Below are 141866 nucleotides of genomic sequence, written 5' to 3'. Positions count from 1 at the left end.
GCAACCTGAACGACTTGCCCCTACTTCTGGGTCCCTGTGTGCATGGGGCCTTGATGGCGCTAGGTGTTTTCCTCTAGATTCAGAAACATGGGCAGAGAGCAGTCTCCTCTGGTTTCCCAGGCATGTCTGCCCCTCTGAAGGTCTCGCTGTCCCTCCCACAGGATTTGGGTGCAGGGAGCTGTTTGACCAGGTCCCTTCAGATCCAGCTCAGTCTGGATTTCAGGGCTCCTGCAGCTTGACTGCCCCTATCTTCCTGTGCCCAGAGGCCCTATAGAGTTTCCTCTTGGGCCAGGGATGTGGGCAAAGGTGGGCAGAAGTGGCGGTCTCTCCTGCCCTGCAGTCTCAGGATTGTCCACATATGGGGTTTGGGAGCAGGGATCTGTGGGCTGGGATCAGGGAGGTTTGGGCACCAGCTAGACCAGGAGTTTCTCTCTTGAAATAACAGAGGACCAAGTGAATGTTCTATGTGTATTTCTACCTTTGCAATAAAGATCCAAATCTCCGGTAAACATGACATGACAACATGATGCAGACATGGCACACCTGTATGACTTGTCTTACCTCAAAACAACATGAGGTAACAGGACAACAGATAAGGATCATCCATGGAATAATTATGAATCACTCTGAACAACTTAGAGTGGGTACTAAAGACATATATATCACAACTGTGTGTGTATCTAGGCTCTGTAGGATCAATACCACTGGGTCCGTCTGTAAATGGCAAGCCAAGAAACTAAAGATCAGAAAGGAGGTAGAACTGACAGGGAGGAGTTAGTATTTCAATCTGGGACCAGAGAAGACACGAGGTTTCTGATTGTGCATTCAGGTATGCATCCCAGGAATAGATGAGGCTTACCTATACTTAAATATTAATCTCACCCAGAAATATTCTCATAAATACAAACAGACTAATGTTTGGCCAAATATCAGAATGCCCCACAGTCTAGTCAAACTGACATAAACAACTACCAACTCCTCCCTGCTTTTTGAGGCATGATCTAACTGTATCATTGACTGGCTTCTATCTCATGGCACTATTATTTCTGCCTCCTGAGCATTGACCCTATGGATGTATGCGTCTATGCCTTCCTTATTTTTTTTGAAATACTTTATTTTTATGAATAACTCACTCTACTGTCAACATCAGGACTCTTGAATCAGTGGATCCATGTGAACACATAACTGTCACTCAAATGCCATAGTTACATTACAATTATATGGTTACTTTCTTGGTATACATCTCCTGCGGGCTGACAAACACAAGATATCATGTATCTATCATTAAGATATATAAAATATTTTCTCTAGATATCCCCCATGTTCAATCCATTTTTTTCCATCCCCTCAACCCCTGGCAATATCTGATCATTTAATTGTCTTCATAGTTTTGCCTTTTTAAAAAAAAGACAATGACTTATAGCTGTAATTATATAGCATGTAGCCTTTTCAGATTGGCATCTCTTCCTTACTCATGTACATGTAAACGTCCTCTGTTCTCATGACCTGGTAGCTCATTTCTTATTTGCTGCTGGGAATCTTTCATTATCTTGGCATTCCATAGTTTGTTTATCCATTTATTTATCAACGGAGATCTTGGTAGCTTTCAACATTTGGAAATCATGGATGACTTCTTTGTGGTTATTCATTTCTGGTAAACATCTTTGTGCAACAAAGATTTTGTGTGGACAGATTTTTCAACACATTTGGACAAAAGTCAGAAGAGTGCTATTTCATAGACCGTAAGTGAAGAATATGGTTAATTTTGTTAAGAACTGACCAAGTATCTTTTCAACTGGCTGTACTCATGTATATTCTCTGTAGGAGGAATGGCGTGGCTGCCTCTGCATAAATGCTCTGTGCTGAGCAAAGGTATCTTTCATAGGAGGACCTAATAGAGGACCAAGAGATTCCTAAGAGACCAAGGATTGCCGATGCAGACAATGTCAGCCAATCGGGAACTGCTGTTTAGAAGAGATGTTTTCTTGGGACCAATGGAGCACAGGTGGCAGTTATTAAAGGAGCTTGCAGCAGTGTTCAGAAGAGCCGGCTGCAGTGTTTCTCACCTGTTCCTAGAGTCTGTGCAGTTGATTCTGCTCCACCACACTTCCAACCCCCAAGGGCAAGTAGGGTTGGGCAGGTCCAGGACACAGACAGCAATTATCTACAGAAATAATTAAGTTCCTATGACTCTGTATCCCTGTCAGCATTTGATGTCATATCTTGGAATTTGGTGGTTGTGATAGGCTTATCATGGATCTCATTGTCTTAGCTTTCAGGGTCCTGATGACAAATAAGAAATTTTTTTTTGTCTGCTCATTTCTGTGTATCTTCTTTAGGGACGTGTCCCTTAAGTTCTTGCTCAGTTAAACCAGGCTTTCTCCCCTTGTTGATATCTAAGAATTCTTTGCATAGTATTCCTTCAACAGTTGTGTATTTTGTAAATATTTTCTCCTACTCTTTGATCTTCTCATATACTTGATATGTCTTCTGTGAAGCATATATTTAATTTTAATGAGGTCCAGACTGGATATCTCTTCTGTGGATTGTGCCTCTGGATCTGTCTCTAGAAAGCAGTCATCATAGCCAAGTTTAATGTGATGCTTTAATATGTTATTTCCTAGAAGTTTTACATCTTACATTTTCCTCTATAATATCCATTTGGAGACTGCTCAGCAGGGAGAAGTGCTTGTGCCCAGGCCTGAATGACCCCAGTTCTATCCCTAGATCTCCTAGGTAACAGGAGAGAACTGACAGCTGAATGTTGTTCTCTACCTTCTCACATGTGCTGTGGCACACTGGCATGCACACACAGACACAAAAAACAAATACAGCAGAATGACTCTCCATTGTGAGTTAATTTTGTGATGCATTTAGGTAAGGCCTTTGTCTGGATCTTTGCATGCCTGTCCAGTTGTTCCAGCAGCGATGTTAAAGCAACTGTTGGCCCTCTGCTTCATTGTGTTCCTTGGTTTTCACATAGGAACTGATTATATTTATATAAGTCTATTTCTGCTCTCCTTATTCTGGTGCATTGATTTATTTGTCTAATCTTTTGCCAAAACCACAGTGTCTTGATTACTGGAACTTACAAGATTTGAGGTCAGAGACTGTCAGCCCTGGAAATTGGTTCTTTAATATTCTATAACTCTTCTGGTTTGGGGGGTCTGTTTATAAGTTACTGAATAGTTCTATATTCTCCTACTTATGATATTCATTTTGGATTTAACTATTTCCTCTAGTAATTATGTTCCAATGAAAAATGGTATATCTATTATTTTGGTGTGCCTCTGCTAGTATATCTATAGGCTGTTGCTAATTATTATTAATCTGCAGTAATTAGGTATGATTCCAGGTTATATTCCCCACACCTTAATGACATGGAGCATCTGGAAGCTTTTATATATTTGTCAATCTAAACCATGGAACATGGTAATTAGCACTTGTAGTTTCAGTTTGTATTTCTCTTATTATGAAAGAGGCCAGCCATCTTCTTATGTTTGAAAACCAATGTTCCCTAGTCTGTGAAGGGCTAACCTTTGCTCACTCTTCAGATGGGTTGCTGACTTGGTAAATAAACAAGTGATAGGATTTCCTCTATGCTATGAGATTGGATAGATCCTTGTCTGCATTATGAAATCCACTTCTCTTTCAGCTGCCTATCAATATTTTCTTATGGAATGACTTTTAAGTCATCAAGGGTGTGTGTGTGTGTGTGTGTGTGTGTGTGTGTGTGTGAAGAAAAGGAGGAGGAGGAGGAAGAAGAGGGAGAAGAAGAAGAAGAAGAAGAAGAAGAAGAAGAAGAAGAAGAAGAAGAAGAAGAAGAAGAAGATCCTTATTATAAATACTTATGGAAGGCAGAGAGATTTCTCTTGGCATTTGACAGAGAGGGTAAGCATTGTTGTTTCTGTACTCTTTCTTTGTTTCTTTCTTTCCTTCTCCTTTTCCTCTTCTTCTTTCCTCCTCCTCTTCTTCTCATCTTCATTTTTCTTCTTCATCCTTGTCCTCATTGTCATCCTCCTCTTCTCTTCTCAACCCCCACCCCACTTCATAGAGGCCACCTCACCAATAAAGCCTTTCACGTGAGACCTGCCACTTGGTGTGATTTGTCTGGGACTGAGTGACATATTCTAACACTTCCAAACCCCCATTCAGAGAAGACAGCACTTCTTTCTTTTCAAGCACAGTTTTGAATGAATACCTCTCCAATACCTTAGAATTGAAGGCAAATGTCAAGATGGTGAAAGGCTTTGATTAGGAGATATTATAGAAAATGGGGAGAAAGCAAAACTATGACACACGTGGAGATGATGTAGACATTCTGACAAGAAGCAAATACTGGCTGCAAATATATACACTAGAAATTTCCTGAATGGGGGAGCAGGAGGAGGGGATCTCACCCATAATATAGCTCTTCCATCCAGGAAGGAGAAGGATAGAAAGCGGATACATGGACTGACCCTGGGCTCCAACCTCATAGGTAGCAATGAATATCCTAGTAAGGGCACCAGTGGAAGGGGAAGCCCTTGGTCCTGCCAAGACTGAACCCCCAGTGAATGTGATTGTTGGGGGGGTGGCAATGGGGGAAGGATGGGGAGGGGAACACCCATATAGACGGGGAGGGGGAGGGATTAGGGGGATGTTGGCCCGGAAACCGGGAAGGGGAATAACAATCGAAATGTAAGTAAGAAATACTCAAGTTAATAAAGATAAAAAAATTAAAAAAAAAGAAAGCGGATAGAGTATGAAGAATTTCATATTGCACTACAAAATAGTTTTAAGCAAGCTGATGGGGAGATCTTAAGGCAAAGTTGTTCATTAGACAAGACTCCATCCATTTTGCTGAGCCTTGTCCTTTTCTATTGTAGCTAGAAGCAGGTCTCAAGGACTGTGGCTGTGCACGCAGGAGGTAATAGATGTGAAGGAACAGTGGAAGCATGAGGCTCAGTCACCTTCCCTCCTAACAGTATCCTAATGGATTTCAGTGGCCACATGGGAGGATTACTGCTGTAGTCAGTGGTTTAAGACATTCTTGTGATTTGTAGCTGCCCTCCAGACTCACTCCTCTAATGGGGGATCTGACTCACAGTCCTTATTGAATCCATGGGGTAGTCAAGAACATTTTGTTTGTGCAGAATGTAGAGGGTACTAGTAATAGGAATGAAGTTGATCATGACAAAAATACTCAGATAATACACACCTTAACTATAGCCATAGAGAGTTTGGACTTCACCTTATATGAAGGATAAAGGAGCAACTTTACATTGACATTTCAGAAAGTCACTTCACACATAACAAAAAAAGTGACTGAAGTGATGAGAAACTAAAGAAAAAAAGGACTTGGAATGATTTCGTAACAGTGTAAGCAATCGACATTGAAAGCCAAGTCAACCAGGGAGAATGGAGAGAAAGGAATGACTGGCTTTGTGAGCGATACTGACAGGACTGAGGGCTCAATTGTCAAGAATGGCAAAGTGGTGGGGGTGATACGTAGCTTTCTGCCCTATGAGAAAGGTGACTAGATAGTGTCATTAACCAAGGTGGTCCACAGTTGAGGAAAATCAAATGGAGAGAACAGTGAGTTTATAGGAGTGAAAGGGCAGGTCCTATGTATTCTGCTTCCTGACAGGCGTAGAGCACCTTGTGCTGACTTGTCTCCTCTGTGTACACTACAGCATATATCTCAAATATGTTCTGGATCACAGTAAATGCTGTGCTGGGCACACAGGCTGAGCCTCCAGAAAATGTCAGCTACATTTCTTTTAAATCAGAAAAACTATTTTGAATTGCCATCCACTCAAGCCCTGAGGTATTTTTCATATGATAGTTTTTGATGCAAATTCATTGTTTGTTTGTTTGTTTGTTTGTTTGTTTTTTTGTATTGGAGTTTGAATCCAGGACCTTGAGTATCCTAGGCAAGAGCTTAATCACTGAATTAAATTCTCAGTGAGATGAAGCTGATCTTTTCATGCTGTATGTTTTCAGCTGCCTTTTAAAAAATGTGAGTGCTATTAAAATTTTTGTTCTTGTAAATTTTATTTATTTATTTATTTTTTTTATTAACTTGAGTATTTCTTATATACATTTCGAGTGTTATTCCCTTTCCCGGTTTCCGGGCAAACATCCCCCTCCCCCCTCCCCTTGTTTATGGGTGTTCCCCTCCCCATCCTCCCCCCCTTGTCGCCCTCCCCTCAACAATCTAGTTCACTGGGGGTTCAGTCTTGGCAGGACCCAGGGCTTCCCCTTCCACTGGTACTCTTACTAGGATATTCATTGCTATCTATGAGGTCAGAGTCCAGGGTCAGTCCATGTTTAGTCTTTAGGTAGTGGCTTAGTCCCTGGAAGCTCTGGTTGCTTGGCATTGTTGTACATATGGGGTCTTGAGCCCCTTCAAGTTCTTCCAGTTCTTTCTCTGATTCCTTCAACGGGGGTCCTATTCTCAATTCAGTGGTTTGCTGCTGGCATTTGCCTCTGTGTTTGCTGTATTTTGGCTGTGTCTCTCAGGAGCGATCTACATCCGGCTCCTGTCGGCATGCACTTCTTTGCTTCATCCATCTTGTCTAATTGGATGGCTGTATATGCATGGGCCACATGTGGGGCAGGCTCTGAATGGGTGTTCCTTCTGTGTCTGCTTTAATCTTTGCCTCTCTATTCCCTGCCAAGGGTATTCTTGTTCCCCTTTTAAAGAAGGAGTGAAGCATTCACATTTTGATCATCCGTCTTGAGTTTCATTTGTTCTAGGCATCTAGGGTAATTCAAGTATTTGGGCTAATAGCCACTTATCAATGAGTGCATACCATGTGTGTTTTTCTGTGATTGGGTTAGCTCACTCAGGATGATATTTTCCAGTTCCAACCATTTGCCTACGGATTTCATAAAGTCATTGTTTTTGATAGCTGAGTAATATTCCATTGTGTAGATGTACCACATTTTCTGTATCCATTCCTCTGTTGAAGGGCATCTGGGTTCTTTCCAGCTTCTGGCTATTATAAATAAGGCTGCGATGAACATAGTGAAGCTCGTGACTTTTTTATATGTTGGGGCATCTTTTGGGTATATGCCCAAGAGAGGTATAGCTGGATCCTCAGGCAGTTCAATGTCCAATTTTCTGAGGAACCTCCAGACTGATTTCCAGAATGGTTGTACTGTTCTGATAAATTTTATACATGAGTTTGAATAAATTGTTCTGACCTGTTTAAAAGTTGTTCTAAAATGTGAATTCTCTATTTGTGGTACCTACAGTCTACGTGATCTCTGTCTTCGCAAAGTACATTTCATTCTAATCACAGCTAGAAAAGGACTTACTGAGAGTCCTTCTCATTTGATAGTCATCCACTAATTAACACTCTTTTGGGACAGTTTTCACCCTCCGCATTATCTATCACAATTTTTAGAATACTAAGATGAAAATTGCTGGACTGAAAAGATAGTTCAGTCAGTAACATGTTTGTTGCACAAGCATCTGGACCTGTGTTCAAGGCCCAGAACCTGTGTTGAAAAGGTGGACATGGTGATGCAGTCTTTCAACCCCAACACTTGGAAGGGGTTGACAGATTTCTGCTGCTTACTGGCCATCTACCTAGCCTATTTGGTAAGACAGGACAGGGAGAGACCTGTCTCAAAATTAGGTGGATGGCTTCTGGAGAGACAATAGCCAAAGTTGTCTTCTGGCCTCTGCTCATATACATGTACTCAAGAATACATGTGCATCCACACAGAAAAGTGTATACACACACACAAACACACAAACATACACAGACACACACAGAGACACAGATACACACAGACACATAGACACAGACACAGACACACAGACACACAGACACACAGACACACACACACACACAGACACACAGACACACACACACACACACACCAAAACAAAATAAACCTAGAAGGCAACCAGGTAGGCAATGCCAATGCGTTACTGAACTCAGATACTCTCTGTTTCCCTATGCTCTCTGATCTGTATTCAGTGAGCGTATCAGAAGGTAAGGCTTGTTTTTAATGAATATGAGTTGGCATTCAGAACTTAAAGCTTCACTTTCTAAATGGATCGACTATCTGTTTAGACATGTATGTCCTGGGAAGGGATGTTAGACTCTCAAGCATCAAATCTATTTTATTGTCTTCTTTGTTTACAAAATAAGAACATTTGATGTGTCACATCCTTGACCCCCCAGCCCAGTCTCAGGTACTTTCCCTTCCAGAGATTATTGCCAGCATTTCAGTTTCGTATTTTCAATCTCCTTTAGGCTGTGGTGTAGTATAATAGTGAGTAGTTGATCAACTTGCCTGGGCGGGAATCCTGCTTGGGAAATTTGTAGCTACTCAGGGGCTCTCCAAACTCACATTCCTCATCTATGAAGTACAGTCAATATCAAGGCCTATCATGTAAGCTGTGCTGAGGACTGAATGACTTAACTCGTGTAAAAGGCTTAAACACTGCCTACCATGTAGCAGGCCTATTAATATCATCTTTTTTGTGAGTCTGAAGACTTCACGTTTGATAAAAAAAGACGGGATTTAACAGTAAAGTTAAACCAATTAAAGGAGACAGACTTCAAATGAACAACTTGAGTTTCTTATGGCGAGAAAAAAAAACTTACTGTCTTCCATTAAAGTTTCCTATGTTTTGAATGTGTTTTGGAATTGAGCTTCTTCTCTTTGCTTTTGTCTCTTCTGAACTTAGTTTGCAAATACCATGGCATTCATCACTTGTCTGTCTGAAAAACATTACCATAGGGGAGGGAGTAGTGAACATTTCACAAGTTCAGCTCCCATAACCTTTAAAGCAAGGACTTTGGACGATGATCCCCAGGGGCAGGGCCATCTCACATGCTGTGTTTCTGTAGATTGGGTGGCACTGTATTTCAAGGTCCAGATATGGGAACTATGTGACCTGGAGGGTAATGGCCCTTGGCTTTTCAGGAAGAGAACTCAAGGCCAGAGGAACTGAAGTTCTATTAGAGAACTTGGAGGAACACCAGAACTCGGCAGTCTCCTGGTCCAGAGGCTTATTACCACCTACTCACATCTCACAGCATCTGTGTTAAATTCACTGTCATGGATCTTGTGGTTGTTTCTTACGAGTTCACCAAAGGTTAGTCAACATTCTCAGGTCACAAAACCTTTTCTGGGTTGGGTCTTTGAAATCCATCTATTCTTGACAAGATTCTTTCTGTTTTGTGAATAAACACTTGGCTGTGTCCATCCATTGATTAGCTTCCTAGGCACAATTCTTATGACACGAGTAAGCTTGTCTGGAGAGTAAAGCAGTAACAGGGACAGAGATCTCTCTTAGCTGCTCTCAATTCTGAATCCATCCTGTGCAATTGGGAAGTCATAGCCAAGGTGCAAGGTAGATGTAATTGATGGGAAGTTTCTATGAGGAAAGACCTGGAGTTCGGGGTTTCTGGCTAAATCAGCTTACTTTTTTTCTTTTTTTCAAAAGCACGCCAGAGTGATCAGATACTAATGGTAGAAGACAAGGGGGTGATGGGAAATGAACTGCGTAGATTCTTCTCCACTAAGCAGGGTTCTTACAAAAATAAGACTCAGAATATGCTGAAAGATGGACCTGGTCATGAAGGAGTCTTAGAGGGAGAGAGCCTTGTCAAGACTCGGAATGTTTCTTTGTCTCAAGATAGTTTTAATGACTTTTCCTTTTTCCGTCCTCAACATTGTGTTCTATGCAGGCTTTGTGGAGTCCAATCACAGAGGTAATTTATAGGCAATGCTCAGCTCAATACAGCACTCATGAAATAAGATGATTAAAAAGAACCTTTCCCCTACTTTCCTGTCTCTGGGTGACCTTTCATGGTGGATGTTGTGAACATAAAGTTAAGGAGAGAGCCATGGAAAACAAGACTCTTAAGTCTAGACAGCCAAGGTTCAAGGCAGACACAGGAGGACTAATAGCAGCGAAGCCTGTTTTATTTTTCCTTTGTTGGGAGAGGGGAAGGAAGGCTTAGAGTATGTTTAAACAAAGAGATCAACTCTTTCCTTATTTCGGAGAAGTAAAAGATGTGGTATTTTCCGTCCGTCATTTCCAGAGATTTCTTCAAGGGTCCCATGAGAAGCTGCACAAAAAGAGAGCAGCAACTTTTTGTCTGGCCAAAGGGGAGGTTTTTCCTTCCTCCACATGGTGCTGCCCAGGGAACCCTCACTGGCTAAGCCTCCAGCAGGATTGTCACTCCAGCTTCCTGAGAACCAGACAGCTCCTCCTCCTAGCCATGCCTTTGTACCAGGACATGAAAAAATCTCCAGGTCTGCACGCCAAACACAGCCCCGCTTGGGGAATCCCACAGGCTCCTTTCTGTTCTCCCTCTGCAACTCTCCAGAGGCCATACATCATCAGGGTAACCCACCTTCAAAATGGGCTTTTGTCATTTTCTGTGCTGGGATCGGAGCCAGCCATTGCCGCAAAACCTCTGAGCTTGAAGGAGCTGAACCAGCTGGTGACGTTCCTGGAGCGTTTGAAAGCGATATCCTATTTCACAGAAACTGAAGACAATGGTTTGATGTTTTAAAATGTAAGCTCTACCATTTCTGGTTTTAATTTAATGGAAGGGGGATTTCCCTGTGAGGGATTTCGTTAAGAAGGGAGGGAAGAAGACAGCCCCCCGCCCCAAGCCCATACTTCTCTGTTTCCAGTTTCTTCCACATTCACAGAACTCTTGGCTTGCCTGTAGTTTTGTTCAGGGACTCTGTAGTAAGGGAGGAAGGCAGCCTGGTTGAGGAAGAGGGCACACTGCAGACTTGAATGAGGCTGGTAGCCGCAGGAGCAAGGAAGTGGCACCCAGGTTCTCACCTAGACCTCATCTGTACACTTAATTCATTCATTCGTATTTCGTGCTTTTGAGACAGGGTCTTGCCTTGTGGTTCAAGCTAGCCCCAAACTCACGAGCCTCCTACCCGAGCCTCTCATGTGCGGGAATGGTAGGTCTACTTTACTGTGTTCATTGCATTCATATGTTTACTTGGGTAAATCTGTGAACAGAACATTTTCTGTTCATTCGTTCTACAACCCATGATATATACCTAAGTGGGTATAGTGAACCCATAATATATACATAACTGGGTATAGTGAACGAACTTGCACACTCAGCACTCAGAAGCCTGACACAAAAGAGAACTTGTAGTTTTATACTAGGCTGGACTACACTGAGGAAAAAAGAAAAGAACTGCTAACTAGATCCTTTCCCCATCCCGATGTGTCTTCTCCAAAAGCATTGTGGTGGTCCCCACTTCCTATTTTCCTTAACTCACGAAAAAGTCTAAGAAGACAAATCAGTATGATTTCATTTCCTTTATGCATTAGTATCGAACTGCGACAGAAACTTGGGCTGGTTTAGAGCCCACTGTAGGTCGTTTATTACCTCCTCTCCACTCTTTCCCCTGCAAGCTCAGTAGATTGTCTGTAGCGTATCAGTGAACTGGGTGTGTACAGCACAGTTCACAGGAAACCAGATATGTAGATGTCATGGAGAGGTGTTCTTCTGTAAGAGGTCTACAGGTGAATAGCATGGCAAAAAAATAAAGCAAGTGCCAACTAGAAAAACTGAAAACAAAACCAGGTCATGTGTGGTATTGCAGTCTCAGCTATTCATGTAAGTTGTTTGTAAGTTCAAGACCAGCCTTGGGCAAAAGTAGATGACTAGTGAGTGGTGTACCTAGGGTAGCAGAGTCTTACAGCTTTGCTTTGGGTCCTCTCTCTGTCCGTCCTTCCTTCCTTCCTTCCTTCCTTCCTTCCTTCCTTCCTTCCTCCCTCCCTCCCTCCCCCTCCCTCCCTCCCTCTTTCTCTCTCTCTCTCTCTCTCTCTTCTTTCTTTCTTTCTTTCTTTCTTTCTTTCTTTCTTTCTTTCTTTCTTTCTTTCTCTCTTTCTTTCTCTTTCTTTACTTTACCAAAGCTATTCACTGGCTTTCAGAAAGGCCAGTCCCTGGATTTCATTTAAGTGTGTTCTCCGAGGAATCCTTTAAATAAGGGGTGGTATCATTTAACCAACACATGCAGACACTGGGTGTGTTAGCTAAGCCATTGTGTATGATCTCGGTGTGTGGTATACTTAGGACACCAATTCAAAGTTGGATAAATTCGACCATGCTCAGAGAGTCCTTGATAAATTCTGGATATCAGGCACCAACTCTGAAAACTTTATATCAGGGAATTGTTTTAATAATGTTTTTATTTATTATTTCTAATTTTGTACATTTATATATTTTGATTATATTCATCCATTATTACCTCCCTCCCACTCTCCCTATTGCCCCCCCCCCCACTCCAGCTCTCTTGAAACTTAATGGCTCCCTTTTTGTTTTGTCTTTAGTAACCACCTGAGACCAATTATGGCTGCACATGGTTTGGGGGACATTCTCTGGGCCATAAGCAACTGACCCAAAACCCATGCCCTCAAAGGACAGGGATTCTTTTTCCCTCAGTAACCATTCACCCACCAATGCCGTCTTTGTCAAGGGTTGTGCCTCTTCATGTTAGAATCTTGACCAGCTTGAAAAGATGTATTTATTTGTTTATTTATTTACTTATTTATTTATTTTTGTGGATCTAGATAGAGATTGAGGGCCACACATGCTAAGAAAAGGCTCTCCCACAGATCTAGCCCTAGCCTGTAATTTATTCCCTAGCCTGTAAATTACTTTTTTTATATTAAATAAAGATTGTAAGTGATACTTAGACTCATGTTACACGTTACTCCTATGTAAATGACACTTAGGCTCAGGTCACATGCATACTCCTGTGTATTCTCATGCAACGAGTTAAAAATCCTAATTAGTAGGTTGATTTAAAGCCAATGGTTTTGAAAATGCATTCGATCAATTTCTGGTGAGCCTAGGATTCCACAAATGTGTTGTGAGCTCTATGGGCTGGGAGGGCACCCTGAAGGTAGACGTCTAGGCTCTTCCATTACAGTAGGTTAGACCCCTTTTTGCCTTTTTATACTTGGTCTCGCTCTCAGTTTGAAAAACCACTGACTTTAAAATATAATTCCTTGTCAGTAACTACCCTCATTTACATAGATACTGATGTTATACTCAAACCCTCTTTGGGCACTTGTCTTACTGTTGGTGCTAATTCTCCTCTTGTGACGTTGCTGCTGCACCCAACATCTTCTGTATTACAAGAACTCCCCTAGCAACTGGATGATGTTTTCTATGGACACAGTCACCCTATATGCAGTTTCTAATATAGAGAGATGAGCACTGGACCAAGGACTTGGACCAATAACCTCATTTAGTTTCTTAGTTTAACTTTTATATTGTATATAATATATAATTCATAACATATTATATAATAAATACATAATATATAATATGTAATATGTGATGTTTTATGTGACATATGATATGCAATATATAATATAATGTATATAATATATAATACATGAAATAATACATAATATATAATAAATTATGAATACATAATATAATGTATAATACAATATGTAATACATAACATATCATGTAATATGTAATGTATAATAAATATACAATACATAATATGTAATATATACTTAAAAATTCATAATATATACATTTTAATTATATTAATACAATTATAGTATATTTATGTTGATGTATGCTCATATCATGTATGTATACCATATTATATATTGTACATATTATATATATTTAATGTATACTATTTATAATATTATATATAGTATATATACGTAAGATAATATCTTTATAAAACATATAATACATATTGTATACATTTATAATATGATATACATTATATATGATCATACAACATATCAATATAAAATATAATATAGTATAATGATATTATAATTATATTATATGTAATGAATGATATATAATGCATCATGTATGATATATGATGCATAATATGTATAATATAAATATAATATGTATGCATATAATACAACACATATATTATATGTGTGTAAATATACATGTATAGTTTTGACATATATTCTAGATATGAAAAACATATGTTTAATTATATTTTCTTTTTGATTATAAATATGCTAAGAGCAATTTGGAGAACAAGAGATACACAGGAAATAAGAACAAAGCATCCTTGGAACTGAGTGGATGTTTGTTTTGGCTTCCTGATGTTGTTCTCAGCTCTGAGACTCTTCCTGCATAGCTGTGGTGACAGAGCCCCTTGCCCTTGGACTTTTAGGCCCTGTGTTCTCAGGTTGACCCTGCTCCTGGCTCTGGTTTGCGGCCTGCATTTCATTGCATGGTGGCTGTCTCTTCGATGTTTTGTTGCTGGCCAACAAAATGACTCTTCTCTAGTTGTCAGACATTCTTTATTCTCTGACCCCGTGTGCTCTCTCTTCTCATTTGGCTCTTACCTGTCACTTGACAAATTACTTTCTCTCTCTCTCTCTCTGTCTTCCTCTCCCCGCTTCTCTCCTCCTCTCCAAGTTTCCTTGAAGAACTTTTTCCCATGAGAAATAGAACTGATGGAATCCTTTCCTCCTTTCTAACCAATTCTTTGGTTTTCATATAATTTGTCTCGTTTCTCAGATATTCTGGGGTTCATTAAAACAAATCGACAAACAAAATACTTACTTTGGTTAAAAAAAAAGTAGTTGCAAAATGCCTCACTGAGACTAGAACCTCCAGGCACTAAGCTCAGATTCTGTGATCTTCCTTCAAATGATGATGCTTCTCGCTGCTCCCCTAATGGAAAACCGAAATCTTTGTAGGACATTTCGGTTAATCTTGTGTAAAGCATTATAGGCCATTCAGAAACTTCATTCTGCGTTCATTCTGGGAGCAGATCGGAATGAAGAATGGACTCCAGCATTTTCCATCCTCGGAATATTTCAGTATTTTTTTGGTCACCTTATCATTGAGGATTCTCCTTCCCGAAAGTTGCCGTGTTTTCCAAAGAGCTCTACACACTCTGCGTTTTGCTTTTCCTTCTGCTGTTAGAGCACCTCTCCTCCCTCCCAGCTGGATGTAAGTTCTATCAGGAAGAAATACTTGGTCACTTCTGTATCCTGTAACTGTGCCTCATTCCTACCAACTGTGGCTTACACGTAGTGAATAAATGGGGGAAACGATCCCTAAAACAATGGTGAAGCAGCAGAATCGAAGCAAGCGAGGTGATCTTATGACTATTATAAACAGAATGAAGAGTCAGCCTGCCTCGGGGTCAGGTAACGTGGCCAAGGTCTCCAGATTCAAAGGGCCCATGTCTGCTGGAAGCCGTGAAGCTTTACAATGAATGGAAACAGGCAGTGATGTATGTGGTCCATGGGAATCCTGTGGAATTCACTTTATAACTTTGTCTGTAGACCCAGATGTTTGCCGAAACACGTGATTTAAGGCTCAAGTATATGCAAATTACATTTAGATCCTTCAGTCAAACGTCAGCCACGAGCAACTGGAGCACATGCTGTCTGCGTTAGGATAGTATCTGTCTGTCTGCTCAGACCGCATGGGCTTGTCAGCACTTACTCTGCTTTGCTCATCCCAGAGCTCCCCAGTGGCGTCTGTTCCTGGGAACTTGGCAGGCAGTCTCCCTATGGGAGCCAACTTGATTTGATTTCACTCCTCTGACTGATGCTCCATGGCCTGTCCAGCCTGTTTGATGTGGTTGCCGTCGTATCTGCTCCATCGCTACAGTCTGACTGTACTCTGGGTGTGGGTGGTTGCTATTGTTTTATTTTAACTGTTGCTATTAAAGTCCATAGTAGGCTCTTTTTGTTTTGAGCTAGAGTCAGTTTCATAACAGAGATTCCCTGTATCCCGAAGTGTTAATTTGATCTCTGTGTTAACTGTTCAGGCCTCACTTCTCTCCTGGCCTCGAAGAGGATTCCCAGTAACACCAATTCCATTTTGTCATCTTTTGGTTATTCTGAACACAGTGCAGTTTCAGTCCTACAGTTCTAGCTTAAAGATAATATTTTGGAAATCAGGGGACCAGACAAGAAACAAAATTAGTAAGTGAACTTCTGTGCTGTGACTGAGAAAATCCCTTCCTTTTAAAGGGATGCATGCTGCTTATTGTATGACAGGAGAGAGGAGTCTGAGCTCATCTTACTGTACACGGCAGCATCTGTGATTTCTTTCTGGAGATGGGAAAGCCTGGTAGAATTCTAAAGAAAATGAAACTTAATGTCATAAGGATGGAGTCCCAAGGATTCTCACAACTGTGTAAATTTCCAAGAAACAGGTAAGTGGAAAAATTGAATAATAATTTCAAAAATAATGTTACCTAATAAAATTGCAGTGGACCACAAATGGTATTTATGTTTTAAGTTCTCTGGTTCTTTGTCATGGTAGTGTTACGCATACACTTATACACAGATAGTCACAAAATGATCCATATACATCAGCGGTTCTCAACCTCTGAGTCATGACCCCTTGGTGTAGGGATCACCTAAAACCACTGGGAAACACAGATATCTACATCATAATCCATAGCAGTAGAAAAATTACCACTATGAAATAGCAACAAAAATTATTTTCTTGTTGGAGGTTAGCAAAACATGAACTACATTAAAGGGTCATATCATGAGGAAGGGTGAGAACCACTGCATGTTTTCTGGGCATAGTTCTATTTCTCCTCTTTGGAAACAAGTGAACACTGAACCGCTCTGATTATACCTGCAGGGACAAGCCTTGGCCTACCCATTGCTTCTTCCTTCTTTGGTTTGTTATTATGGAATTATTACTCTCTGCTGTAGCAACCTTATGGAGTTGTGGGAAACCCAAATATGATCATACATGTGAAAACTGAGAAGAAATATAGAACTTGCGTCAATCAAGAGATCATGGTTGTATTCATAGTTTTGGTCAATGAAGGATGGAGGGAGAGGAAATTAGTCTTGTCTCTTCAGCGTCCAGGACAGTGTCTGGAATGCCTAACCATTACCATTTCTTGGGGGGAGGGTCCTTTCTGTTGGTAAGAATCACACAATAAAGATAAAACAATGAACAGAAATCAAACTACTACTTTGGTAACTTTGAGAGGCTCCCAACCACCTCATTTTCTAAGACTATGCTTGAATGTTGCTAAATCTCCAGGCCTAAGTGGGGTTTCCTGGGCTGTTGCTCTTGAGTCTGAAAGCTCCACAGTCCTGAGAAGGTGAGTGAGAAGGGAGGACTGACCTACCAGGGAGAAAGCAGAAAGACAGAGCAAGGCTGGCTGTAACAGTGAGAGAGGGAGGTAAGCCCTGGCGCTCCCCAGCCTGAGATGCTTCCCAGAGGCAGGAAGATTTGCTGACTTCCCACTCTAGTGAGCCATAGTCACTCCAGTAGCTTTGTTCAATCCAGGACATGGACTCAGATAACTAAATTAACAGTTTCTTTTCTATTGGCATGGGAAGCAAGAAATAGTGTGTGGAAGGACAGACAGAGAAGCAGAAGAAGGAACAGTGCCCTAACTTCCTTCTTCAATTGTGCTTGCTTAAGGAAGACACTCCGAAGGGCATAGGAGTAAAGAATAAAGACCATTGAGGTCGTAGGGGCTCTCTTAGGACTGCAAAGGAACCGGTGATCTGTGATCACAAAGGTATCACATTGTAAGGAGTTTAATGCCATGTCTGTGATATGACTTTGAGCAGAAAGAAAGTGGAGAGGTATTCCCTGTATAGAAGAGTGTTAAGAGCATGTTTTTCCACCATCTTTTTGCTAAAACTGGCATATGTATAAAATCTTGCCAGTCATTGCATTACATTGTATTACATTCACCCTACTGTGGATTTTACTCCATAAATGAAGAGACTGTGTCACAGGAAACCATTCTAGTGGGCACGATTGGATTGAATGTCTCTATGAAAGTAGTATGGTATTTTGTTTCTTATTACTTTTCCGAATTCTCAGAAAGAAGATGAGAAAATAAAACTGGGGATTAAAGAGCATCATCTTAAGAGTAGAAAGGCTGTGTGTTGCCTATTTCCTATTAAGCTGGGCACAGTGTTATTATTCATAGCATGGCTTCATCCTGCTGGTTTTCATTTATTTAGAATTTAGGTTAAGGCTCTGCGCACAATAGTGTCCAGTAAACAAAATGAGCCGTTTAACTGTTTCTGATTCAAAACCACACCTCACCTCTTCTTTTATTCATTACACTTTTTTTTTGAGAGGAGCATGTGTCATTAAAGTTACTACAATTTAGCCACTTGGAGAAACTTCTATCATTTTTATGTTTTTTTCCAACTCTCAAAGCACAAATGAAATTGCACTCCAGTAAGAAGGATGTCAGGAAATTGAATGAAAAATTGAATGCTTTAATCGTGTGTAGGCATGTTAGGCAGTGTGGTGGATAAATTTCTACTGTCACCTTGATTGGTTAAGGGGCATCTGGGAGATTTAGAATGCACACCTCTGTTGGTGTCTACTAGGACACTTCTAGAAGTGAGTAGATCATGGGAGCTCTGACCTAATCAATAACTTAATCCATTGATACATTCCAAATTTGAATAAATTGCTGGAATACGATAATCCTTTGTAAAGTAGAGACTGGTTGGAGAAAGTTATCACTGGAGTTGTCACTTTGGAGGGTACTTTTGGATCTGGCCCCCTCCAATAGGTTCTTTGGTTTCCTGTTGTTGAGTGTTGCGCAATGTTTTCATGCTGCATTGTTCCTCTGTGGTATTCTGCAATGGATTACAAACCAAGAAGCTGTGAGTCAGACTGTCTTAGTCAGGGTTTCATTGCTATGAAGGAACAAGATGACCAAGACCACGTCTATAAAAGCAAACATTTGATTGGGGCTGGCTTACAGTTTCAGAGGTTCAGTCCATTATCATCATGGTGGGAAGCATGGTAGCAGGCAGGTAGACATGGTGCTGGTGTAGCCGAGCGTTCTACATCTTGATCCAAAGGCAGCTAGGAGGAGATTGTCTCACACTGGCCAGAATTTAGCATATATGCGAGACCTCAAATCCCCACCTCTGCAGTGACACACTTCTTCTAACAAGGCCATACTCCCTCTACTAAGGCTATGCCTTTTAATAGTGCCACATCTAATGGGCCAAGCATATTCAAATCACCACACCGACTAAATCCTTTTTCAATTAAGGTCTTATCTAAGGTATTTTGTCACAGCAATTAAAGGCTGACTAATGCAAGAGTTAGGACAATTTCATTTTTCTTTTAACTGATTGGTTGTTTTGGTATCATATGGAGTCTATCAGCTTCTAAATGTCATAATCATTTTTTGTTAAGTCTTCATGATCATGTTGTTTTCTTGACAATGAATTGCTATCAGCTCCTGAAAACTTATTTTTCACAGCCAGTCTACTCTGCCTCATGACATGAGTGGCAGCAGCTATCACTATGATGAACAACTATGCCATGTAGAGATGAGAAAGACAGAAAAACTGAGTGGTGCATACACTGTGGAGAGACACAGAACTGGAGGCTTGTAATGGTCGAGAGAACCAAGCTGATGTGTGTGACCTGCACTGCCATCTAAGACTATGGTGATGTTCATGATCTGTGCTGCTTCTGAGGGCCTTGTCTGGATGTATGGATGTAGCTGGAGAACCATGTTTGAGGTCTGTGCTATCATCAGAAACTATGTGGGAAGCCCATGACCCATGCTTTCGCTGACTGTAAAGAGCAAGGGAGCTACTTTGGTAGTGATACTGATGATTGCAGTTGAGAAAGAGGAACATAGAAGGAAGGCTTCTGTGACAACCCCAAACCCCACTTCAGCCCTCCCCCAAAGTAGCAGATTGAACAGGAAGCCATCAAACTCTTAAAAAGTGTGAAGTGTACTTCGTCATAATTGATGGCTTCCATGGGGCTGCAGGGGGTTGGGGGAATTATTTAATTCTATTTAAGGGGCAGGTCACTGAGGGTTTGACTATGTTCCCATGGGGGGAATATATATATATATATATATATATATATATATATATATATATATATATATATATACTACAAATTGGACTTGTTTTTATTTTCTTTGATTTCAATTTTATTTATTTACTTCTTGGCGAGAGGTCACAAGGATGGGGGTGGACAAGGGCTGGGAAATGAGTGTGATGGAGTACATGATGTGAAATTCCCATTCCCAATGAATCACTACATATAAATTGAAAAAATAATTTTTCCTGCTGAATATGGTAGTATATGTCTATGTCTAAGCACTAGGGAGAGTGAGGCACAAGGATTGTGAATTCAAGCCTAACCTGGACTATACAGTGAAGTACTGTCTTAATTTTGACAATAATAAGAACATCATTGTTTTGTATTTTTGCAGGAAACCATGAAATGGCTTCAATATGTTTGCTTAATTGTCGGGTGAATCCTATAACAGAAAAGCATAAATCATCAGCTGGACAGAATGTAGTGCACCTACCGCCAGAAGGCTGATTTATGCTTTCTCTGTTTGCCTGTGATTAGCTTGAGTTCTCCACTCTTAGGCAGTTCAGGACCCTGTGCCCAGGGAATGGTGTGGCCCACACAGGGCTGGGTTGGACAGGACAACTGAATGTAGACAATTCTTCATTGAGGTTCTCTTCTTAGGTGATTCTAGGTGGTAAAAGATGGGCAATTGAAACTAAGCATGACAGTGGTTGGTCCCTACCATGTTCATAGCTGAGCTTGCAGGACAGAGGGCAGGACATAGAGTGTATCTCTCATACAAAAGCCAGCATGATTGAGACATAATTTACAGAAGGCAAAATGAACTCATTATAAATAATAACAATGAGTTTTAGTCAGTATCTACGCGCATCCAGCTGCCACTCCAGTCAAGACACTGGTTTTTCCTGTTATTCTTGGAAGTTCCCTAGAGTCTTTTTGCAGAAAACATCATTCGTTCTTGCATAGACCCCTTCTGGCACACTTTCTGTTCTTATTGCTTGATTTGTGCCAGGATTTTAGAGAAATGGAACCACACGGCAGGCTCTTTCAGGCTGGGTCCTGGGGGAAATTGAGAGCAAATGTGAGCATACCCATCTCTACTCAGGTCTATGCTGCTTCAAGTTACACTGCGCTGTGAGTACGTTATTGCTCAGTATGCCTTTCTAGGTTCACCTGTCTTGTGTGGATCAGTGATTCAGTCCTTTTTGCTGCTATATAGAATTCCATGCTATAAATCTGTTACGGATTATTTATATTTCCTTCTCCCGATGGGCATAAGGGTTGCCTGGGCTTTTGTGATTAGAGCTGCTACAAACCGTGCATACAAGTGTTTTTGTTGAATATGTTTTTATTTGGGCAAATGAGCAGCGTGGCTGGATCGTGTGGTTCTGAAATCTAAATGTGGTATCCAGGAAGTGTGTGTCAGAAACTAATCCCCAATGATGCAGTGTGGTCTAGTGGGGGAGATGTTTAGATGATATTGTGGAGAGATTAATATGTCCATAGAAAGGGTTTGCTGCTTGAATTTCCTCTTTCCTTCCATGCCATGCAAAGGGCAAGAAGCCATTTTGCTTCTCTCCTTCTCTCATGTACAGATGCAGCAGTGAGCCTCTCACCAGACTCCAAGAGGCTTGAGGTTTAACCTAGCATTTCCTAGCCTCTGGAGCCATGAGGGATAATTTTTTCTCTATAAATAGATAACTGTGACATTCTGTTGTAGCATTCAGAGATGACTATGACATTTAGCAACTTATGAAAATGTTGAACTGTTTTCAGTGGTGAGTCCAATACATTGCAACCTTGTCAGTTGGGTCTGAGACTCCAAGGTGTTCCACAAAGTCACCGACACTGGCTGTGGTTAGCTTTTAACTAGGCAGTGTAGTAACTCTGTTGTAACACCCTATGATTTTCGTTTCTACTCCTGTGCTGATCAATAGCACATCCACAATTCTTTTGAAATATACAGTTTATGACTGTTGCTCTACATACTCGTTCACTAGAAATTATGTCTCCTCAGCTAGATCTTTTGTGCCATCTACAACACAGGTCTGTACAACCCGGCATGGAGATCTCTGCAGGGCACTGGGGCAAGTTCCAGAACTTCTTGGAACTGGTAGGGGAGGAATCAAGCAGTTTTCCTGCCTGTCTTATTGACTGTAGCTTCTCTCATTATTAAACCAAAGTCTGTGGCTCCCTTACTTCTCAAAAGAGGTGTGTGTGTGTGTGTGTGTGTGTGTGTGTGTGTGTGTGTGTGTGTTTCTCTGTTTAAATTGTCAGTTCCTCAGGAGATGACTTCCAGGTGTCCCATTTAGCCCCAGCTTCTTGATTCAGGGGTTTCCTTCTCTGGAGGATTTTTCCCATCCCATTTATGTTGAAGACTTTTTTTTATTTGATATATTTCTTTACTTACATTTCAAATATTATTCCCTTTCCTGGTTTCCTGTCCATAAGTTCCCCATCCTCTCCCCCTCCCCCATATGAGTATTTCCCCTATATATCCCCCTTATTGCCCACCCCCTGTATTCCACTGCAATGGGGGTCCAACCTTGGCAGGACCAAGGGCTTCCCCTTCCATTGGTGCCCCAACAAGGCTATTCTCTGCTACATATGCAGTTGGAGTCCAGGGTCAGTCCATGTATAGTCTTTTGGTAGTGGTTTAGTCCCTGGAAGCTCTGGTTGGTTGACATTGTTGTTTTTATGGGGTTGCAAGCCCCTTCAACTCTTTCAATACTTCCTCTAATTCCCCTCAAGGGGGTCCTATTCTCAGGTCGGTGGTTGGCTGCTAGCATTGACCTCTGTATTGGACATGCTCTGGACGTGTCTCTCAGGAGAGATCTATATCCAGTCCCTTTCTGCATGCATTTGTTTAGCTTCATCAATCTTATCTAGTTTTGGTGGCTGTATATATATGGACCACATGTGGGTCAGGCTCTGAATGGCCGTTCCTTGAGTTGCTGCTCTAAACTTTGCTTCCATATCCCCTCCTATGGATATTTTTTTCCCCTCTTTTAAGAAGGAGTGGGAGCATCCACATTTTGGTCATCCTTCTTAGGCTTCCTGTGGTTTGTGGATTAGCTTTTTGGCTAATATCCATTTATTAATGAATGCATACTAATTGTGTTTTTCTCTGATTGAGTAACCTCAGGATGATATTTTCCAGTTCATTCCACTTGCCTATGAATTTCATAAAGTCATTGTTTTTGATAGCTGAGTAGTACTCCATTGTATAGATATACCACATTTTTTAAATCTATTCCTCAGTTGAAGGGCATCTGGGTTCTTTCCAGCTTCTGACTATTATAAATAAGGTTTCTATGAACATAGTGGAGCATGTGTCTTTGTTGTATGTTGGAGCATCTTTTGGGTATATGCCCAAGAGAGTTATAGCTGGGTCCTCAGGCAGTTCAATGTTCAATTTTCTGAGGATCCTCCAGACTGATTTCCAGAGTGGTTGTACCAGTTTGCAATCCCACCAACAATGGAGGAGTGTTCCTCTTTCTCCATATCCTCGCCACCATCTGCTGTTACCTGAGTTTTTTATCTTAGCCATTCTGACTGGTGTGAGGTGGAATCTCAGGGTTGGTTTGATTTGCATTTCCCTGATGACTAAGGATGTTGAATATTTCTTTAGGTGCTTTTTGACCATTGGATAATCCTCAGCTGAGAATGCTTTGTTTAGCTCTGTACCCCATTTTAATAGGGTTATTTGATTCTCTGGAGTCTAACTTCTTGAATTCTTTGTATATATTGGATATTAACCCTTTATCGAATGTAGGATTGGTAAAGATCTTTTCCCAATCTGTTGGTTGCTAGTTTGTCCTAATGACAGTGTCCTTTACCATATAGAAGCTTTGCAGTTTTATGAGATCCCACTTATTGAATCTTGATCTTAGAGCATAAACTGTTGGTCTTCTGTTCAGCAAAATTTCCTCTGTACCATGTGTTTGAGGCTCTTTCCCCACTTTCTCTTCTATTAGTTTCAGTGTATCTGATTTTATGTGGAGGTCCTTGATCTTCTTGGGCTTGAGTTTTGTACAAGATGATAAGAAAGAATCAATTTACATTCTTCTACATGCTGACTGCCAGTTGAACCAGCATCATTTGTTGAAAATGCTGTCTTTTTTCCATTGGATGTTTTTAGCTCCTTTGTCAAAGATAAGTGACTATAGGTGTGTCATAGGCTTCAATTATGGGTCTTCAATTCTATTCTTATGATTTACCTGCCTGTCTCTGTACCAATATCATGCAGTTTTTTTATCACTGTTGCTCTGTAATACAGCTTGAAGTCAGGGATGGTTATTTCCCCAGAAGTTCTTTTATTGTTGAGAATAGTTTTTGATATTCTGGGTTTTTTGTTATTCCAAATGTATTTGCAAATTGCCCTTTCTAACTCTATGAAGAATTTAGTTGTATTTTTGATGGGATTACATTGAATCTGTAGATTACTTTCAGCAAGATGGCCATTTTTACTATATTAATCCAGCCAAACCATGAGGATGGGAGATCTTTCCATTTTCTGAGATCTTCCTCAATTTATTTCTTCAGAGACTTGAAGTTCTTGTCATACAGACCTTTCACTTGCTTGGTTAGAGTCACACTAAGGTATTTTATATTATTTGTGATTAGTGTGATAGGTGTCATTTTCCTAATTTCTTTCTCAGTCTATTTATCCTTTGAGTAGAGAAAGGCTATTGATTTGTTTAATTTTAAGTCTAGCCACTTTGCTGAAGGTGTTTATCAGGTTTAGGAGTTCTCTGTTGGAACTTTTGAGGTCACTTAGGTATACTAACATATCATCTGCCAATAGTGACATTTTGACATCTTCCTTTCCAATTTGTATCCCTTTGACCTCTTTTTGTTGTCAAATTGCTCTGGCCAGGACTTCAAGTACTATATTGACTAGGTAGCGAGCAAGTGGGCAGCCTTGTCCAGTCCCTGGTTTAGTGGGATTGCTTCAAGTTTCTCTTCATTTAGTTTGTTGTTGGCTACTGGTTTGCTATATATTGCTTTTATTATGTTTAGGTATGTCTTGAATTCCTGATCTTTCTAAGACTTTTAACATGAAGGAGTTTTGAATTTTGTTAAATGCTTTCTCAGCATCTAATGAGATGATCATGTGTTTTTTCCTTTGAGTTTGTTTATATAGTGGAATATGTTGATGGATTTTCATATATTGAACCATCCCTGGGATGAAGCCTATTTAATCGTGATGGATGATTGTTTGATGTGTTCTTGGATTCAGTTTGGGAGAATTTCATTGAGTATTTTTGCATAGATGTTCATAAAGGTAATTGGTCTGAAGTTCTCTTTCTTTGTTGGGTCTTTGTGTGATTTATGTATAAGGGTAATTGCAGCTTCATAGAATGAATTGAGTGGTGTTCCTTCTATTTATATTTTGTGGAATAGTTTGAAGCATAATGATATTAGGTCTTCTTTGAAGGTTTGATTGAATTCTTCATTAAACCTATCTGGTCCTTGACTTTTTGGGGTGGGGTTATTTTTTTTTTAAAGATTTATTTATTATATATAAGTACACTGTAGCTGTCTTCAGATACACCAGAAGAGGGCATCAGATCTCTTTACAGATGGTTGTGAGCCACCATGTGGTTGCTGGGAATTGAACTCATGACCTCTGGAAGAGCAGTCGGGTGCTCTTAACCGCTGAGCCATCTCTCCAGCCCGTGGGGTTATTTTTTAATAACTGCTTCTATTTCTTTAGGAGTTATGGGACTGTTTATATGGTTCATCTGATCCTGATACCTGGTACCTGGTGTCTGTCTAGAAAATTGTCCATTTCCAGAAGATTTTCCAGTTTTGTTGCATATAGGCTTTTATAGTAGTATCTGATGATTTTTTTTTTAATTTCCTCAGTTTCTGTTGTTAGGTCTCCCATTTAATTTCTGATTTTGTTAATTTGAATAATGTCTCTGAGCCCTCTAGTTCCTTTGGCTAATGGTTTATCTTGTTGATTTTCTCAAAGTACCAACTCCTAGTTTTGTTGATTCTTTGTATCATTCTTTTTGTTTTTTTCTTGGTTGATTTCAACCCTGGGTTTGATTATTTCCTGTGGTCTATTCCTGTTTCTCTTTGTCCTAGAGTTTTCAGATGTGCTGTTAAGCTGCTTGTGTGTGATCTCTCCAATTTCATTATGAAGGCACTCAGGACTATGGGTTTTCCTCTTAGCACTGCTTTCATTGTATCCCATAAGTTTGGGTTTGCTGTACCTTCATTTTCATTGAATACTAAAAAGTCTTTAATTTCTTTCTCTATTTCTTCCTTGATTAAGTTGTCATTGAGTAGAACTTTGTTCAGCGTCCATGTGTATGTGGACTTTCTGTCATTTTTGTTTTTATTGAAGACTGGCCTTATTCCATGGTGATCTGATAGGTTGCGTGGAATTATTCTTATCTTCTTGTATCTGTTGAGGCCTGTTTTGTGACAAGTTATGTAGTCAAGTTTGGAGAAGGTACCATGAGTTGCTGAGAAGAAGGTATATTATTTTGTGTTAGGATGAAATGTTCTATAAATATCTGTTAAATCCATTTGGTTTATAACTTCTGTCAGTTTCCCTATATTGGAGTTTTTTTTTATATTGGAGTTTCCATCTATTATCTATTATCTATGATCGTAGGGCTGGATTTGTGGAAAGATACTGTGAAAATGTGGTTTTGTCATGAAATATCTTGGTTTCTCCATCTATGTTAATTGAGAGTTTTACTGGATATAGTAACCTGGGCTGGCATTTGTGTTCTCTTAGTGTCAGAATGACATCTGCCCAGGATCTTCTAGTTTTCATAGTCTCTGTTGACAAGTCTGGTATAATTATAATAGGTCTGCCTTTATGTGCCACTTGACCTTTCCCCCTTACTGCTTTTAATATTCTTTCTTTGTTTTGTACATTTGGTGTTTTGACTATTATATGAGAGGAGGAATTTCTCTTCTGGTCCAATTTATTTGGAGTTCTGTAGGCTTCTTGTATGTTTATGGGCATCTATTTCTTTACATTAGGGAAGTTTTCTTTTATAATTTTGTTGAAGATATTTACTTTCCCTTTAAGTTGAAAATCTTTGCTCTCTTCTATACCCACTATCCTTAGGTTTTAGATATTCTCATTGTGTCCTGGGTTTCCTGGGTGTTTTAGGTTAGGAGCTTTTTGTGTTTTGCATTTTCTTTGACTATTGTGTCAATGTTTTCCATGGTATCTTCTGCCCCTGAGATTCTCCCTTCTATCTCTTGTATTCTGTTGGTGATGCTTGCATCTATGATTCCTGATCTCTTTCCTAAATTTTCTATCTCCAGGGTTGTCTCCCTTTGTGATTTTTTTATTTATTTTATTTCCATTTTTAGATCCTGGATGGTTTTGTTCAATTCCTTTACCTGTTTGGTTGTGTTTTCCTATAATTCTTTAAGGGACTTTTGTGTTTCCTCTTTAAGGGCTTTTACCTGTTTACCTGTGTTTTCCTGTATTTCTTTAAGGGAGTTATTTATGCTCTTCCCAAAGTCCTCTAACATCATCATACATGTGATTTTAAATAATAACCTTGCTTTCCAGGTGTGCTTTCCAGGACTTGGGTTCTGATGATGCCAAGTGGCCTTGGTTTCTGTTGCTTACGTTCTTGCACTTGCCTCTTGCCATCTGGTTATCTCTGCTGTTAGCTGGTCTTGCTATCTCTGACAGTGGCATGACCTTCTTGTAAGCTTGTGTATCAGCACTCCTGGGAGACCAGTTGTCTTCTGGGTGAATTTGAGAACAGAGAGCTGTGACACAGGGTCAGCTCCCAGTGCAGACAGAAACAGAAAAGATTCTGTTCCAGTTTGCTTCTCAGTTCTGGTGTCCTGAGGGCTTGAGATAGGTCCCTCTGAGTAGAAGTGTTGGTCTTACCTGTACTCTCTGGTGTGTCAGCCCTCCTGGGAGATCAGCTCTCTCCCTGCAGGGTCTGGGTACAGAGAGCTTTGGCGCAGCGTCAGTTCCTGGTGCAGATGAAACCGGAAGGCAGGTTTCTTTTAACCTACAAAAGAATATTATTATAGAAACCAAGAAAAAAACATCTCCATCAGGATGATTAAATAGCCCCCTCCCTGAAGTCAGACCATAAATTACATAGAGATGTTGAGAAAAATGGTCTTTAGTGTGGGATGAAGTTGTTGGCTGGTGAGATTTTAATTCCTGTGAAATTCACACGCAGGTGATTTAATGGAAGCCATTCCTAATTTATAATATGGAAGGAAAGTGATAATTGTAAACATGAATACACTTCTATGGCAGATAGCAGGAAATTAGTGCTTCCCCAGCAGTAACTCATGTTTTGAGCAGAGAGGTAATACAAAGGAAGTGTCATCAAAGTATGGCTTGTCAAATGGTATATAACAAAGAGAAGAAGTTACCACTGAGGCTGGAGGAGGGAGGCAAAGTTGTTTTGTGCTACAGAGCAGTTGTATGAATCTGTGAATTTGTTCTTTCACAGTGAACACAGCTAACACCTTGAGTGAGTCACAACCTCCGAGAGTCGGCTTATGTTAGGTTCTCTAAGGGAGGCATGGTCTCTATTAGTTCAAGCTCAGCAAAAGGAGAAGAGGGACTAAAGAAAGACTTCTCCTTGATCTTTGAATTCTGGGCGGGACTCAAACCCACATTTCTCTCTAGACCTTCAAGATGAATTCAAAACTCCCTAAAGCAAGTGGTCTGTGGTCTTTAATTTTGCTCCACAGAGGTAAATCCAATTTCTTCCTCTTCCTCCTTTTTTAAACCTTCTCTGTCAACTGATAGAAAACTTTTAGGTAAATGGCTAATATAGCAAGGAGGAAAGAACAAAGAAAGAAAGAAAGAAAGGATATTCTATTGTCTAGAATGCCATGAGAGAAATACACCATGACCAAAAAGAAGAGATGAGAAAACAAAAGATACATGTGTATTGTTACATCCCTATGTCCCATTCTCAGCTCCTTGTATTGTTTTAATTCTAAGTAGAAATCACACAACTGGGCTGTGCTTTCTCTTCCTCTATGTCCTAAGCTGGTAAAGATTGTATAGCGTGTCTACTGGTAGCTTTCAAGGTTTGGTAAAGATGCCTTAGGAAGCAACAAGACTCCAGCACTCCATTTTTTTTTACCCTAATTTCAACCAGAAGTATTGCCTTTATGGGCTCTCTGGACATTCTGAGGTTTTTAGGAAATGGAACTTCTAACTACTACCAGATCAAAACAAGTTCTTATGTGTGAACGTCAAGAGGAGCGATCTAAGGAAAGGGACACATTTGGTTAGTCAAGCTTCATTTCGTTGGTTTGTTTTGATAGATGCAGAACCACTTTGTGGTTCTAATCAGCTGGCTTTTGTTACCCGAACATTTGAGAAAGCAAATAGTGTTCCACTTGCTTTCCAGTCCTAGACCTCAAACTCTGCTCTTATCTCCAGCCTTAGAGGACTTTGAAATGCTGAGTTAGTTTATAAAGTGGGTTACTGCAGAGTAACCTTCCAATCATGCTTCTGAAGGAGAGTATCTATGTTGAGAATCAAAACACACAAGCCATTTTCCAAGTTGACAATCTGTAGAGAAGCCATGCGATTTTATTCAGTTTATTAGATAAAACATCTTTTAAAAATGCTTTCCTTGCTTTTTCTTCCTAACTGAAGTTTCCCCTCCCTCTAATCCTACCATTGCACTCCCCCATTCACTCCTCTTCTGTCTTTCTTCAGAGAGGAACATCTCCTAGAGATATCGAATGCACATGACATTACAAGATATAATCATAACAAAGCTGGGCAAGACAGCCCAGTAGGAGGAGAAGGGTCCCAAGAGCAGGTGAAAGCATCTTTGAAAGTAATTAAGAGCTATGTTTCAATGGTTCCTAAAACTAAAGTGACTGTAAAACTGTCAACTTGACTTAGAGATGGTAGTGCTGAGACAGCAGTTTTCTGTTTTGTTCTGGGGATGTTAATACTTGCCTCAAGTTTTACATTATGGTCAGCTTCCTTTCCAGATTAACCTGTGAAAAAGGGAAGGGACCAGGTCTTGATTTATACATTCTATACCCCCTTAAGTGTTAAAAATGTGTATGGTGATCATAGAGAGGCAGTTCAATAGGCCTTGTGAAAGTTGGGAGAAGAGAAAAATGCTGTCAACATTTATCATTGTGGTGCTCAGAAGAGTAAGATTCGAGGGTAGGTTAGAGATATCCTGTAAGGGAGTAGGAGCTCAAGTGTGCATGTGGGTTCCATACCTATTGTTTATCACTGTGAAAATCCTTTACCCAGAAGTATGGTTAGCTAGGAACATGTCCATCACTTATCTTCACAGAAGGAAGCAGGGCAATTAAATCTTGTACCTAGATCAGTCTCAGTTAAGTCTTTGCTTCATCATTCATGATGTTTCTCAGAGAATGATCTAGATTTGCATTTTGGTTTACTCCTCTGTACAGTGGCTGGGGTGATAAAACCATGCTGTTGAGTTGGCACAAGAGGATTGAATAAGGTGTAGCTGAGTTAAGTAGTCAAGTCCTACCCTAGGGGTACTGACACATTCTTCTATATTGCTATACAATTAATAATGGCTAAGAAATGAAAGGAGCTTAGCTATTCTTCAATAGCTGAATGGATAAAGAAAATATGATACACAAGTGCAATGCTATCTTATTCCTCCACAAAGAAAAATAATAATTGCAAGACAACTGATGGAACTGGAAATCATGTTTAGTGAAAGAAGCAAGGTTCAGAAAGACAGGTGTTTTCTCTCATGCACAGAACCTAGTTTTAAGTGTGTGTGTATATGCATGTGTGCATGTGCATATGTGTGTATGTATATATGTGTGTAGGTATGTGTGTATGTGTGTATGTGTATATGTGTATATGTGTGTTTTAAAACTGGAAAGGAGGCCATGCGAGCAGAAGAGATCTTAAGTGATAGGAGAAAAGAGGGAAATGGAATACACGTGACCTGAAAGCAGAAGATTGGTTATGGGGAAAGCAGCAGAGACAGGGTTCAGGGGCTGGATGAGTAAAAAAGTCTGTATAAGACTATTATAAAACCCATCAAATTCATGATAATTTAGAACACTAATAAAAACTGTAGCCCCACCTCCAGAGAATTCTATACATTGCCTACAAATGCAGTTCTGCAGAGTGGGTGCTTAATAAATGCAGCTATGACCTAGTGTGTGAGCTGGTATTGTTCCCTTTCATCCAGGCACACACTAAGGAACAGAAGTTAAGTGGTCTTTCGTGAGTCAGCACTGGAGCTGAGAATGCCTTAAGCTGCAGTGGCAGTGGGCTGTGTTTACTTGCAATAAAGGGAATAAAAGCCGTAGGGCTATTTTAGGCCTATTTATGCTTGTCAGCTGTGACAGAAGTACTGTACACAGTGGAGCGTGTGGGATCCACGAGGCTGCTGTGCCTGCTGTTTCCGAGAAAGAAATGTCTAAGTGCACGTGAGCTACAATTAAAAAGTTATTCTATGTGCATTTGAGGCTTTAGACAGCATCTTGAATATTGCTGATTTAGTATTTTGTTCCTTTGTCCTCTATCTGCCTTCTGTGTGTGTATGTGTGTGTGTGTGTGTGTGTGTGTGTGTGTGTGTGTGTGTATGTGTTGAGTGGTCTTTGGTCCTTCCCACCTACTTTATAATTCTCTTGCTTCCTTGAGTGTGAAACAGGAGTTTCTTTGTTGTTATCTTGAGCAAACTTGCAAGGCACATACACATCTTGTTGACTTTCCTTATCCAAGCCAGCCTAGCACCTCTCAGGAAAAGAGAAAAGCTTGGAGCTGTGAGTGCTCGCAGGCCTGTGTTTGAGAAGCCTGCCTTACTGTGAACTAGGAAAAATCATCTGTGAATAGAACAATATTGTCTTTGGGTTTGCTGTGCAAGATATGACCACTTAGGCAGCAAGGATATCATGGAGAAGAAAACCAAAGAGTGGAGAGAGGGGCAGTTTCCTTCTGGGAGATTTTAGAAACTTCAAGGTTTATACATGGAAATATTTCTGTGCAGAAGCCACAGCAGTAGGAATGCTGGGAGGGCCAGCAGGACGCTGGAAGACACAGATTTCACATAGAGCAGAGTGGGAGGAATATGTTAGTAGAACTGGCTCTATACTAAGCCTGGAGTGATGGATAAGTATCATCCATCCATCCATCCGTCCGTCCGTCCATCCGTCCGTCTGTCCATCTGTCCATCCGTCCGTCCATCCGTCCATCTGTCCATCCATCTGTCCGTCCATCTGTCCATCCGTCCATCCATCCATCCATCCGTCCGTCCGTCCGTCCGTCCATCCATCCATCCATCCATCCATCCGTCCGTCCGTCCATCCGTCCATCTGTCCGTCCATCTGTCCATCCATCTGTCCATCCATCCATCCATCCATCCATCCATCCATCCATCCATCCATCCGTCCATCCGTCCATCCTTCCGTCCATCCATCTGTCCATCCGTCCGTCCATCCATCCATCCATCCATCCATCCATCCATCCATCCATCCATCCATCCATCTATCCATGCATGCATGCAAGCATCTGTCTGTCCATCCACTGAACACCACACTGGTGATTTCTTTCTTTGGAGAGCATAATCCATTTTGCTGCATTAATACAACCCCCCCAAGGAAAGAGCAAGTGTCCTTGAGTTGATTCTCTGAAGATAAGCTTGTTTGCTTTCCTGCTTTGAACTTGGTAGTGTGCTGTGTCAGGAACTGGGAATGTTTCTTAGAGAAAATATGGTTGAGCGAGCAACAAGTCTGAATTTCTGGTGGTGTGCATGGATGCAGAGAACTGACCATACTTGTGATTGGCAACTAGTCCTCTTATCATCTCATTGTGTATAGCTGTTTCCCAGATGATGTTCTTTGAAATGACTGTAAACATACTAGAAAGTGACTAACCATAAGAACACCTTAAAGGAATGTCCTACTCTTGGTCAACTGGAGGCAAAGTAAAGGTCACTCTGGAGTCACTCATGCCTTGATGATCACTCTCGGCCTTGGGTCTCTAGCCTAGAGCTCCAGCAAGCCTAGTTTAGGCCTAACTTCGATCTACATATAGATGTGGTACCATGGTGTTTGCATCCTGGTTTACTTATGCTCAGGAATGGCCAATACCTTTCAAGGTTTTGTATTTCTTTTCTTCTCAAATTAAGGTTCAATGTGGTAACTGAGGTCTTCACGGATCTTGTTCTCCAGATGAACAGAACTACTTTTATTGGCATTTACTGGTCCAAAAATTTTAGTTAATTGTTTTTAATCATTCTTGTTTCCATTTGGAATGCCTGTCTTTATGTCAGTTACTACTTGTCTTTGTACATCTGTTTTCCTACCACCCATGAAGTTTGCCTTCTACTTTTCTTACTCAAAACAGAGATATTATAATAAGATTTACCTGCAGACCCCTGTTCAACTCTCTCTCTCCCCCTGCCCCCCTCTCTGTCAGTTGCATTTCAGTAAGATTCCCAGAGGTATGGGCAATAAATGGCTGCTGAGAGAGGGAGAAACAGTTTTCTCCAGAGATGAGGCTCCTGAAAGATTATTTAATCCTAAGTGAACAGTTCTAAGTGTGTGTGTGAGTGTGTGTGTGTGTGTGTGTGTGTGTGCGCACAAAACAACAACAAAACCACACACATACACCAATAATAATGGTAGAAGAGGTCATAAATTTGAAGGTGAGTGAGAGAAATATTTGCAGGGAGAGACACAAAAATGATGTAAACACAGTACTCACGCATAACATTCTTGAAAACTAAAGAATTTAAATAAAAAATAATAAAGTTAGATAAACATAGTCTTGCCATATTTATCACTTGCTATTTTGGTTATCCCACCCAAACCTTTAAAACTCATCTCATTAATTACTCAAACGATTATTTTTCTATGTTTCAGATAGATTGGGCTTCAAAGAAATAGAATCATAAAACATTTGAGAAATGCCAATGTACTGTTTCATCTGCTTATAACAAAGGCAGTATCATCAGACACAGCTTATAGTCAGTGTGGTGATTCTGAGACCAGACCTGGGGAGTCTGACTGGAATGCTCCCTTCAGCTTTATTTTATTACCCTGATGATTTTTCAATACAAAGAAACCTCTCAGATTCAAAGACGTTGTTGAGTTTCAAGGTTAGCATGAGATAAAGTTCTGGAAAGATAATGTGCTTACTTGAGCAGCAAGGAGGAGAACGATGTGCAAGCTGAGGCAGTGAGGCATAGGGGAAGTCAGAGAAATGACATGCCTCTGCTTCTGCTTGGTTCCCATGAAGATGTAGACTGTAGCTATTAATACCAATTTTCTTCCAGACTTATGGAACTCAAATATCCTTTGTTCTGCCTTATAATTTTCATCTTGGCTCAGTGATTTTAACTGCAGTTTAGGCTATGGCTGGAGTATAAAGTTGCTTCTGTCTATTAATTTTAGCTTTGTATGCATTTGTATGTTCAAAAGCCAAAGTTTATAAAAATCTGTGGGAAATTAGAAAAGGAAGGAAAGACTTCTTTGCCAAACTTTGAAATATTTCATCCTTCAGAGTGACTAAATATGCAACAAAGACACAAGGCATAGACTGCCAAGAGGCCCGGGCTTTGCTATTTCCCTACCCGGAGACAGTACCAAAGTCTTTCCTTTCCTAGTTGAGGGTAATAATCGACTAACGTTTACTGTGTGGTTAATAAGAGTTTGAAGCTTCTCAAGGGGAGTATTTGTTCCTCTGAACTTTGCTGGTGATTATTATCACGCATGACAAATGTTTGCTGTACTTCGGTATGATAGACGTATCGAGTAGTGATGGCCGTAGTGTAGAAACAGTAAAGTATGTACTCATGATGTTGAGGAGTGATGGATATGGAAAATGACTTTACACGCTGTGGTTGGAAGAGACAATGAAAGACAGGTCGCACTGCCCATTTAATAAAGCTGGGTTAGGAGGTCAGATCGGTGAGTCATGTAACTGCATACTTGATTTTTGAGTGGACAGCTAAAAATGTGCACATGGAGGAATAATACCCTGACCTCTGCACTTTGTTCTAAAATGAGGGTTTTTTTTTCTCCCTCAGTTATGCCTCTTGTATCTCACAATTCCAGAAAATTGGCCTCGGTTAGTTTAATCAGAGCCCATTTGTTCAAGTACTACACGCATTCTTTAATGCATTATATAAACTGCACGTCTTCAGTTGAACATGAGTTTGTAAAGGTTAAAGAAAATGGTACATAATTTCTTCATGAAATGAAGCCAACACTTGCTATTTGCTTACTGTTTCGAAATGCGATCAATTTCTTCTGAAAATAAGAAACCCAGCTTTCAGTTATCTCTGAGTGCCCTTGGAAGGGATTCTTTGCATGCTTTTGTGATTGTATTTTTCACAGAGACGAATGATATAGAGATGTTTTTCCAGTGGGCCATTGCATGTTAATCTCTATGACAAATCATCACCTAGGACACAGGACACATCTCTGGCTTCACATTGACTATACCTACAACCATCATTGCTTCACACGGTGTGTTGTTACTGAACTTGTTACTAACAGTAATATAAAATTTCTTTTTATATTAATATTATAAAATCAATTTTTCTTCAGTAAGCCTGGAGAGAGTGAATAAAAATAAGGAAAGAATGAGAAGTGAAAATCTATTGATAAATAACCAAAGTAAATTGCTTTTCTGTTCAAATTTGGGCCTGGGTGAAAGGAAAGGAATTTGCCATACTCCATCTCTTTCAGCCTTAATGATCTGCCTCAAGCAATGTAGCTGACTGACTGTGGACTGAAACCTCTGAAATTATGGGCCAAAATAAATCAGATATCATGCATTTGTTACAGAGAGGTCAAATTACTTTTGTTTCTGGCATTAGTAGGAAGAGAAATGGAGTGCATGGAAAGTGGAAGACCATAAACTTATTCTGCCAGAATTAAAAATGTGCCCATCAATACCTTTCTTGGAGAGTAGGGACAGGGGATTGAATTGTGTTTTCTCTTCTGTCCCAACTCACATGCTGAAATCTAAGCTCCAACATGTTAGACTGTGACCCAACTTAGACATAAGGCTTTTATGGAGGTCATTACATTAAAAGAGGTCATTAAAATTGGCTCCAATCTAGAATGCCCACTCTTATAAAGAGGTATATGTGAGAAGTACATAGAGACTCCATGGAACGATCAAGGTGGATACATTGGGGTGATACTTCTCCAAGACAAGCAATCAGCAAGATTGCTCAACATGACAAAGAAGAAGAGAACTGAGCCTCCTCCTGGCATCAGAGGGAACCAATCTTAGAGACTCCTTGATTTGGGGTTTCTAGTTTCAGAAATGAATCTCTGTTGCCTGGGCTGTGCAGTCATGGTATTGTCATGTTGTGGGGAATTCACTAGAGAAGATTGCTTAGACATGAGTTTAAGCCAATAGAAAGTCTTTATTAGATGCCCAGCAACTCCACTGGGTGTTCGGGCTCCCAGCATAGCGCCAAGCTTTTCTCAGGGTGAGCTTTTAAGCACAAAAAAATCATGTCCTGGGTCAACATACTTCAGTTAACAAGAATATAACAAGTTAGCCCGAAGCAGAAGTACAGAAGATCAAAAGCAAGGTTAGTACATCTAGGAACTTTCTCATAACTATGGACTTTGATGGATTAGGTCTTTCTTTTTGGCAGATGGTACTATATACATGTTGAGTTTTGCAACCTGAGTGGCACTTCTATCATGGAATCAGTTGTGTTAAGGTCCCGGGCCCTGTTACAGTGTCATCCCTAGAAAACTGATGACATTAAGAAAGGTTTGGATGCTGAAATTTTATTTATAAGGGCCAATGCTAAATGGCCAAAGACAACAAAAGACTGCTATTCACTGGGATACAGAAAAAGATAATGCTTGAGAATGAATAGTTTGTCTTATTGGCCCAAAGGATGTTCCTACTCAGCAACATCTGAAATTAAATATTAATTTCCTCGGCTTCAGAAAGAAAGTTAACTAAAACTACCCAGAATAGTCTTGCAGTCAAACACCAATGACGATGGGTTTTGATTTACCAATGAGACTTAGGCTGTTGAAAAAAAAAGAAAGGAAATCTTTTCTTAGAGTTGTCACTCTCATTTTTTTTCTAGGTCACTAGGTCGCAGCAAGTCTGACTGACTCACACCTGAAAGACACCAATTTGCATAAACTAACCAAATTGAACATTAGCCACCCTCATGAAGTTATCCAATTCATTATGCTGACAAGATCAGAGCATGAAAGATGGGATAAGATCCCTGATCTCCTGGAATGCCATTAATATTACTTTCCTGAGAGAGTGAAAGGGGTGGGGGTGGATGCTAAACACAGCCCCATTTCAGTAATCCCACGGCTGGAAATGCAGGTCAACTGTCAGAAATTTGACTAGTCCTTGCAAGCCAAGCCAAGAAAACAATTCAAGTCAGATCTTCTTTCCTTTGTTTTTTTTGTTCCTTTCTTTGTTTCTTTGTTTCTTCCTTCCTTCCTTCCTTCTTTCCTTCCTTCCTTCCTTCTTTCCTTCCTTCCTTCTTTCCTTCCTTCCTTCCTTCTTTCCTTCCTTCCTTCCTTCCCCCCTCCCTCCCTCTCTCCCTCCCTCCCTCCTTACCTCTTTCTTTTGTTCTTTCTTTCTTTGTTTCTTCCTTCCTTCCTTCTTTCCTTCCTTCCTTCCTTCCTCCCTTCCTTCCTTCCTTCTTTCCTTCTTTCCTTCCTTCCCCCTCCCTCCCTCCCTCTCTCCCTCCCTCCCTCCTTACCTCTTTCTTTCGTTCTTTCTTTCTTTGTTTCTTCCTTCCTTCCTTTTTAATTCATTTTTAAATTTTGGTCTCTTCAGATAGAATCTTTCTTTGTAGCCCTGGCTGGTCTGCTACTTAATGATATTACTCCAAGCTGGCCTTGAAATCCCAGGAAATGCCCGGACTCAATGCTGGGATTACAGGTGTGAGCCACCACACCCATCTGTCTCAGGCACATTAAGAAAATGGTTTTAGTATACTCGATTTAGAACAAGCAGAGGACAAGAGTTGCAGATACAGGAAGTCAATGCCAGGCTGGAGGAGGAGAGCAAGGCAGAGGTGGTTCACAGCATGTGTGGGAACAGAGACCATGAAGGGCAGTCACTGATGAAAACTTTGTCCAAGCAGGGAAGTGGCCATTAATACCCAGGTTTCTCTCTTGCCCTTGACTTCAAATGTCTTTTCAGTGCTTCTCATTGCTTTGTAGAGTGGAAGCCAGCGGCAGAGGGTCCTGCCAAACAGCTTGTTGGTGTCAGCTCCATTAGGTTGAGCAAGAGAGAGTGTGTTAGCTTCCTTATGCTGCTCTAACAAATCACCACACATTTATTGGCTTAAACTAATACAGTTATGTTCCCCAAGAGTTCTGGAGGTCAGAGGTCTAAAATTAAGGAGTCAGTGTTATTGAATTCCTTCAAGAGACTTCTTGAGAAATCTGCTTTCTTGCTTTTTCTGGTCACTTGAGACTGTCTTTGCTTCTTGGCTTACGGTTTCTTCTTCCATTGTCTTAGATAATTCATTGTTTTAACCTTAGTTCAAACATAGTTACTTCTCCATTTTTTCTTGACTTTTGACTTTTTTGCCTCCCTTTTGTAATTACATCTGATCTTCTCTGGTAATCCAGTAGAATCTCTCCATTCCAAGCCTTGTAACCTCACCTGTAAGATCCAGGTTTTCTTTTGTATGAAAACTTATTGATAAATGCCAGGTATTGAGAGAAGCGAACACTCTGGCTAGGGGTGGGGTATTACTCTGCTCATCACAGAGGGGAAATAAACAGACATGGCGATAAGTGGCTAGCCAATTCTTATGTAAAATTTATTGGTTCCACTTTTGGAGGCAAAGCATGTTTTCTTTTTTATAAGGTACCACACTGAAGGGTCAATGAAATATTCATTATCCTAATAGACCTTCTTGGAATCAATCACTGAGTTGGAATCAGAGGGTGGGGTGGGGAGTTCTCTGGACAACAGTGGGCCTGTTCTCTTGCTGAAAGATGATCTCCAGCAGAGCTTATGTACCCTCATGTAGGCTGAGTTGCTGTCATGGGAGGGGCACTGGAATTTCTGTGTGCCTCCAACTTCCCTATTGCAGGCTATGTTAATCCTTCTCTTGGGATGGCTGGAGAGAGTGTGTCCCACCCAGGAGGTCCTGCTCAGCCAAAGTTGGCCACACACAGACATAAGCTGTTTGGAGAGGAGGTGGTGACCTAATGGAAAACGTGAACATATTAGTTTTCATAGAAAAAGGACTCCAAGTCCCAGGAACACAAGGCTTACACAGAGCTGCTGTTATCTTCCTAGCTCTTGCTGAGAACTTAACGGCCATGCTCAAGTGGATGGGCCTGGTTGGGACTAGGGGGACACAACACACACACACACACACACACACACACACACACAAATGACATGAAAGTGGGAGTGGGACTTGTATGGAGGAAGGGTGTGTTAGGTTGGTAGCCATGGGGGCAGTAAGAAGATAGAAGATGAGTGCAATTGGTATGTATCACACACACAGACACACACACACACACACACACACACGAACACACGAAACTGTCAAAACCCTGAGCAATAGCTGTTCTTGTCTTCCTCTGGTTTTTCATTCCAAGAGTTCCTAAGCACCACCTCTTCCTCCCCACTAACAAAGTCCGACAGGAGATTCTGATTTGTGATGACACGGCACTCTATTCTCCAGTGGGGTGTCCTATGGGAAGGTCGTAAGATGATGGCACCACGATGAAGCATGTTTTCTGAAGTGACCTTAGTCAATCCTACTTAATCCTTAGGCCTAGTTAATCCTGTCATGAATGAACTCATCGGCCTGTAGGACTATCATAACCCGGAAGAGTGGTAACTCCGAGACAAACTTAGGCACTGCCGACCTTATTCCAGGCTGTTCTCATTTACTGAATGAGGAGAGGCACACCTGCGTTCACCTTTGTGCTAGTCTAAACTGTGTTACTGTAGAGCAGTTTGAGTCTATACAGGAATCCGGAGTCTCTGAAGATGGCAGCCTCTGTGTTTCAGGGACATGATAAGGACTCACCAGCCAGCTTTCTAACAAGGGTCTCCATGGCCACTGTTTCCTACACTGAGTATGGCAGAAACACTGGGGCCAATCATTGTTGTATTCATACCTATCAAACTCTTTAAAGATAGGAGTTAGAGATAATGAGATGGGAGGATGGGAAGATAGGGCTGGGATCCTGAAAGGGCTTAGCCTTTATAATGACTTGCCCTAACTGCTGATATTAGCCAATCCTCCTGGGTTGACTACTGATCTCTTAATCTAGATTGTAACGATCTATAGGCCCAGTTTGGTAACCGAGGAGACTCTTTCCAAGTATGCATGCATTTTGACAGATGCGATCTTTATGAAGGTATTCAGGGCCTAACTCTCCTATGTCTTAGCAAGACTGTAGAACCTTCATGGTAAGGAAAAGTGATGTTTAATTTGGCTTAGACGGAGAGAGGTGGCGCTGTGTGTGTGTGTGTGTGTGTGTGTGTGTGTGTGTGTGTGTGTGTGTGTGTGTGTGATTCTGTAGTCTGGTTTTGGCTGGAGAGACCAATAGGATAGGTTGTTCTGACAACAACAAGTAGCAGCTGGAAGCAACATTTTCCTAATGAAACTCTCAAGGGTCAAGTGTGTTTTCCTTAATTGCCAAGAGGCACAGGCAAGCAACAGAAGAGCTACATATGGCCTGGTTTAATGATCTCAGATGAACTGGGACCAAATTGATGCTGTTCTGCTAGATACATATTTATGGCTTAAAGAGACTGTTGGAATTACTTCTGAGCTTTTGATCTCAGGATGGTGTATTATCCCTGCTGTACCAACAGATCCCTAAAGTTAAGTTAAAGATCTACTCCAGCATTCATGGAACAATTAATGCTGTTTTTACCACCCCTAACCTAAAAATAAATTGGCAGTTTGGGTGCAACATCGTCACCATGACTGATACTAGGTCACAGACATTAGCACCTGGTTCCTTGTGGAACCCATATGTGGTATGAGACAGTGGCGGAGAAGACAACACATGTGTGATAGAAATGAGTTAGAGCCTATGCAGGTACAAAAGGATGGTTTGGCCAAGAGACAAATGAACACAGAGTCTTTATTTTTCCTTTCTAGAAGAGTGCACAATAGCATTCTCAGTATTGGGAACTCAGGGAAGTTAATGCAATGACAACAGTAGTAATGCCATTTCTTCATTCAAGTGATACAGTGTGCAAAAGGGCTTAGTGAAGGGAAACAAATGTGTGTTGAAATGAAGCATTTGCTATTAGGACGCTTCTTGAAATGAGGAAGCAGTTTAAACATGGGGAATTAAAACAGTATATGGGCCTTCAACCCTTCTTAACTTTTTGTAAAATTTACATTTTAGCTTTGAAGTGTATTGTTTAGTGTTGTTAAGTCTATTTGCATTACTGTTTCATGAAGCCAGAAACTTCCCATTAATACTTGAAATCTACAGCCATTAAACAATGGTGTGAGCAATGCCATTTTGAACACCTGGCAAGTACTTGAGAGCCTGCTGAAAGCCCTTTTGGATACATACAGGAATGGAGTGGTTGGGTCAGAAATGCCTCCGTTTCAACTTTTGAAGAGCTGCCAAATTGCTTTCTGCAGTGACCAATTAATTTACAATCTTGGTGCCAATTTATCTGCCTATTTGACAACACCGGTGTGTTTCTCTGCAACAGTTATAGTTAAGTGTGTTTGAGCAGTTCTCTCGTGGTCTTAGTTTGCACTTTGGTGATGACTGATGATGTTAATCATCTTTTTGTGTATCTATTTCCATTTGCATATCATTTGCATATCACCACCATGTGAAAAATGGTTATTTATAGTCCTTTGCCCATTTTAAAAATCCAGTTGTTTGCCATTTGTCATTGAGTTGACAGGGTTCATAGGAGTCTAGATGTGGCCTGCAAACATGTCCTTCCTGTTGATGGTGTCCTCTGAGAGTTTGGCATTTTCATGATATTTAACCTGTGTCTTTTAACATTGGTGCTTTTGGTGTTTGGTGTTTTGATTCCCGCCTTTGTGTTGAGATGGCCGTGCAGAGCTCACCGGTCTTCTCACCGCAGCGGTCACACTCTTCTACCATCTGAACTTCCATTTCATTCAAGCTTTTTATGTTCTTTCTGAAAAACAAAATAAAACTCAGTTAACTTTCCAATTTCGTTATGTTCATGTTGAAGCAGCAAAACACAGTAAGGTGAACATCATCTTACAACCAGATTGACGCCACAGTGAAAAATTTCACACATATTGCTCAGTAGTTCTAATATACACCCCTGATAAAGTTCCTTTCCATTTTGCTGATGTGTGTTTAAAACGTTTTTCATCCTCTGTAAACTTTGGATCTCTTCAACCCATCCTTCTTGCTTAGGTGTTTTATTTGTGTCCACTGTGGTTGAAAATAAAAGGTGAATAGAGATATCTTTGGATGGTCCAGACTGCCCCTCACCCCCACCCCCACTCCTTCTGCACTCATGACTTTTCTTACAAAGGGTGTGAGGAAGTAGCCTCGAAGCCAAACATGTCTTCACTTAGGCACCAGACTGTCCTACTCCAGGACTCCCTCTGAAGAGCTCTTTATTTCTCATGTATTGTTATCTTTTCTTTACCACATTATTCCCTAAAGACTACTAAAGTACAATATCCTCATGCTGAAGAAATTCATCCGTAACACGGTACCCATCTTGAATTATTCTTGGAACCGGAGAAGAATCTCCCATGATTCCATCTTTAACAAACATTACTAGAAAATATATTAATATTCTTTATTCTTTCTATTCTTGATATAACTCATGTTAATTTATTTTTAATGGATCAATATTTATTGAATCGTATTTACAATTAGTAATATTTAAAAATAAACACTCCATTTAAATGGCCCTTTCGTTTGTCCTTAGTGATTGCTAACTTGGTAAATCCATTGTCTCATTCTGTGTTCTCATGGGGATGTATCAGTAACACTGTGAAGGGGGTCTCTATCTCTACTTATGTCTCTCCATGTTTTCTAGGTACTAACAGTGCCCTTTTGATTCTGCTTCTCTGTCCCCACTCTCTTTCTCTCTCTCATCATATCGTTCTTGTCTTCATACTTTAGAATGGCCTTCTCCACATCCATTATTTTCTGCCATGGTACTTTAAACAAAAGCTCTCATTTTAATCCTAACAGCCAAACACAATAGAAAGGAAATCTGGACCTCTTCTTGCTCTTACTTTGTTACCTGCTCAGGAGGCTGAAATTGGAGTGTCCAACTGTTTTCCTCTATGTTCTTCACCTTTGTCTAGAAGCTCAGCAAGTGAACATATCTTTTTCTGGTGAGATGATTGGACTGTCTTTGTTGAGATGTCTGGGCTCTCTTGATTGTGTTTTGCTTCTTTAGGGTTTGAGTGATCAGATTCTAAATCAAGGTGAAATTGCCCTTATTATAGCACATAGATAAAGTAGAACATGCTCTAGCAAACACTCCCAGGGTCTAGTTTTTTGTCCCTTTGCTCAGTAGTGTCCCTAATGTACTTTGATAATTAAAATGCATTAGTCTGGAGACTAATACTGTACTTTGATGATTGCTTGATGGGTGTGAGGTAACTTAAATGACCAGGTGACCAGCGGCAATTTTCTGTAATGGAATACTTGTCTTTTTCCGGGTGAACCAGCTTCTTCCTCAGCATGGAGTCCCACTGTCCTACCAATTCTAAAGCTATAGAGAGAGCAATGAACTACTCATGAGTGTTAAAAAGTTAAGGGGAGAAGGGCTTCTATCCTCAACTCATGAGCACATTCTGTTGTCTAGTCACAATATTCTAACTAGAGCAGGGACATCTTTTATTGGCTAGTGTTTAGGAACATAGCTGACAGCTTGTAGGCTAGCACCCTTGTCTGACAAGATGCTTTTACCAGATGTGGCTTTAACTGGGTTTCCTGTAGGTCACGCTATCCTTCTAAACCACCACCTTCTTTTGGGTGATAGGGTACAGAGTAAGGTCGGCGGATGTCAGTGGTACAAGCCTGTTTCTTCCTTCTGCATTCTACCTCTTACGAGTGTTGTCACATGAGCAAAAAGAAGCCTGCAAATGTGGATTTCCTGGCTCAGAGGTACACAGAGTGAGGGAAGGATCGAGGAAGAGTGGTGCTCACAGCTGACAACTTAGCATGCACAGCTTGCCTTGTTACACAATGTAGGTCTTTGCACAGATGTAATTCCATAAAAAGCCATATTATTTAAAATAACACTCTTCTCCCTTTACTGTGGTTCATTTTAGAGAGGGAATATAACTATCCTAACTGGTTTAGAGACACACTCAGCCTGTTTCCACCATGATTATGCAACTGCATGAGGACAGGGTCCTATAACAATTCTGCAAGTATACAGAATAGTCAGATATTTGTTGCACGGCAGGAAGAGAGAGTGACATGAAGGGACATCCTTACTGTCAGTCAGTAAGCAGAGTTACTGTATCATGATAAGTCTAAAACTTGATTCCGAATAATGTCAACATGAGAGATAAAGGGAAATGCCGAAGGAATTTGCTAAGGTGTTAATCTTTTTGTCTTTCTCCACTTTTGTTCTGTTCTTCTGTGTAGATGTTGTGGTGGTGGTGAGACGATAGTACAGACACATCACAGTCATGAACATTGGATACCATGTTTAAACAGGCAAACATGTTTAAATTCGAACTTTAAATTCAATACTGAGAAGCTTCTACCTAAAGTGGGCACATGAGACATATCCATTAGCCAACATTCTCTTGAAAAATCCCCGCTTTAATTCCAGGAAAATGACTTGTGGAGGCTGTGGTCTCACACGGAGGAGACTTACAGACCTGGAAGAAAAACAACAGTAACAACATTTGAGGATCTGGGAAGTAGGAAGATGAGGGTTCACTGACCTAGCAACCAGAGAGCCAAATTGCAAGCTGACAGCAGAGAAGGTGAAGACTCAGCCAGACATCCGGGGGAGCGTCATGCCTCCATATTTGGTAGCACAAGGTGCCATTGGAATTGGGGATGAAAGAGAAGTCCAGACTGGGCACAGGGAACTGATTCCTGTGTATGAATTAGTTGGAGGTTTTTGGGTCCTTTAATCCTGCCCTACTGCAGAAGAAGATGCTTTGTCTCCTTCCAGCAATGGATGAAATCTTGTTGCCTGACATGCATAATGGAATGGGACATGGGGACCAAGTATAGGTGAGAGGGAGGCACCATATTAAAAAGAGGGTGTGAAGTGGACTTTAACCCCCGATTCACCTACAGTTGCACTCCCCCACCCCCACACATGTCCGTCTGTCCCCACCATGGAAGGTGTCAGCATGCTTGGTTAGGGCTGCAATTTGTCAGCAATTACCCAATCCAGAAAAGACCTGGAGAAGTGAGACAATGGTGCAGCTGGAATGCTTTGCAATGACACCGCATGCACAGATGCATGCGCAGATTTGCAAGCCCTCCCCTTTAAAGGGAGTGAGTAGTGAGGATCCCTAGATATATAAGAGCCCCTGATATAAAAATTATAGTCTAGAGGAAAAAATTGAGACACAAGTAACTTGAAAAAAGTAGAAAGTATAAAAAAGATAAAAACTTAAAAACAGCATTTAAAAGAGAGATGATAATCTGAAATTAAAAGTATGAAAACAAATTTCAGACTTAGCCTGGTATGTAATCCCAGGCAGGAAGCTCATGAATTTGTAGTGAGCCAGGCTCTACGGTGATTTCTAGGTCATCCTGGACTGTACAGTGAGACTCTGCTTAAAGCAAACGAACAAAACACCCATCAAAAAAGTTAAATAAAAGTCAGAATTCTAAACTAGAAGAAATATTGAAAGGCAAGACTGATAGTCCCTCTGTAATCATTTACAAGAGGAATAAAAGGTAGATTAGGAGAGAGTCAGTTTATAGGGCCAATTCAAGTCCGCTGGATGGACCAGAAAGTGGGAACTGAGACAATAGACTGAGTGGAGTTTTAAAATAATTCAAGAAACATTTCCAAAAGCCAAACCATTTCCAGATGAAATGAAACTATCAGGTTTTCAAACAAGCAAATAAGAGGTGGACAAAGTGATGCTGGGCCAAGGAGAGGAAGGTTGTTTTCTTCAAAGTTTCATACTGTTGGAATTCTGAGGGAGATTGAAATCTTACATATATTTTACCACATACAATTTATATATTTTTGTCCACAAAGAAATGTGTTATAAATGGCAAGAATAGGATTAGGAGAAGGTATACATGTGTAATTCGTTATATAGCTGGAGGCTTAAGCTCTACGACATGCAGAATATTGGGATGCTGATGGGAAAAATACATTCTATATAAAAAGGAAAATGCCAGGAGCAGGTCAGAGGACAGAAACCCAAATGCCATATCATCAGTTGAGAAATGCCTGCTCTTCCTGTGAATCACAGATATCTGGGCTAAGGCCTTCAGCACTACTTTTGGCTGTCATGTGAGCAACACACTTTGTTTGTGTCCGTTATTTCCATATGACTTGGCCAGAGGTTTGAAAAAAAATGCATATCCTCCTACTCTGGGAGGAATACTGATGGCTTTTCAGAAAATGAGATTTGTAGTGTCTGTTACAACAACATATATGCAATTCCTCTGACCAGTCAAGTGTCCTGAGCACCTGCGCTAGGTCACTCTCTCAGAGGAGTATGGGGACATAGTCACAGATTTGTTCAATATAGTGTTGTTCGTAAGGGTGGAGCAGCAGAAAGCTTAGTTTCTGATCAACATAGGATTATTTAAGACATCTGTGGTAAGTTCATATACTGGAAGACTGTGCCCTCAAGACAGAGGAGGCCTTTCCATATTACATGTTTATGTGAATAGTTCAAGGAAATTTTAAGTGCCAACACATCAGAGGCTCTCAACCCTCTGAGGTTGACCAACTCTTTCACAGAGGTCACCCAAGACCATTTGAAAACACATACTTCCACTGGCCTTAGGAAGTGAGACATGATTCCTCTATCGGTGTCCAGGTGGGCCCACCCACATGCAGATATGCCCTCATACCTAGCATGGCAACAGCATCACATCAAACCATCACATATAACCCAAACAAATATAGGTGCAGGTGTCAGGGTAGGCACCACAATATACTTATATGGACTAGTCACACAGTGTAGAGAGCAGTTGCTGTGTTGAAAGCAGCAGCATTAGAGGTAAAATGATACCTCATAAAGTATAATTACTGGGTAAATATAAAATCATGTACTGTGAAATTGTCAACCATTGTAAAAACATCTGTATCATGGGGACTTAATCTGGATGATTGATGGATCTTTTTATATTGAGTTGTGGTTGATGTGAACACTGCTCCCTTGGGATTGTAACAGGTATGTAAACAAAACAATAACACAAACAAACAAACAAACAAACAAACATAAAAACCAACACTGATTGGTAAATTATCAGAATCATTAAAGAACTGTATTGACTGAACCATGCCCTGAATCATCTTTTGTGTTATTAAAGCTATTGTTATATATTATTTTTCATTAGAAAATCACCCCATGAGAATGGTCTGTGTAGAGAAGAAAGTTAAAACAAGGAAATATAGTGAGGATTTTTATTTTACAGTATGGTTTTACCTCAACAATTATGGTGGGATTAAGAATCTGGAATGCGTTATGAGGAATTCTATCAGCTGAATCTATGAAGCCAACGAAACTAGATCACCATTTTGATAACCAGCACCCGAGCTTTGCTGGTAAGGAAATCCAACTATTTCAGAAGCAAAGCAGATGGCTTCAAGAAAGCCACACTTGGTACGGGTGGCAGGTACTCTAAACAGAACATAGCAGCCTTTGAAGCCTCGGAAGGTGGCACTCCGGATTGCTGGAGCCAGGAGACCTCACCCCTTTGCTGAGGATTCACTGTTGCCAGTGTCTAAAGATACTGATCAAGGTATGATTGGAGGCAAATTTGTTACACACTTGAGTGTAATTTTCCTAAGGGCACCGTCTACAGGAGAATAGATGTGTCTGCTGATACTCTTGATCAGATAACCCAAAATTAAATGCATTCCACTTTCAGTATTTATTATCCAGTTTGATGAATCCACAGACATGGCATATGTCCACAGTTACTGGTTTCTTTGAGGTACACTAGTGATGGCAACTTTAAAGATGAAAGGTGAATTTCTTTGAAACAACAACCACTGAATGTGATATATTTGAAACAATTGGTTCATTCCCGAAGAGCATAAGATCCCTCAGGAAAGGTTTGTGGCGTTCATACAGGTGGTGCGGCAGGCATGCTGGGATGGTGATCTGTATTTCAGTGTTTGGTACGGAATGAGTCACCAAGTCTTTGGAACTCACTGTATGGTTCATCGATAAATATTAGCAATGAAGGCCACAGGAGTTAGGAGAAGTAATGGAAAGTGTCATAAGTTTGGTCAGTTTTGTCAACTGAGCACTTTAGCTAGTTGAGGATTTTTGAAACTGCACTGCAGGTTGAATGCTCGAGCAAAACTCTGCTATTTCATCCCAATGGAGTAAGATGGTTGCCCAGAGGAAACATTTAAAAACGTTTTTGGTTTTGCGATGAACTCAACGCCCTTTTAAATCAGAAAGCAAGACCTCAGTTTGAAGTACTTTTCAGTGATAAAAGTGAATTGCAGAAATAGCTTACCTGTCTGGAATCTTCTGCCCTTTCTACATGTGTGATCATGAATGGGTCTTTTAAAACCTTCTGAACTTCAATATCCATATTTGTAGATGTGTTCAGTAACTGTCTTCATCTACTGTGGTACGCACCTGAGATCGCGAATCTACAGGGAACATTGGTTTACTTCCGCTCAGAGTTTTAAGGGCCTCACCCATGTTGGCTGGCTCTGTTGGGGCTTGTGGTAAGATAGAGCATTGTGGTAGGAAGGGCAATGGAGCAATACCATGTCCCATATAGCTTGGTCCTGGAAACTCGACTGGTGCAGTGTGAGAATGCAGAAAGGGAAGACAGCATTCAGGGTTGTACACTCTCTGATGGAGATGCACCAACGGTGCACAGCACAGAGGGGAAGAGGAATCAGCCGTCCCAGAAGGCCTGGTCTCTGTAGGTGAGCAGTCTCAGGCTGTAAACATACAGGAGGAAGCTGAGGTTTCTAATGTTTGCACATACACCCAATACTGGCACAAGGACCAGAAGAAGGCTTGTCATCCCTCTGAGTCTGATGGGGGTGGGATTTGCTGATTTCTCATAACTCCGAGGCATTGGTCCTTGACATGGCTGTGACTATGTCAATGGATACACATTTAGGCTGGGCTGCCTCTGCTTACCACAGAACAAACATCATTTTCATGTGAAATGTAAAAGGGAAAGAAGAAGCCAGGGTTTAAAATATGTTTTGATGACATGCCCTGCACTCCATGTCTTAAAAACACCCGATACTTCTCATTTTTCCATGCTTCAAATAGTTGTGAATAGCAGTACATTAGAGGCTAGGCTTTTAGCACATGGCCTCCAGGAAGCACTAAAAACCAGTAACACCAGTAAACGACTTGAGGCCTTTTTAAAGTTTAATATAATTTAATTTTTAAGTGACTTTCATCTCAGGATTCTTTTTTTTTTTTTTTTTGGTTCTTACATTTATTCCCACATTACATCATGGAAGATAAAGATATGCCAACATTACTGACCTGAAAATATTTTGTAATTTAATATTTTGTATTTTGTATTTAATATCACCAATTTTATCATTATCTTCATATACAAGGAACCTCATTTATGATAAATATAATGTCAAACATATTCCAACATTGGTCTTACACAGGATCTACTGAAAACATTTAAGCTATCTGGATGATGAATGATCATTGTCAACGATTCATAGTCACACAAATAATGTGATTGAGGTGTGTGAAGGGAAGAAACTTTGGATGAGGAACTGTGTCAGGAAGTGTGAATTTGTCGTGACGTCCGAAGTCACCTCCAAGGACGGGACACATTGCTTCTTTGTTCTTTCTTTGCTCTCTTGTTTGGCTTCCTTCCTTCCCTTCCTCTCTTCTTTCTCCTTTATCTATTTTTTTTTTTTTTGAGAAAGGATTTTACCGTAGCCTAAGTTGGCTTGAAACTTTTTCTAGGAAGCTCAAGCTGGTCTCAAACTTTTGATCCTCCTGCCTCAGCTTCTTGAATACTGGGACTTGTGTCAAGTTTCTATTATTCATTTGCATCATATCCTTAACTTTATTATTTTTAAGAAAATCAGCTTAATATATCTGGTCTCTTAGTTTTAAAAAATAAATGAGACTGCTTTTGTTTCGCTAATGCACACCTTTGTAGTATTTAAAAACCATTGCTATATTCTATTTTCACATAGGTTCACCTTGCATACTGGTTACTCCCATCCCCCAGCCTCCTGTTTAACACCCCCCACCCACCCTAAATCCCTCTCAGAGTTATTTCATTTTGTATTGTGATTCACCAGGATTAAGCAGGGCCATCTATGTTATTTTGGGTTTAGAGTACCTGTAGGATCCTGGTGGTTCTGCTAAGGGATTCAACTGAGACAGCGATCCCCCTGTCTCAGCATCTTTGGGTAGCCAATTGTAAAGAGTAGGACAGACTGCCTTAGCCCATGTCCGTGACTAATTGTTGATAGGACTGATCTTGCCTGGGTCCAGTATTCCCCATAATACTATTTTCTTTCCAATCTTTTCCTTCTTTCCTCCCCAAACTGAGATTCATGGGTAAGAATTCAAATCCTGATTCTTATTGGGATTTGAAGTGGACTTTAATGTGGTTCCAACGCTACTGCCTCATTGTGGAAATGAAGTGTCAAAAAATAATAGCATCCTGCTGTAAGCAAAAGCCCAGTAAGTTATTCAGTTTTCAAAGGATGCTTTATCATCTGATGTTTTTAGCTTTAAGGCCAGAACAGGGACAGAACACAAAAGCGCCCTTCAAGTCACCCTCTTGGGTGATGGTTAAATGTTACTCTAAGCATTGCAGTTGCTAACCTCCCCGCTGGGTCCCCCTAGGACTTAATGAAGATGGCAATTTAATTATTACCAGGAGCCCACCCAGATGGTCAAATGCTTCAGAAGTGACTCTGGGACGAAGGGAGCTGCTGCCACGCAGGGTGGCGAACAATTGGCCTTTTTTGAGGCTAGCCAGATTTCTAATATTATAACAAATTCTTCAGCCATAACATTACCACTTCTTTCTAAGTCATCATAAAGCAAATCAGGATCTGTGCATAATAGTGAGATGTGTGTAGGGCTGCCACACAAAAGCCCCACAGATGCTTGTGGAGCAGGCTATTCAGAACGCTCAGCCACATGACTGGAATACTAAATTAAGAAAAATCAGAAACAGACCTCTAAAACGCCACCAAAACCATGGTGTCATAGATATTCAAGATATAAAACTTCTGAGTATTTTCTTTTTCTTTTCACCAACCCTTGGAAAGTGTCTGGGTGTTCTAGATTGAACAAAGATGATTAAAACGTCATCAGATAATTGTCTATGTTTGTAAATCCATGAAAGTTTCTGCTTGTTGACAATCAGATATGATCATAAACAGATACTTTTTTGCTGGAAGGTCAAAGGCTAGAGATGTCTCCACATTGACTATTTTTGGTGTGAAGAGCTTGGGGGAAAAAACAAAACAAAACATGGTACCATGAAAATTGAGAAGCCTGAAAACCCCATGTTTTTTTATTATTTGATTTTTTGCCAGAGGGTCTGCCTCATATTCACATCACTCCAGGTTCATCCTTTTAATGACACTTATTCTAGAGTTCTCCCACACTGCCATCTGACCATCTGTCTTCCTTCCATCCATCCATATGAAATCCCTTTGTAGTGAGTAGAGGAGGCATGGGTGCTGAGGGTGGATTCACTGAGTCCAATCTCTGTCTCCTGTTTTTTAATAGGGGATCTTATATGGGTACCTCTCTGCATCATTTCCTCCGAGAGAGAGAGAGAGAGAGAGAGAGAGAGAGAGAGAGAGAGAGAGAGAGAGAGAGAGAGATGGTGTGCCCCATTGAGGACCAAACAGGCTATAATTTGTAATCTATACACTAGAACAGTGTCTAGCATATATTAAGCACTCTAGAAATGCTTAAGAAATGCTTAAGAAACCAATTCTTAGAATTTCAGATTTACACATTGCTCAGAATGGATACGTGAGTGGAACATTACCATATCTGTGGTAGAGGCAATGTGAGTGGGTACACGGGTGTAGGAAGGGTGAGATTTGATGAGTAAGGAATTATGAGATAGAATGTCTAAAACCACCTGGTTTATATGCTCTTACAAGCACTGCAGTCCTGCTATCACTGGCCTTGGCAGGCCCTCCTCAAAGCCCTGGAGCTTCAGTGTCAACTGTTGGAACAGTAGGCACACAGGAAGGGAGGGGTAAGATCCACAGCTGGTACACGGAGAGTGGACCTGAACAGATGTGACTCATGCTTAGCTGCGGCTGAGTGGTGAGAGCAAAAGTGTCGAAGGCACAAAGACTGAGCCAAAGGATGCAGGCTTCCAGGTGAGTGCTTGTAATGAACCTGGCCGCCAGGTCACATCAGAGGGAAGCACGCTGCTGTGGAGTTGTCCCTGAGCTGTTGTCTCACCCGAGAGTGGGGTCACTGTGTAGTAGGCAACAGTGATGATTGCCTACTAGAGAATGCCCCTCATGCATGCTCAGTGCGGCAGGACCAGTCCTCCAGCAATGCTCACATCAAGAGGATATGATCTGGATGCAGAAAGAGCGAGCCCACTACCTTTGCTCTCCCATTAGCAATTTCCTCATTCGTGAAATGAAGGTTTAAACAATGATTACTGCGTGGTGGGTTTATAACAATAGTAATCTTTGTAATCAGCAGTATGCCATACTGATATTAGGTGTACTCATGCATGCGGGATCTGACCTTCTGTGGTTTGTTTACAATGTAAGAGGAACATGATTTATGCAGTATGTATACAAATGCTTCTTATTTATATCTTGGCTCTTTGAGAGAGAAGACAACTGTGTATGTATTTTAGTGATAAGACCTATTCCTTTGTTCTAACGTACTTTTCTCTTAGGTGTAAAACAGCATATCTTGTTCTCCAAAGAAATTGTATGTGAAGGAAATAATTTGGCAACTGTCTCATTAGCAGTGATGAAATCTAATCACACGAGGTCGATTTCAGATGCTGGCATATAGTACTGAGTATGTATTTACCCCACTTGCCTACTTTCACTCACAATATCTTCCTCCTCCCTTCTCCCTCATCCCTCTTCCCTCCTCCTTCCTCCCTCTGCCTCCCAGGAGCCACAGCTCTCTCTGGAAGTGTAAGCAGCTAACTTGTCAAGGTTTGAGGGAATGCCCCATCTCTATTTTCATGGACACATTGTATTAAATTATTTTGTTCCATTTAAAGAACAAACTGTATTCATAATATTTATAACAGGGATTCTCAAATCAGTCATATAGTAACCCAATACTGACAAACTGATATGGCTTCAAGTTCATAGAAAATTAATGGTTTGAGTCTTTGAGGTGGGAGGATAGAGACTTATGATAGGCTATACAGTAAGACTTTAATTTCAAAACACAAGAAAGAAATGGAAGTTATTGATAACTATTTACGGTGTCACCAGCAATTGTAAAAACAATTTATTAAAAAAAAATCAACCAGAGAACAAGAAGATTCTCAGAGCTTTTCAAGACCTGGAAGAGAGACATTCTCTGTGGCTTGACTTTCTTCTTTTATAAATGTGAAAGCAGATGGGTGTGATGTCTATGGGAGATAGAGATCAGTTGCTGGAAAGGACTGCAAAGGCTTAGGAGTAGTTTGCAAAGAGATTTATAAAATCTAGAAGCTATGAAGAAGAAACTCAGCAAGGCAATCCAATATCCTCTGCACTGCCTGGAAAAAAGCTTGCTTTGAATTAAATGGCTGATTAAAAAAGAACTACTATCTAATTGGCTAATAAAACAACATATTTATGGAAATGAAACAATCATTTGAAATATCTCTACTAATGTAGAATGGCTGAATCGAGCTAGCCAGCATATAAATTACCTTGCATACTTCTTAGATATTTGTAGTAGGATACAGAAAACCAACTTCTTAGCCATTTTCAGGTAAGCGTGAGATGCATCATTTACTGTAGGAAGCATGTCGCACACTGGATCCCCTGAGCCCATTCTCTGACACTGCGCTTTCTTTGAATGCTCCCCCATCCCTGTGGTCGTTTGTAATTACCGTTCTACTTGCAGTTGGAGGATTCATGGATCCGTTAAAAGAACAGATGATGATCGGAGTTCTTGTTTAATTTCGTTGGGAAGAAGTTTTGAGAGGAAGCATGTGCTGGATGGGGACGAGGTAAATGAGCCTCTGGAAAATGGGGGAGGTCTAGAAAGGAAGGCTGAAGCTGACTGCCAGGTCTCGCATTTTGCCTCACATTGGACCTGTTCGAGCATAAAGGAGAAGGGCCAGTGGTGCTCCTGTCTCAACACTGCACCGTGTTCTTTGATCTCCTTCACCTTTCCTAGAACAAATAACTCCTCCAGGGGCTATCTGCGCTTATGGCTTGTGTCTGGGGATGGGCTGGCATGGCTATAAACGGCTTGTAATTGTATAGATGCCACCACTCACCTCTTCTTCCACATCAATCTTTTGTTTACCACCCAATTGCAGGTACCTGCTGGAGGTTCTGACTCCTTGCCCTCAAGTGTTGTTAACGCTAAAATTACCATCACTAACTACGTTGTCTGTATATATCGTCACTAAGAATATTGATTCTTAAAGCAGTGTTGACTTTGTTAGTATTAATGTGCTTCTTTTACATGGAAAAACATCAAAGATCAAGACTATGGATTTTATATTTGGAAAACAAACGTTTTTCAAATGTAGTGTCCTATGATTAGCTCTGGTAATTATCCTCATTAGGACCAGCACTTTTGTTTACCCTCCAGGAATTTGGAAGGATCTAAAGTGAACTCTATTTTTAAGGCACTCTAGCTTTTGGGTCTTATATTTCTTCCATTAGAAATTGAACAAAATGGGGGTTGGGGATTTAGCTCAGTGGTAGAGTGCTTGCCTAGGAAGCGCAAGGCCCTGGGTTCGGTCCCCAGCTCCGAAAAAAAAAAAAAAAAAAAGAAAAGAAATTGAACAAATGTCACTAATTAGGAATAGAAAGAATTAAATATTTTCTTTGTTCTTGAACAGGAAGAATTATGAGCCTTAAATTGGCCTTTTAAATCTCACAGTAAGTTCCTATTGTGCTGCAAAGAGGGTAAAAAATCAAGTGTACAAATTGGACTTGATGGGTTTAGAAAGGAGAGAGAGAGGAATGGATACAGAAAATGTGGTACATCTATACAATGGAATATTACTCAGCTATCAAAAACAATGACTTTATGAAATTCGTAGGCAAATGGTTGGAACTGGAAAATATCATCCTGAGTGAGGTAACCCAATCACAGAAAAACACACATGGTATGTACTCATTGATAAGTGGCTATTAGCCCAAATGCTTGAATTACCCTAGATGCCTAGAACAAATGAAACTCAAGACGGATGATCAAAATGTGAATGCTTCACTCCTTCTTTAAAAGGGGAACAAGAATACCCTTGGCAGGGAATAGAGAGGCAAAGATTAAAACAGACACAGAAGGAACACCCATTCAGAGCCTGCCCCACATGTGGCCCATACATATACAGCCATCCAATTAGACAAGATGGATGAAGCAAAGAAGTGCAGGCCGACAGGAGCCGGATGTAGATCTCTCCTGAGAGACACAGCCAGAATACAGCAAATACAGAGGCGAATGCCAGCAGCAAACCACTGAACTGAGAATAAGACCCCATTGAAGGAATCAGAGAAAGAACTGGAAGAGCTTGAAGGGGCTCGAGACCCCTTATGAACAACAATGCCAAGCAACCAGAGCTTCCAGGGACTAAGCCCCTACCTAAAGACTATACATGGACTGACCCTGGGCTCCAACCTCATAGGTAGCAATGAATATCCTAGTAAGAGCACCAGTGGAAGGGGAAGTCCTGGGTCTTGCTAAGACTGAACCCCCAGTGAACGTGATTGTTGGGGGGAGGGTGGCAATGGGGGGAGGATGGGGAGGGGAACACCCATAAAGAAGGGGAGGGGGGAGGGATTAGGGGGATGTTTGCCCGGAAACCGGGAAAGGGAATAACACTCAAAATGTATATAAGAAATACTCGTTAATAAAAAAAAAAAGAAAGAAAGGAGAGAGAGAAAACATGGGATTAGGTGGGTAGGGAGATGGGAGTGGTTATGGGAGGAGTTGAGGGACAGAAACATCATCAAATACATAGTATGAGATTCCCAAAAATATGTAAAAAGAAAGAATAAAAGCCAAGTATAATTGTCAGAGCTCACTAACACATAACGACTGGACTATCGTGCAATATAAACACATGCTCAAATTTAGAATATATAAAGTAGATGCAATAGGCTTATATTTAATAATAGCAATGGTGACTATCATAATAATATTAAAGTTACAGTTACACATCATATTACAGTTACACATTGCTCTTATTATGTTCTACTCCTGGTTCTGAAAACTTCCTATGTGTTACACTATTTACTCCTCATGAGATCTCTATGATTAGGTTACTGTTGTTATAGCTGTAGTTATATGGATCAGGAAACTGCAGAGAGGCGAAGTAACTTACCCAAGAGCCTGAGTGTTTGCACAGTAAGGAATAGTATTTCAAAACCTTCCTTTTAGTGGTGACACCGGCTTGAAATGACAATTAGAAATGGCTTGCTTTGGCTGTGTGAAATGATATTAATACATGTTTTAGAAGGAAATTAGAGATGTGGTTCGGTGAGTACACCTTGCCCAAGTGTGGCAAGGCAAGATTGTGTTGAAAACATCTCTTACATTCTAAGAGGCCGAACTTTTGCTGGACCTTACAGTAAGAGTTAACAATATCCCCTGAGGCCACATAGACTGCTATCCTACTGTTTACTTAGCTGGCTTGTTTAGCCTGCCTTTAAGAGAACAATGTACTTGCCTTGGATTTCCCATGTAATCGACTTTTACAACCTGAGCGATGGCAAAGCTATCTATGAACTCTTTCATGCCCCAACCCAGAGTCATAAGTAAGTGCTATAATAATTACTTACTGATAACAGCAAATACAGTCTGAAAGAAGTCCTATAAAATGAATATCTTTCATGAATGTTGGATGCAATATATGGACTTTGCTTTATTAACGATATTTGTAATGCTGTCTGGTATCTGGGTCTGTTGGAGTCAGTGACTTAACTCTTTGTTAAACTCTGTTAAAGATGTCTGTAAACTATCCCTCATTGCTTCCCTCATGTGATATTTTCTAGGATGTTCAATAAATATAGGTCAAAGCCCTTTGTGAGGGATAAATATACAGTGACGCAAACACACTCAGAAAGATACACTCAGACACAAACATAGACATAAGAACAGATTGACATGAAAACCGTCAGGCAGGTAAAGATTCAGAATCATACAACAGACAGATAGGGAGGACAGAAGACACAGAGAATAAAGCAAAGAATTCAAATCTGGACTTGGTCTTGGCTAAAAGGCACCAAGGGAAGATGCTTTGGTTTTCTTCCCTGTAACGTGACATCAGCACACGATTCGGTGACTCTGAGTTTATTAGTATGAGTCCAAACAAATGCCTCAGGCATTGCAGCATCTAAAGGATCACACATTTCCCTGCAAAAATGTGGGAAATGCTTTTTCCTCCCTCAGTCCCACAAAACAAAATTCATAAGGCTGAGGTTTAGAACAGTTGATGTATATCTGTTTACCTTTCTATATCCTATGAATTTCTAGTGTAAAGTTGGGCTTAGAACATGAAGTGTTAAAATTTATTTTTTGGAATTCTGTATGAGGCAGTTGTAAAAACAGTCTTCATATATTTAGTAGTTCAGATTGCTCAGTCACTGGCACCATATTCAACTCTTTTTCTAAAAGGAACATGAAAATATTCAGGATGTTAATATGTCAACACATATAATAAAGTTGAATTATAGGATTGTAGGTAGTTTGAAATAATTAAAGATAATGCCATACCTACTTGTTGTTAAGCCTTATATAAAAAAAAACTTATGTACTATAATCTATCTTCAACTATTTGTAGTTCTACCTTTATGCATACTCAGCATATTTTGGTTGGGATGAGATTTGAACGAGATAGTATAATGTTGCTACAGAATTGTCAGCTGTGGCTGGAGAGAGATGGCTCAGTGGTTAAGAGCACTAACTTCTCTTCTAGAGGTCCTGAGTTCAATCCTCAGCAACCACATGGTGGTTCACACCATCTGTAATAAGATCTAATGCCCTCTGCTGATGTGTCTGAAGAGAGCAAAGTATACTTACATATGTAAAATAAATAAATCTAAAAAAGAAAAGAACTAGTCACGAACTAGCTACACTATAGTAGCTAATTTGTAATCTTTCTTTTCCTACTTCTCAGTCATTCTTTTTAAATTTTTTTGACATTATGAAATAATTACTTCATTTCTCCTTCCCTTTCTTCCTTGCAAGCCTTCCCATATACCTTCTTTATTCTCTTTCAAATGAATAGTCCCCTTTTTATTACTCATTGTTATATACATATATAGCTGCATGCATATTCATACACACACAAACACACACACACACACACACACACGCACGCACACACCCTTCATAGTTTGAATATAATTGCTTGTATATGTTTTTCAGGGTTGACCATTGGTATTCGGTAACCAATGGGTGTACTCTTCCCTAGGTAAGACTATTTCCCCCACTCTCATGTTTAGGTAGTCAGGTCCAGCTGAAGCATTCTCTTAAGAGTTAGTATAAGCTCGGGCACTTTGAACAGTACAGCGGCCCATGCCACTGAATGCTTGTCTTCTTCTTCTTCTTCTTCTTCTTCTTCTTCTTCTTCTTCTTCTTCTTCTTCTTCTTCTTCTTCTTCTTCTTCTTCTTCTTCTTCTTCTTCTTCCTCTTCTTCTCCTTCCTCCTCCTCCTCCTCCTCCTCCTCCTCCTCCTCCTCCTCTTCTTCTTCTTCTTCTTCTTCTTCTTCTTCTTCTTCTTCTTCTTCTTCTTCTTCTTCTTCTTCTTCTTCTTCTTCTTCTTCTTCTTCTTCTCCTTCTCCTCCTTCTCCTTCTCCTTCTCCTTCTCCTTCCTCTTCCTCTTCCTCTTCCTCTTCCTCTTCCTCTTCTTCTGCTGCTTCTGCTGCTTCTGCTGCTTCTGCTGCTTCTGCTGCTTCTGCTGCTGCTTCTGCTGCTTCTGCTTCTGCTTCTGCTTCTTCTTTTTCCTCCTCCTCCTCTTCCTCCTCCTCCTCCTTCTTCTTTGTACCTTGTTATTCTGTATTAAATCAAACAGCCTAATTCTATATTTGCACCACTATCTGTATTTAAAAAAATCTTCTGCTTGCACAAATCTGTCATATTTGATCTTTGTTCTTATTTTCTTTTTTTAATTGGATATTTTTATTTACATTTCAAATGTTTCCCATTCATAAGCCCCCTATCCCAACCCCTTCTTCTTTAAGGGTGTTCCCCCTCTCCAACCACGCCCCTGCCCACCCTGACATTCCCCTACACTAGGGGGTCCAGCCTTGGCAGGACCAAGGGCTTCTCCTCCCATTAGTGACCAACAAAGCCATCCTCTGCTACATATGCAGCCGGAGCAGTGGGTAGAGTTCAGAGGAAATCCTCTTCTCCAATTCTATCTGCCAGACAAAAGCCAGCATTCCTCAGGAACTTTCAAAACCTGTTTCTACCAAAGGAGCCATTTTCCTTATCACTGGTAGAGGGGTGCTTGGTTACATGTGGTGCCTATTAGCATACCAAAGCTCATGCTAGTCTCCAGGCTCCCTCAGTATCATGAGCACTTGTTATACAATTCAAGTTCATGCTGGTCTCTTGACTCTTCTTGCCTCCCCCTCTACCCTAAATTTCCCCAGCTCACAGGCTTCCCTCCACACAGCTACTCATTCTTCTTAGAGCCCTGTTATTTCAGCTATGCTCCCTTGTGGTCTCTATCTTTGCCCTTTCTTTTGCCTGCTGTTGGTCTTTTCTTTGTCTTCCTCTCTTATTCTCCTCTACCCTCTCCCTCCACTCTGCTTCTGCTTCTCTTATTGGCCTTGTTTGGTCTACTATGCTTTGTTTCTCTGGTTTGGACTCTTCCAGGTGCGTTACAAGAAAAACCTTTCCCTTGACCATACCATGAGTAGTCATGTTTTCAGTTTATACACTGAATATTTACTAAATAGCAGACATCATTATTATATTAATTGATGTAATTACCTCCCATAAATGGACAACTGATGCCTAGAGACTTTGAACAATTTAATAAGTGATGCACTTAGGTCTGAATACTAATAGGTTCTGACTATCAGAGTTCACGCCCTTCAGAGTTAAGATCATGAGAATCAAAATGTACAGAAAGGACTTTGAAAAGCATATGATAGATATGAGTAATATAAAAGAGATTACCGAAATGACTGGTGGACTAACAGTAAACAGTTGGAATTTTCTGAAGTAATTTTGTCAAGACTTCCATAGTTTAGTGATAAGAAATATAGGGCTTAACAGTGTGTGTCAAGCATAAGAAGTACCGCTTGTTCAGAGTCCTTAGGAAATAGACTATGAGATGTGTTGTGTGTAAGTTACGTGAGTTTTCTCTGGAAAGACCTCTGATAGAAATTAAGAAAACAGCAAGGAAAGGGGGTGGTCCTCACTGAGATCTTGCCCAGTTTTACTGGGGGCTGAGATGGCATTTCTAAGTTCCAAGTTCAGGCTGGAGGGAAGCAGGTTTAATGTTACCAGTTAGTTAGCTGGGGGCCATGGGCTGTACCCCTGTGAGGAGGGTAACTGTGGTAAAGCAGTTTCCCATCAGTGGAGGGAATTCCCAATGGAAACCACGCTTATGAGCCATGGGCAGCTGGCATCCTTATTGGCTGCAAGATGAACCTGTGGACATGAAGAGAGTCCTTGGTAAAGTAACCTGCCATCCATTTTACCACCCCTAGGGAAAAAAAATGAGAAAAGTTCCAGACAGACAACTGACTAAAGGAAAAATTATGAATGCCAAGGAGAACTGACATAAAATAAAATCCTGACAAAAAATGTCAATTACAATAACCATATTCTATCAAATTGGCACAGATTTAGCAATATTCAGCTTATGTTGAACAACTAAGTGTGCCCCAAGATAAGAATATATTTTATGAAATGATTTGTTTGGAAATAATTCAAACATGAAAATTGCAAGTACTAATGAGTACTTTTTTTCCCCTCTACTCCTAGCACTTTGCATACTGTGCTTTCTCTCTCCTCTATGTTTATCTATATAATCTAGATCATAAGTTACTACCTATAAACAGAAATTGCTACTAATGAGTAATAATGAATCAACCAATTTCTTCAGAATCAACCTCAGCATTTCAATGCTAATTTTAATCCCTCTATTTTTTCTGTATCCTGATACAAAATTTTATTTTTCTTTTCTTTTTCTTCAGGTATAAAGTAGACATAATGGTAATTACTGGTTTGTTTGTTTGTTTGTTTTTTGTATTTAAACTAGATACTCCACACTTGAGTCAGCGCTTGAAGGTCTCAGTAAATGTTTTTAGCTGTTATTTACTCTTATCAGTACTGGCTGTCAGAAGTCAAGGTTGTACTAAATGAGTTGCTGTGAGCCCACAGAGCTTAACATAGCACCTTGGATGTGGTGGATCCTTAGTAATTATTCGGGATTGATTTACTTTCTTATACACATTCATTCAAACAGGGGACAGGGAACAAAAGATGCTCAAGGCTGGGAGATTTGTTACTCCTTCCTAAATGACTCATTAGCTCATGAAATCAGAGTTTTTCCAAGAAATTCCCTTTTCTCCCCTGCTCTTTGACCCTCCATATGATTGTTTGGGCTGAGCATCCTATCTGCCATACAATATTCTATCAAAAACCAATAAAACCTGTAAAATTGTGGGGAGGGAATTTTATGATGTGTTAGGACTACAAATGCCTTAAAGGAAGCCATGATAATTTAGGAAATGTTTGCCACCTCTGCTAGCCTCTTGCAGGTGGCTACTCTCCTTTATATCCTGTGGAAATGGGGACACCAAAGACATGTGGACATAGTCACCCTGGAACATTATTGTCAGGAGGCGGGGGAATTCAGGCAAGGCACAGCAGGAGAGAGTGATGCATACAGGCAGAAAACACTTATGTTCAGAGAATACAAGGAATATTCTATGTAGATGAATCAGGGGCTCAAGTTTGCTTAGCAACTGTCTCTGATGGATGGTGGATGAAAGAGAGAGTTAGTAGTCCAATTTGTTGGATCTAAAGACAGAGTACACTAGTAATTTTCAATCTATGGGTTGAGACTCTCTTGGGGCAGGGGTCACATGTCACATATCAGATATCCTGAAAATCAGATATTTGTATTATGATCCATAACAGTAGCAAAATTATAGTTATAAAGTAGCAATGAAAATAATTTTATTGTTGGGAGTCACCACAACATGAAGAACTATATTAGAGCATAAGGAAGATGGAGAACCATTGGGCCACACAAACCAGGGCACCTCTAGGACCAGTGAGTGTTGGAATCTGCCTGGAGTTTTTTGTTTACCTCTGCTTCCCCCTAAGGCTTGATCACTGGCTCCCAGCTTCCGCTTATTGCTTATTCTGGATTGTGTTTCTTACTAGCACACGACCAGTGAGAGGTCAGCCCCAGCCATGCTCTTAGAGACAGCACCAAGAAGCTCTCAATCCTCTGAAAGAATCCTTGGGGAAGGGCACTGGCCTGTCTAGAACTTTTAATACTAGAGAACTGAGATGAGACAAATGAATGGAAGTAGAAGTCAGTGATACAACTGCTGGCTGAAGTGGACCATGAGGGGAAGAAGATGTGAGAAGACGTCAAAGCTAGAAATGATTGCTTATCTAAAACACTCATTATTCCCCGGAGCTGCCAGAAGGGATATATAGCTCTGTCAATGCCTTGATTGGAGGGTTTTGACCTTCAGAATATTAAAAAACAATTTTTGTGTGTTTATGGTAATCTATCAGCTATAGTGAGTTACCATACTAAAGATCATCTCATTTTATAGTGACTCCCTTTCCCAGCATCTGCCACACACTGAGATGTTTGCGTCTTCTTTTTCACAGTATTTAACTATAAATATGTCAGAATATGTATGGTCCTCTTTACCAAGTCTATTCTTTTCTTCTTCTTTTAATTGGAAAAGATTTCATATACTATATTCAAATAATGGTTTCTCCTCTCCCAAGTTCTTCCAGAGTTTCCCTACTTCTCCAACTACCTGACTCCTTACCTTTTTTCTTTCTCTCTCTTTAGAAGACTGTCGGGGTAGTGTTTGTGAACCACTTCCCTAACTAGATGCTGATAATTCAAGGGAAGAGGCTGTTTCCTTCCTTGTCTCCAATAACACTGCTCAGATTTTGATACATTTTAATAAATTTATCAAATATTTGTTAGCTGGAAGGAAGGCATAAACTTATATATTATCACATAATGATGCCTAATTAATAAGTACATTGCATTATATTTACACCATATATGTAATATCTGGAGCCAATCTAAAAGGAAAAATTCCCTACCTGGATCCCAAATCCTAGGACTCTAAGCTCTTCATCCTGTAATCTCCCCTCATTCAGGAAACATCACAGGACCAGAACATAAGAATAGTCAGTGGTAGAAGCTTTTTTTCAAGAGGATGTGGTGTGGAAATTCAGGAATACAGCTGTGGACTTGAAACTCCAGGATGGTTGTAGCCTGGAGTGGTGAGTTGTGGGTGGGCCTCTGTGTAGAGAGCCTACTAAGATGATCCCAGGATAATCTCTCAGCTCAACTTCCTTACTTTGCTAGTATGGGTGAATGTCTCCCTTGCCATATTCATAGGTTCTGAAGATTGGAATGTGAAGACCTTCCGTATGAGCCATTACTTTCCCATTACAGAGGGCCAGATTGTCTTGAAGCTCTCCTTTAAGTAGGAAATTCCTTGGGTCGATTGCCTCTGTGTCAGCATGATTTGTTTCATTTAATTACTCGCTCTGCCTCTGTGCTCTCATTGTGCTTCACTGTGCTCAGTGAAGAGACATTTTTGTGGAGTTCCAATGCCTTCTGTGTATCTTGACCTTTGGGTTGCTGGAGAAGAAGTCATGTGGAGGAATTAGAATAAGTCGTGCCTGCCAAGGCTTTCCAAACCCAGGATCTCTTTGTGACAGACAAACCTAACAGTAATTGAAGGGAATTTTTGTCTCCTATTCAATCAGAAACCAAGCCCGAGACTACAAACTCACTCTTTTCCTCTTAAATCATGGCTCATCTGTGGCAATGCAGACTGAACTCTAGCCATGAAGGAATACACTCTTCTCTGCTGTGGCTTGGAAAGTGTGGGTGAGTATAAGACAGAGATGGCCCCAAAAGACAAGTGGATGAGTGGAGAGCTGAATAATCAGGGTTTGATCCTTCACCACATGTGTAAATAAGGAGAGGCAGCGGAGGTCAGATAATGGCAGATGACAGAGCCTTTTTTTGCTGACATTAGGCTCTGAAGTAAAATCTGTTTTTATATTGCTTAAGCATTCACAGTGAGCTATTGCTTTGGTCACTTAAAATTAGATTGGTTTTCCCTGAGTCCAAACTAGGCAATCTGGGGCTGAGGGAAAGTTGAGGGACTCTGGCTTAGGACTAAAAATTTGGTTGGAAATATGATTCTACAATTGGCATTTATAAGCCCCCCTACCCCCACCCTTCCCCAGTCTGGATTTAAACAGTGTTGTTCTTACTGCGAGTTGCCTACCCAGCAGAATTCCCTGCCATCTTACTTCCTAACAGAATTTTGTTCAGTTTTGCTAGACATCCATCTTGCTCTCCAACTACCTCGGGTCTTCAGGTGATGCCAGGTTCTATGCTCAGCTCTGGAAAGGTGAAGCTGGTTGGGAGTCCTGTGTAATCAGTAATTGGTTACAGGATGTATGCGTGAGCCAGATCTAGCTGATGAGCCGCAGAGTTTGGAGGAAATTGTACAGAACCTAATTTGCTTTTGAAAACGATGCACATGTCCTAGTTTTTACCTCTGTAGACGAGAATAAAGAAGCATGCCTCTCTGAACATCACTGACGACAATTTTACTAGCAAAAGAAACAAACAAAAGCAAACAAGAAAAACCTAGTGTGGCAAGCACTCTACTCTGGTGGTGAGGGAGCAAGAAAGGGAAGACAAGAACCTGTTACTTGGTCAGAGCAGCATCTTATGCTGACTGAATTTTCATTTCAATATATAAGCAATATAAAAGCTAATCTGAAGGATGTTTTCACACTACATATTTTTTTCATAAGTCCCGTGTGTTTTCATACATGTAGCACATCTCAGTTCAGCTAGCCACCCACACATCAAGTGACTAGCAGTCTTGTGTGTGCTGCACCTGTGTCACTGCTGGGTTGGGCCAGGATGGATTATGCTGAAATGTTCCCACAAATAGAATTTATTCCCTGTCTTAGCTATTAGTTCTAAGGCTGTGAAGAGATACCATGACCAAGGCAACCCCCTTAAAAAAGCATCTAATTAGGAGGTTACTTCCAGTTTCAGAGGTCTAGTCCATAAGCATTATGGCAATAGGCTAAGACCTTATATGCTGATCCTCAGGCATCAGACAGAGGAGAAAAAGAGCAAGGCTGCGCCCAGGAGTAGACTTTTGAAACTTCAAAGTCCATCCCTAATGATTTGCCTTCTTCTGTAAGGCCAAGGCTCCTAATCCTTCCTAAACAGGCCAAATGGGAACCAAACATTTTCGTGGATAAACCTGTGGGGGCCATTCTCATTCAAACCACCACACCCCACCTTGACTAGAATTCTGAATTGCTATCTTTTGCCCTAAGGACATACCACCTGCTGCTCTCTCCCTAGTTCAGGCTTGCCTCCTCCATTAGAATGGCTTAAGAACATGACCAGAATTAACTTTCTTCCCTTCCCCCCACCAAACTTCCAAGTTCTCGTTTAAGTAAGCTGTTTATAGATGTAAGCAAGTATTTGAGTGAAAGTTTGCATGATATTGATACAGAGACAGGCAGGTAGATCAGTGGAATAGAATTGAAGACCCAGAAATGAACCCACACACCTAAGGTCACTTAATCTTTGACAAAGGAGCTAAAACTATTCAAGGGAAATAAGACAGCATTTTTAACAGATGGTGCTGGTTCAACTGGAGGTCGGCATGTAAAAGGATGCAAATCAACCCGTTCTTATCACTCTGTATAAAGCTCAAGTCCAAGTGAATCAAGAATCTCCACATCAAACCAGATACACTGAAACTAAATGAAAAGTGACGAAGAGTCTTGAACACATAGGCACAGGGGAAATTTTTCTGAACAGAACACCAATGGCTTATGCTCTAAGATCAAGAAATTGACAAATGGGACCTCATAAAACTGCAAAGCTTCTGTAAGGCAAAGGACACTGTCAATAGGACACAATAGCAACTAACAAATTGGGAAAAGATCTTTACCAATCCTACAACAGATAGAGGGCTAATATCTAATATATACAAAGAACTCAAGAAGTTAGATTCCAGAGACTCAAATAATCCTTTTAAAATTGGTCTAGAGAGCTAAACAAAGAATTTTCAACTGAGGAATACCAAATGGCTGAGAAGCACCTAAAGAAATGTTCAACATCTTTAGTCATAAGGGAAATGCAAATCAAAACAACCCTGAGATTCCACATCACATCAGTCAGAATGGCTAAGATCAAAAAGTCAGGTGACAACAGATGCTGATGAGGATGTGGAGAAAGAGGAACACTCCTCCATTGCTGGTGGGATTGCAAGCTGGTGGAACCACTGTGGAAATCAGTCTGGAGGTTCCTGAGAAAATTGGAAATAGTTCTACCTGAGGACCCAGCTATACCACTCCTGTGCATATACCCAAAAGATGCTCCAACATGTAACAAAGACACATGTTCTTCTATGTTCATAGCAGCCTTATTTATAATAGCCAGGGTGTTGAGGTTGGAGTGGGTGGGTGGGAGTGGGAGAATTCTCATAGAAGCAGGGGGAGGGGTATGAGGTATGGGAGAGGGGGACAAAGGGGATAACATTTGAAATGTAAATATATAAAATATCCAAGAAAAATATAATTTAAAAAAGATATATATATACACATATATATATGTATGTATATATATGAAAGTTGTTCATTGAGATTTCTATCATCAAAGTGAACAATTTCTTTCTTATATTAAGCTGAAAAATGTTTCCAAGTTCTCTTTTACCCAACCCACTCACTAACTTTGGTGAATACTTCTTTTTGGTCAGAATGTTTTCTTCTCCTCTTGGCTTCTGTGATAATCACTTCTCCCAGCTCTTACATTTCTATGATCTTTTCTTCCTTGGGATCCTGCATTTTCTGCTTTTTCTTCTCAATGGTGACAGCCTAGTGTTTGCATCTGACATTTTCCTGTGTGTAGTGCTCTCCATATTCACTGCTTGTGATTTTTGCCAATCCATGAGTTAGCCATAACTTGTATGTGAATGTTTCCCAGATAATATTTGTGCAGCGCACACTTATCTCCAGGTCCACATATAGACTGTAGGTAATGAACTTTTGTGGCTGTCCTTCAGGTGCATTAGTGATACAATTCTAAAATTCAACCCCTTCCTTTTCCTTCTCTAGATTGGACCCTCTCCATCCTTGTTGCCTTCTTCAACATGGTTCCACCAACCATTCAACTGACCAAGTCTAAAGCTTGTCATTCTGAGGAGGATTTCTCTTCATCTCTTCCACATTTGTAACCAATAACTGCTTCAGATTCAATTAATATTATATTTCTACTGACTCTCTTGTTCCCCTCTGTCCCATCACTGCTGCTTTGTGTTTTCTCTGCTCCTTAACTTCTGCCTACTTTCTTCTCTTCAGCTTCTCCTCACCCCGCTGAGTCTCTCCTACTATGTTGAGTCAATCTTTCCCTACCTGTTGCTCGTCAATTCTTTGTGTCTTTTCTGAAAGGTAAACTCCTGAACACTGGGTACAAGGTCCTTGTGATCTGGCTTTACTTTCCTATTTCTGTCTCCCTATACTTATATCATGTTCTATTCCTGCAAACCTCAAAGTTCCCATTTGTCTTCTGTGTTTTTGCATGTGCATGTGATAGCCTTTCCCTCTATCTTTCCTTGTCTTGCTCTAGTCTAGGAATTCTTAAATGTTTAGTGTAAAATCAAACCAAACCAAACCAAACAAACAAAACTCCTTTAAACCGTAGGAATTACTATGGAGACCCCAAGATTCTGTTTGGTAGAAGTTATGCCTATAAATAAATAAGACATTTTTAAAGTAAGATTTTCATTGATATAATTTAGTTAAAAATAATGACAACATATTTTATGAAAATGAATACATTGATATGATAAAACAAGTTAGAGAAGAGGGGTATTACTTTACAACGTTGAACATATCTTCAATATTTAATTTCTAGAAGATACAAGACTTGCTGTTTATTAGACTTTTGGCTAACACCAAGTGAGACACTGGCGTCTCCTGTCTACTTCTGAATTAAGTGTCTGGAATTTTTGTTTGGTTGGCACACATGAAAAAGATCTGGCCTCAAAGAAATATTTAGAATATCAGCTTATTAGGACTACCGAAAGAATGTCACAAACTGAGTGTCTTAAACAGCACAAAGGCATTGCCTCTGCTTCAGGTATCAGCAGGACTGTGCTCTCTCTGAGGGTAGCAAGGAAAGGTCATTCTTTTTCTTAGCTCCCAAGAAGCTGATGGGGTGTGCCAAACTTAACCCCAGCTTTTAAGATATCCAGGAAGGCCTTATTTCCAAATAAGGTTACATTCTGATGTACCTGAGTTTGACATATCACTAGGCATTTGGGAGCATCTATAATTAAACACATGACAATCTGAAAGGTGGGATATCTTTGTAAGGATGTCTCAGTGCTAGCCTGTGCTCACATTTTGAGAAGTACTTTGCAACCCACATTTTGTGTCCTAGCTTAGAAGTCATTGCTTTGTAAGATTCTTTCTGATCCAAACACATTTTAGTGATTCTCTTGTGTATTTCCTGAGCTTCCCTCCATTACAGCATTTTAATGTATGATCCTAGGTGAGACTTAAGGCATCTCTTTCCTTTGTTAAATATAACCAAAAGATTCATCATCACAAATCAGAGTTAAAAATTATTTTGAGCAATATGGAAAAACTATAATTTATATTGATATTTGTAGGCTTTCCTTTTTCTCGTTTATTCACGAACCTTCTAAATTATCTTTGAGAGATATTTAAAATAGTTCTGCCCTCAAGCTAGACATCCTCCTGCCATGGGCTTCCACACTTCAAGACTGTAGGTGTGTCACCATGCCTAACTTTAACCAATTTTAGAGGAGACGATGAAGGGGGTGGTCCAAAATGCAATCATCAAATGTCACTGAAGACCCTCATCCATCTTCGTCACTACTTCCTAACCTGAATGTTTGTTGTTTCTACAAAACCAAGATCCCCAACTTATAGCGTTCTTTCCAACAAGGCCTTATTTGCCTCTCACTCACTGGGCTCTTACAGTTCCCAAGATTCTGAGGAGTCAGTGTTGTGCAGAGCCATGGAATCCTGGAGCTGGAAGAACTGTTAGAGATCACCTATCCTACAGGTGAGACTCAAAAGCTCAAGGAGATTTAAGATAACCTGCACAGCCTATCTCCATGTCCTCAGTGCAAACAGTTCTTGTTCATCTGCAATGTTGACAATACCCCATCTGCCTCTTAACAGGGTCATCGAGAGTATCAAGCAGTGTCTTCTAAACTTGGTTAATTGTTGAAATACTCTCTTTCATGGATTGGATTTTTCAGGTGTGAGGTGAGGACAAGATACTGTACTTTCAACAGGCTCAGATAATTACAATGGTCGGGTTAATCTGGAAAGTTCTACAAACTCAGAGACCTAGTTACTAGCATTACGCATCCTAGCTACATCTCAGGCTAATGGACTGTGCCATTCGAGGAAATGGAGTTTTTTGAGTTTAAATTGGCCCACTTGAGGCCAGTAAAACAACAGCAGCTATCTTGTATGAAAAACTGGAACAGAAACAGAAGTGGCTCAAACTCAGAAGACTCCAGAGTTAGTATTTGTCAGAATAGAAACGCCTAGCATAACCACTGAACTGGATGTGTAGTTTCTTTCCAGGGCTGGAGAACCCTACCCCTTACTGAGAGGGGCTGGTTTTGTTTAGGGCATTTTCTTGCTGAACCATTTCAGGCAGAAGGTGAAAAGGGAACTGAAGCGTTACTCAACTACTATTCTGCATTAGGAATGAAGGAGAAGAACTGGGGGTGGGGGTGGGGGGTGGTGCATGCTTTTCATGCCAGCCCTTGAGAGGCAGAAGCAGGCAGATCTCTGTGGCTTGCAGGCCAGTCTAGTTTACAGAGAGTTCCAGAGTTACACAGAGAAACTCTGCCTCAACAAAACAAACAAGCAAACAAACAAACAAACAAACATCAGGAACGAATAGGAGCTTGAATTTAATAGAGGAAAAAGTAGAGAAAGACCTCAGCAGGGAAAGAATACTACCATGTTCAAGAAGGCATTTCATATTGAATCCCCCCCCCCAGTGGGCATCTTTATTGTTTAATAGATCATCAAATTCTCCAAACCTACAGTTGGAATCTCACCGTATTTCCATGCTGTCATGAACAGTGACAAAGCTAACCAGAGGCTACATACAGCGAAGAGAGCTAAGCTGTTACAGCTCACTTCCTTTCACAGGCAGAATATAAATAGATGCCCTCTACAATGCACAATGGTTTTAGTCACTAAGGAATTTTTTTTTGACCTCATTATTTGAAAATTTTATTTGTAAAACTTTTAAATGCTGCTTTAGTCACAACAAACTTAATTTGCATTGTCTTGATGGCAAAAGATGTTTAGTGTTTCAATGTAACAGCAACAACAACAAAAAGAAGCTGGAAAGAGTTCTGGAAAAGGGAACCCTTATACACTGCTAGTTCAGTCACAATGGAAATCACCATGAATCAATACCAAAAAAAAGTCAACCAAATGAAAACAAACAATAAAAACCCAGAACTACTATGTAACCCAGCTATAGCCGTTATGGTATATACTTAACACTCTCCAAATAAACAAACCACAGTTATTTTTACATCCATGCTTCTTGCACCTTTATTCATAATGGTCAAATTATGGACTTTCCTTGGGTGCCCATGGGATCTTGAACGTAGACGAATTCCAATGCAGTAAAGACGAGCTGAGATGCTGTGCAACTGCTTAGGATTCCTCATGCTGCGTCTTGGCCACTAACTGCACTATCACCAGATGGAGATGCAGAAAACACTAGGTTGACTTAGGGGCTGTGCACAGGAACCAAAGGCAGGAAAATACTAAACATTGCTGAGAGCATCCACCCCAGGAAGGACTTTACCTTCCAGGAGCTCTAGACTGGCACCGCCCCCAGTGCTCACATGGCTGACTTTATCCTCTGTGTTCCATTTGGCACAGCAAGTGGCAGTGTTTCCACCACCTATGATAGTGATGCAACCCCTAGAAGTGGCTGTCACCACCTCATCCACGAGGGACTTGGTTCCCCTGGCAAAGGCTTCCCATTCAAATACCCCAACAGGACCGTTCCAAACAATCTGCTTAGCTCGAGCCACAGTCTCAGCATATTTCTCACTGCCCTCAGTACCACAGTCCAAGCCCAGCCAGCCAGCAGGTATACCAGAGGCCACAGTAGCTTGACCAGTCTTGGCATTCTCATCAAATTTGTCAGCAGTGACAAAGTCAACAGGCAAGGTAATCTTCACACCATTTTTCTCAGCTTTGACCATGAGCTCTTTGACAATCTTGGCTCCCTCTTCATCACACAGAGATGTGCCAATCTCCATGTTGTTGAGCACCTTAAGGAAGGTAGAAGCTATTCCACCACCAATGATCATCTCATTGACTTTGTCTAGCATATTATTGATCAGCTGGATCTTGTCTTCAACTTTAGCTCCTCCCAAGATAGCCAGGAAGGGTCGCTCTGGACTCTCCAAGCCTTGGTGAAGTAGCTCAGCTCCTTCTTCATCAAAAATCCACCAGCCTTCTGTGGCAGATTCACACCCACCATGGAGCTGTGGGCTCTGTGTGCAGTCCCAAAAGCATCATTGACATAGACATCTCCGAGTTTGGACAGGGAGGCTTGGAAAGCATCAATTTTAGCTGGCTCAGCTTTAACCTTGTTCCCAGAAGCATCTTTTCCCTTCCCTTCTTCCTCTACATGGAAGTGGAGGTTCTCCAGGAGGATGACAGTCCTAGCCGCTGGGTTGGCACAGGCATTCTCTACTTCTGAGCCCACACAATCCTTCAAGAACAGAACATCCTTGCCCAGCAGAGATTTGAGTTCTGCAGCAACTGGCTCTAAGGAGTACTTGTCCGGCATGGGCACACCATCAGGACGGCCTGGGTGGCAGAATTTGATGCTTGGGACAGCAGCCTTGATCCTTTGGTTATTCGTTATCTGGTTGTTCTTCATAGGAACACTGAAGTCCACCCTCATCACGATCTGCTTCCCCTTCACGTCCAGCTTGTCCAAAGTCAGCTTGTTAGAAAGCGACATTTTGGCAACACCGTGAGGTTGAGAGGCCCAGAGGAAAGGAAGAGGAGTCATAACTGAATCTTTAGCTGGCGCTGCTAAAACATTTCTTTCTTCCTCAGACTCTTAAGGAATTCAGCCACTGTTTTGTGGACTTAGGACAGGAGAGATATATTTATTCAGTTAGATAGGACTCTGATAGATCATGTAGAATTAAAAGTAGATCAAACCAACTCAATGGAAGCTCTGCTCAGAGGATACCCACAGACTACAGAGTTGACAGGCATCTGGTGCACACAGAGCATGCCTTTGTAGTTCATAATTTTGTCTTGAAGCATGTGCTGATTCCCTGAGAATGTCCTAAATGGTCTATACTCAACGTTTCCTTATAAATTTCAAATTTCCTCTGCTTAACTATTTTTTTTAATTTTAATTAGATGCCCCATGTGTTTCTTTGCTAAATCTGGAAATCTTACCAGAAGACCACAGTTGCTCTTAAAATTTTGTAGGAGTCTTGCTGACAGCATTTGCAAATGGTAACTGGGTTGCCAGATAACCTTATCCACACTCTCCAGACAGGCTGATTTCAGTCAGTCCAGTTCAATATCTTTTAACTGTGCCTCATTTTACACCCATCTGGAAGTGTATGAAAAATCATGCTCAGGTCATATCTCCAAATTTCTAATCTATATGATGTGGTGTGAAGATCAGTCTTGGTATTGGTAAATGCATTCAGGAATGGAGGGCCCTGGCCAGGTCAGAAATACACACCAAATAGAAACCGATCTCATTATTTTCTACTGTATAAGTTCTACATTTGCAGGAGCAAATGGCAAGGGTCTCCAGAATCTATTGTGTTAGGTTTTCCCAAAGAAACAACACATCAGTGGGAGTTGTATAGTGAGAATTTTATTGCAAAGAACTGGTTTATATGGTTGTGGCCAGGGCAAGTTGAAAACTCCAAAGAAAGACAGGGATATGATCTGAAGCTGTGTGTTCCTGGCAGAATGACTTTAGGGAAGCCATTATGCTGCACTGAAGGTTGCTGAACAGTGTTCATGAGGCTGCCCAGATGATCTCCTTTACTGAAAGGCAGCTATTAATGATTTTACTCCTCACAGTTGCTAAATAGCGTCACAGAACACTATGGTGATTTGAATAGGTTGGGCTCCATAGACTCATGTGTTTGAATGTTGGAATAGGTGTGACCTTGTTGGAGGAAGTGTGCCACTGTGTAGGCAGGCTATGAGGTCTCCTAGTGCTCAAGTTTCATCTGGTGCTGAGGGAAGTCTCCTGGATGACTGTGGACTGCAGTCTCCTCCTGGTTGCCTTCAGATCAAGATGTAGAAATCTTGGCCCTATCTCCAGCGCCATTCTAGCCTATGTGTTGCATGCTTCCTCCCATGATGATAATAGACTAAGCCTCTGAAACTGTAAGCCAGCCCCAATTAAATGTTTGCCTCTATCTGAGTCGTCATGGTCATAATATCTCTTCACAGCAATAAAACACAAACTAAGACAAACACCTAGAGTTGGTGTCAGGTTGAACAGTTGGGGGTCAAGAGCCCAGCCAGGCTGATGCAGGAAAATGACCATCCCACTTCTCACGTAGAATTCTTTCCTAAAAGTCACCTGCAGCTTTGTTGAGCAGGGACTATTCACAGCAGAAATACATTGAGAAATTTTGTTTAAGGTGACTGATTTGTTTATGACTCTTCTCGTTGAAATGACACAGGGGTGGCTAGAAACTCAGACTTGGCACCTGTCTTCCTAGTTCCCAGTGGGAAGATTTAACGGAAGAAAGAAGAACAGAGAAGGAGTTAAAGGATGAAGAGCCAAGTCCCCCTCAGAACCTGGGGACCATAGAAGGAACCAGGGCATGATAGAAAGTAGAGATCCATTTATAATCTTGCTTGAACAGCTGGGTGTGAGGCTCTGGTTCAGTGTTTTATTTAAAATGCACTTATGGTGCCTTTCTTAAGTGCACAGGTGCTGCTAATGAAGTCGAGGTTGCGAGGTGTGATTTCTCTCTGAGTCATTTAGCTTCAACGCTTCCCAAGAACAGATTGTACCCTTAACCGTGTGCAGTCCACAGCTGTTGGGTATGGAGGAGTGCAAAGCTCAAAGCGGAAGTTGTTCTTAATATTAATAACCAAAAGATCTTCCATATTCACAGCCTCTTGATTCTGTGGCTCTTGCAACTGAAAATTTTCCTGGGTCAGGAATTAGGACCCAATAATAGTTGTGTCTGACTCAGTCATAGGCCAGGCAAGCCCCAGTCTCCTTCCCAGCAAAATTATGAAAGTGCTGAACATGGGGGATGGTCTCTTCTAGCCCAATGGCTTTCAGATTCTAAAGAGTAGTGTTCCAGACCTGTAAGTGAAGTGAGCAAGGTAATTGGTTGGTCCTGCAGATTTCCTGGAGCCCTGTGTTTGTGATCAGAATGGTCCCTGTTCCTCACAGGGAAAGAAAGCTGGATGTTGCTGGCTTTACTTCATATTTGAACAATACAGCTATAGTCTAAACCTGAGACACTTTTCAGCATGCAAACAGTGTGCTTTTAAGAACTGGCCTAGAACAATGCATGCAAGTTGGAACAAAGAAACTCAAGGTCACCTTGGTTATCAGCAAGGGAGTTTCACAGAATGGTTTGAATCAGGGGCCTGATTTAATTCTTTCTGATTTCTCTAACAAATAAGTAGAAAAAATATCTACTAATGAATGTGGTGAAACAGAGCAAATTTATTTGTATTGCTGAAGAGAAGGACATTCTTTTGTCAAATATTAAATAAAGGACAGAAAAGAGTCTAAAATCAAGGATACATGTAGATGATGATGAGAATAAGCCAGCGAAGAGACAAAACAGCAAGGAGGGCACCAAGCCTGTGAATTGCCAGCATCAGACAACCAATAGCTATAGTAACAGGAAGGAGAAATGCAACCTACTATGGGCATTCAGTAGCAGGAAGGAGAAATGCGACCTACTATGGGCATTCAGAACAATATAATAGCGACAAATGATGAATAAACAGAGACTTGTGTGATGGTTGCTAGTAAAAATGTCACAACGTAGTGAGTTTAAATGCAGGCTCGTTTCTGCAGAGCAGTTTACTCTGGAAACAAGGAAACAAGATCTCAACTCTGAACCTTGCGATCCTGCACTTGTTTCTTCTTAAAATAGAAGCCCTTCATAGCTTTCTCAGCTGAATGCCCTCATGTAGAGCCGGGCTTGTCTGAGAGCAGAATTGGACAAATGTTTCTGGAGATATTTGGTCCTGAGGTTGTGTCATTAGCATTGTAAAGCATATCTAATTTACCTAATGGATTATAATGTCTTGGAAATGGCTGTAACGATCTATTTACACAGAATGCCTGAGTGCACAGACCATTTGTATAAATAAGCAATTATGTTCCCTGCTGTCAGGATATTTTTGGTCTGTAGATCAGTTACCTGATGCCTTTAGTCTATGGCATTAATTTGGGTAGTGATTATATCCTGTGCATTATAAATCTTCAACTAATCATTTATGAAGAGCAGCTGCTTGAGTCTTGGCTATTTCTGCCTAGACCTAAAAGCAAGTCTGTAAACTTCAGTTTTAAGTTAGGGAGTTGCATGCACAGATCCAAAGAACACGCCCAGGTCCATTTTATGTGCAGTGTTGAATGTGTGTGTGTGTGTATGTGTGTGTGAGTGTGGGTGCGCGCGCGCGCATGTGTGTTTTCATTTTCTGGGAGAAAAGAAACATTTCAGATCATAACTACACAGTCAATGCCAGGGACCACGTCTGAATATATTCCTTTTCTTGTCACCTTTCTCCTCAGCCTGGGGTTTTCCATTGCCTGTGACTTTTAGGCTTGTCTCACCAGTCACTCTTCCTTTCTGTCTGTCTCTAGTGTCTCCTGGAGTTGGATGGATACTTTGCAGATCTCTGTTCCAGGATATAACACAGGTTACTTTTCCACTGTGTCTCACTGTTGCCCTACAAAAGAACAAGCTGACCTAACTGGAAACAGATTCACTCCAGGATTCACTTCTGATGGCGTTAGATCCTTGCAGGCCTGTCATTCATATGATATTTCCTTATTCTAATTCCTTCTGCCTCTAGCATCTGTCTTTGATGATTTATTCATTCACTTATTCATACTCTATCTTGTTTGTAAAGGATCTTAATATTTTACAAGTATGTATGATCAAGAAAAAAGTAAATCTGTCATAAGAAATACAAGTAAGGGGAAAATGAAGTATGATGTATTAAGGTGGTTTACATGCCAGAGGATATAGCATAAGGTTCTAGGCCAGTGGTTCTTAACCTTTCCAATGCTGTGACCCTTCAATTCATTTGCTCATGTTGTGAGCAACCATAAAAATTATTTTTGTTGCTACTTTATAACTGTAATTTTTCTATTGTTAGGAATCACAATGTAAATATCTTTGTTTTCCAATGACCTAAGGTGACCCATGTGAAAGGGTCATTTGACCCCTAAAGGGGTGGAGACCCACGGACTAAGAACCTCTGTTCTAGGCTGTTGTCAAAGTAGACTATGATTTGTGCCTTAAACTTCTTAACCACCATTAAGGGAAAGTGTGACCTTCATAAGAGTTCCAAGATTTCTTAGACAAAGCCAAGCCAGTCAAATAGGTAGAACACAGTTGTTTACCGTACTGAACTAGAACAATTCCCCTATGTCCTTAGCGAGAAGACACTGAGATAGGCTGAAAGGCAATTTTGCTAATCTTCTTGCCCCTCATTATTCAGAGTCTTGTAATTGGCACATACTTTCTGCTTGAGTTCTTATTTTTTGTATCTGCTAAGAGTTTTATTATTTAATTATGGAGCCTCCACAGGACCAAGGGACTCCCCTCCCATTGATGTCATGGCCATCCTCTGCTACATAGGCAGCCGGAGGCATGGGTCCCTCCAAGTGTACTCTTTGGTTGGTGGTTTAGTCCCGGGGAGCTCTGGGGTTCTAGTTGGTTGATATTGTTGCTCTTCCTATGGGGTTGCAAACCCCTCCAGCTCCATTCAGTCCTTCCCCTAACTCCTCCATTGGGGATTCCTGTGCTCAGTCTGATGGTTGGCTGTGATCATTCATATCTGTATTGGTTAAGCTCTGGCAGAGTCTCTCAGGGCACAGCTATACCAGGTTCCTATCAGCAAGTGCTTCTCAGCATCAACAATAGTGTCTGGGTTTGGTGTCTGCAGATGGGATGGGTCCTTGGGTGGCAGGATCGGGTGTGGGAGGAGATGGAGGAGAAGTAGAAAGGGTCAGGAAATTGAACAGAGGCATGTAGCAGTGGGGGACAGGGAACTGGGGAGTAGCTATTAGAAATTCCCAGATGCCAGGGAAGCAAGAGGTTCCTAGGACCCAACAGGGATGACATTAGCTGAAATACCCAACAAAAGGAAGATAGAGCCTGTAGAGACCAAGTCCAGTGGTTAGGCATGGCCCCCGCTTGAGGGATGGGGCCACCCATCTCAAAAATATTAGCCCAGAATTGCTCCAGTCTAAAGGCAATGCAGGGACAAAGAGTGGAATAGAGAAAGGCCATCCAGAGACTGCTTGAGTTTTTATTCTGTAATTTTTACCACGACCACTATCTTGCCTCTGATCTATGCCTGTTGAAACTCAGTTGACTGACTTTTGGTGAAGGAGTTACCCTTTATTTATCTTTTTCTCCCCCTTGAGACAGTAAGAGTCTTACTTTTCTGCAGGTCTGTATAGTTTGCTTACTCTTCCCTGATCAACAATCTGTCTGCTCTTCCTAGATGACTTTTTCAGGATATTAACTTATTATTGCCGCTACGACAAAGTACTCAAATGTGGAGGTCGGAAGTCTCATACAGAATGATTGAACAGGTACTGTTTTGAGAGGCTTTTGGAGGGAATAGGGGAGGATGTTTCCCATCGCTCTTGCCAGTTTATAGAGCTTCTTCCATTTGACTTGTCTCCTAGCAACCACATCACCTGACCTTGGCTCCACCACCAGATCTCTGTCTTTGACTTCATATTTTTTTGTATCCCTCATTTACGTATAAGGAGCCTTATGACTGCACTGGGCCATGTGAATAATCTCAGACAATTAAATGTCTCTGATCTAGGGCCATTTAAACTACCCATACCAGTAAAGTTCATTTCCCTATGTAAGACAGCATATTCCTAGATGCCTGGGATTAGGAGGTAGAAGTGTGGGGGTAGGGTGGACATTATTCTGCTTAGCAAAGTTATAACAAGAGGGAGAGGCTATGTGCATTAGATGGGGCCTAGGTGGGAAATCTGTGTGGTACCTGAAGCTCAGTAGAGGAAAATGACTGTGGGAATCTATTTACATAGAAGACATAAGAGCTGCAAACAAGGAAAGAAAATGACTTCCAAAGTGCTGAGTGAGAAGGTGGTGATCCCAGCGCTGGGTACACCAGATTGGAAACATCCATCAGTTTGATGGAAGAGTTGGTGCTAAGGATGCCACCACTAGCAAGTGAGGGAACTCCGGCTTTCCCCTCTTCCTTATTGTCTCACCAGCAGCACCTCCTATGTACTGATCAACTTAACCATAGCTTGGCAGGAAAGTATATGAAGGCTGTGATTGGCAGCCTCTTGTGAAATATTGCCTGTGGCAGGGAGCAGTAGGCAGTAGATACATAGTAGATATAGAAGCCAACAGGTGAATGGCCTTGGTATCTCATAATGAATGACCAGAGTACAAGTGACTAACAGAGGCAGGCATCTGAACCCTTTAAGTCAATTGAGAAGCTCTGCTTATCAATATAATGTATAAAGGGAGAAAGGGGGAGAGGGAGAGAGGGAGAGAAGGAGAGAAGGAGAGAGAGAGAAAGACAGAGACAGAGAGACAGAGAAACAGAGAGACAGAGACAGGTGGAACCTCCATGAAAGGCACACAGCTTTCCTTTATGCAGCCAAATGAATGATTGCTGTTTTCAAAACCTCAATTTCTTCTCCCTTTATCTCTTTATCCTTTGTATCTTGCTCTTCTTTCTCCTTTCCCCCTCCCTTCTTTCTTTCTTCTGTACCCATTGTTCTCTGTACTGTGGCTTCCTTTCTCTTTTCTTACCTTTCTTTATCTGTCCCTCCTTCTTCCTCTATCTCCCTCATTCTGTTTCTCCAAGCAACATTAATCAGCCAATGCATGCATTCTTATGAGCAATGGCTCTGGGTGACTGTCTAGCCTCTTCTTGATCACTTTTGTCTACCATTGCATTGGTTGATTGCAGTGTCTCAAGGCTGGGGGACTTAAGGATCATTCCACTGGTCTTTCTCTCATATTCCAAGAATAGGACATCACAAGACGTCTTTTAATTTGCTTTTATGAGATCAAATCTCTGTGGGGCCATCATAGTCTCATATATAAGGCAACACACAATCAAAGATCATGCCCTTAATTCTCAAATAAAGGGAACACAAAACATAAGACCGTATACGTCTGCTGAGATTGTCTCCATTGTTTAAACATTGTTTACACACCTAAAATGCTCTGTGGTGTGTGGAAATGAAAACATTTTTCATAAGAGATGACCTGGTGGAAGAAGTTGAAAACTAAATGCAGCTAACCCTACTCAGAGATCTGCACTTGATATCACACAGACACCCAAGGATTCCTTTTAAGGATGCAGAGATTGATAGGTAGGTAGGTAGATAGATAGATGGGTAGGTAGGTAGATAGATAGATAGATAGGTAGGTAGGTAGGTAGGTAGGTAGGTGGGTAAATAGATAGATAGATAGATGATAGATAGATAGGTAGGTAGGTAGGTGGATAGATAGATAGATAGATAGATAGATAGATGGGTAGGTAGGTGGATAGATAGATAGAAAGATAGATAGGTAGGTGGGTAGATAGATAGATAGATAGATAGATAGATAGGTGGATAGATAGATAGATAGATAGATAGATAGATAGATGGGTAGATGGGTAGATAGATAGAAAGATAGATAGATAGGTAGGTGGGTAGATAGATAGATAGATAATTACATCACTCACGTTCCCAAGCCTCAGAAATACTGCTGGGAAGCCCCTCGGGACATGGCACAGACGTTCATTCCAGTTTATCTGGGATTCAATTCTGGATCCATCACTTTCTTTCTGACCTTGAGCAAATTATGTAAGCACTGTGTGCTCCAGTTCCTCAGCTGTGAAAAAGAAATGGCAATAGCGCTTGCCACCTAGCACCATTGAGAGAATTTAATCAGCCAATGTAAAGTGCTTTGAGCAATGTCAGGTACCCAGCAAGAATTCTAAAATAGTTTTCGCATTCTTTTATCTTCCACTATTCTCAATACCTATTGTCGTGGGTAACTGTTTCTAATCTATTTCTGTTCTGATTATATTTTAAAATATGTGATGTGTACGTATGCGCTTGACCGGAGTTTGGGGTTTTGTTCTGTTTTTTATTCTCTTCCCCACCCCAAGCTGCAACTTTGAATGCACACAATTACTTGTCTTATCATCTAGTTCATTGTTTTTACCAATCTCATAGCATACGACAGTGAACTCATCCCACATATACTAAGCATACATATTGATGGCCACCTAAGCGATCTCCAACAGCCTTCTACAAACAACTCCATGGTAAATACACCTGTACAGGAAGTTGGAACATAGGTCATAGGTCACTCATATAGATCATCCATCATCATACTGTGGCTGTGCTAGTTGTATTCAATATGATTGTGACATTTTCCATTTCTTCCAATTAGGCCTGTGAGTTCCTGAACTGACACAATTTCCATATTATTAGACATTAAGTATTTTCCTAATTTGAATGCTCCATGGCATTTTATTGTACTAATGTTCCACCAGGTCCTGATTACTTATAAGGTTGTACATCTGTTGTTTTACGTTTTCAGCCAATAGATTTTCTGCTTCTTGCATTGTACATATACCATTAGCATTTGCTTCCGCATGTGACCGAATGCTTATAGAAGACCGATGTTCAGACAAAATTGGAAGGGGTTTATAAAAGAAAGAGTAAGGAATACTTTTAAAGGTCTTGGGGAACTTCTGAACAGTCAGTACTTGAAGCACACGATCTGAAGGAAAAAAGGTTCATTAATGTTCTGCAAGACTTTAAAAACTTTTCTTTAATTAGTTTTTATCCTTGTGCACTTAGAAATTCTATTTTTTTATGTTCCCTTCTGAGAAAGATTCAAGCATCCTCCATTGGGCCTTCCTTATTATTTAGCTTTTAGGGAATCTGTGGATTGTAGCATGGTTATGTTACACCTTATGGCTAATATCTGTTTATAAGTAAACATATAACCTGCATGCACCTCATTCAGGATAGTATTTTTAATTCTATCCATTTGCCTGAAAAATTCATGATGTCCAGGTTTTTAATAGCTGAGTAATATTCCATACTATAAATGAACCACATTTTCTTTATCTATTAGTTGAGGGACACCTGGGTTGTTTCCAATTTCTGGCTATTACAAGTAAAGTTGTTATAAACATAGTTGAACAAGTGTCCTGGTGGGATGGTAGAACATCTTTTGGGTATATGCCCTGAAGTGGTATATCTGGATCTTGAGGTAGAACTAGCCCCAAATTTCTGAGAAACCACCAAATTGATTTCCAGAGTGATTGTACAAGTTTGCACTCCCACCAGCACTGGAGGAGTGTTGCCCTTGCTCTACATCCTTGCCAGTCTGTGCTATCTCTGGAGTTTTTCTTTTTATCTTACCCTTTCCGATGGGTGTAAGGAGGAATCTCAGGGTCATTTTGATTTGCATTTCCCTGATGACTTGGGATATTGAACATTTCTTTAAGTGTTATTCAAACATTAGAGGGTGGAGGGAAGGAACTGGGAGGGTGAAGCGATAGGGAGGGAAGCAGGCAGGGAGATAAGGTATAGGGAGAGCAGGGGAGAGAGAATGGAGGTTGACTGTGGGCAGGGGGCATCTCTAGGACATGCCAGAGATCAGGCATGGGGGCAGGCCCCAGGAAGTCTATGGCGGTGACTCTAGCTGAGACTCCTAGCAGTGGGGGAGATGGGGCCTGAAGTGGCCACCTCCTGTAGTCAGGCAGGAATCCCAGTAGAGAGCTAAGAATAGCAACCCACCCACAAGATCTTCGACCTAAAATGTATCCTGCCTATAAGATGTGCAGGGTCTAAGATGAATCAGAGATGAATGGCCAATCAATGACTGGCTCAAGAACCTATGGGCAAGAACCAATTCCTAACACTATTAATGATACTCTGTTATACTTGTAGACAGGATTCTAGTGTAATTGTCCTCTGAGAGGCTCTACACAGTAGATGATGGAAACAGATGGAGAGACTCACAGCCAAACATTAAATAGGTCTCAGGAAATCTTGTGGAAGAGTTGGGGAAACGATTGCACTACCCAAGGAGCTTATGGACTATACAGGAAGACCAACAGAGTCAACTAACCTGGACCTGTAGGGGCTCCCAGAGACTGATCCACCAACCAAAGAGCAAGCATGGGTTGGACCTAGGTCCTCCTCACCTATATAGCAGATGTGCAGCCTGGTCTTCATGTGGACCCCCAACAATTGGGTCCCTTGAATCTATGGCCTCCCTGCCTATGGATCCCATTCCCCTAACTGGGCCACCTCAGTGAAAGACTATGCATCTAGTCTTTCAGTGACTCAATAAGACAGCATGGGATGATATCCATTTAGGGGTAGGGAGATCTCCTCCTTCTCAGAATTGAAAGGGAGAGGGGAGTGCTGAGGAGGAGATGTATTCAGGAAAGATTGGGAGGAGAGGGGAGATGGTAATGTGAAATAAAGTGAATAGATAAATAAATTAATGAAAGAAAGAAACTCTAGAGCTGGGCAGAAGGTTGAAAATCTGGGAAAGAAATCTTGCAGAGATTTCTTAAAAGGCAAAAGAGAGACCAGCACTCTAGTGGGACTAGAAAAGCAAGCCACAGATTGTTGCGAGGGTCAGGATACTTTTGAAAAGGAGAAGGTGGAGAACCAGACTCAGCGTATTGCCAATTCCTCCCTTAAGATATCTGTTACATTTGGGTGCTATATGGGTACATTGCTAAGAACATCTCAACATTCCAAAAATATGAGATAGAATATATTTTTCAGCAGGCCTTTTGACTGAGGAGAAAGGACCTGAGGTATGACAGACGTGCTAGCAGAAGGTACCTGGCCAGCATGGTAGATTTCCATGTGGTACTCATTCTCAGGTGTAGGTACGTGCCAGGGATGATCAGAGACTTTCTAAAGCCGCCACTCAACAATGACACAGCCTAATGCATGATAACATGTGGCCCAAACTGTCATCTAATGTGTATGTTTGTGTGCTTCTCTGGAAGAAGATAACATTAGATAGACATCTTCATAGTTTTAATTCTTAAAGGTTTTACATGTTATCATTACTGTGCATGCATGTAACACAGCATTTGTTGGAGGTTAGAGGACAACTTTTGGGAGTCATGTCTTTCTATCTACCACGTATTCCAGGGATTAAACTTAGGTCATTAGACTTGCACAGAGGGTATCTTTACTTGCTGAGCCGTCTATTTAAAAATAAAATTAATTAAATTAAATTAAATTTTACTCTTTTCCCCTCTCACTCAGCCCTTTGTTCCCCATCCCATATCTCCTTCCCATCCCCTGTCTCCACAAGGATGCTCCGACCCTTCCATCTGCACCAGACCTCTCAACTCCCTGGGGCCTCCAGTCTCTTGAGGGTTAGGTGCATCTTCCCTGACTGAACCCAGACCTGGCAGTCCTCTGCTGTATATGTGTTAGAGGCCTCATATCAGTTGGTGTATGCTGCCTGGTTGGTAATCCACTGTCTGGGAGATCCTGGGGTCCAGGTTAGTTGAGACTGCTGGTCCTCCTACAGGGTTGCTCTCCTCCTCAGCTTCTTCCAGCCTTTCCCTAATTCAACCACAGGGCTAGCAGCTTCTGTCCGTTGGTTGGGTGTAAATATCTGCATCTGATTCTTTCAGCTGCTTGTTGGGTCTTTCAGAGGGCAGTCATGATAGGTCCCTTTTTGTGAGTGCTCCATAACCTTAGTAATAGTGTCAGGCCTTGGGGCCTTTCATTGAGCTGGATCCCATTTTTGGGCCTGTTGCAAGACCTCCTTTTCATCAGGCTCCTCTCCATTTCTGTCCCTGCAGTTCTTTCAGAGAGAAACAATTATGGGTCAGAGTTTTGACTATGGGCTGACAACTCCATCCCTCACTTGATGCCTTGTCTTTCTCCCTCTTTCCACTGCAGGGCATTTCATCTAAGGTCCCTCCCTTTGAGTCCTGAGAGTCTCTCACTTCCCAGGTCTCTAGTACATTCTGGAGGGCCCACCCACATCCTACCTCCAGAGGTTGCCTGTTTCCATTCTTTCTGCTAGCCCTCAGGGCTTCAGTTTGTTTCCCCCAACTCAATACCAGATCATGTTTCCCTCTCCCCGCACCCTGTTTCCTTTCCCACCCAGGTCCCTCACCCCACCTCCTACCTTTTGTGATTGCTTTCTTCTTCCTCCCAAGAAGGATTGAGGCATCCTTACATGGACCCTTCAGCTTGTTGACCTTTTTGAGTTCTGTGGACTGTAAAAATACTGTAAAAGTATTCTGCACTTTTTTGTGTGTGGCTATTATCCATTTATTAGTGAGTACATACCATGTATGTCATTTTGGGTCTGAGTTACCTCACTCAGGATGATATTTTTTAACTCTATCCATTTGTTTGCAAAACTCAGGATGTCCTCATTCTTAATAGCTGAGTAGTATTCCATTGTGTGAATTAACTACAATTTCTGTATCCATTCTTCTGTTCTGGGACATGTGGGTTGTTTCCAGCTTCTGGCTACCACAAATAAGGTTGCTGTGAACATAGTGGCACACATGCTCCTGTGGCATGGTGGGGCATATTTTGGGTTTATTCCTAAGAGTGGTATTGCTAGGTCTTCAGGTACATCTATTTCCAATTTTCTGAAGAACCTCCAGATTGATTTCCAGAGTGGTTGTACCAGTTCGTGATCCCGCCAGCAATGGAAGAGTATTCCTCTTTCTCCATATCCTTGCCAACATGTGCTATCATCTGAGATTCTGATCTTAGATGTGATTGGTGTGAGGTAGAATCTCAGGGTTGTTTTGATTTGCATTTCTCTAATCACTAAGAACTTTGAACATTTCTTTAGATGCTTCTCAGCCATTCAAGATTTCTCTGTTGTGAATCCTGTTTAGTTCTATACCCCATTTTTTGATTGGGTTGTTTGGTTTTTGTAGTGGTTAGCTTCTTGAGTTCTTTATATATTTTGGATATTAGCTGTCCACTGGATGTGGAGTTAGTGAATATTTTTCCCAATCTGTATGTTGCTGATTTGTCTTATTGACTAAGTCTTTTGTCTTACAGAAGCTTTCCAGTTTCACGAGGTCCCATTTATTAATTATTGATCTTAGAGCATGAGCCATTGGAGTTCTGTTTAGGAAATTTCCCCCTGTGCCAATGAGTTCAAGGCTCTTTCCCATTTTCTCTTCTGGTAGATTCAGTGTATCTAGTTTTATGTTGAGGTCCTCAATCCACTTGGACTTGAGCTTTGTACAAGGTGACAAATATGGATCTATTTTCATTTTTTCTACAAACAGACAGCCAGTTAGATCAACACCGTTTATTGAAGATGCTTTCTTTTTTCCATTGTATATTTTTGACTTCTTTGTCAAAGATCAAGTGTGCGTACATGTGTGGTCTTTAATTATATTACATTGAGCCATCTTACTGGGCCAATCTGTACATTTTAAGATATACAACATTCAGTAAACATTTTTAGATAAGTCATGAACATTTGTCCTGAAGGAGAGAGGTAAGGGACAGAGCTGAAGACAGTCTTTATGAACTTGGCTAGACAAAGGCTTTGCCATAGCTTCAATTACATTATTCATGTGAGTAAGCTAGTGTTACATTTTGCCATTTTAACATTAAATTTCATACAGTTTTATTTTTCATGTGTTTCTATATTTAAACAGACAATGCTTTCTTAAAATTTGTCATTTTTAGGGATTACTATGAGTTTAGTATACCTAATATTTTTGAGGTTACAAATGCTAGTTAAAAACTTGTGAAAAGATGATATTACATTCATTACATTCATTCAAGGATGAATGAGTCCAATCCATTTTTAAATGTAGTGTCTGCAGCTCTGTAGATCTTGAAGGCTTTGCTGACCTTTTCATCTTGATGACACATTTATTTCCTTGCTTTATTTTGCTGCTTGCTGTAGTGGTCCTCCTCTAGGATTTGAAGGCCTATAGTCAAACTGCATTATTGACTTCTGGCATCTCATCACAACGTGCATCATGATCATCTCAGGCTCTTTTGAGCTTGTCACTTCTTTTAAAGGTCTTCATTTTTGATGGTGCATCACTGAACACGAGCTGACCCTTTTCCTCCAAGTTATTTGGAAGGAAGACATTTAGAGTAATTGGTTAGTATAGACTAACTACTAATTGCCATTTTCTTCATGACATAAACTAATTATTCTTACAGTTATCTGAGTATTAATTGCTGCCTTGGTTAAATCCTAATAATTAGGATCTAGTCAATGATGGTGGTTATGGACAGTGAGAATGCCAGACCTTGGAGGGTGATTGGAGGGACAGCTTTGGATTGGTTCTCAGAAGGAGTGCAGATCCTGAAATTCATATAAAGGCTTGACTCTAGGATGCCTCTTCAGTGGTGTGTTTCCTGATGCTATATTTGTGGTTTATGTATAGATACTAGGCAGAATATGAAGAGAAGAGGAAAGGAAGAGGAGGAGGAGAGGGAGAAGGGAGGAAGAAGAAGAGGAGAAATGGCAGAGAGGGGAGGAGGAATGGAGCAAGAAGAAAAGAGGAGAGTAAGTAATGAAGGGGAAGAAGGATAAGACAACAGGCTAGGAATGGACTTCCATGCTTCCTTTAGAGCTTTCTACTTCTGAAGGGTCATGGACTCGGAGGCAGCCCTTCATTTCTCTGCCACGTCTCCTTTTCCTTGCTTTAGCTTTTTTTCCCTAGAGACAACCAAGAGTTGAAAGCAATATAGTTACATCTTCTATCTTTCTGAATGTTCCACTGAGTGAAACAGAAATATTACAGGAATATTAGATGCAATATGGTTCCCTTACTATAATTCTCAAGGCTTTTGAATCTTGGCAAAACACAATCTAAAATACATTTCAAAGATGAACAATGATGCTGTAGAAACTTGACTATTATTTGGGTGCAGACTTTTTTCCTTTTTCAGGAAAAAAACCTGTGCAGACATTTTAAAGTAAATGTTCATTTGAAGTGAACTGAAGGAAATGACTAGTTTTATCCATCCATCCATCCATCCATCCATTCATCCATCCATCCATCCATCCACTTCACATCCTGATTGCTGCCCCCTACTCCTCCCTCATACAGTCTCCTCATTCATCTTCCTTCGCCTTCTCCTCTGAGAGGGTGGCATTCCTTTGGGTATTCCCCCACCCTGGCACATTAAGTCTCTATAGGGCTAGGCACATCCTCTCCCATTGAGGCAAGACAAGGCAGCCCAGTTAGGGAAGTGTATTTCACAGACAGGCAACAGCTTTAGGGATAGCCCCTGCTCCAGTTATTGGGAGACCTGCATGAAGACCAAACTGCACATCTGCTTGCTACATATGTGCAGGGAGCCTAGGTTCATCCTGTATATGCTCTTTGGTTGGTGTTGCAGTCTTTTTGACCCCTCATGGATCCATATTAGTTGATCTTCTGTTGGTTTTCCTGTGGAGTTCCTATCCCCTTCTGGGTCACAATCCTTCCTGCAACTCTTTCATAAGAGTTCCTATGCTCCATTCAGGGATTTGTTGTGGGATTCTGCATCTGTTTTAGTCAGCTGCTGGGGGAGGGGGCTCTCAGAGGACAACCATGCTGGGCTGATGTCTTCAAATATAATAGAGTATCATTCATGGTGTCAGGGATTGATGCTTGCCCATGGGATGGGTTTCAAGTTGGACCAGTTATTGGTTTGCCATTCCCTCAGTCTCTGTTCAATCCCCACAACTGAATTTCTTGTAGACAGGACACATTTTGGGTCAAAACTTTTGTGAGTGAGTTGGTGTCCCTATCACTCCAATGGGGTTCCTGCCTGCTACAGGAGGTGGCTTCTTCAGGTTCCATATTCTCACTACTGTGAGTCTCAGTTAAGGTCACCACCAGTGATTCCAGGGACCCTCTTCCCTCTCAGGTCTCTGGCACATTCTCTAGATGCATCCCACCATCCCACCCCCACGAGTTGCAGATTTCCATTCATTGTCCTGGCCCTCCCTCCCTATACCCGATCTTGAACTCCCTCCTTCCCCTTCCCATCCCCTCTTCTACCCAGTTTTCCCCTTCCATTTGCCTCCTATGACTTTTTTCCCCTTATAAGTGATATTCAAACATCCTTGCTTGGGCCTTCCTTCTTGCTTAGCTCCTTTGGGTCTGTGGAGTGTAATGTGGGTATTCTGTGCTTATGGTTAATATCTACTTATAAGTGAGCACATATCATGCATGTCCTTTTGGATCTGGGTTACCTCACTCAGGATTTATTCTCAAAATAATTAGTCTTATTCCAAGTGTTTTGGGATGGGTTGATGATATAAATTATTTTGTGTAGTTGAATTGGTTGTAATTCTGTGAGTTCTGCTAATAGGAAGGAAATTTTTTTATTTAAGTTTGGTTTTAGATCATGCTTCCCATAAACTGTTTAGATATAATGACATGGTATATGACAAACTGGTATATTTTATAGGTATATCTTGATTGTTTTATTTGCTTTCTGATTGTAGAATGGGGTGTCTTAGGGTTTCATTGTTGTGAAGAGACACCATGATCAAGGCAACTCTTATAAAGGAAACATTTAACTGAGGCTGGCTTACAGTTTCAGAGGTTCAGTCCATTATCATCATGACAGGAAGCATGGCAGCATGTTTGCAGATGTGGTGTTAGAGACTCTGAGACTTCTATATCTTGATTCACAGGCAGCAGAAAGAGACTGGGCAAAACCTGAGACTTTAAAGCTTACCTACACAGTGACACACTTCCTTCAGTAAGCCCACACACCTCATAATAGGGCCACTCTCTCTGGCCAAACATTCAAACACATGACTCCATGGGGACCAAACCTACTCAAACCACCACAGGTGTCGTGAGTAAAAGGTTTAGGGAAGTGTTGGTGTCACCTCTTCCTGTTCTGATAAAGGTCTCTTGGAGGGAGGTTTGGTCAGAATAGAATGACACTGAATTTGACAGAAGGCAGGTGGAGCACTTGTGTGTATGTCCCTTTGTGTGTGGGGTTAGAGAGAAAATAAAATCATGACTTTGCAATGTTGCATAGTGGTGGCAGGGAGAATTTATCTTAATAGTCATTACAGCAAGCTGAGCCTGAGGTAGGAACCAGAAGCCACAGTGCAGAGCTTCAGTTCCAGAGAATGAAAGGAGGCCAGATCATGAACTCGATAACCCAGAAAAAGTACCCAGGAGTAGGAAAACAAGTTGCTATATAGACTAGAAGTACATTTGGGCATTTCCTTGGAGGTGGATACAAAGTAGAAAAGATCATTGATGAATGTAAAGACTCCCAGAAACCCAGGAATAGTATAAATACCTGTATGCCACCACAGAGACTCTCCAGCATAGTTTACATTTTCCTTTATTGGGGTTTTCAGAGAACGTGCCACGTAGTTGGGGGTATAGTGAGAGTACATGACACCTGAAACTCTGTCAGTCAAAGATGCTCTGAGAATCAGGGAGATGTTCTCAACCTATTATGTTCCAAGCATAGTTTGGGGTATGGTCCTCATAACATCCTTGACTATCAGTTCATTTACATCAGGATTGGCACACAAGACCAACAGTGGAAAATTTGCTTGATTTTTCCTTATAATTCTGGAGGAGGAGTTACCTTGACTGAACTGGGCTTATGTTCTCTTAAGTAGATAGTAGTTGAACAGGAAGCTACTTTGGCTTTGAAGTTATGTAATTCAAAATGACTTCTCAACTGTCCTGTCATCCAGGTATTATCTGAACAGAACTTGGAGATTAGAATAAATATTATGCATAAAGAGTATTAGCAAGCTTTTCTGAAACTTCATGAAATTAATGAGTATATTTCATGGGTAGTTAGATGTTTGAAGTCTTTCAAAGTGTCTCTATACTTCTGGAAAATTGCTCAGCTCATTTACTGATTGTACAAGGGTGCTTAAGCATTAATCCCCTAAGTCATTTGTATGGCAAACAGGCAATCTTTAGTGTCTCCACTTATTCCATTAATCAAGATGTTCTGATAAATGTGGAATATACATCCAATTACTCACCCTGAAACTGGTAGTTAATCTTAGAAGATTATGTATATGGCAATGTTTGTATGAAAAGAGGAATCGAATATAAAATATACCCTTTGTTTAAAGACGATGAAAATAAGCTGAGGGAACTGTAGACCTAGAGACATACTTAGGAGACGAAGGTTTTGGAGCTAAGATCAGTGACCTTGGCACAGAGCAGCAGCCCGTCTGAGCTTTATTTATTGTGTGTTCTCTGAAGATACCATTGTATCAGGCAAGATGAATGCACTAGAATCTCATATCCGTTCTGGGTCCTCTCTTCAAGACAGAGCATTTTCTTATTGGAACAATATGATTATCATTGTCACATGAGGAGTATTTGGCAGAGATACAGAGATTGGGGATTTCCAGTGAATTTGCATAATAAAATTGTCATTGAATCATAGTTCAAGCAAGGGAGAAATATGAGCCTAATTTGATTTGACATTTATATACTAAAGGTTTCTGAAATACGCCTCCTCCATGTTGCTGTTTTCAAACAGAGGCAGCCTGGTCTGACCTTTCCTGTGACAAAGAGACAGAGTTGAGGAGATAGAAAACAGGAGATAAAAAGTCCCCATGTAAGCTAAAAAGTGTGTACACTTAAGTAATTCTGAGATATTCTTTTCTTTGGATTGTCAGGACATCTTTCTATCATTGGACATTTCATGTCTGTCATTGAACAATACGTGACTTTCTTCTTTTGGGTGATCCAGTCAGAACCAAGAGTTCTGTTCTGCTTCATTAGGGTGGTCATGCTGGCGCCTGCAGCTGTTTCAATGGTTAGTCTCAGCCTACACATAGTTTCTTTCCATAGCCACTGAGGGCTGAGAGAGCCCTGTCACTGTGAAACTCCTGCCATGGTTTGACTGTGTCCCCTCTACAATTCATGCCTCAGAATTTAATGAGTAATAAGACAATCTTAAGAGGCATTTTTTTTTTGTTTTAGTTTTTTTGTTTGATTTTTGGTTTTGTTTGTTTTGAGACAGGGTTTCTCCTTGTGACCTTGGCTGTCATAGAACTCACTCTGTAAATAAGGTTTGCATCAAACTCACAAGGATTCACCTCTCAAGCGCTGTGATTAAAGTCCTGCACAACCATGGCCCAGTTTCAGAGGCATCTTAAGGGATCTTTAAGAGGTGATCAGAGTTTGAAGATTCCTTTCATGTGAATGGGATTAAGGCTTTTAACAGTGTTGACAACTAAGCCTAGGTATTTGATTTCAGACTTGCCAGAGTTCAGAACTGTGAGACATAATTTCCTGTTCTTTTGGAAAGAATGCAATTACCTACTATAGCCTGACTTTGAACTTGCAACCCTCTTGCTCCCACTGAGTGCTGGAATTATAATCATGCTACATCATGGGTAGTACATAGACAGCTGGGGGTAAACCTAGTGCTTTGTGTGTGCTATCCATTACTCTACCTACTGAGCAACACTCCCAGCCTTCAATCTTCCTGATTAGCTGCTAAATCTGTGGAATTTTGTCTTAGCAGCACAGAGAGTTTCACTTGTATTCTAGGTGTCTCAACAAGATTAGATTTAAAAAGCCTTTATGTCTGTCTTATAAGTATTGGTGGTTTGTTTCTCTTGTGTTTTCTCACTTTGACCTATCGCGGGGAATATTTCAGCACAGTTACATGTTCATTACAGTTAATAATTTAATTGATTGCTTTGAAGAAGTTGATATCCTTCCATGGCTAATAAATTGCTTAAGCTATTATAATTGAGTTTCCTGATCTAAAATCCAAATAGAAGTCATAATTCTGTTCATTGTTGAGCTGAACCACAGTTTTGGAACATTCATTATTTATCTGGAAGGGTGGCAGACTGACTTACGAAATGTATTGGGTTTAATAATCCCTTATCTCCAGTAACTCATTGTCAAGGCTGCTCTTAATATATTTTTCTAGATGAATCAAATCTATTTTATTTATACTTAATATATTCTTAAGAGATAATAAAATTAAATTAAGACTCCTCAGTGTTAGATTTAGATTTTGGTTCTCTTCCCGTGGAATGTGGATCTTGCCATTTTGTCCCAGCAGCCAAGTAAAAAGTTATTTAGAACAGCAACTTTCCTTGCATTTGGGGGCGAAACATTAGGACATAAAGTTAAAGCCTTCAGGTCCAGAGAGTCACCACTCTACAGCGGCATAATTTACCTAACTAGAGACTTACAGGGGAAATTGCTCAAGTCCCAAGGCTGATACAGGAAAAGAGAGACTAATTGGCACATTGTTAGCTCATCCTGGCGTGGCAACTAAGAATTAAAACCTGTAATGTGGCAGGCAATCATAGAGAAACAGGAAAATACACCCTCACGAGTGTCAACAGTTGTGGGTACAGAGTGAAGAAGAACATCCGAAACAAACAAAAGCTCTCTTGGATAGAACTAGAAAAGACATACTGTCACAAGGAAACACAGACAAGAGTTATATCTCACTTGAATGTTTGTAGACTAAATACACCAATTAAAAAACACTTTGTCACAGTGGATAGCACTGTTCTTGCAGAAGACAAGCGTTAATTCCTGGAGCCCATGTCAGGTGTCTCACAAACACTTGTAACCCTAGCTCCAGAATATCTTACAGCTTCCATGGGTACCCACATTCATAGGCACAGGATGTTACCCTCCCACCATATACCTACACATAAATAAAAATAACAATTTAAAGGACAAATTAATATATATTATTTTAATAATCTAGTTCAAATATGAAGGCAATTGAAAGTAAATGGTGAAGAAAAGTCTACTATGACATCAGCAAAGAGAGGTAGGTAGGAATGGCTGTGATAAGACAGAACAGACCTGAAATAAGGACAGTTACCAGGATAAATATCAGAATGCATAATAGTCAACATGTCTGGGACAAAAATTAGGTATCAAACTATGTAAGTCAAAGACTGGAAGCAGTCACATACGTCTACTAGAAATAGATCCAGCAGGGAGAGTCATTAAAGGAAAAGGCAAACTAAAAATACACCATCATGAACAAACTTGAATGTTTATTTGTTAAGATCATTTTTCTGGTTATATGTCTCCTTTCTAGAGGAAAAGAAAAAATGGGTAGGTGATAAAATCATTTCCAAGAAGAAAAGGAGAAAGAAGCTGCTGACATAGAAAAATGAACATGTTGTATAAAACATGTGGGATAAAATAGCAGAATCTTCTAGAGTGACCACTACCCTGGGGCTGACTAGAACACCTGCTTTGGAGAATGAAGGGAAGAATGCTTCTGACTGACTGCTGAAGAACACTGGTCCAATCTAGTCTTCCTCTTTAGTGGTGACTGCCTGTTGAAACTCCACCCACTTTTATTCCAAGGTAATATATCACTCACTCATATCTTTTTCATATTTTTAAATTGTGAACACCAATGTCTAGATTACTAAGACCACCATATATCATAGCTTTTAGATGTATTTAGTTTCTGAATATATTTTTTGATGTTTGAAGCATTTCACTGCCATTTAATTTCTGGCTCACCTTTTCTCTGGCTCTAAGGAATCTGACGTGTTTCTTACTGCTTTTCTATCCTGTGCTTGAAGAGTGCTGATCTGGCCCCATTGTTGTCAACATCAGTTTGGTTGTTCATTGCTAACAAACCCAACCACATTGAACACCACACAGGTTTTCTTTGTTTTAAAAAGGTGTGATACAGCATGTTATTAGGAAATCATGATTTTATTTTAGTAACAAAGTAAAAGAAAAGCAAAAAGAATTTCGCTGACAGATTCTTAGTTACTTTAATGATTTTGAACTTGCTTTAAGTCATTTATTTCTTTGAACCTGTAAGTTTGGGATTTTAATTTGAAATCTCTATAACATGATGTGTGCTGACTCACAGGTCTGCAGTCAAACAATTTCAAAAGTTTTTTAAAAAGGAAAATAAATACTCAAAAACCCATGTACTAACATTCATCATCTCTGAACATAATGATCCAGTCATCTACAAAATTACTTATAAAGTAGAAATAGCATTTCAAACCTGTTCAACTATATGAAAGAATATAAAAATATTAATATTTTAGTTGGGTGCTCAAATTAAAGAAAACATCCAATTTTCCTCTAAGTTATTGCTTGGACTATTACAGAACTTTAGGGTCAATCCAGATTATTTGTATAAGTTCGCCATCCTCAAAAACCTATGGGCAAAGCACATGAGGATACAAATACTCAACATCCCAATCGGTCAGTGGTTACTTAATGATAACCTGGATTAGAAGTCAAATAAGGACAGACCATAGCAACAGGAATGATGCAGCATTTTATCTCTAGTAAGTTTAACTGAATAATGAAGAGTTTCTGTATCTAGATAGGATCTCATCAAGGCAGTACCAAGTACCAGGCTCTGGGGTACAATAAGGCAAAGATGTTTCAGGTGTATCGCATAGTGACAGAACAACGAACACTTTCAGCCAATATATTGCTTCTTCCAGTGGCAATGAAATTGTATCATATATGTATATATCACTAAAAAATAAGGTGAAAAGCTAGATGAGTGTGTATATGGAACTGAGGATCCTCAGGCTGTTGTGAGGTAAGCCCGCCAGAGATCATCACACAAATTCTCTTAAAGCTGAAAAGAAAGTATTGCTGGCCAGTAGGTGCCCAAATCAGGCAGCCTCTAGCCTTACAACTCTTTTTTTTTTATGAACAACCACAAAACATATCCTTGTTGTCATGTTTTACTCAGCAAGAAGCAGAAGTGCAGAAGCCCAACAAAAACAAGGTTAGGATTTTCCAGGAATGGTGGGTTAAGGCTTTGATAGGCCTTTGATTTCATTTTGTCATTTATTGGGGCCTACATGCTGGGTTTTGATGTCAGAATGGTACCTCTACCCTCGCATCAGTTGTGTTAACGTGTGGGGGCCGGTTATAGGGCATCTGGGTACAGAATGTTCACTTATCCTACAATGAACATAGGTTTGATCTATGTCCCCTCATTCCTAATGACTTCTTTACTAGGCTGCTATTGACAGTTGAAATGCTGCGTGTTAAGGTAATTCTCAGGGTAGCTAAGAGAAAATCTATGTGTAACTGGTTTACATACATTATCCCATAGGGAAAGTAGACAGTAGGCCATGCAGTTGGGTTGGTTGATTCACACGTCTGCTGTGTAATCAAGACTAAGTTCTCATCATCCTTCCATTCTGCTTTTCTCTTGGTAGTGTCTATCCCTTGTAATTGGTGCAAAATTTTTACCTTTAAAAATGTTTCTTATTTGAACCCAGTCATTATGTGGATGAGAACAAAACACCTCAGAGGTGTGCAGAAACCCAGGCTGCCTAGAGAAGCTGAATGTGGTATTCTAGCCGACAGTCCCAGTTAAGTTTCTGTTGATAGTGAGCATCAAAAATGGGAGTGAATGAGCTTTCAGTGGAATCAAACTTCTGGCTGTGAGTCTTCCAGTTGATGTTCCAGATATGAGATATGGCAGAGAAGAGTCCGTTCATACCGTGTTGAATTTCATGTCTGCAGGATCATCAAGAAATAGCAGTTTTTATTTTAGAATTACTGAATTTAGGGATAATTTATTATGTTGTAATAGAGAACTATTTTTATGTATTTCAATACTTTTGTGAAATGTGTATGATTGTGAGAGATCTAGAGATAGAATTAAAATGAGCTAACTCATATTGCATATGAGAATATAAACATATATACACAGACTCTGAGAAGTCAAGGTTTCCATGATTTTCACTGGGCCACTAGATGATAGTAGACAGATAGTTAGATAATCAATGTCCAATTGGGATGAGGAATAATCTTTTTCTTCTGTTGGACTAAGGCAACTTGATCTTATTCCAATTCTTGAACCAAAACCAGTGATCAGACAAAGCCACACACTAATGATTCATTTATGCAGAACACAGGAACTCTTCAGCTCATTGAAGATGAGTGGATACTTAAGTCACTGATTTGCTCTTCTTCTGTACACACCTGACAGGATCTGCTAGGGTCAGCTGAAATTACCTCCTCAGAGGATGTGTAGTGGGGATAGTATTATCCCCACTTGCTTTTGTAGCGGAAAGTGCCTTTCATCTATCCCAAACTCTCTGCAAATATGCAAACCACTTACATGCTTGATGGGCAAATTGTGAGAATCTTTTACACACACACACACACACACACACACACACACACACACACACAGAGAGAGAGAGAGAGAGAGAGAGAGAGAGAGAGAGAGAGAGAGAGAGAGAGAGAAGACAAAAATGCAAACAGAAAATGATTCCCCAAATCTTTAGTATATATTGGGCAAGTTTATGGCATTCTGCTAGTTCCCAAGTCAAATATATCGAAGAAAAGATCTATATAGTCTCGTGCGTTTACTCAGTCAGAAATATATTTTTAATTTTAAATGGGTTTGTCTGGTTTTATTGATCTTAGGATACTATGAGGTTAACTAGAATAGTTTGATAGGGTCCACATATTCCACTTTCATATAAGGCAACAGCTGAAAGAAGCCTTTTGATGAAGACATGATAAAGTCTTCCAAAGAACAGTTAAAAATGAGATGGTTTATATTATAATGAAAGTATGTAAACATTCACTCAGGCTCTAGGGAGAAGTCAGGTTACTTTATACTTCAGTCTCTATATAATTCTCAAATTATTCCTTGCTAATGAATACCCAACTTTTAGCGGAGAGAGCTTCATTGATTCTGATTCTGTTTGTCTTGTCTCAATTCTCTCCATATTTTGTGAGTCCCACACAACTCTCCATATGCATTGTCCTGGGAAGGTACTTTGTTGTACCAGGGAAATATTACTATATTCAAGACTTTGCAATCCTACCTTTACCCACTTCCTTAAAAAGTAGAGACTCTCAAATTAAAGGTCGGACTATAAGCAGTCTTGAGATTTTCTGTCTAGATAGTGGTAACTTACGACTTACTTTCTCTGTTTACCTCGTGCTGGTCATACTCTACCTTCAAACTCCTCAGTCTTGTGTTCGATGTGTTCTTCAGTGACAAGAAAGTTTTAAATTTTGATTTATGTGTTACAAAAACCAACCTCATCTGCGGTATTGGCTGAGCAGGCCATGCAGCTGTTGGCCTCTGGGTGACCTCCTCTGCCTGTTCTTTATGGCACAGTAGCAAGCAGACCTCTAGGTGTCTACTGTCTGGCCATGTTGTATGGCAATGGGTGGATCTTTGTATATTTATGACCTGCCAGCCATGCTGTACCCAGAAGGTCTCTCAAAATGTTACAACTTGGATGCCCCTCCCTCAAACAACTAAAAATAATAGCATATAAGAGAAATGAGAGCATAGCTTGCTCAGTTTCTTGCCTTCTGAGAACTCAGGTCTACTCCTCATCTGTTCATCTACTTGTGACTTCTCTTCTTACTGCTTAATCTGTGAATGCCTGTTCCCAGTGAAGATGCTTCACAGTGGCCCTGGAGGTGATATCGCCCAACAGTAAATCCATTGCTGTCTAATTGTAAGGTTTTTTTTTTTTTCAGTTACCACCCAGACCCAGACCCAAGACTTCGAGTTGGCCCACCTCAAAATCTACATCATCTGTGAACTCCTGGAATTCGTGGAAGGCTTGGCCCTCCTGATTCAAAGCTGCAGGATCTCCATAATACAAGGCAACAACACGATAACCAGGAGGAATCCCTGTGAAGAACCAATATTGATGGTGTAGAAGAAGCCAGAGGTCTTGAACTAGACCATTGACTTATTGCAAAGAACATTTTCAAATAAATGTGTTTGGGGAGAGGGGTATATTGTGGAACACACTGTGATACACTATGGCTTCCATGATGAGATATTTTCTATGTTCTGTTGTATTTTGTTTATTTTTCATTTTCTTTTGGGAGGGTTGCAAGAACAGAGGGTTGATATGAAGGGACAAAGAGATGAGTAGGGCTGGGTTATATGATGTGAAACAATCAATAAAATGTTGAAAAAAACCCATGTAGCATTTAGATTTCAGCATTTCAACAATTCAATCAAAAATAACTTTCTAGTGTCATTTAAGTGATTGGCTATCTCCAAACAGTAGACTTCTTTCCCCCTGGCTGTTATGTATCTTGAGTAAATTATTATTGATTTCTGAATGTGCAAATTAGAATTGGAGAAACTCCATAGTGTTTTTCTATTATAATTTGATAAATTGAGCCAACTACATGGTCAGTGAAAGATAGGACATTAAAATTACTTTGTTAAATGGCCTATATATCAAATCTAAATGTAGTATGAACTTGGTTTCACTCTTCAGGCTACCTATGAGTAAAGACTAAGACAGTGATACACAATAGATCTTGGCTAGTCATAGCCTAGGTGTATCCGCCCATGAATAGTAATTAAAATTTTATTGGAATGCACTACTATTTGAACAATTATTGTCTCTGGTTGTTTTGTATACAGTGGCAGAATTGAGTGGCTCTGGCAGATGACATATAAAATATAGGAAACCTACTATTTGGATTTCAGATAAGCAATATACATAAGACATCTTTATATTAAAAATTATTCAATATTTATTTGTAGTCAGTGAGGCCATAACTTCTATCCTAGACTGGGACAACCTAGCATACAAAGCCCAAGATAGTTATTACTTGGCTTTTGCTAACTTAATATGAAGGAAAAAATATGAAGTATGAAAAATGTTTCTGAGTTTTAGGTATACTTTATGCAGTAATTTGATGTACAATCCTGAACCAGACCATGATTCATATCTGTAGGATAATCTGGTAATAGTCACCTGCTTCCCAGGGTTGTATGAAGACATCTGACATATTAAGGGAACAAACACTTGGAGAAAGGTACAGACAGAAGGGAAAGGGGTTTGGTCTACTTCTCATATCATGCAATGGATTATTAATGCAATCCCTAGTCTTTATATTCTGTGTGCAGGGCAAGAAGAAATAGCAACACCACATGGAGTACAAGTAGAAGGGAGAAGTATCATATCCAGATGTTACCCACAAAATTTAACAGACTAAATAGAAATTAGATGAAACACCAGGAATATAGCTTTTTATTTTCTTGCAACAAATTCATCCTAGGCAATATTTTTCTATAGATAAGGAAGATGCTAATGTTTTTTCTTGCCTCGAAAACAAAAGTCACTCTTTGGGGATCATTCCATCTTGACAGCTCTAACTTTAGTGAGAAGCAAGGCTGTATTCTAGAGCATTGCCATGTAGGAATCGCCTTTTGTTTGGAAGTTGAGGGAGCAGCTTGAACAAAAGGAAAGAGGAAGAAGATGGTGCCTGTTTATTCTCCCTTTAAACAAGTTTTCCAAACTACCTGACATCCTGCTATAAAACACTTGAGGAGGTATTTGCCAGTCTACCACTACAGGATGCATCTGGAATTGTGACTGAGTGTCACTGTCAAAATCTGCTCTAATTGGAACATTATCCTGAGCAGAATGGAGACTATCTTATGTCCTTCCATGATACTTCAGATGTCGGTGTACTAAGGCCCGAGAATTTATTGTTCATTTGTTTCCTCAGTGGGTGGTGATTACCTCGATATGAAATATTTTTAATCGTCTCAGTATTCTCAGCATGTGGTCCTGTGCTTGTAGGCTCCAGATAAATGGTGATCAAATGACCTAAATAAACACGAACCTAACAGAACTACTTCTTGTCCGCAGATTCTGTTCTGCTTCACTTCGGCTCACTTCTTTTTTCCTTAAAATAATTTTGCAGAGGCTGGATTGTAACTTGTTATAGGATATTTACTTGGGATTATAATTCGGCTTTTATTCCTTATAACTCTTTCCTCTCTCTTCTTTGTTTATCTGGTATACTGACATGGATTTTTTTCATTAGTTAATCAAATGTGAACAGTTCCAGCTTGGTGAATTCTAAGTGCTGTCTTCAAATTCTAGTTCAGGCTATGTCTACCTGAGGGTTTCACTTATAAATTAGACCAAACAGGTGGCTGGACAGGGACAGACAGTAGGATTATTAGTGCTAGCTCTCATTGAACTGCCTAGGTCAACTTGTGCAGTCATTTAAACTCAGCGGAAGCCAGCTTCCTCGAGATAACAGGAAACAGGGGTTTTATCAATACCTTATAAATTGTGTGTAGTGTAGCTCTGTGAAATTTGGAACCTCACTCAGAGGCTCCCCAAGTATTTAATTTTGACTGTGCAATGCTCATCCAAGAATTGTGAGAATGTTAAAGAATATTGGTGAAAAATACTTTAGATTTCTCCTAAATAGCAGAGAAACAGAGGCTGTACTTAGAAGGAAATGTATTTGAGGTTTGCTATCACAGCTCCACTGGTGATGAACCAGAACACACTCTTGCAAGTACTTTGGAGGCCAATACAAATCATGTAGCTGGTTCTTCTGGGAATGATTCGTGTGATTGCTTAGGCTAATTTTTAAGGGAACTCTGTGTCAGCATCCTCTAAGATGGTCATTGCCTTGCTAAGCTTCCTTATCTGCATTAAGCTGCTTCGGTCATGCTGGGACACTCTGCTACTCATTACAACTTCTAAAGCACAGGTACTAAGGCCAAAATACACTAGAATGAGAACATAAGATCCACTTGGCCCAGGACACGTTTCCAGAGCAGGGGCCTAAAGCTACCCTTTCTTAAACTCAAGATGGGTGGTCTGACCTGACCACCACAGACTTGGCACCACAGAATTCAAAAGTAGTGACATCCTGGAGTGATTACTGGGAATATGATACTATGTTTTGTTATCAGATGTGTTAAAATGTAATGTTTGTTTTTATGGACAATTTGTTTGAACCTGTTTCCTGATTTTGTATTTTGTATGGAATAGAAAACTTTATACTCTAGACAGACTTTAATATTTCCCAGCATAGCTCTGTCCAATTGCATATCTGGCCCTTAATATGAGGCCAACCACCCACACACGAAATGCATGACTTCAGGAAGTCCAGTCGCAGAGCCATTTTCCTGCTCATGGGCTTATAGTCCTGCCTTTCTTTCATGGCTACTACTATGAGGCTTGTGCAGTATCATTTTAAGTGTTTGACTTTCTCATTGAAATTTGAAAATATCTGTCTGGCTTTAATATTACTTTAAATTGGAGTCTCTGAAATTTCCTCATTGAAACATAGACCTGAAGCCAGGTCTAAAGCATGGAAACTGCATTGATGTAGATGATGTAGGGGCTGATGCAGAGTGAGAACGGCTTCTGAGAAACTTTGAGAAAAAAGTTAAGTATGGTATGAGCTTGGGAAATCTGAAAGTCATCTTATTGACATCTTTAATGTGAAAGACATAGCTTAACCATTCAAATAAAGCTGTTGCTTTCTACCACGTGTGAAGCTTTAAACGGTTCGTATTTTCCACTATGCAGATTGATATGTGACTGGCATATGGTGGTAAACAGCAGAGCTGCTTCTCAACACGCAATAATACCCAGGAAGGAAGCTACCACAAAGACATCTCTGGCCTCAAACATCAGTAGTCAGAGTACTGTGAAAAGCCCTATGAATAGATGCCACCAAAAACTTTCTAAGCTATGTCCTAGTATGTCCTTTAAAGCTCTCAAAAGGGAAAAGAGTAGAACTCAAATGGAAGGCTACTGAGGGTTCCTACACATGATGTATTGATACCGAGTTATTGTCAGGCTAGTGGAGCAGTAGAATGGAAAATATGTTTTGGATGCAGAAATGTCGATGTTAGTCAGTGACTGGATATAAGACTTGAGGAAAGAAATGAATCAAGTTTTCAAGTTGGATGCTCACATTTCTACCCAAGTGTTCCACTTATAAATTAGACTAATCAGATGGCTTGACAGGGACAGACAGGAGGATTATTAATGCTAGCTCTCATTGAACTGCCTGGGTCAACTTGTGCAGTCATTTAAACTCAATGGAAGCCAGATAACAGGAAACAGGGGTTTTATCAATACTTTATAAATTGTGTATAGTGTAGCTCTGTGAAATTTGGAACCTCACTCAGAGGCTCCCCAAGTATTTTAATTTTGGCTGGGCAATGCTCATCCAAGAATTGTGAGAATGTTAAAGAATATTGGTGAAAAATACTTTAGATTTCTCCTAAATAGCAGAGAAACAGAGGCTGTACTTAGAAGGAAATGTATTTGAGTTTTGCTATCACAGCTCCATTGGTGATGAACCAGAACATACTCTTGGAAGTACTTTGGAGGCCTAATAATACTGGCTATTTCAACCTTAATACACTTTGATCCATGATACTTTTTCTAACATATCCCGTTTGTGAGATGCCAAGGAGGTGAGGAAAATGGGTAGCAGCTGGATTTGGGAGCTAGAAATTCAGTTTCAGCGAAATCTCTATGAAGGTCAAATGAAATAGGCAGCTGGTATATATGAGGCAGAAAGTAAGAATAGTGTGTGTCTTTTTTTTTTTATTGAGTATTTCTTATATACATTTCGAGTGTTATTCCCTTTCCCGGTATCCGGGCAAACATCCCCCTCCCCCCTCCCCTTCCTTATGGGTGTTCCCCTCCCAACCCTCCCCCCATTGCCGCCCTCCCCCCACCAGTCTAGTTCACTGGGGGTTCAGTCTTAGCAGGACCCAGGACTTCTCCTTCCACTGGTGCTCTTACTAGGATATTCATTGCTACCTATGAGGTCAGAGTCCAGGGTCAGTCCATGTATAGTCTTTAGGTAGTGGCTTAGTCCCTGGAAGCTCTGGTTGCTTAGCATTGTTGTACATATGGGGTCTCGAGCCCCTTCAAGATCTTCCAGTTCTTTCTCTGATTCCTTCAACGGGGGTCCTATTCTCAGTTCAGTGCTTTGCTGCTGGCATTCGCCTCTGTATTTGCTGTATTCTGGCTGTGTCTCTCAGGAGCGATCTACATCCGGCTCCTGTCGGTCTGCACTTCTTTGCTTCATCCATCTTGTCTAATTGGGTGGCTGTATATGTATGGGCCACATGTGGGGCAGGCTCTGAATGGGTGTTCCTTCAGTCTCTGTTTTAATCTTTGCCTCTCTCTTCCCTGCCAAGGGTATTCTTGTTCCCCTTTTAAAGAAGGAGTGAAGCATTCACATTTTGATCATCCGTCTTGAGTTTCATTTGTTCTAGGTATCTAGGGTAATTCAAGCATTTGGGCTAAAGGCACTTATCAATGAGTGCATACCATGTATGTCTTTCTGTGATTGGGTTAGCTCACTCAGGATGATATTTTCCAGTTCCAACCATTTGCCTACGAATTTCATAAACTCGTTGTTTTTGATAGCTGAGTAATATTCCATTGTGTAGATGTACCACATTTTCTGTATCCATTCCTCTGTTGAAGGGCATCTGGGTTCTTTCCAGCTTCTGGCTATTATAAATAAGGCTGCAATGAACATAGTGGAGCACGTGTCTTTTTTATATGTTGGGGCATCTTTTGGGTATATGCCCAAGAGAGGTATAGCTGGATCCTCAGGCAGTTCAATGTCCAATTTTCTGAGGAACCTCCAGACTGATTTCCAGAATGGTTGTACCAGTTTGCAATCCCACCAACAATGGAGGAGTGTTCCTCTTTCTCCACATCCTCGCCAGCATCTGTTGTCCCCTGAGTTTTTGATCATAGCCATTCTCACTGGTGTGAGGTGAAATATCAGGGTTGTTTTGATTTGCATTTCCCTTATGACTAAAGATGTTGAACATTTCTTTAGGTGTTTCTCAGCCATTTGGCATTCCTCAGCTGTGAACTCTTTGTTTAGCTCTGAACCCCATTTTTTAATAGGGTTATTTGTTTCTCTGTGGTCTAACTTCTTGAGTTCTTTGTATATTTTGGATATAAGGCCTCTATCTGTTGTAGGATTGGTAAAGATCTTTTCCCAATCTGTTGGTTGCCTTTTTGTCCTAACCACAGTGTCCTTTCCCTTACAGAAGCTTTGCAGTTTTATGAGATCCCATTTGGCGATTCTTGATCTTAGAGCGTAAGCCATTGGTGTTTTGTTTAGGAAATTTTTTCCAGTGCCCATGTGTTCCAGATGCTTCCCTAGTTTTTCTTCTATTAGTTTGAGTGTGTCTGGTTTGATGTGGAGGTCCTTGATCCACTTGGACTTAAGCTTTGTACAGGGTGATAAGCATGGATCGATTTGCATTCTTCTACACGTTGACCTCCAGTTGAACCAGCACCATTTGCTGAAAATGCTATCTTTTTTCCATTGGATGGTTTTGGCTCCTTTGTCAAAAATCAAGTGACCATAGGTGTGGGTTCATTTCTGGGTCTTCAATTCTATTCCATTGGTCTGTCTGTCTCTGTACGAATACCATGCAGCTCTGTAATACTACTTGAGTTCAGGGATAGTGATTCCCCCTGAAGTCCTTTTATTGTTGAGGATAGCTTTAGCTATCCTGTGTTTTTTTGTTATTCCAGATGAATTTGCAAATTGTTCTGTCTAACTCTTTGAAGAATTGGATTGGTATTTTGATGGGGATTGCATTGAATCTGTAGATTGCTTTTGGTAAAATGGCCATTTTTTACTATATTAATCCTGCCAATCCATGAGCATGGGAGATCTTTCCATCTTCTGAGGTCTTCTTCAATTTCCTTCTTCAGTGTCTTGAAGTTCTTATTGTACAGATCTTTTACTTGCTTTGTTAAAGTCACACCGAGGTACTTTATATTATTTGGGTCTATTATGAAGGGTGTCGTTTCCCTAATTTCTTTCTCGGCTTGTTTCTCTTTTGTATAGAGGAAGGCAACTGATTTATTTGAGTTAATTTTATACCCAGCCACTTTGCTGAAGTTGTCTATCAGCTTTAGTAGTTCTCTGGTGGAACGTTTGGGATCACTTAAATATACTATCATATCATCTGCAAATAGTGATATTTTGACTTCTTCTTTTCCGATCTGTATCCCCTTGACCTCCTTTTGTTGTCTGATTGCTCTGGCTAGAACTTCAAGAACTATATTGAATAAGTAGGGAGAGAGTGGGCAGCCTTGTCTAGTCTCTGATTTTAGTGGGATTGCTTCAAGTTTCTCTCCATTTAGTTTAATGTTAGCAACTGGTTTGCTGTATATGGCTTTTACTATGTTCAGGTATGGGCCTTGAATTCCTATTCTTTCCAGGACTTTTATCATGAAGGGGTGTTGAATTTTGTCAAATGCTTTCTCAGCGTCTAATGAAATGATCATGTGGTTTTGTTCTTTCAGTTTGTTTATATAATGGATCACGTTGATGCTTTTCCGTATATTAAACCATCCCTGCATGCCTGGGATGAAGCCTACTTGGTCATGGTGGTTGATTGTTTTGATGTGCTCTTGGATTCGGTTTGCCAGAATTTTGTTGAGTATTTTTGCGTCGATATTCATAAGGGAAATTGGTCTGAAGTTCTCTTTCTTTGTTGTGTCTTTGTGTGGTTTAGGTATAAGAGTAATTGTGGCTTCGTAGAAGGTATTCGGTAGTGATCCATCTGTTTCAATTTTGTGGAATAGTTTGGATAATATTGGTATTAGGTCTTCTATGAAGGTTTGATAGAATTCTGCACTAAACCCGTCTGGACCTGGGCTCTTTTTGGTTGGGAGACCTTTAATGACTGCTTCTATTTCCTTAGGAGTTATGGGGTTGTTTAACTGGTTTATCTGTTCCTGATTTAACTTTGGTACCTGGTATCTGTCTAGGAAATTGTCCATTTCCTGAAGATTTTCAAGTTTTGTTGAATATAGGTTTTTATAGTAAGATCTGATGATTTTTTGAATTTCCTCTGAATCTGTTGTTATGTCTCCCTTTTCATTTCTGATTTTGTTAATTTGGACACACTCTCTGTGTCCTCTCGTTAGTCTGGCTAAGGGTTTATCTATCTTGTTGATTTTCTCAAAGAACCAACTTATGGTTCTGTTGATTCTTTCTATGGTCCTTTTTGTTTCTAGTTGGTTGATTTCAGCTCTGAGTTTGATTATTTCCTGCCTTCTACTCCTCCTGGGTGTATTTGCTTCTTTTTGTTCTAGAGCTTTTAGGTGTGCTGTCAAGCTGCTGACATATGCTCTTTCCTGTTTCTTTCTGCAGGCACTCAGCGCTATGAGTTTTCCCCTTAGCACAGCTTTCATTGTGTCCCATAAGTTTGGGTATGTTGTACCTTCATTTTCATTAAATTCTAAAAAGTTTTTAATTTCTTTCTTTATTTCTTCCTTGACCAGGTTATCATTGAGTAGAGCATTGTTCAATTTCCAAGTATATGTGGGCATTCTTCCTTGATTGTTATTGAAGACCAGTTTTAGGCCGTGGTCGTCCGATAGCACGCATGGGATTATTTCTATCTTTCTGTACCTGTTGAGACCCGTTTTTTGACCAATTATATGGTCAATTTTGGAGAAAGTACCATGAGGAGCTGAGAAGAAGGTATATCCTTTTGCTTTAGGATAGAATGTTCTATAAATATCTGTTAAGTCCATTTGGCTCATGACTTCTCTTAGTCTGTCTACATCTCTGTTTAATTTCTGTTTCCCTGATCTGTCCATTGATGAGAGTGGGGTGTTGAAATCTCCCACTATTATTGTGTGAGGTGCAATGTGTGTTTTGAGCTTTAGTAAGGTTTCTTTTACATATGTAGGTGCCCTTGTATTTGGGGCATAGATATTTAGGATTGAGAGTTCATCTTGGTGGATTTTTCCTTTGATGAATAGGAAGTGTCCTTCCTTATCTTTTTTGATGACTTTTAGTTGAAAATTGATTTTATTTGATATTAGAATGGCTACTCCAGCTTGCTTCTTCTGACCATTTGCTTGGAAAATTGTTTTCCAGCCTTTCACTCTGAGGTAATGTCTGTCTTTGTCTCTGAGGTGTGTTTCCTGTTGGCAGCAGAATGCAGGGTCCTCGTTGCGGATCCAGTTTGTTAATCTATGTCTTTTTATTTGGGAGTGAAGGCCATTGATGTTGAGAGATATTAAGGAATAGTGATTATTGCTTCCCATTATATTCATATTTGGATGTGAGGTTATGTTTGTGTGCTTTCATTCTCTTTGTTTTGTTGCCAAGACGATTAGTTTCTTGCTTCTTCTAGGGTATAGCTTGCCTCCTTATGTTGGGCTTTACCATTTATTATCCTTTGTAGTGCTGGATTTGTAGAAAGATATTGTGTAAATTTGGTTTTGTCATGAAATATCTTGGTTTCTCCATCTATGTTAATTGAGAGTTTTGCAGGATACAGTAACCTGGGCTGGCATTTGTGTTCTCTTAGGGTCTGTATGACATCAGTCCAGGATCTTCTGGCCTTCATAGTTTCTGGCGAAAAGTCTGGTGTGATTCTGATAGGTCTGCCTTTATATGTTACTTGACCTTTTTCTCTTACTGCTTTTAATATTCTTTCTTTATTTTGTGCGTTTGGTGTTTTGACTATTATGTGACGGGAGGTGTTTCTTTTCTGGTCCAATCTATTTGGAGTTCTGTAGGCTTCTTGTATGCCTATGGGTATCTCTTTTTTTAGGTTAGGGAAGTTTTCTTCTATGATTTTGTTGAAGATATTTACTGGTCCTTTGAGCTGGGATTCTTCACTCTCTTCTATACCTATTATCCTTAGGTTTGATCTTCTCATTGAGTCCTGGATTTCCTGTATGTTTTGGACCAGTAGCTTTTTCCGCTTTACATTATCTTTGACAGTTGAGTCAATGATTTCTATGGAATCGTCTGCTCCTGATATTCTCTCTTCCATCTCTTGTATTCTGTTGGTGATGCTTGTATCTACGGCTCCTTGTCTCTTCCTTTGGTTTTCTATATCCAGGGTTGTTTCCATGTGTTCTTTCTTGATTGCTTCTATTTCCATTTTTAATTCCTTCAACTGTTTGATTGTGTTTTCCTGGAATTCTTTCAGGGATTTTTGCGATTCCTCTCTGTAGGCTTCTACTTGTTCTCTAAGGGAGTTCTTCACGTCTTTCTTGAAGTCCTCCAGCATCATGATCAAATAGGATTTTGAAACTAGATCTTGCTTTTCTGGTGTGTTTGGACATTCCATGTTTGTTTTGGTGGGAGAATTGGGCTCCGATGATGCCATGTAGTCTTGGTTTCTGTTGCTTGGGTTCCTGCGCTTGCCTCTCGCCATCAGATTATCTCTAGTGTTACTTTGTTCTGCTATTTCTGACAGTGGCTAGACTGTCCTGTAAGCCTGTGTGTCAGGAGTGCTGTAGACCTGTTTTCCTCTCTTTCAGTCAGTTATGGGGACAGAGTGTTCTGCTTTCGGGTGTGTAGTTTTTCGTCTCTACGGGTCTTCAGCTGTTCCTGTGGGCCTGTGTCTTGAGTTCACCAGGCGGGGTGCTGTCCAAGGGCTCTCTGCAGCGGCAGCAACCAGGAAGACCTGTGCCGCCCCTTCCGGGAGCTTCAGTGCACCAGGGTTCCAGATGGTCTTTGGCTTTTTCCTCTGGTGTCCGAGATGTATGTACAGAGAGCAGTCTTTTCTGGTTTCCCAGGCTTGTCTGCCTCTCTGAAGGTTCAGCTCTCCCTCCCACGGGATTTGGGTGCAGAGAACTGTTTATCCGGTCTGTTTCCCTCAGGTTCTGGCGGTGTCTCAGGCAGGGGTCCTGCCGCTCCTGGGCCCTCCCCCACGGGAGCCCAGAGGCCTTATACAGTTTCCTCTTGGGCCAGGGATGTGGGCAGGGGTGGGCAGTGTTGGTGTTCTCTTCCGCTCTGCAGCCTCAGGAGTGCCCACCTGACCAGGCGGTGAGGTCTCTTTTCCGTGTGTGTCTTTACAAACTACGTTCTGTGTTGTGAAGAAAGACACGATGTGTATAGGGCAATTGCCTTATGGAGAGAGGTGTTTTCTATGCTCCAGTTTGTTAAGTTTTGATGTTTCACTTCTCTATGAAAACCAATTCTCTACTTGTCAAAGAAAGCCATTAAATTGGATAAGGCTTCTGTTCCATTTCCAAATAAGTTCCTTTATCACTTTGCTTGTGAACCCTAAAGTTTTAATAATTCTAGCCTATTGTATTGTGTTCTTTAAGGAATTATATACCAATTTCATCCACACCATCAATGCTTTTATATTGTAATGTTGTCCCAGACTATAGAGGTGTGATAAATATGAATTATAGACCATGTCAATATAGGATTCTAGAAATGAAGTTGCATGATCACTGATCTTAATATCATGAAAACCTTTCTTCTTTCCAATATGTCTTAGCCCCTTTTGTATCTTGTGTGTGTGTGTGTGTGTGTGTGTGCTGTGTGTGTGTGTGTGTGTGACCCATTGAGCCCAATTAGTGTTTCTTGCATGAGCATGAATGTGAGGTTATTTCCTGAAACATGAACAATTTATCAGAGGTTGTATCCTTGAAGAAAGTGGAACCCCCTCTCCAAGCTACCTGTCAAAATGGCAAAATGCTGGTAGGCCAAATTTTATGCAAATGTGCAGATAACGACAGTGAGTTCATGAGCTCAGTGGCAATGCATATTCAGAAAACATCTTGTTGTAACATACTGTTCCATCCTCTGGCTTTTCCATTCTTTCTGTCTCTTTTTCTTTGACATCTCTTGAGAGTTGGAGATGGTGTTATAGATGTCTCATTGCTCATTTTTAGTGCTATGACCAGTTCTGAGTCTACTTTTAAGTCCAGGGTTGATTATATATAAAGTTTGCTCAGTTTAGGTCTGAGATCTCCTAACTTATGTATATGGATGGGCTATCTTGACATAAACAATTCAAAACTTCTAACCATGGACAGATGAACAGCAGTGTACTAGTTAACAGCACAGTGTTTGATAAAATGTTATACACAAGCAAAACTCAATCAGTCAGTCTAAATACTGAAGATAGCCCATGATTCATACTGCTATTTTGACAGTTCCCAGTTAAAATTACTGGCCTAATAATATTGGCTATTTCAACTTTAATATACTTTGATCCATGATACTTTTTATAACATATTCTTTTCTATGTTCATAAGACATCAGTTTTAAAATTATTCAGTCATTATATTTGCTTTTACATTGTAACATTTAACACTAGAATTTCATCCTTAATTTCAGGGCAGCTTATCAATTCTTAAGTCAAACTTTTATTAAATGAAGCCACCTAAACATTGTATAAAAAGCATGTAGAATATTTTTGTCTTATATGCTAAACTAAAATGGGAGAGGTGCTTAAAGATAGAAGGACTAGAATTTTAGGGATGCGTTCTGAAAATAATCACGTCTCCAGCTAAAGGATAGAAAGATAAAAACCACAGTCTTTCTGTTGGTTAGGAAAGGAACATAGACAGGAAGGAAGATAGGAGGTCTCAGTGTTGGATCCCCCCACTCTCCACACATGCCTCTCAGGTCTGTCTCTTTCCCTGAGGCTGTGATCCATGAACTTCAGGCTCCCTGTCTTTTGAGTGTTACCTATCCCCAGTTTAGACGAGTTTGCAACAATGGGTCTTTCTCAAAGTGACACCCAGCCCTACACCCTGTGTCATTTAATGACCAAATGAGATTTCTACCCACGGATGACCCACTTGATATTACTAAGACCCACAACTGCTTCTGGGACTTGTGAGGGCTGGAAGACTTCCTATTCACAAAAGCTACTCTTGTCATCTTGACAGCCCTGTATGCCTATATAGTATCTGTGAGTTCTGTAGATCCTCTCTTACACTGTGAATCTCCGCTGGATATTCTTGAAAAGATCTGAGATACTAACAGGCCACGACCAAAACCACTCAGCAGTCTTGTTACCAGGATGATCTGTCTTCAGGCACCTCTTGGAGAATGTTGACCAAATAGATTTTCAGCCCCATCTACCTCTACTGAATCAAAACTTGTATTATAAGCAACCCAACTAATTTTTATGTATACTAAAACCCAAGAGAATGCATCATTCAGTTATTACAGGCTATACTTGACCATTTCCAAAAGTCTTTCACCTAGCGGTAACTGTGGGAAGGTGTTTACTTTCCTTGTATCCCAAGGCAGTCCCCCATTCAGCCTCCCCAGAGGGGTCAGGTTAACTAGGTCAACAGATGTGGGAAATGTACCTTGAACAATGTTCTATCCCACTATGAGCATAGCCTTATCAATGACAAGCCATCTTAATATTTTGTATATTTTTATATTTTCCTCCATTAACTGAGGATCCTGAGTGCATGGCTGTTCTGGCAAACTAATGGATTGTAACTAATAGCCTGTGTGATTTAATTTGAAAAGCTACAGGGAGCACAAGAGTCATAAATTAAGCATGAGAAGAAAGACTTTTGGGTAGGTACACTGAAAGCAACAGGAAACTGATGATAACAGACAAATGGCCTCAAATATAACAATTTATGCCATTTTACGTGGGCGAAAATAACCCAGTGAGCCTCAAAAGGATCCGAGGCTCTCTATACTACAAAATGCACAGTACATGGTGATAATAAGGATGGCTGACTCATAAGAGAAAAGCTCAGATACCCACAGCGTACTGATTAGGAAGGCAGAGAATCTTGAAATATAGGTTTAGAAGATTTTCAATAAGCAGAATGCCAATGAAATGTAATTTATAGTATATATAAAATTTTAGCACCATGAAACACAGTTCCTAATGACTCATTCTCCAGACTTCCTGGGGGAAAGGGTATAGCATAAATCATTCTTTCTCACTCCGGGAAAGCTATCTTTCCCATAGTGCTAAAGAATCTTCTGGAGGTACTACTGGGATGTTCATTTGTTGTCAGTCGCTGCTTTTACCAGATTAAGCCCATCAACTTTACTGTTTCACGAACCTGAGACTAGACACAGCATTTAGTTGGCAGAAATGCATAGCAGTGTAGAAACATACCTGGGGCCACTGAGGTTACTAAAGCAAGAAAAGAAGGAAGGCACTTGGGCCATGAACCTATATGATCCAACCTCCTTTGCTTCTCTTAAGGTTTTAGTTGTTCTTCAGCACGGGGTACAATGAAATGCTCTGTGTTCTTCCAGAAATCTCCTATTGTTTCCGATAAGCTGATTTCAGTGGTTCCATTTCTGGGAACAGCTGATTCTTGTTGAAGATTTGTGATGTCCTCTTTTCTCTTGATGATCCTGAATGTTTTACCAGCAACGTGAGACAAAGCAGGAACCAGATAACAGGGCATATAGAGGAAGCTCATCACAACCTTCGGGGTCAGTGTGGCAGCAGAAGAGATAACGCATGCAGATGATGAGGGAGCAGGCCGTGGGTGTTGGGCTGGTGTCTGAGACAGTAGCTGAGGGCCTTAGATAGGTAAGGAGGACCTGGTATGAAAGCTCAGGCTTCAGCCCTGTTGAGGCTGAGATGAAACTAGTATTTCTAGGCTTGATCTTACTATCTACAGTAGCAGAAGGAAGCTTCTGTTGACAGCAAAAGGGACACAGCTTGTCACTGGTCAGAACAATTGTCCTACTCATGTTGAGGACTAAGGGATCCTTAGGCACTTGATCTCACCAACAAAGCCTGCCACCCTCTCATGCCTATCAGAAACTTCAGGAGCCCTGACTTCTACTCTACTGGCTAGGAATTCTTTATGGAGAGCAGGTACTTTCTCCCCAGACTAGCTCTGTAGATGCCATTCATTAGGGTCTATTCTGAAACTTTGACAAATAAGCAAGACTTGCTTCCTTATTTTTCCCAATTGGACACATCGTTGGCTTAGTCCCATCCATTTCATCTTGTGGTCTAATTGCTTTTCTCCCTTTATCTCTCTCTCTCTCTCTCTCTCTCTCTCTCTCTCTCTCTCTCTCTCTCTTCTCCACTTTCTTTCAAACTTTCAATATCAGTTTATTTGAAAAAGACTAGCGATATTCTTTCATAAATAAATGTCGGCAGGGTCTCAAAGCAAGGCTCAGCAGTTAAAGAGTTCATACTGCTCTTGCAGAAGAACTGAGTTCAGGTCACTGTGCCTATATTGGTCAGCTGACAACTACCTATAATTCTACTTAAGCAGATCTTGCTGTCTTTTTTGAGTCTGAGGGAACCTGCACACCCACATGCACACACACACACACACACACACACATACACACACACACTCACACACACACATACACACATACACACACACTCTCACACACATGCACACACACACACATTAAAAGGTAAAATGAATGTTTTAAAAAATATTAGAACCCTTTCCTCCCCACATTTGGCAAATCTCAAGCAGAATAGAATGATCAGAAGTGCCACTTAGCTTTTCTGAACAAAACAGAAAAGGTTGCAATATTCATAAAAACTACAGCTCCCATGAAGTTTAGAATGTTTTTGCCTGGAAGTTTCCATTCTCTTCATCTCTTGGCTCAGTTGTCCTGATGGCAGAAGGGGAGGGTACTCTGGGACAATGAGGAATTGTGTAGATGGAATGAATTTACCTTAACACAGGACAGAATTCTGTAACCGATGCAACTGTCAATGGAAAGAACAAATATAGAAGGAAATGAAGAGTGGGGTCCTGCCTGGGGAAACAGCAGAAAGAAGACAGGAGAGAATTCTAATGTGAGGACACTGGAATAAGAGAGACACAATGGAGCCAGGTAAGCAAGCTCTGACATGTGGCTGGCTGAAGAAGGGGTCCAGGAACTTCCAAGAGGGCCCAGCAAACATTAAAGGAACCATGGCAATGCAATCTGCTTGGCATTTAAATAGATCTCGAATACCAGATCTTAAGGTGGTGAGCCATTTTTTTTAAATGCATGGAATTGTACCAAGTAAGTTCTGAATAACTACTGAGAATCCTTTTAAATTATCTGTAAATCAAGACTGGAATTCTCAGGTACTTTCACCCCATTATAATATTTTGTTTCAAAGCAGTGATAATGTCTAAGTTCCCAGTGGTAATAGTGTATGTGTCTGTGTGTGTGTATGTGTGTGTGTGTGTGTGTGTGTGTGTGTGTGTTTTACAATAGTCAGATTTTAAGAGGTGCATTTTACAAAAATTCTTAGAAATTTCAAATTTAGGAATTTATATATTTGACAGTGTTCAATGTTATGACATTTTTAGGAAGGGAGGAATTTTAGTTTTAAAATGTTATTTAAATAGTTCAGGATTTATTTCTGCCTGTCAAATTTTTACTTAATGCATTTTCTGATTTTTTATGTATTCACAAATTAGATTTTAACAGATTTATATGACATCTTCTCTTTGGACACACATAATTTTTGAGACTCATGAGGAAATCCCTGTCCTGTTTTATGCATCAATATCAAAATCTCTACATAAAAGAGAAAATTATTTCTCATCTCCTTTGTTGAAATAGTCTATTATTTCTTAACATGTATTGTGAAATACCCATGTATTTACCTAAGTACCAATTATAGTGACAGCATGACTAGAGATTGGTATGGAATGATTTTAAACTATGAGGGACCTTTTTGTATTGGTTTTAAAGGCTTTGTTTGTTTTGCAGGATCAGCTCTTTTAGAAACAGATTCTGAGGCAATAGTTTGGGTGCAGGTAGTTTATGAAAGAAACATTCTTACTGCAGATGCATAATGAAGTTGGGGAACAAGCCAAGGAAAAGAAAGAGGCCAAGGATGCATGTGATACCCAACAAGCCCGACTGACTCAGAACTTGCCAATCTCCAAGAATAAAGTCAACATAAACATACCAGAAGAAAGCTTTGAAAGGAGGAATCAGAGTCTGGCTCTTGAATAACCAGAGCTGAAATATGGACAGTAAGATAGTAATAATAGAAGAGAAATTGTCAAAGTACAAAGCAAATAAACCACAAGGAACAATAGCCCTCACATATAATCCCAGCATTCAGAAGGACCGTGAGATAAAGAGCAGCCTGTGCTGTGCTGTGAGACTCTGTATCAGAATATAAGTAGGAAGAAAACAGGAAAACATGCTTAATTTTCAATTACTGTTGTCCTATAGACCCATAAAATAAGATATTGTATCTATGGAGCCGGAACAGTAGATTATAAGAAGTAGTATGTAATAGGAGAGAACACTTTTAACTAAAAAATTATTGTGAGTCAGGCAATTCAGTGTTGGAAGATAGCACAAAAAATGGAGAAATAATAAAAGTCTATGAGATCAATTAATCTTGCTTATAATTTATAGAATTGGAATTTAAAGAGGACTTGAAACAAAGAAAAGGGAAAATTTAAGGAATCAATTTAAGTGACTTAGAAAAGTGGACAAGTGTTATCCTTCAAGTGCAAATGGTCTTATGGAATGCTCACCATAAAGAATAAAGTTTAAATTACAATCAAGCATATAAGTCTAAAATTTCAGAAAGTTTGAAATAGAAAAAACTTTTTTAAAAAATAAAATGAGTCTCTGTGTGCATGTGTGTCTTTGTGGTATCTATGTGGTATCTATGTGTTACCTATGTATGTGTATGATACCAGTATGTATCTATGTGTGGGCTTATACACTTGTACATATGTTTATGTATCCATGGAGCCCAAGGATGTCCAGTGTCTTCATTTATCACTCTAAATTTTATTCTTTTGGAATGGGACCTCTCAACGAACTCAAAACTTGCACTTTAGCTAGGCTAACTGACCAGAAAGTTCTAAGAACTTGCGACCAGAAAGTTCTAAGAACTCGCTCGTTGTCTTAGTCAGTAACAATGCTGGAAAGAGACACTACGGCCACTACAACTCTTATAACAGAAAGAATTCAAATGAGGCTGGCTTATAGCTTGTAGGTTTAGTCTATTATTGTCCTGGCAGGGTGTGTGGCATCACGTAGGCAGACACGGCTCTGGAGAATGACCTGTGAGGCAGCATCTGGATCTGTAGGCAGGAGGAAGACAGAGTCCCTGGGCCTGGATTGAACATTTGAAACTGAACTTTCAGTCAAAGCCCAACACCATTGACTTACTTGCTCCAACGAGGCCACACCCAGTCCAACAAGGTCATACTTCCTAATAATGACACTCCCTATTGATCAAGCATTCTAGTTTATATGAGTCTTTGGGAGTCATTTTTATTCAAACCATCACACTTATCCCTACCATCAAATGCTGGTCTTACTGGGGCAAGTAGGTGTTCCTTTTTATGTGGGTGCTGGGGATTCAAAGTCAGATCCTTGCATTTGCATAACAAATTCTCTTTTATGCACTGAATGATCTCCTCAGCTTCAGGAGTCCATTGTTTGGTAAGCACAGAGGTCCTGTTTTCTAGTGCATTTTATACCTTGTGCACATGGTAGTATGGGGGCTTTGAGCATATTTTGTCATAGCAGAGCATTTGTGTAATGGCGTCATGAATGCATGGGTAATTCCTCTTATTGCAAGATAATCTCAGCAATGAAATTCCATTTTCACATCTCCAGAGCACCCCCTCATCACACCTAACGCTTGCTTTTGCTGTATTTGCCGTGGGAGACTCCCCTGCATGCTTCGCTTCCTACTTTTCAGTTAAAGCTGACAAGATTGAAATTCCCCAGCTCTGATGTACTGTGAGAGATACAGTTATTATTATTTTTTGAAAGGTGCTTCTGGAAGGCTTTGGCTGTGAAAGGCAATGGACAGGTTCACGGGCTTCAGAGCTTAAAACAGAGATGACGAAGTAGGCAACAAGTAGGAAGAAAGCATTGAGCAGGCTGGAGACTTGGCAAGGGACTTAGCCTGATGTGGGAGGACCGTACCCTTCCCCCTTTCTCTTCACAGATCTGCTCCTTAGGGTACCAGCGAAATGCTGACGCTGACTTGGTTGTGGAACCCGCAGTCTGTGTGACGCACAAGTGGGTGGATTGCCCTGCAGCCTGGTAACCATGGAGAGGTGGTAATATAAAGGCTATTTCTGGCTTCAGCTGTGAGACAGGGGCATGCTTTCTTATATAAACAGTAAATAGAGAAGATGCAGTAGACTCAGGCCCGATCCCTCCTTTAATCACAGATGACTGGATACCTTTTGTCTTCTTTAGCTGCAGGATTCCATGAAAACCTACCTGGATAGTTACTCCTCTATTTAAAATAGTAGTCAAAATACGGTATAGAAATCAAGTGTCAAATTCTTAGGAAGCTCCCAGATTTCTAGCTTCTTAAGACTTCTTTTTTTTCTTCTTCAGAAACTCAAAACATCAAGCCCTGCTCTGTTTCAGGAAGTATACCTATTTCCTTCTCAGGCTTCTGCCCCTGGTTTCGTGGGAAGAGTGGTGCAGGGGCGGAGGGGGCAGATACTTACCTGTGAGAAGTACGTGAGGACTTACATACTTTAAGCACCTGGTGCTAGAGGGTGGTGGGCTGCTCGCACAACAGATCATCACCTTGCTCCCCCTCAGCCTCTGTGAACAACCAGAGCAATTACATGAAGAGGGAATGAGATGGTGTAGGGAGGGGCTAGCCTGCCACCCTCTTTTAATGGGCTTCAGAAGGGTTTTAATGTATGTTGTTAGATGCTAGAAATAACAATACCACTTAGAAATCTTCAAGGACTGAGTTTTCCTGTGACTGATTTCTTGTAAGCACGTCTTCCTAAGCTTTTAAAGGCCAGAATGTATTACCTCCATTCCTTTGTGGTACTTTAGTTTGCCAGGCATGTGATCTGACAAAGCATTCCTTTTAAAAAAAAAAACCAAGGACAAACAACCATTGCTAAAGATGTACAAATCCTTATCTTGTGTATCCCAAGCATCTGCTTGACTTCCTTGGGTTTGGGAGGTAACATTGAATGCTGAAGGTACGGATGTGACCTGATTTGATGTAGAGGTTTTCAGGGTTGAGCAGGAGTCACAAAGCTAGAGTCCTGTAAGTGGTATAAGGTAGTAGCAACAGTTCTACCTGTTTGATGCTATGCAGAGGGGGACCTTGAATTAGATATATCTGGTAAAATAGCTATGTGGGAGTTATGGAAGGGTCCATTGGGAACGTGGCACAGTGTTTCCATTCGAGCTGGATGCTAACTGACTCAAGTGATAGGTTTAGGAATCTCATCAGCAACTTTTGATGGGCAAGGAGTAGAAACAGAGGACAAAATGAACTGTAGCTGTTCAGATTGTATTTATTCCTTTTCAGCGTCTGCAACTTGGGACTGGAAGCTCCTTTGGGTAAACTGTGGAAACAACCAAAGCTAATCTGTGCTCAGGAGAAGTGGACTTGAGCCATAGTTTCAGGTGGCCAATGGCAGCTGTTGTATCTCAGTGACCTGAAAGTGGCAAACGGTAATCTCCTTTGTGACTCCTAGATGTTCAAGTGATTTTCCAAGTCACTGCTTTCTACATGCCAATAGAAGCCTATGAATTAGAGGTTGGGGTTTGGACCAGCATTGACTAGCACAGAAAGAGCAGCACAAACTCCTAAACTTCCTTCTGAAAATTATACCCTAGGCAAGTAATGTAGTAAAGACAGTCCCACGAGCTTGTCAGTATACGAAGTATACTTGATCTAATAGTATTATGTCTCAGAATAGCTGTTGAGACTTTTAGAATTAGGGAGGGGAGGAAAGCAAAGATTTTATTTTCTAAATTTTTAACAGTTCTGGCGACGGACATGCTTCCGGCTGTCAGTCTCAGGAGTAGATATTCTGGGATTCCTATTTTAGGGGCAGCCTCATCATGTGGGCAAGCCGCATTGTCTGCATTGATTGTTCTTTACTGTGCCATAGGGATTGGAACAAATGATTCCTTTCAGAATGTATGAGTGGGATTTTGTTCAGGTCAGTATTGAATTCTAAAGCAAAAGGCATGCAAGGTCTAAGGTATTCTGTCATTTTACTAAGAGACCCTAGGGATTAAAACACAGTTACAATTAGAAATGTATCTTTGGACTTCAAGCCTTCAATATAAATTTAGCTTGAATAAGAGATTTTTAAATATATATGAAGGGATAGGTAAGTTTTGCACCTGAGGGGAACTGAAAACAGTTTTTACTTTTAACCATATAATTAAGCAAACTGATAATTTATTGTCTCGAGGCTTCTGTGCTATGTGAGTGACGGGAAGAAGAAATAAGAATTGGCATATATAAAAATAAATTTGGAATGAAATGTCTATGTCTTCAAGGGAGACTGGGCCTGTCTGTTTGGGTACTGTCATAGTACATGTTGGGACACTCATTCAAATTCAAAACAGAATTTTTGTTTGACAGTTTTATACATGTCTATAATGAACTCTAATGATGTCACCCTCCTTATCTCCCATCCTCCTCCATCTCCTACTTCTCAACAAGTCCTTGCTTATTTTCCTGATCTTCTCTGTGGCTTTCTGAGTTCAAGAAGAGTTTCCTACCCAAGAGTTAGTGTTATTAGGTTAGCAAGGTCAACTTTTCTGTGTCTACACCACTGAAGAAAGTGACATCCCTTCTACTAACTATCTTTAATTGCCAATAGTCCCCTGTGGGCCCTTCTCCAGTCCATGAGGAGGAAGTGTCCAGGGCCTCAGTCTTGTGCTGGTCTTGGGCAGACAATCACAGCTGCAGTGAGTTCATGGGTACAACAGCCATCCATGTCCAAGTGACGACATTTTGCATCTCTCTCTCATCTTGCTTTTACGTGTTCCGTGATGCTCCATGAGCCTTGGAGGGGGTGATATAAATGCCCCAATTTAGAAAGATCACTATACTTTTATAAAGCTTTAAAAAAATTTCTCCGCTATTGCTGTTAAGAAGTGAGACAACTCTGTTCATATGTGGAATTTTTAAAATTGCAAAAACATTTATGGGAATAAAATGTTAAATTGCTTTCTGTAGTTGCCATGTGATACTTTTAGAAGGGCATCTCTGTCCATCTGTCCCTGTTACCATGGGAACTGCATGGGTGGTCTATGTAGGTGTGCCCTAGGCGTGCAATTTACATAGACCACAGTGCAAATGGTGTCCTGATTGGTCTGAGCTATGTGGGGAGTCTGTTATTGTAAATGCCTGTCTCCCCCAGGCTCTAAGTCTGGATATTGTGCAGTGCAAGTGTCCTGGGAAGAATACCACCCTGCAAAACACTTTTTTGGCAAGAGTCCTTTGAGTTCTCAGACTTCAAGCTTTTAAGACACTCTTCTGTCTTAGCTTGATGCTTTTGACTAATGTTTATAAAAATCACATGTATATTCCTAAAATGTAACAGAATACTTTATAAAAAGTTATAAAATTTGTATAGAAGTGACTTATCCTGTTTTATACTTTAAATTTATCTTCTAGAAAGTAAAAATTAATAAAGATAGTTTAAAAATGAACTGCATGCCAACATGGGGGAGTTGGGGTCTTCTCAAAAGAGCATCTCAGGTGGTGTTAGAATTCCAGGCCTCTGGAGACTAAAAAAAAACTCAGGTTAGCTTGATAAACTTTGGCAAGAGATGGGTATGAGAAGGAGAGGAGGACAGAGAAGGAGCGAGAAGGAATGAAGGAACAGGCACACAGAGCAGCTCCGTCATGCCGTGCTTAGCGTGAGTCATGCACTGTCGTGTGAATGTGTTCCCAGTTGCCCCTGACCACATTTGCACAATGATTGACATTGTAATGATTAACAGTGGAACACATTCTGCCCGTACTTCCTCTGCAGGAGGCTTTTTAAGAGCTCTTAGAAAACCAGCTTATTAGGTAAGAGCGATAATTTTCACTTTGACTTCAACTTCTTCAAAGTATTTGACTCAGGTCACAAACTCCATGGTTAGGCTATTATGAGAAACCTTAATCTGTGTGGAGGAACTTTCCTTCATTTTTTTCTACTGAACTTTTCACCTTCCACCACACTCAACTAGTTTTTTTTTTTCTCTCTTAAGTTTCCATTTGAGGCACGGGGAGTAGTCATACAACAGAATCTTAACCACTAAGGTTCAAAGGGAAGTTGCTAATATTGCCTTCCTCCTTTTGTTTGGGACATGGGCAGGATGGCTGGAGCTTCATCAGTTATCTTGAAAACATAATTATGTGAGGGCTGTGCCCAACAAAGAGTAGAAAACCAGAAAGCTTTCACTAAGGGGCACACTGGACATAGATGAACTCTCTTTGGGTTTCTTATGTATATAAGAAAACGAACATAAGCATCAATGTGCTACGTGTACTGTTTTTGAAGTTTCCACTGATATTTCTGAGTGTAAATATGATCTACCCAATTATATTAACTCTCCCTTTGGTCATTCTTTTTTTTCTTTAAAGATTTATTTATTTAAATTTTTTTTATTAACTTGAATATTTCTTATATACAGTTCGAGTGTTATTCCCTTTCCCGGTTTCCGGGCAAACATCCCCCTCCCCCAACCCCTTCCTTATGGGTGTTCCCCTCCCAACCCTCCCCCCATTGCCGCCCTCATCCCAAAAGTCTAGTTCACTGGGGGTTCAGTCTTAGCAGGACCCAGGGCTTCCCCTTCCACTGGTGCTCTTACTAGGATATTCATTGCTACCTATGACGTCAGAGTCCAGGGTCAGTCCATGTATAGTCTTTAGGTAGAGGCTTAGTCCCTGGAAGCTCTGGTTGCTTGGCATTGTAGTTCATATGGGGTCTCGAGCCCCTTCAAGCTCTTCCAGTTCTTTCTCTGATTCCTTCAGTGGGGGTCCTATTCTCAGTTCAGTGGTTTGCTGCTGGCATTCGCCTCTGTATTTGCTGTATTCTGGCTGTGTCTCTCAGGAGAGATCTACATCCGGCTCCTGTCGGTCTGCTTGTATGCTTTGTCTAATTGGGTGGCTGTATATGTATGGGCCACATGTGGGGCAGGCTCTGAATGGGTGTTCCTTCAGTCTCTGTTTTAATCTTTGCCTCTCTCTTCCCTGCCAAGGGTATTCTTGTTCCCCTTTTAAAGAAGGAGTGAAGCATTCACATTTTGATCATCCGTCTTGAGTTTCATTTGTTCTAGGCACCTAGGGTAACTCAAGCATTTGGGCTAATAGCCACTTATCAATGAGTGCATACCATGTATGTCTTTCTGTGATTGGGTTAGCTCACTCAGGATGATATTTTCCAGTTCCAACCATTTGCCTACGAATTTCATAAAGTCATTGTTTTTGATAGCTGAGTAATATCCATTGTGTAGTTGTACCACATTTTCTGTATCCATTCCTCTGTTGAAGGGCATCTGGATTCTTTCCAGCTTCTGGCTATTATAAATAAGGCTGCAATGAACATAGTGGAGCACGTGTCTTTTTTATATGTTGGGGCATCTTTTGGGTATATGCCCAAGAGAGGTATAGCTGGATCCTCAGGCAGTTCAATGTCCAATTTTCTGAGGAACCTCCAGACTGATTTCCAGAATGGTTGTACCAGTTTGCAACCCCACCAACAATGGAGGAGTGTTCCTCTTTCTCCGCATCCTCACCAGCATTTGCTATCACCTGAGGTTTTGATCTTAGCCATTCTCACTGGTGTGAGGTGAAATCTCAGGGTTGTTTTGATTTGCATTTCCCTTATGACTAAAGATGTTGAACATTTCTTTAGGTGTTTTTCAGCCATTCGGCATTCTTCAGCTGTGAATTCTTTGTTTAGCTCTAAACCCCATTTTTTAATAGGGTTATTTGTCTCCCTGCGGCCTAACTTCTTGAGTTCTTTGTACATTTTGGATATAAGGCCTCTATCTGTTGTAGGATTGGTAAAGATCTTTTCCCAATCTGTTGGTTGCCTTTTTGTCCTAACCACAGTGTCCTTTGCCTTACAGAAGCTTTGCAGTTTTATGAGATCCCATTTGGCGATTCTTGATCTTAGAGCATAAGCCATTGGTGTTTTGTTCAGGAAATTTTTTCCAGTGCCCATGTGTTCCAGATGCTTCCCTAGTTTTTCTTCTATTAGTTTGAGTGTGTCTGGTTTGATGTGGAGGTCCTTGATCCACTTGGACTTAAGCTTTGTACAGGGTGATAAGCATGGATCGATCTGCATTCTTCTACATGTTGCCCTCCAGTTGAACCAGCACCATTTGCTGAAAATGCTATCTTTTTTCCATTGGATGGTTTTGGCTCCTTTGTCAAAAATCAAGTGCCCATAGGTGTGTGGGTTCATTTCTGGGTCTTCAATTCTGTTCCATTGGTCTATCTGTCTGTCTCTGTACCAATACCATACAGTTTTTATCACTATTGCTCTGTAATACTGCTTGAGTTCAGGGATAGTGATTCCCCCTGAAGTCCTTTTATTGTTGAGGATAGCTTTAGCTATCCTGGGTTTTTTGTTATTCCAGATGAATTTGCAAATTGTTCTGTCTAACTCTTTGAAGAACTGGATTGGTATTTTGATGGGGATTGCATTGAATCTGTAGATCGCTTTTGGAGGAATGGCCATTTTTACTATATTAATCCTGCCAATCCATGAGCATGGGAGATCTTTCCATCTTCTGAGGTCTTCTTCAATTTCGTTCTTCAGTGTCTTGAAGTTCTTATTGTACAAATCTTTTACTTGCTTGGTTAAAGTCACACCGAGGTACTTTATATTATTTGGGTCTATTATGAAGGGTGTCGTTTCCGTAATTTCTTTCTCGGCTTGTTTCTATTTTGTGTAGAGGAGGGCTACTGATTTATTTGAGTTAATTTTATACCCAGCCACTTTGCTGAAGATGTTTATCAGCTTTAGTAGTTCTCTGGTGGAACTTTTGGGAACACTTAAATATACTATCATATCATCTGCAAATAGTGATATTTTGACTTCTTCTTTTCCAATCTGTATCCCCTTGACGTCCTTTTGTTGTCTGATTGCTCTGGCTAGAACTTCAAGAACTATATTGAATAAGTAGGGAGAGAGTGGGCAGCCTTGTCTAGTCCCTGATTTTAGTGGGATTGCTTCAAGTTTCTCTCCATTTAGTTTAATGTTAGCAACTGGTTAGCTGTATATGGCTTTTACTATGTTTAGGTATGGGCCTTGAATTCCTATTCTTTCCAGGACTTTTATCATGAAGGGGTGTTGAATTTTGTCAAATGCTTTCTCAGCATCTAATGAAATGATCATGTGGTTCTGTTCTTTCAGTTTGTTTATATAATGGATCACGTTGATGGTTTTCCGTATATTAAACCATCCCTGCATGCCTGGGATGAAGCCTACTTGATCATGGTGGATGATTGTTTTGATGTGCTCTTGAATTCGGTTTGCCAGAATTTTATTGAGTATTTTTGCGTCGATATTCATAAGGGAAATTGGTCTGAAGTTCTCTTTCTTTGTTGGGTCTTTGTGTGGTTTAGGTATAAGAATAATTGTGGCTTCATAGAAGGAATTCGGTAGTGCTCCATCTGTTTCAATTTTGTGGAATAGTTTGGATAATATTGGTATGAGGTCTTCTATGAAGGTTTGATAGAATTCTGCACTAAACCTGTCTGGACCTGCGCTCTTTTTGGTTGGGAGACCTTTAATGACTGCTTCTATTTCCTTAGGAGTTATGGGTTTTTTTAACTGGTTTATCTGTTCCTGATTTAACTTCGATACCTGGTATCTGTCTAGGAAATTGTCCATTTCCTGCAGATTTTCAAGTTTTGTTGAATATAGGCTTTTACAGTAAGATCTGCTGATTTTTTGAATTTCCTCTGAATCTGTAGTTATGTCTCCCTTTTCATTTCTGATTTTGTTAATTTGAACACACTCTCTGTGTCCTCTCGTTAGTCTGGCTAAGGGTTTATCTATCTTGTTGATTTTCTCAAAGAACCAACTTTTGGTTCTGTTGATTCTTTCTATGGTCCTTTTTGTTTCTACTTGGTTGATTTCAGCTCTGAGTTTGATTATTTCCTGCCTTCTACTCCTCCTGGGTGTATTTGCTTCTTTTTGTTCTAGAGCTTTTAGGTGTGCTGTCAAGCTGCTGACATATGCTCTGTCCTGTTTTTTTCTGCAGGCACTCAGTGCTATGAGTTTTCCTCTTAGCACAGCTTTCATTGTGTCCCATAAGTTTGGGTATGTTGTACCTTCATTTTCATTAAATTCTAAAAAGTTTTTAATTTCTTTCTTTATTTCTTCCTTGAACAGGTTATCATTGAGTAGAGCATTGTTCAATTTCCACGTATATGTGGGCATTCTTCCCTTATTGTTATTGAAGACCAGTTTTAGGCCGTGGTGGTCTGATAGCACGCATGGGATTATTTCTATCTTTCTGTACCTGTTGAGGCCCGTTTTTTGACCAATTATATGGTCAATTTTGGGGAAAGTACCATGAGGAGCTGAGAAGAAGGTATATCCTTTTGCTTTAGGATAGAATGTTCTATAAATATCTGTTAAGTCCATTTGGCTCATGACTTCTCTTAGTCTGTCTACGTCTCTGTTTAATTTCTGTTTCCATGATCTGTCCATTGATGAGAGTGGGGTGTTGAAATCTCCCACTATTATTGTGTGAGGTGCAATGTGTGTTTTGAGCTTTAGTAAGGTTTCTTTTACGTATGTAGGTGCCCTTGTATTTGGGGCATAGACATTTAGGATTGAGAGTTCATCTTGGTGGATTTTTCCTTTGATGAATATGAAGTGTCCTTCCTTATCTTTTTTGATGACTTTTAGTTGAAAATTGATTTTATTTGATATTAGAATGGCTACTTCAGCTTGGTTCTTCCGACCATTTGCTTGGAAAGTTGTTTTCCAGCCTTTCACTCTGGGGTAGTGTCTGTCTTTGTCTCTGAGGTGTGTTTCCTGTAGGCAGCAGAATTCAGGGTCCTCGTTGCGTATCCAGTTTGTTAATCTATGTCTTTTTATTGGGGAGTTGAGGCCATTGATGTTGAGAGATATTAAGGAATAGTGATTATTGCTTCCTGTTATATTCATATTTGGAGGTGAGGTTATGTTTGTGTGCTTTTCTTCTCTTTGTTTTGTTGCCAAGACGATTAGTTTCTTGCTTCTTCTAGGGTATAGCTTGCCTCCTTATGTTGGGCTTTACCATTTATTATCCTTTGTAGTGCTGGATTTGTTGAAAGGTATTGTGTAAATTTGGTTTTGTCATGGAATATCTTGGTTTCTCCATCAATGTTAATTGAGAGTTTTGCTGGATACAGTAACCTGGGCTGGCATTTGTGTTCTCTTAGGGTCTGTATGACATCAGTCCAGGATCTTCTGGCCTTCATAGTTTCTGGCGAAAAGTCTGGTGTGATTCTGATAGGTCTGCCTTTATATGTTACTTGACCTTTTTCCCTTACTGCTTTTAATATTCTTTCTTTATTTTGTGCGTTTGGTGTTTTGACTATTATGTGACGGGAGGTGTTTCTTTTCTGGTCCAATCTATTTGGAGTTCTGTAGGCTTCTTGTATGCCTATGGGTATCTCTTTTTTTAGGTTAGGGAAGTTTTCTTCTATGATTTTGTTGAAGATATTTACTGGCCCTTTGAGCTGGGAGTCTTCACTCTCTTCTATACCTATTTTCCTTAGGTTTGATCTTCTCATTGAGTCCTGGATTTCCTGTATGTTTTGGACCAGTAGCTTTTTCTGCTTTACATTATCTTTGACAGTTGAGTCAATGATTTCTATGGAATCTTCTGCTCCTGAGATTCTCTCTTCCATCTCTTGTATTCTGTTGGTGAAGCTTGTATCTACTGTTCCTTGTCTCTTCTTTTGGTTTTCTATATCCAGGGTTGTTTCTATGTGTTCTTTCTTGATTGCTTCTATTTCCATTTTTAATTCCTTCAACTGTTTGTGTTTTCCTGGAATTCTTTCAGGGATTTTTGTGTCTCCTCTCTATGGGCTTCTACTTGTTTATTTATGTTTTCCTGGAATTCTTTCAGGCATTTTTGCGATTCCTCTCTTTAGGCTTCTACTTGTTTATTAATGTTTTCCTGTGTTTCTCTAAGGGAGTTCTTCACGTCTTTCTTGAAGTCCTCCAGCATCATGATCAAATATGATTTTGAAACTAGATCTTGCTTTTCTGGTGTGTTTGGATATTCCATGTTTATTTTGATCGGAGAATTGGGCTCCGACGGTGCCATGTAGTCTTGGTTTCTGTTGCTTGGGTTCCTGTGCTTGCCTCTCGCCATCAGATTATCTCTAGTGTTACTTTGTTCTGCTATTTCTGACAGTGGCTAGACTGTCCTATAAGCCTGTGTGTCAGGAGTGCTGTATACCTGTTTTCCTGTTTTCTTTCAGCCTGTTATGGGGACAGAGTGTTCTGCTTTTGGGCGTGTAGTTTTTCCTCTCTACAGGTCTTCAGCTGTTCCTGTGGGCCTGTGTCTCGAGTTCACCAGGCAGGTCACTTGCAGCAGAAAAGTTGGTCTTACCTGTGGTCCCGAGGCTCAAGTTCGCTTGCGGGGTGCTGCCCACGAGCTCTCTGCGGCAGCAGCAACCAGGAAGATCTGCGCCGCCCCTTCCGGGAGCTTCAGTGCACCAGGGTTCCAGATGAGGTTTGGTATTTTCCTCTGGAATCAGTAATGTGTGCAGAGTGCAGTCTCTTCTGGTTTCCCAGGCGTGTCTGCCTCTCTGAAGGTTTAGCTCTCCCTCCCACGGGATTTGGGTGCAGAGAACTGTTTATCCGGTCTGTCCCTTCAGGTTCCGGCGGTGTCTCAGGTGCAGGGGTCCTGCAGCTCCTGAGCCCTCCCCCACGGGAACCCAGAGACCTTATACAGTTTCCTCTTGGGCCAGGGATGTGGGGAGGGGTGGGCTGTGTTGGTGGTCTCCTCCGCTCTGCAGCCTCAGGAGTGCCCACCTGACCAGGCGGTGGGGTCTCTCTCCCACTGGGTCTGGGAACAGAGAGCTGCTGTGGGCCGGGATCCGCGGGTGTGAGATTCCCGGTAAATACAGGAAGTGCCCGGTCCTAGAGGAATTCTGCCTCTGTGTGTCCCGAGTTCACTAGGGAAGTCACTTGCAGCAGAAAAGTTGGTCCTCCCTGTGGTCCCGAGGCTCAAGTTCGCTCTCGGGGTGATGCCCATGAGCTCTCTGCGGCGGCAGCAACCAGGAAGATCTGAGCCGCCGTTTCCGGGAGCTTCAGTGCACCAGGGTTCCAGATGGCGCTTGGTGTTTTCCTCTGTAATCAGTAATGTGTGCAGAGTGCAGTCTCTTCTGGTTTCCCAGGTGTGTCTGCCTCTCTGAAGGTTTAGCTCTCCCTCCCACGGGATTTGGGTGCAGAGAACTGTTTATCCGGTCTGTTCCTTCAGGTTCCGGCGGTCTTATTTAAATTTTTATGAGTACATTATAACTGTCTTCATAAAAACCAGAAGAGAGCATCGGATCCCGTTTCAGATGGCTGTGAGCCACCATGTGGTTGATGGGAATTGATCTCAGGGCCTCTGAAAGCGCAGTCAGTGCTCTTAACCACTGAGCCATCTCTCTAGCCTATCCATTGGGACAGTCTCCCAACCTCAATTCGCAATGATCTCACCTACTGCATGAGACAGTAGGTAGACACTGCATTTATCTAACACCATTGTTCAGATTCACTTCCTATAGGAAATGTTTCACTCATGCCCTTTTCTTCAACCTGGCCTTATAATTAATTAACAGTGTCCTAGGATCCAGATGTGATTGAAACAATCTAATTTTCTTTTTTATCCACTCCCTTTTGTGTCTTTATATCCTTAATATGGAAGCCATAGGTACAAGATATCTATTGTAATTCCTTCTTCTCTCCCATTATTCGGCAGCACTTGGGATTATTGAAGGTGTGAGATTTCCCCAAGGCCAGGAATAATGAGCAAGTGTCCCTTGTCAAATGGAGAAAACACCAGTGGGAGAAAATAACGCAGCAATTCTTAGTCTTATCTGTTCACATGAATTAGACTTGGATTGACGTATGTGGCTCAGTGTCCCACAGGCTGGGAGTACAGAACTCGTCCTTTCTGGAGTAGCCACCGAGTCCGCCTCTCTCTTCTTCCACAGTGTGTAAGGCATCCATCCCTTCATTATTTCATTTTTCCTCTTTCCTCTTCTTCCTTCATACTCCCCTTATCCTTCTCTTTGTGCTTAACAAATTTCTTTGTACAACAAACTCATCAAAAATGAGTTCTACCATTTGTGAGGGACTTACTATAAATTCAGTTCTTTTCCAGTTATTTCTCTCACGGGAGACAATCCTCATTGTCTGAACTTCCTACCTTATATTTTCCCTATTCAAATGGCTTCTCAGATTCTTGCTTTTCCAGAAATTCTTCTTTGATAGACTTAGAGAATGCAAGGTTGCCGTGCTGCCTTCTCAGTCTTTGTTCCCACAGTAATCAGACATCAAAGTCTGCTCTGTGTTCAGTGCTCTAAGATGCTGCTGAGACTGGAGGTCGTGTGTGAAATGAAATATGAATTTTGATCTAAGACATGTATAGCCTAGCTAGGCAGGTCATTCCATGCCCAGAGTTCAGCAAGTCTATCTATCCTGACACGGCAGATTAAGTGCATCCTGTCTTAGGTTCTCCACATAATCACTATCCTTTAATCTTTGCCCAGAGATGCAACTGGAGAACTCTAAAATAACTTGTCAGTTTTCTCCTTCCTGGCCAGGTCACTTTGTGTTCTTTCTCTGCAACTGCTTATGAGATAGCTTTTAGATTGTTACTCATACATTGACAATGAGTTGTAAATTCAAATGCGAATAGGTAATCAAAGAGTGGAACATAAAGGCTTGGGTGGTGAACAGTGGATTAGATCTGTGGGTGTTGCAAATGAAGGCTAATTTGGAATATAATCCTGACTCCTTTCTTCATTGCTTTGTGCATGAAGCCTTCTCTAGCTTTGTCGGAGTGACTCATTTGTACGTCTGTGCCATTATCAATGAGCTCTGTTAAGTACCAGACAGTGTGCCAATAACCTCATTTATCTCATTTAATTCTCACAGGAATCCACAGAGTATGTATTATTACTGTTCTAGTATTTAATAATGAAACCAAGGCTCAGTTAACCACAATGACCAAGGCTATACAACCAGTAACCATTCTTGGCAGGATACATATTTAGTGCAGGCTTTGAAGATAATGGCCGCATTATTATGACCTTGCATGGAAGAAAAATAACGAGCTTTTCGGTTTCTCTTTTTATAAGATCCAAATCCCTACCACAAGGGCCCAAGATTACAGCTCCAATTGGCTTCAAAAGACTCCATCTCCAGACTCTAAGATAGCCTGGATCAAGGCTTACTTTATGAATAGGTATGGGTGGGTGGTATAATTCAGTCCATTACAGTAATCAAGACTTAGGAAAATTGTACAATATAACCAAGGCAATGTTGTCAGATGACAAAGTAAGGACTAGACACCAGCAAGGAGCAAGGAGGCCTTCCCTGTCGCTTTAAGTTGGAAAGTAGGAAAGGAAAAAAGGAAAGCAGAGGCTTGATGCTTCTCGTTGGCCTCAAAAGAACAGAGGTCAGGACACACTAACCTCAGTAATCATCAAAAATAAGACAACCCTTTATAGGACATATTAACAATAATATTTTACTTATATGGACAGAAATACATATCTCTTTTCATCCAACTTTGTGTCAATGAATAATTCACTCAATAACTAAGAACTTGGCTCTTTTTCAAATCATACACATACATTAAAATTTTAAATTAGAAAAACAATTTTGACAAAAATGCTTGGACATTGTTAAAGGTGCATCTCTTACAATTTTCAAAATTGTGTCTTAAGCTTGTTTTATTGTATACTAATGTTTTGGTGAAGCTTGTAGCCTTTTGCCAATGTTTGAAATATTGTATCAGTCAAGATTTTGACAGGAAACAGATGGAGCATTAAGAATGGGAAATTCGACAAGACCGAAATGAAAAAATTGCACATGAGGGAATGAGAATGGCTCAGTGAGGGATGGTGGGAGGCCCTGTGTTCATATGGGTTTCTATTACCACTCACTGCTAGTCTTGAAGGGAACAGATGAAGAAGGTGCTAGAACCTGAGCTATGTAGAGATATTTTCCTGACAGATTCCATGGCTACGATGGTCACCACACTCCCCAGGATGGTGGACCAGGTGGTACCTGACCACTTGTACTATCTTTTTACTTTACTCTCTTGATATTACTTCCAGTGGATGACCTGCACCAGTGGAAAAGGTCTAAAGTACTCCACAAGTATGAGCCTAGGTCAGAACTCCAGCTTGAATGGCATAAAGATAAAGAAGTTTGTAGTAAGGCTACCCAGCATCAGTACCATGTTAAAGAAGATGGACGTTTGGGAACTTGGCTTCTCTGCCTTTTACATCATTCTGTTCAGTCTCAGGTGTGGGAGAAACCTAGTCATGGGTATAATCCATTTGACTATATAAAGTGAGGGGGATGGAGGTAGGCTGGGTTTATCACTGGTTTATCCGAAGGGGAGTGGAGTGATAGCTTCCTTCATTCTGAAGGACCCAAGGAACAGGAATAGAGTTGCTGTATGTCACCAGCCTCCTAGAAAGTAAATTGGTTTCTTTTTTGGCAGTAATGAAAATGTGTACTAAGACTCAGGTGTTGACAGAAGCTGGAACCCGTTCCTGGTGCTGTTTTGTGGAGGCTGATAACCCCCAGGTCTCTCAATTCTGGTAAATGGTGGCCTCTATGTCTGTCTTCCAAGAAGCAAAGTTTTGGTTTCCTTCCTGCTCACCAGGGCTCAGCCAGGGAGTGCTAGGCCATATTTTCTTCTTCATCTTGAATCGAGGGAGAGAACTGTGCCCCAGTGCAGGTGTTGCCATGAAGATGCTTAGCACAGCGTCTGACACATAGCAAGTGCTCCATAAATGTTCTATGCTCTGCCTTGGGTGTGCTAGGGAACCCTGCCAGCATGCAGCAGTAGGATCTTTTTTACATAAGAGTGAGATACTTCTGTTAAAAATGCTGTCTTTTAAAAAGTGGAAATGGGCTTTCAAATGAACTATGATCCCCCCATCCCGCCAAGAAATGATTAATGGTGGATTTTCTCATGGTCTCTCATACAGCACAACTAAGTTGAGGTTCTTTTTGAGCATGTGAAGATACAGAAGAACACTGAGGTATCAGTGAGGGCAAAGGTTTAGAGCTCTGGGGTGGTGTAGGAAGAAGGGGTGTTGCTCTCTACTGATAGTATGGAATGGTTCTGATGGTGTCAGCAGCCAAGGTCACCAGCAGGACTCTGGCATGGCCATCAGCCTCTTTCTTCATTGTTTGTCCCTTGTGTCGAAGGTTCTGCCTCAACAGTAAGTGACCAGAAGACCATAAACCCATGACACAGTGAAGTGGTTGGTTACCGTAGAAAAGGAATGTGTAGGGGAGGAGAAAAAGGAAAAGGAATGCGTTTTTCTTTTTAATAAAAGACTTTATTACAACTTACCTTATGTCAATAAGTCTCCAAAGTTTAAATAAGAAAGCACACTGCAATTTAAAATCTCTCACACAGGAAGGATTTCCGTTTAAGTCGTTCCTCACTCTTCCTTTGGACTTTCATGAAAAATACTTTTTCCCCGCACCCACAGTATGGGCTTGTCTGATTCAAATGTCCTCTTGGTCTCAGGGCCTCCCATGGTGTCCTTTAATTCTTCCAGTGCCCTTCTTATCCCATGCTTGAGGATCACCGATCCCCAATTCTCCTTGTACTCCATACCCAAGAAGATTCTCATCCCCCTCACACTGTCTTCCGTTATTAAAATTCCATTGTTAGGGCAATTTGCCACCATGAGGACTCTGGGTGTACTTTCTTCCTATGACTACTGAACCTCAGCTCTAATTCTTTCATAATGAGATTTTCCCTTCTCTTGTCTCCTTCTAAATTAAACTGGTTGATTTAGTCCCTCTAGAACAAGTTTCATTATTTCCTGTACGTCTCATTCCTTTCTTAGAAATTGCTTTTCTCCACTAGAAAGAGTTAAAAAGAACTTTATGAATTTACAGACCAGAAGTATAACCATGTTTTCACTTGTTTGAGGCCTTCTGGAGCCCATGCAGTGGAGGGAACAATTATGGGAGTAGTCAGAGCCGAGTGGTACTGAGCGTTGCAGTTCACACCACCACTGTACACCCGGACCAGTGCTGAGCAAACCAAGGACAGTGTTTCTCCTTAATGACTGATGAAACTTTATTGCTCGTGCTCCATGTTGGAAGCTTGGGAGAAACATGCTCCTTGTCATAGACGTAGTGATGTTCTGCCTCTCAAAAGATGGTAGATAAGGGCAAGGATCTCACACAGCTTTCTGGGGACAGTATGAAGCAGTCCTTATGGAAAGCAAAGCAAACGTTGGGCTGTATAGAGGTAGATGACTTCTTTGTATTAGCAAATACATGTATAAATCTGTGGCTTTGAGATCACTTTCTCCATATTCTTTTTGGTTCAAAAAAATGAAAGAAAACATTTACATAAGAGAGCTGGATGCTTAACTGGTCCAGAGAGCTCATAGAGACATTATCCTTCTCTCTCTCTCTCTCTCTCTCTCTCTCTCTCTCTCTCTCTCTCTCCTTCCTTCCTGTTTGTCTCTACATATGTATATGTGTGTTTGTGCGTGTGTATGTATACATTAGATGTAATTTTCCTTGGGGTATTTTGTTATAGTCTTTTGTGGAAGGTCAGGTATATGGACTCAGATAGGAAGATGAAATACAGGCACTGTGTAGTGGAATGTATACTGGATGTGTGGGGAGGGAAGCAGGGTGAGATAGAGAAGAAGGCAACGATAGAGTTTCAGCCAAGGCCTCAGCCAATGAGGATATTGGGAATCAGGATAGTGTTTTAGAGTGCCCACTGAGTTAAGATGAGGCCTATAGAACTTCATGAAGTGTCAATCAGCTGTGGGTGCAGAATGTATTAAGGATGGTATTGACTTCTTTGAGGGAACTTTCTTCTGCATAGGGCTGTTGTAGGCAGCACATCAGTCCTTGTGACATCTTAGATCTGGGCACCTGGATCTGTGTGCCCTTCACTCTGTGTTGCTTTACTCCCTCCTTCCTCAGTTCTCATCACTCTTCAAGAGGCTGGGATGCTAAGTGTCTGTGGCGATGTCCTCCTCTAAAGTCTACATATTTAGTTCTTTTTCTCTGTTTGTTTTTTCATTACTTATTTACTTCATATTGTAGTTTGCATCTCCCCCTATCTCCTCTCCTCCCAATTCCTCCCTCTCATATCCTCTTCTCCTATGCCCTCATCCCTTTTTCCTCAGAGAAGGGGAGACCTCTCATGGATATCAACATGCTTTGGCATATCAAGTTGTAGTAGCACTGGGCATATCTTCTAATATTAAGGCCAAACAAGGTTATCCTGTTAGGGGAAAGGGATCCAAGTGCAGGCAACAGAGTCAGAGACAGGCCCTGCTCCTGCTGTTAGAGTTCCCATATGAAGACCAAGCTGAACATCTGTTACATATATGTAGCGGGACTAAGTCTGTCCAATGCGTGCTCTCTGGCTGGTGGGTAGTGGTTCAGTCTCTGTGAGCCCCTATAGCTCAGGTTAGTTGATTGTGTAGATTTTCTTGTGGTGTTCTTGGCCTCTCTGGCTCTTTCAATCCTCTCCCCCTCCCTCTTTCACAAGATTCCCTGAGCTCTGCCTAATGTTTGGCTGTGGGTCTCTGCATCTGTTTTCATCAGCTGCTGTGTGAGCCACTCAGATGACTGTTATGCTAGCCTCCTGCCATCAACTATAGTAGAATATTATTAACAGTGTCATAGATGGGCTCTCTCTCGCATGGCATGGAACTCAAGCTGGGCCAATGATTGGTCGGCCACTCCCTCAATTTCTGCTCCCTCTTTATTCCTGCATCTCATATAGGTAGGAAAAATTGTGGGTCAAAGATTTTGTGGCTGGTTTGTAATCCCCATCCTTCCATTGGAAGTCTTGCCTGGTGTCAGGAGGTGCCTGTTTCATGTTCCATATCCTGCATTGCTAGGAGTCTTAGCTAGGGTCATCCTTATTGATTTCTAGGGGTTTCCATTGTCCTAGGTTTCTAGCTTGACCCAGATACCCTCCCCCGATTCTAGTTCTCTCTCCCTGTTCTCCTGTCATCCTCCCCATACTTGATCCCCCCTTCCCACCCTCTCTCCCACTCAGTTCCCTCCATCCATCCACCCCAGATTTCTATTTTATTCCCCTTCTCAATGAGATTCAAGCATACTCCCCTGGTGCCTACTTGTTACTTAGCTTTTTGGGGGAATCTGTGGATTGTAGCATGGTTATCCTGTACTTTATAGCTAATATCCACCCATAAGTGAGTACATATCATATTTGTCTTTCTGGATCTAGGACACCTCACTCAGAATGATCTTTTCTAGTTCCATCTATTTGCCTTCAAATTTTATGTTGTCATTGCTTTTAATAGCTGAGTAATATTACATTGTGTAAATGAACCATATTTTCTTTATCCATTCTTCAGTTGAGGGGTATCTAGGTTGTTTTCAGTTTCTAACTTTTACAAATAAAGCCACTACGAACATAGTTGAGCAAGTGTCATTGTGGTTTGGTGGAGCATCTTTTGGGACTATGCCCAGGAGTGGTATAACTCTAGAGTAATAAGACAACTAAAGGATATCAAAAGGATACAAATTAGAAAAAAAGAATTTAAGATATTGCTATTTGCAGATGATATGATAGTATATAGAAGTGACCCCCAATAACTCTACTAGAGCACCTCAACAGCTGATAAACACCTTCATCAAAGTGTCTGGATATAAAATTAACCAAAAAAATTAAAATTAACAGCTCTCTTTTATACAAGTGAAAAACAGGCTGAAGAAGAAATTAAGGAAGTAATAGCCTTTATAAAGCCACCACAAATGGATAAAATATTTTGGTGTAACTCTAACTAAGTGAGTAAAAGACCTGCATGACAAGTACATTAAGTCTTTAAAGAAAGAAATTGAAGAAAATGCCAGAAGATGGAAAGAAGTCTCATTTTTGGGTTGGTAGGATTAGCACAGTAAAAATGGCCATCTTACAGATTCAACACTATTCCCATCAAAATCAAACACAGTTCTTTACAGATCTTGAAAGAACAATTTTCACCATCATATGGAAAAACAAAAAATTCAGGATAGCTAAAACAATCCTGTACAAAAAGAATTTCTGGAAATATTTCCATCTCTAATCTCAAGCTGTATTACAGAGCCATAGAAATAAGAACCCCATGACATTGGCTTAAAAACAGACAGTGTTTGGTTGTTAAAACCTTAGAGAGCTGTAAGCTTCCAGCCCTAGGTTAAGCAATGACTGGAAGATGGCAATTTTGAAAGCCAGGTGTATATTTTGGGATAGCCACAGTATCCATCTGACATACTTCCTGTAGAACAGTGGAGGAAAAATGGAAGACCTTAAAGTCTGTGTCTGTACTTGTACTGTAGGTCCTCTTTGAGTGATAGTTTCCCTCAACCCTCCCCTACCCATGAAGAAATGGAAACAATCAGAGAACCAGTCTCTAGGACTTGATGGCATGGGCCAGAGGCACAACTGTAACTCTGGTTATTGCCAGTATGCCAACAGCATCTCTCAGTGGAAAACATTTATCCAGATTCAGAGAATAGTGCCTACTTTTTGCATTTACGCAGAACCATTTGTGAAGATTAGGGTACAAGTTTCTTGGTGTTAAATTTTCTTCTATAAAAACACAAGGAATTTTAGCAGAATCCTCAGAAGACACTAATCTCAGCTTCCAGGGAACAGAAGCACTGAATCCTGGGTTCTGCTGTCCTCTTCAAATGTCAGACTGAGTGCTGGAGTACTTATTCTATTGCTGATGGGCAGCAGAAGAGAAAATATTAAAGCATTCATAAATGGGTAGCTATCTCCCGATGAAAGCCATAGACTTTGTGTGACGATACTTACATTAAATATTGTAATTACTATTCGTATTACTATTGTAATAGTTAAGAATTGTTGACTTCCATAAATGATGGCATGCTGGGTTTCAGTTTGTGGTTGGTACAATTTCTTTTTTCAACAGTGTAATAACTAAAGCACCTTGCAAAGTTCTCTCAAGGTAAACTCAACAGTGCAATTCGAACTGGTATTCTTTTGTTCCCAAATCACATTTTTATAGTTGACTTCAACAAACAAATGGTTTGACGGTTTATTGTTTTTATTTAGTTTTTTTTAAATTCTAGAAAAGATTTCTCTCTATTTCTAGTACACCTGCAGTTTTTACTTTTTTAAAAACAGTTTTTTGAGAATTTTGTACAATGTATTTTGACGATTTTACTTCTCTCCCCACTTCTTTATTTTCTATTCCCACTAAACTATGTTTTTTTTTAACCCATCAAGTACAGTTGCTATTGACCATACTTGTAGGTGTGTGGTCTTTCACTAGAGCATGATTAACCTGACTGGGCTTAACCCTTAAAGAAAACAGAATCATTCTCTCCTGGAAGCTAAATTATCAATTGTTCCTTAGCTAGGGGTGTGACTTTGTGGCCACCTCCCCTTCCCATTCTAGATGTTGGTCTTGCTTGAACTTGTAAAGATCTTGTGTTTACTGTCTCATCTGCTCTAAATTCATATGTGTAAATGCCCTGCTGTATCCAGAAAACAGTTTCCTTCTAGTCCACTATTCTGCCTTATCTTCTGTAACATTCCTTGAGCCTCGAGGAGAGGGAGTGTGATCTAGATGTTCTGTTTAGAGGCCAGCACACTGTAGTCTTGACTAGTAGTGGGTCTCTTTGCTACTGCTATCTATAGCAAAAAGAAGTTTCTACGATGAGAATTGAGACTTTTTCTTTTTTTTTTTTTTTTTTTCGGAGGTGGGGGCCGAACCCAGGGCCTTGTGCTTGCTAGGCAAGCGCTCTACCACTGAGCTAGATCCCCAACCCCGAGACTTTTTCTAATGAATCAGTTTTGCCAAATGCTTTTTTACTAGCCAAGTGGTATGATTCTATAACCTTCTCCTTAGGGTGTTATTGAGGGTGATTTTTTAAGATGTCACACTTCTCTTGTATACAGAGAATAAATATCTCTTGATTATATTGTATTTTTTTCTACATTGTTGAATTCAATCTGCTAAGATTTTACTGAGGACTTCTGTCTCTGTGACTTTCCCTGCCTTTTTTTCTATGTGTTTAAAGTTTGGCAAATGTTTGGAGGAAGAAGCATCCCATGTGCAGAGCTAATCCAGATCAGATGTCTGTTTATAATTATGATCACTTTAGTTGGGAAAGTCTTATAAATAGGTAACCTTAACTGTTCCTCAGGGACAAAGACATTCTAAGAATATAACTGGAAGAGTAAAGTGGTTCTGATAAAGACGCCATACCTGTACCTTCCCGTCTTTATTTATAAGCAGCATTCGAAGGTTCAAGTTCGGATCTGTACTCCATAGGCAGAACATGGGCATGATTGGCAGCCCATGAAACCTATGTGTGCTGCAGTTCTTTTACTCTGAGTACCAATTCTGTGCCAAGTACTACTCTAACAGTTGTCCTTTAGTGTCTAGAAGTTGGAATTTTCCATAGGCATTTGGAAGGGAAAAAAAGCCACCATGGTTTTTCTTTATTTCTTCGGGAAAATAAATCCATATAAACTCAAGGCCTGATAGAACCTCTGAGACAGACAGATTTACTGTATCTTTTGATGTCTTGGAGGAAGAGTGCTACTCTTATCCTGGGTCTCATTAGATCAATATAACATTAATGGAGCCTTCACTGTCATAGCAAAGTGAAGGGTCAAGGCCCATATAAAGTTTCCTATCTCATAATCTTTACTCTTTAGGCTTTGCCTTCATTACTTATAATTGTAGGTCATAGAATTTAATGAGCCTTTACATATGAGTAGAAATCCATTTATGCAATCAAAACATCTCCTAGGGGACAGGATAATTTTCTAAACAATTATCCTAATTAGACTGAGAAAATACAGGTTTTAGGGTGAACTTCTGGTCATTAAAAGAATTCTCTTCCTGATTTTAAATTCATGGGAACACTTTGTGTTTAGGAGATGTGATAAAAAGACACCATATTTTTGCTTTTTATGCAGCTCAATGTGATATTATGTAGTGAAGTAGACTTCTGGGTGATATGTGCTTCATTGATTTGAGCAACATTCTATTTGTCCTCTTAAAAACACTGGAGAGGGGTTGGGGATTTAGCTCAGTGGTAGAGCGCTTGCCTAGGAAGCGCAAGGCCCTGGGTTCGGTCCCCAGCTCCGAAAAAAAAAAAAAAAAAAAAAAAAAAAAACACTGGAGAATTCCTAAACAGAACAGGAAAAATAGCCTTGGCTACACTCCATTTTCCCGGATGATTTTCTTCAAAGAAGGCTGATTTCAGATGTCATTGAAAGTTCTTTTGGATGTGCTCCCTGTAAAGTTTCTTTAATGTCTTGGGAATGTTGTTTAGACTGGGGATGACACTTCCTTCCACTGTTCACACTGCTGCCACATCACACAATGTGTTCCAGGCCCATGTTCCTGAGATCTGCTATATTCATTATGCTTTAAATGGTGAAAGGGGAATTTTTTTGGTGGGTGTGCCATTTAATGACCACCAGAAGACAGCCTCGAAACAAAACAATTAAGAAAACCAGATGAAGCTGAAGTTTTTCATGGTGAGTTAACTCTTGAATCCTTTTTTACATTTCTCTGCCATCTTGTCCTCTGGGCTAGAACATGACGAAGTAAGAACTTTCCAACTTGAGATGGAGACCAAAGGCGGAATGAGGAAGGCCTGTCTGGTGGCAGCACAGGAGCTCTCTGTAGATTTAATTCTCTTTATGACGTCTTAATAAAGTCACGCCTGGTATCTTACAATGAGATGACCATTCTTACTGATAGAGCTTTGGTCTTGTCTTTCAGGTGATCACTCCTTAGAGATCTGCATATATCAAGGGACCTCCACAAAGACCATCTTAATGGAGCACTCATCTTGCATTTTTCTGAAGCCAAACCTCTGTGCTTGTGTCATGATGGTTTTTGTCCTTTCCTTGAGCTCTTTGAGTATAGAATTTCTGTCTTCATGTGTGGTTCTTTGTGGATTACTGATTAACACTTTTATTCTAAGGACAAGGGCTATTCTCACTCATGTTCGTTGAGCAACTGCTATGGAGACATTAAGTACTGAGGAACACATGAGACCATATTAGGATATGTGCCCTGAGTTTAGAATAAGGCACGTACTTGGGTTAAAGTTCACTCTCATCCACTCCTAATTTCAGTTGAGAAATATAAATAGAGATTACATCCAAATACTAAAAAAGAGTTAGATGTATTCGTGGATTAAGTAATATCCCCCAAGTCTTCTAAACGAGAGATTTGCTGGTATTGCTGAATTGTAGAATAAAGATTTTGTTCTAAATCAAAGGTTTGAGGTTTTATAACCAACAACCTAGTAGCTAACTGAACAGCGCAGGCTTGCTTCAAATTGTTTGCAGGGGAAGCACCCATGTTTCCCATCATTGTGCTATAGGCCTCACCTGCAGGTTCACTTGTTACCAGTTCATGTCAGACTTTCTTTTGTCTCCCAGCTCAGTAAGCTCAGAGGAGTAGAGAGAAGATGGAGGATTGAAACCATACAACCTATTTCACACAGGTGAGCAGGAGGCCCTTCCCCTTAGTGAATCAGTATGAGTGTGGTGGTCATAAGAATGACCTTCTAGACTTCTGACTGCAGAAGACACAGTTGAACAATTGTGCCACTAGCTCAGCTTTGAAATCTATCATTGCCCAAGTCTCATTCTCTAAATGTTGTTCTCAGCCTATATGTTCCAAGAATATGAAGTTTCAATTTGGGGAGGTAGAGGACTGCTGTGGTGGCTCAGGACAGATGTTATGCCATTCTCCTTGAGTTTTCTTAGACGTGATCTGCATTCTTTTGTGTTGTCTTGTTTCGTTTGTAGACATGCTTTTATGTAGCCGTGCTTTTAGCCATGTAACTGAAAATGATCTTAAACCCCTGATCTCCCTGCCTTTTAGTACCGAGATTACAGATCTTCAGCATCATGCTTGGCTAGAAATGCTGTGTGTTCTAAGAGCAACTCTCCACCTGACTTTGGCTATCTTACTTATCTTACTTCCCTACTTTGCTCCTCTCTCCATCTGTTCTCTCCTTCCTCCTACTTATGCAACTCTTCCTTCTGAGGGCTCAACCTGAGAAGTTCGATGGTCTCTTACCACCATACAGCTCCCTCTTTCTCCTTTAACCCATTCAGTTATTGCCCCAATAAATCTCTTTTATTTCTAATCCTCTTTATTTTCTGCTTCTAAGAGGACCCGAACAAATTTAAGGAACAAAGACATAAGATAGCCACAAACACCTCATATAGACACTTAATGACATTACTTGGGGAATGACAAAGCTTGCAAAGTTGCCCTTATCAAAAGTTGATTCCTCACAATAGGAGGAGGGATTGTGGGTCCCAAAGGGGATAGGAACTCTACAGGAAGAACAACAGAATCAACTAACCTGTACCCTCAGGGCTCTCAGAGTCTGAATCACCAACCATAGAACAAGCATGGGCTGGACCTAGCTTTCCAAGCACATGCACAATATAGCAGATGTGCAGCTTGGTCATCATGTGGGTCCTGAACAACTGGAGTGGGGGCTGTTGCAGAAGCTGCTGCCTGTACATTGGGATATTTTCTAGCTGGGCTGCTTTGTCTGGCTTCAGTGGGAGAGGAAGCACTCAGTCTTGCAGAGACTTGAAGTGCTAGGGTAAAGGGATCCTGGGGGTATGGTGGGTGGGGAACCTTTTCAGAGGAGAAAGGAAAGAGGGCATGAGGG

General features: G+C 40.6%; 2 long non-coding RNA genes and 1 pseudogene across 3 annotated transcripts; 1 reads left to right on the top strand and 2 right to left on the bottom strand.

Moving 5' to 3' along the window:
* Positions 1-40878: 40878 nt before the first annotated feature.
* LOC147996061 (uncharacterized) lies at positions 40879-54011 on the bottom strand. Of its 2 annotated transcripts, XR_015670624.1 has the most exons (4): positions 53808-54011; positions 44510-44626; positions 43027-43203; positions 40879-41931 (listed from the first exon to the last, which is right to left on the bottom strand). It is a non-coding gene; the product is annotated as an uncharacterized LOC147996061 (long non-coding RNA). The 2 variants fall into 2 exon arrangements; XR_015670623.1 differs by lacking the exon at positions 44510-44626 and having other exon boundaries at positions 53808-54000.
* Positions 51899-100281, top strand: LOC103691451 (uncharacterized). The gene is made up of 4 exons (XR_015670626.1): positions 51899-52284; positions 52824-52951; positions 93728-94002; positions 98149-100281. It is a non-coding gene; the product is annotated as an uncharacterized LOC103691451 (long non-coding RNA).
* Pgk1l1 (phosphoglycerate kinase 1 like 1) lies at positions 71085-72411 on the bottom strand (annotated as a pseudogene).
* Positions 100282-141866: the final 41585 nt, after the last annotated feature.

Source organism: Rattus norvegicus, chromosome 2 (genome assembly GCF_021556685.1).
Source record: "Rattus norvegicus strain SHRSP/BbbUtx chromosome 2, alternate assembly SHRSP_T2T, whole genome shotgun sequence".
NCBI classification, from domain to species: Eukaryota; Metazoa; Chordata; class Mammalia; order Rodentia; family Muridae; genus Rattus; species Rattus norvegicus.
This window is presented reverse-complemented; position numbering and strand designations above follow the sequence as displayed.